At 39.6% G+C, this 144,179-nt stretch overlaps 2 protein-coding genes across 5 annotated transcripts; one reads left to right on the top strand and one right to left on the bottom strand.

Annotated features, from left to right (window-relative positions):
• Positions 1-39,701: 39,701 nt before the first annotated feature.
• On the top strand, positions 39,702-100,691 carry Tmem255a (transmembrane protein 255A). Of its 2 annotated transcripts, XM_047535859.1 has the most exons (10): positions 39,702-39,890; positions 46,441-46,583; positions 55,082-55,144; positions 57,313-57,402; positions 62,369-62,437; positions 63,881-63,952; positions 64,363-64,451; positions 81,527-81,689; positions 90,105-90,248; positions 98,326-100,691. In XM_047535859.1, the coding sequence occupies exons 1-10, from the start codon at positions 39,833-39,835 to the stop codon at positions 98,482-98,484; spliced, it is 1,050 nt and encodes a 349-aa protein (XP_047391815.1). In that variant the 5' UTR covers positions 39,702-39,832; the 3' UTR covers positions 98,485-100,691. The 2 variants fall into 2 exon arrangements, with proteins under 2 accessions (XP_047391815.1, XP_047391816.1); XM_047535860.1 differs by lacking the exon at positions 63,881-63,952.
• A 478-nt stretch (positions 100,692-101,169) lies between these two features.
• On the bottom strand, positions 101,170-109,452 carry Zbtb33 (zinc finger and BTB domain containing 33). Of its 3 annotated transcripts, none has more exons than XM_047537001.1 (2): positions 109,242-109,452; positions 101,170-106,045 (listed from the first exon to the last, which is right to left on the bottom strand). In XM_047537001.1, exon 2 carries the CDS (start codon positions 106,041-106,043, stop codon positions 104,025-104,027), a length of 2,019 nt encoding a protein of 672 aa, XP_047392957.1. In that variant the 5' UTR covers positions 106,044-106,045; positions 109,242-109,452; the 3' UTR covers positions 101,170-104,024. The 3 variants fall into 3 exon arrangements, with proteins under 3 accessions (XP_047392957.1, XP_047392958.1, XP_047392959.1); XM_047537002.1 differs by lacking the exon at positions 109,242-109,452 and adding an exon at positions 109,009-109,077; XM_047537003.1 differs by lacking the exon at positions 109,242-109,452 and adding an exon at positions 107,737-107,826.
• Between the last annotated feature and the right edge of the window lie 34,727 nt (positions 109,453-144,179).

Raw genomic sequence — 144,179 nt, 5'->3', positions numbered from 1 at the left:
TTTCATGCTTTTAATGATTGTCATTTGGTGAATTGACTTTAATTTTTTCTGGAGGGGCACTGGGGATTTAACACAGGGGTTCTTTACCACTAAGCTATATCCCCAGCCCTTTTTATTATTATTTTTTTTTAATTTGAGACAGCGTCTTACTAAGTGGCTGAGACTGACCTCAAACCTGTGATCCTCCTGCCTCAGCCTCTCAAGTTGCTGGGATTACAGGCATGTGCCACCACAACAAGCTCTTTTATTTTAATGTGGTCAAGGTTAACAGTTTTTTCTTTTATGGTTAATGGTTTTGTGTACTGTTTAATAGATTTTTCACTATCCAAAGGTTGTGAATATAATTGTTTATATTTTAAAAGCATAATTTTCTCTTTAAATTTAGATTTCTTATCTGCCTATAACTGATTTTAGGGCATTAATTGAAATAAGAGTCAAATATACTTCTGCCACCCAATTCTGCTTTCTTCTCCTTCTCCTCCTCCTCCTTCTCCTCCTCCCCCCTCCTTCCCCCCCCTTCTCCTTCTCTTCCTCCCTCTCCTCTTCCTCCTCCCCCTTCTTCTCCTAACTTAAGATCCTCCTGCCTTGGTCGGAAATTGCTGGAGTTACAGGTGTGTGCCATTGTACCCAGGTTCCTGCTTCCTTCTTTACCTTTTAGAGGTGATACTCCACTTCCATCACTCTTTTTGCATTTCTAACCCCATTTCAGCATCTGTTTACCAGAGGTCTTAAAATGACATACCATCGTCTCTCCATTTTTCTGCAGTGCCATGTCTGTCATAAATTATGTCTCCATATATATGAATTTTTTTCTCTTTTTTTTCTGTTACATTTGTCTGTTTATCTACCTGTACCAATGTTACATTGTCTTGTTTACTATAGCTTTATGATATGTCTAGTATTTGGTAAAGCATGTCCTCTCGCTTTGTTCTGCTTCTTCAAGCATCTATATTATCCTTTTTTCATATGCATTTTAAAATTAGTCTTTAATTTTCACACACACACACACACACACACACACACACACACAAGGAAGATTTGAATTGGGATTGCATTGAATCTATACTTGAGGGAAATGAATGGCTTTTGGGGAGGGTGAGGTAACGGGCTTTGAATCCAGGTTCTCATGAATGCTAGGCAAGTCTCTACCACTGAGCTACATCCCCAGTTCTTTTTATTTTGTTTTGGTAGGGTCTTGTTAAGTTGCCCAGGCTGGCCTCAAACTTTTGGTATTCCTGCCTCAGCATCCAGAGTAACTGCACCACCATACCCTGCTCAAACAGCTTTATAATGAATCTTTTAATTTTGGATAATGTTTCTCTCTTATATATACATCTTTACTGCCTCTCAGTAAAGCATTATTAGTTTTCCATGTAGTGGTTTTGCACACCTCTTATTAGATTTTTTTCCTAGGAAGTTTCCTTTAACCTTTAACTTTGAGGTGCTATTGAATTTAAAGAAAAGTTACAATGAGCATTTACTCTATACCCTTCAACACACAGAATGCCCAAATGTTAACATTTTACCACATTTGCCTTCTCTTTCTCTGTATATGCTTTCCTGAAACACTTGAAATTAAGTTGCAGATATGATATTCCTTTACTTCTAAATAGATTTTTCTATAAACAAAGACATTCTCTTATATAACTTCAGAGCAATTATCAGAATCAGAAATGAACATTAATTCAATACTATTATTGAATGTACAGATCCTATTTAAAATTAAGTTTCATCAATTATTGCACTAGTGGCCTCGATAACAAAAGAAAAACATCTGGTCTGGGATCCAATCCAGGATCACATACTGCATATAGTTGTTACATCTCTTTAGAATCTTTTTAGTCTTTCTGAGTTCCTCGGCCTTTATGTTGACTCTTTTAAGCAAGTACAGGACAGTTATTTTGCAGACTGTTTCTCAATTTGGTTTTTCTCTTTGGTGACTCCTCATTATTAGATTCAGGTTATGCAGTTTTGGCAGGAATACCACAAAAATGGTGATGTTTCTTTATAGTGCATCATATTGGAGGCACATGATACTGCTTTGTCCTATCGCACATAATGTTAACTTTGGTTACTTGGTTAGGGAGGCCCCTGACAGGTTTCTCCACTGGAAAGTTACATAATAACTTGCAATTAATGCACGTTTTGGATTATAATTAACATGGATCTACGAGAGATACTTTGAGACTATGTAGTTATTCTTTTGCTCCTAATTCCACTTGCAGGATTTAGCATCTGTTCATGACTTTTGGTGGTTGCCAAATGGTGATTTTCTAATTCCATCATTCCTCCTACATTTATTATTTATTTTTTTCAGGGGGCGGGTACTGGGGATTGAACTCAGGGGCACTCGACCACTGAGCCACATCCCCAGCCCTATTTTGTATTTTATTTAGAGACAGGGTCTCACTGAGTTGCTTAGGGCCTCGCTTTTGCTGAGGCTGGCTTTGAACTCATAATCCTCCTGCCTCAGCCTCCCGAGCTGCCACAGTGCCCAGCTATTAATTGGTATTTTGCCATAAAATTATTTTTTTACTTACCTCAGCATGTACTCATGAACATTTGTTTTAGTCTATGAATTATAATTTGTTAGTATAATCTATTTTATTCATCAGATTATCATATATGTGGGCAGTAGATATTATTTCAAACTGGCTTCTGTGTCCTTTTGACATGTACCCATCATGTTTTGAGTACCTTATTATTTTCTGATTCTATGTGTTATTTTTCCTGCCCCAGTCCTGGAAAGAGACATTTATCCAAGTTGTCTGGTCTTTTAACTGAGGAATAGTATTTAGCTACCAAGATCTGGACAGTGGGTTCATTCACTGCTATTAGGACATTATTACTACTAGACCTTATCAGTTGAAAGAGCCAGAAAATATGCAAGTTATATATATACAAGTTATACACACACACACACACACACATATTAACAACCGTGAGTTCACACTGACCATAGTGATTCAAATTCAATACCACAGGCTACATTCTAGCCTTCTTCCTTTCCATTGTGTAACTCCCTTCTATGACACCAAGAAACCTCACCTTCATTATCCATAATATATGTATTTCCTCAATTCTAGAATATACATAACAGAGGTCCAGAATTGTTAAATCATACCACTAAATTAAAAATATATCTACTAACTAGAGTATATTATTCACTTACACGGCATTTCTTTTTAACACAAGGGTATTTAGTCAAAATATTGTGCTTAAAATTTCTTGGGTTATTTCTTCTGCTCCTAATCCCCAAAGTGGTTATGTTATTTACGTGAAATACTGCTAGGTTCATTGGTTTCTGTTTGTATTCCATTTTTAGTTCCTCCCCTACCATCTTAATAGTGGAATTTATTTAGTGAAAGTAGAATAAAACAAATGATTGTGTACAGTTTTTGCAGTGCTTGGGATTGAACCCAGGGCATCATACAGGCTGGGCAAGCACTCTACCATTGAGCTCAACCTCTGGCCTTTGTACACTGCTTTTTAATCAAGCAACCTTGCTAACCCTTTACATATTTTCACAGAATTACTGCCTAGTATTTTTATTGTATTCTTTTTTTATACCACCAATTATACATTATTGATGTATTTTGTTTGGGTTTACATATTTTGTTTACATATTTCCAGTTCTTTCTATTTCTTTTTGTGATTTTGATCTTCTTTCAGCAGTCAGTTTCTTTTCTTGAAGGACATCCTATATAAGTTTCTTTACTCAACTTTGTGTTAATATAAAATTGGCTTTATTTCACCATTGTGAATGCAAGATGATTTTCTTGCGTATTAAGTCATAATTAATAGATTTTGGTTAGTCTTTGGAGGATATTATTGTACTGTCTTCTGATTTTCATTGCTACTATTGAGAGGTCTGCTTATAGTTTATTTCCTTTGTAGCAGATCTCTTTTCTCTCTTGCTACCTTTTCTTTTAAATTAAAATTGTATTGATAACTGGGAGTGGTGAAGCGTGCCTGTAACCCCAGTGATTCAGGAAGCTGAAGCAGGAGGATTGCAAGTTCCAGGGCAACCTCAGCAACTTAGTGACACCCTGCCTCCAAATAAAAAACAAAAAAGAGAGCTGGGGATGGAGTTCAATGGTAGAGTCCTTCTAGGTTCAATCTGCAGTACCAAAAAACAATTGTATTCATAATAACTGTAGACTTACATACAGTTATAAAGCTAGACCTTGTACACTATGTCTAGTTTCCCAATGGTAAAAATTTGGAAAAATAATAATATATTACAACCAGGAATTTGGTACGATTCATTGATCTTAATCAGATCTCCCCAACTTTACTTGAGCTCATTTTTGTGTATGGTCTCTGTGTGTGTGAATATTAAGTTCTATACAATTTTATCACCTGTGTTGGCTCATATATATAAACCACAGCCACATTAATAAACAGTTCAAACACCACAGGGTCTCTCACGTTGGCCTTTTAAATCACACCCATCTCCCGTCTACCTTCTTCCTCTGTTTCTAGTCTTTGAAAACCACCAATATGTTCTCCATTTCTATGATACTCTCATTTACAGAATGCTATGTAAATATAGTAATAAAATATATAACTGTTATGGTCTGGATGTGAATTGTTCCCCAAAGCTCACGTGTGAGACAGTGCAAGAAAGTTCAGAGGAGAAATGATTGGGTTATGGGAATCTTAACCAATCAGTGATTTAATCTCCTGATGGGATTAACTGAGTGGTAACTGAAGAGGTAGAGTGACTGGAGGAGGGGGGAATTGGGCCGTGGCTTGGGGGGGTATATCCATATCTGGCCAGTGGAGTCTCTCTGCTTCCTGATCACCAAGTGACCTGTTTCCTTCCGCCATGGTGTTCTGCCTCACCTTGAGCCCTGAGGAATGGAGCCAGTCGTCTATGGACTAAGACTTCTGAAACCATGAGCCCCTAAATAAACCTTTCCTCCTTTACAGTTGTTCTGGCCAAGTCCTTTTAATTATAGCAGTGAAAAAGCTGACTAAAACAATAACCTTTCAGGTTGGGTTTTTATTACTCAGTATAATTCTCTGAAATTGTATCCAGGTTGTTGTCAGTACCAAAGTTTATGGCTGTTTATTGCTGAGTAGTATTCCATAGTGTATATGCGCAAAACTTGTTTAACCATTCTCCTATTGAATGACATCTGGATGATATCAGTCTTTGCAAAAAAACAAAACTATAAGCAATCATGAACAGGTTTTTGTGTGAACATAAATTTTAATTTTAATTTCTCTGGAGTAAATGTCTTTAGTTACTTTTAAAATCTTTTAATTTTGGTACTCTGAATTTCACAATGTGTCTAGGTGTGGAGTTATTTTTTTAGTTATTTTTCTTGGTATAAAATGTTTCCTTCATCTGTGAAATCAGGTATTTCATCAGTTTGGAAAATTTGCAGCCATTATCTCTTCAAATATTCTCTCTTCTCAACTCTTTAAACCTCATATATATATGTATACATATATATATAAAACATTTTTTTACTATTTTCTAATCTCTTAACTTCTTTCATATTTATCATTTCTTTGTCTATCTATACTGTAGTCTAACTAGCATTACTCTAATATCACAATCATATAAAGACATCAGAAGGAAAACAAAATATAGTTAAATGTCCTTCAAAAATAAAAACAAAAATTTGAAAGAGAATTTTAGAAATCAGAGTTGAACAATATATAAAAATGATAATATATCATCACAAAATTAGTATTTATTCCAGAAGCAAAATTTGGCTTAACATTTGAAAACCAATCACTGTAAGTCACCATATTAACAGATTAAGCGCATGAAAGGATGTGATAAAATCTATCACACACTCCTGATAAGATCTCTCAGGAAATCGAGAGAACTTAACTTGAAGGAAATGACAAAGAAACTATAGCTAACATCATAATTCATGGTGAAAGAATGAGTTTTTATCCCATAAGATCAATGTTTTAGTTAATCTGTGCTATTATAACAGAACGTGTGAAACTAGGTAACTTAAAAAGAACAAAAAATGTATTTCTCACTGTTCTGAGACTGGAAAATCCAAGCATAAGGTCCTAGCATCTGGTTGGTACCCTCTTGCTACATTCTCACTTGGTGGAAGGTGGAAGGGCAAGAGGGGATGAATGCTGTGTCCTCACACAAAAGAAGAACAGAAAAGCAAGCTAGTTGATTACTGTGTGAAGCCTCTTTTATAAGAGCCTAATCCCATTAATGAGGGAGTGGCCTCCCTGTACTAATTACCTCTTTTTTTTTTTTTTTTTTTTGCAGTGCTGGGGATTGAACCCAGGGCCTTGTGGCACTCTACCAACTGAGCTATATCCCCAGCCCCCCTAATTACCTCTTAAAGGCCCCATGTGCTCCCTCTCTCTCCCCTCTCTCCTCTCTCTCTCTCTCTCTCTCTCTCTCTCTCTCTCTCTCTCTGTACCAGGGATTGAACCCAGGCGTGCTTAACCACTGAGCCACATCTCCAGCCCTTTTTATTTTTTGTTTAGAAGACAGGGTCTTGCTAAGTTGCTTAGGGTCTCGCTAAGTTGCTAGGGTTGGCCTTGAATTTATGATCTTCCTGCCTCAGCCTCTCGAGCCCCTGGGATTATTGGTGTGCACCACGGTACCTGGCCTCAGCACTTAATACTATCACATTGGCAATACTTGAATTTTGAAAGGGGTTTATCCAAACCATAGCATTCAGAAACAAAACAAGATACAGACGTGAATTTAGATATAGACATACTGATAATAAAGGAAAAATAAAAATAGCTTCAGGGAGCTAGCATCAAGGATACATATTGCTTCTGTTTTAATTCATGTCAAAAGGCTTCATACAGAAGACAGGATTTGAGCAACAGTTGAAAACAATTAGTTAAACAGGCAAACTAAAGGCTAGCAAACTGGATACATGATCTGAAGTCTTCATTCTGGAATGAGGAATAGTTGGCCTAAAGCATCCTTCTGCTCCTAGGTTAGGTTGACACATTGGGTATCCTATAACAGCAAGAAGAAAGATGGGAACTACACTGTATTTCAAACAATGGGCCATAGTCAAGGACAAACCCATTTTATTTTATTTTATTTTATTTATTATTTGTTTATTTATTTGGGGAGGTACTAGGAATTGAACTCATGGGCACTTAACCACTGAGCCACATTCCCAGCCCTATTTTGTATTTTATTTAGAGACAGGGACTCGCTGAGTTGCTTAGTGCCTCACTGTTGCTGAGGTTGGCTTTCAACTCAAGACTCTCCTGCTTCAGCCCCCTCAGACTTCCCAGCTGCTGGGATTATAGGTGCACACCACCACGTCCAGCAACAAATTCATTTTAAAATTCAAGTTTTTAGCTGGGCATGGAGGCACATGCCTGTAATCCCAGCTGCTCAGGAGGCTGAGGCAGGAGGATTGGGAGTTCAAAGCCAGACTCAGCAATGTAGCGAGGCCCAACTTGGCAAGACCATGTCTCAAAATATAAAATAAAAAGGGCTGTGAATGTGGCTCAGTGGTTAAATGCCCCTGGATTCAATGCCTGGTACCAAAAAAAAAAAAAAAAAAATCCAAGTTTTTCTTACCTTTCTGATATGCCTTCCTTCTCTACCTACTCTTTCTCTAAATGACTTTTAAATATTGCTGTTCCTAATAGTTGTGTTCCAAGACCTCTATTCTCCATATCCTAGAAAATCTCCCTGTGTAATCTAATCCACTCCACTGTTTTAAAGTATTGTGACATCTCACACATTTTTCTCTTTATACTAATTACCCCCCGCAAGCTTCAGATTAGAACACACAACTTCTCAAAGGACATCAGTACATAGATGTACTACTGATATCTCTAACTGAAAATATTCAAAATTGCATTACAGTTGATACCAGAAATAATGGTGTCAACAAAGAATTCTACATGAGCAATGAGAAAAGTGATAAAATTGCCCAGAATCAACTTTCTTTTTTACATCAAGAAATTAGCCAAAGGCTTACAGGAATCAGGGAGTGTTTATTGAAGAAAAATAGCTCATTTTGTGATAAGAACAACAAGCCCTATGCCCACCCCCTTGTCTGCAGCTCTGCAGTAGCCTTGAAAACTGACATATCACAGACTAGGAGCCTGGCAACTACTGGAGGAGGCAGACTAGGGTTAGAGCTCCTTCAAAGTCATATACCCATATAATTGTCATTATTTGACCTGTGTGTTGGTTTCCTGGAAGATTCCATTCACGAATCTTTCTTAATTTGATCTGACTCAGAATTTGCCTCTTCACTAAAGGTGTCTGTTGAAAACAGTAAGGGGCAGTTGTCTAAAATTGTAGCTCACTGGGGAATTGGATAAAAGTTAGGGCAAACAGTATAGGCTGACATAAAGAGTTAAAATGGAAAGTGGGGAAATGAAAGGTCCCTATGGGCCTTGACAAATTTGGAACCTAGAAGTATACACACATACAATGGACTGTATGGGGGTTTAGAAAAAAAATGAAGTCTCAAAGCTCTCTCTTTAAGCTAACTCTGAGGCTTTACATAAGCAGGAGATGAAGGTTAAGACAGAGTTTCGAATTGTCTAGATGAGTGTTGAGTGCCTCCAAATGAACACAGAGCTCCTCAATAAAGCTTGAGATACTTATTAGCTTCAGGCACTTAAAGACATTTCTTTCTAATTCTTCTCTGACGACCAAGATAGCCAAGCAGAGATATCAATGGTCAGAAATGACAAAGAATACAAATTTTACAGAATTGCTTCAGTAAGGTCACTAAATAAGCAAATAGCAGCAATAACAAGAAAATAGCAATAAAAACCCTATGTCAGGCATGGTGGCACACACCTGTAACAGGAGGAGACTGAGACAGGAGGACTACAAGTTTGAGGCCAGCCTTGGCAATTGAGTGAGACCCTGTCTCAAAATAAAATTTCAAAAGGAGCTAAGCATGTAGCTCAGTGTAGAGCACCCCTGGGTTCAATCACTCATATCTCACACACACACACACACACACACACACACACACACACTACTGTGGGCTTAAGAGAAAATTTAATTCCAAAAATTTCCACAAGTTAAAAATCTGAGTTATACAGAGAAACAACAAACAATGCATCATATATGGGGCATGGGAGAGATAGTTAATATGGACTGTCCTTGAGAAAGCCCTGACACTGGATTCACTACACAACAACTTTAAATGTTTTATCTTAAATATGCTAGAATAAAGGAACTTATTTCTACAGAACTAAAGGAAAATATGATAATGATGTCTCACCAAATAAGTTATCACTAAAAAGATGGAAATTATAAAGATAATAAAATAAAAGTGTGGAGTTGAAAAGTACAATAAATGAAACAGAAATTCACCAAAGGAATTTGACAGCACAATTGTCAGAAGAAAGAATCAGTGACCTTGAAGATAGGTTAGTTGAGATTATCAAATAAATATAAGGGGCAGAAAAAAATGAAGGAAAATGAACAGAGACTCAGAACTTATTGGACATGACCAAGCATAGGCATACCAACATAGGCATAATGATAGATCTAGAAGGAAAGTAAAGAAAGAATGGAGAGGAGAATATATCTGAAGAAATGTCAAACAATCATGAATTCATTGAAACAACATGGATCTACTGTTATGGTTTAGATGTGGTGTCCCCTAAAAACTCACATGTGAGACAATGCAAGAAGGTTCAGAGGAGAAATGATTGGGTTGTGAGAGTCTTAACCCAATCAGTGAATTAATCCCCTGATAGGGATTAACTGAGTGGTAACTGAAGTGGTAGGGTGTGGCTGGAGGGGGTGGGAATCAGGGCTTGGCTTTGGGGTATATATTTTGTATCTGGAGAGTGAAGTTTCCCCCTCCCCCTCTTCCTGCCCCTCCCTCTGCTTCCTGATGATGTGAGCTGCTTCCCTCTGCCATGCTCTTCTGCCATGATGTTCTGCCTCACCTCGAGCCCTGAGGAATGGAACTGGCCTTCTATGGACCTCTGAAATTGTGAGCCCTCAAAGAAATCTTTCCTCCTCTATAATTGTGCCGGTCAGATCATTTAGTTGCAGAAGCAAAATAGCTGACTAAAACATTTACACATCCAAGAAATGAAATGAATTCTAAGTAGTAAAAATTCAAAGAGTTCCATACCTAGACACACCATAATACAACTATCAAAAGACAAAGAAAGACTTTTGAAAGCAGCAAGAGAAAAGTGACTCATTGGATAAGGATTGTTCAACAAAATTAACAGCTGATTTCTATCAGAAATCATGGAGGACAGAAGGTAGTAAGATGATATATCAAAAGTGCTAAAATAAAGATTGCCAACTAAGAACTCAAGATCCAGCAAAACTATTGTTTGAAAATAAAAGAGCTAGGCACGGTGGCACACACCTGTAATCCCAGTGGCTCAGGGGGCCTGAGGCAGGAAGATTACAAGTTCAAAGCCAGTCTCAGCAACTCAGCAAGAGCCTGTCTCAAAATTAAAAAATAAAAAGGGCTGGGGATGTAGGTCAGTGGTTAAGTGCCCCTGGGTTCTATCCCTGGTACCTCACCCCCCAAAAAAACCTGCAAACAAACTGAGAACATTCATTGGGGTCAGACCTTCCTACAAGAAATATTATAATGAGAATTTTCAGACTGAAATGAAAGGTCACTAGACAGTAACTCAAATCAACATAAATGAATGAACCAGTAAATTTAATTATTTAGGTAAATATAAAAAGTGATATAAGTGTATTTTTTTTCTGTTACTCCTTGATCATTGCCTCTTCACCCCATTGGTGAGGGATCAATCCCTAACTTACGGTTATGGAGATGATTGAACACATGACACCTGACACTGAACAGATGAGATTGATGGCAGTTTATTGGTCACATATACTTGTAGCCCAGGGGAGGAGGACACCATGTGTCATGCAGGACCACAAGGGAGTTGTACTTGAGAAATGAATGAAAAAACAGTATCTGTGGGAGGCAGATGTTGTAGCTCAAGAGGTTTCCCATAGAAGGATGTGATGGGCTTGTTTGAATAATTCCATGGACTGACAGGGACTGACACCCATTACTTAGGGATAACTGTGGTTCCCATGATAAGGAAGTTTTTTGTTTTTGTTTAGGGGACATTATCTACAAGAGCAGAGTGGGGAAGGGAATTGTGGTTAGGCTATTTGAGGCCCTCCTGAATTTTCTGCATGTCAAGGAAGCACTTAATATTAATTTTAGGACTTACGTCACAATTAACCACTTAATATTTTGACATCAATTTGAATCCTGGTGGTGACTGAGACTCTTGGAGAGCAGAAGAAGTGCCTTTCTAGGAAGTGAAGTAGGCATCTGACCAAGAGGAAGAGGGCCACAGGGAGAGATGGTCATCAAAAAACATGAGCATTAGAGATGCCCCTCTTTATTGCCAATAAAGGCATTTGAGGGACAGGTTTGGCATTGTTGGAGGAGTACATGTCTCCAAGGGGTAGAAACTTAGACTAATCAATACCTGTGGACTCAATGGGAGTTCATTTGCTAGTTTGCAACCTAAATAAGCATTCTCTGAGAAGCCCATTGTGCTTTCAATTAAACCTGGGGGTCTGGGGCAGGGATAGAAGTTTCACTGAATGTCTTCTTCAATAGTTTGGCATTATGTGCTCAGAAGTGAAATGAGTGCCTTTTCCACTATCGGTAATGTCTGGAACTACGAAAGGGATAAGAAGTGTTCTGCTGAAGCCATGTACCGTGGCCTTAGAATTTGTAGAGACACATGTGGCCTTGATTTATATTTTGAGTATCTATTAGTTGAGAGATTACCAGAGCTCTTTATCCCAAAGGAGGCAACTTCAAGGCAATGGTCCAAGAGAGCATAAAAATGTGCAAGGAGGACTGGTTTGTTGGTCAGGGCATTCAATGTTAAGATGACTGCCTGAAGTGCAGCCAATTGTGCTGACTCTTGGTTACATTCTTTTCAAGAACATTTCTGGTTAAGGGATGAAAAGTAGCAACATTCCACTGAACTTCATCACATATGGTGGAGGATGTCATTCATAAAATATATGAATTCCCATTACTGATAATTTAATTGATCCTAAAGGGGTCCCCAGGTAACCATGGGTCTAGGAGAGGATCGACTCCCTCCAGCATCATGGCAACTGGTAAGGGACTGAGGGTAAAGAGGCCAATCCATCCTACAGGTGGGGGTTCTACTAGAGGTCCCAGGTTTGGCTCTATTCTGTAGCAAGGAGGTATCAATAACTGTGCTGTGCTTGTGGTATGCTGCTTCCAGTGCATAATGGGCAACTGGATACAGAGGATTGTAGGTGCAGGGGCTGCAAAAAGCCTTGATTTGTAGGAGAGGTCAATATTTAGCTAGTAATTACTGCCCTAATGGTGTATGGTACAGGCTGAAAAGGAAAGCTTCTTGCATCAGAAGTCTATGGAACTCAGCTGTGGTGGCACAGGCCTGTAATCCCAGATACTTGGGAGGCTGAGGCAGGAGGATTGCAAATTAGAGGCCTATCTGGACAATTTAGTGAGAACTTGTCTCAAAATTAAATAGAAAAAGTAGGGGGGAGCCTGGGTCTGCAGCTCAGTGGTAGAACACTTGCCTAGAATATGTGAGACCCTGGGTTCAATCTCTAGCAACACACACACACACACACACACACACTCACATACAAACTATGGACAACTTATGGTCTATAAGCTCTAAGAGGAGGTTGCTAAAGCTTCTGTGATAAACAAGTCTCTGAGGGCACAAATAGGAGTGCCTATTGATTTCAATTTAGACAGACTTTAGAACTTTTGTTAGAGAAGGTGCCATTCAAGGTGGGTGATTTGCAAGTAACAGCATCAGTGAAGTTAAGTAACATTTATAAATGAGGAATATGTTGCTTCCAGGATCTAAAATGTACCAAAGGACATGATTGCTCTAATGCTGTGGATGATTAAAGGATCAATAGCTGTTTCTTTTTTAAAATTCTTTTTAGGTATACATGATAATAGGATGTATTTAGACATATTATACATACATGAAGTATAACTTCCCATTCTTGTGGTTGTACATGATGTGGAGTTTCACTAGTTGTGTTCATATACTAACACAGGAAAGTTATGTCCAGTTCATTCAACTCTCTAATCCAACGAATCTCTATTCTCCCCTCCACCCACTGTGTGCTAGTATCCACTTATCAGAGAGAACATTCGGTCTTTGGTTTTCTGGGATTGACTGACTTCACTTAGCATAATAACCTCCAGTTCCATCCATTTACTGGCAAATGCCATAATTTCATTCTTCTTTTTGGCTGAGTAATATTCCATTGTGTATATGTACATTTTCTTTATCCATTCATCTGTTGAAGGGCACCTAGGTTGGTTCCATAACTCGGCTTCAATAGCTGTTTAACAGTACCCGGAATGAAGTAGCCCTTGATTTACCAAATAATTTTCAGGAATTTAACACGGGTGGTGAAGACTTGCACTGTGTGTGGAGCAACAGGCTATCCCTTACTTGTGAGCTCCTTTATATTTTTATAACCTTAATAAATGTGTCAAATGAATCTCTCTGGAAAAGGACATCATCAATGTAATGTCAACCTGTGTCCTTAGAGAAAGATGAATGCAGTTAGGATCTTGCCTGCAAAGAACCTGTGCAATGGCGAGGTCTAGTAAAGGCATATTGTATCTTCTAGGAGGTGAAGACAAACTGCAGTTGGGAGACTGTTGAAATATACATTGAACAGAACATGCTACCCAAATGTATAATAGCAAAGCATTGACCAGTTGCTGATTGGATGGAGTGAGTAATTCCACTGAGCATTGGGATGAGGAACTTAATGGATAAGACCACCACTGAGGTTGCAGTTAGCTACTATGAGGCACCATTCATTCTGTTAAGATCAGGCCAAACTGGGATGGTAAAAATAAGAGCAGAAAGAGTAATCACCCCTACACTAATTAGGTCTTACATAATATGGTTTAATCCTTGAAGGACCTGTTTTAAGTTTTAGGCCATATTAACTATTTTAACTGAGGGATATATGATATCTCATTTAGTGGAGCCAAGTTTTAAGTGTCAAAAATTTCATTTAACTTTAATTTATTACTCATTGGGTCTGAATGTTCATGCCCATTATAGGATATTTTAGGGTAATGAGTGCTATGACCATGAGAAATTTAGGCAAATTCTGATGGTAAAAGGGAAGCATACCTATTCGTCCTCTATTTTATAGCCAGTAATTCCCTTAAGATTATATGGGGTAACTTGTTTAAATTTAATGGGTCCCCAGATAGAACTGTAACTTGAACCCCAGTACTGATTAAGTCTGTGGAAGTTTTGCTAATTGGTGCATTTCAGAAATGTTCATGTTAATTCAGAATCTATGGCACAGAGGCACAAAAGCTAATCAGTGCCCTTTTGTCTTTTTTCTGTATAAATTACTTTAGTAAAATTTGGATTTCCAATTGTGTCAAATTGTAGACCTCTGTTTCAATTTGACGTTTTCCCTGTAACCCTGAAGACAGAACTCTTTTGTTGCAATGGAAGTATAATTAATAGAGTGATACAGCAGAAAAGCTTTAGGCCCACAATTCTACCATGGCCCTACTCTTTTTCCTACATGACCTTCCCTTTCCCCCTCTTTTCTCTCTAAAATTCCCTCATACTAATTTAGATTTCTGTTTGTGTGAAGTCTTTGTTTTTAGTGGTTATGGGACCCTGCAGACTGCCTCACAGGTAGCTGCTTCCTCTAGGGCATGCCTGTCTTCCCAGGGTCACAGTCCATATCTGGTAAAATAATTTTGTCTATGGCCTTGAGGAAACCATCAATCCCTGTTGTCACAAGATCAACCCTTTGGTGTGTTGGTAAACAGTGGTGCTAGGCAAGTCCCAGCACATTGGCTAGGAGTTAAGCAGTGGGAGAGCAATTGAATATAAATTTCTCATTTCCATTTTTAAAAATGGTTGGTGTGTGGGCCATGGGCCACCATAAATATGTACCTCAATATCTTTGGAAGTCAATACCTTTGGGAGTCAGGAGAGCACACACAAAAGCAGCAAGGGAAGCAGCGTTCTGGGAGAGAAGTAAGGTTGCTTCTTGCCAGCTCACCCATGACTACTGGACAACTGTTAGGGTGCCATGCTTAATTATCCCCAGGGTGGTGATCTCCTTTCCCACAAGTCACACAAAGGGCTGTTCCCAGGCCATCCTGGCCCAAACAGTCACTGATAATAATGAGGCTAGACATAGTGACCAGAGAACTCTAGTGCCATTATTGGTGGGATTCAGGTGCCAAGTGGTAGACGGTAAGTCAGAATTTACTCAGGATCATCATGGTAGTTGTATGGACTACTGCAATGGAGTCTTGCAGTGTAGAAAAGAGATTGGGATTAACTATGAATGCAGCATAGACAATGAGAATTTAGAGCAAGGAGCAGGGTGAGGGTCAGTGGATAGAAAATTACTAAATGGAAACGGCAGGGGTAAGGGGAAATTCTGGCTAAACTGCCCTAGCAAAATTCTTGCTGAAGACAGGATAGGGTGATAAAACATCACCTGGGGGAAGGTGGAGAATGAGGAATCCTGTTAGACATGGAGAGTGATCAGACATGAGGGATATGAGGTTGGGAGGTTCTGGATAAATGGACTTAGCAGTATTCTTGTTAAAATTGAAGATGAATATGGAAATAAAAAAGTCAGCCTAGTTGAAAGTGAGTTCTGAAAACCCTAAGTAGAGTTTCCTCAGTGAGAGAATCTTTGTTACTACTCAGGGAGAAGCAGGAGCTGTGCCTGATAATTGTTTGGTTAAAAGACCTTATCTATTTAGGAAAGTAGAGAGGAAAGGGGAATTTGCAGTTAGGCCAATTTTACCATGTCAAGGTAGCATATAATATTAATTTTAGGCCTCATACCACATTCCTTTGTTGTTGTTGTTGCTGATGCTTTGAATTTAAAAGACAGATGCACTTTTTTATAATATCTTTTAAAAAGTATGTTTTAGTTGTCAATGACCTTTATTTTATTTATTTACATGCAGGGCTGCGAATTGAACGCAGTGCCTCACACATGCTAGGCAAGCACTCTACCTATGAGCCACACCCCAGTTCAACAAATATACTTTCTGAGAGCAACTTGCACAGTCCTTCTGAAAATGTTAACCAAATTACTTCCATCAGCACTGAGCCAGGAGTAGGGATTGAAGACATCATCACAGATGCCTAAATCAACTATTTTAATAAATTGATTATCTGTTGTTAAAAAAACAAAAAGACAACCTCATAAAGCAATCACAACAAATCTGTGTTGACATACATATAATGTGTAAAGATGTCATTTGTATGACCAAAATAGAACAAAGGAGGGGAGAAGGAATGGCACTGTACTTGGAACAAAGTTCTTGTATAATATTGAAATGAAATTGGCAGGTATTAATTTCAAAGAGATTTTTTTGTAATTTGATATGTTAATTGTAATTCCCAGGGAAGTCACTAAGAAAATAACTCAAAATATAGCAAAATAAACAACAAGGGAATTAAAATGGTAGACCAGAATCTATCCATTTAACAAAATATAAAGCAGTAATTAAGAAGTTGGTGAACAAGAAAGATCTCAGTGACTCAGGAAGCTAAGGCAGGAGGACTGCAAGTTAGTGGCCAACCTCAGCAAATCAGCAAAGCCTAACCAACTTAGTGAGACCCTGCCTCAAAATAAAAAATGAAATAGGGCTGGGAATGTAATTCAGTGATCAAGTGGCCCTGAGTTCAATCCCAGTACAAAAAGGAAAGAAAAGAACACCCCACACAAAACAAACAAAACCCCCAGCAGATATTAATTCTACCTTTTGCCTATTAAATTTAAATAAATAGATTAAGTACTATTATCAAAAGATAGAGATAAAAGAATAAATTTTAAAATGATCCAATTATATGCTGTTTACAAGAGACATGATTTAGATTCAAAGACACAATTATGTTGAAAGTAAAAAGATGGAAGAAGATATAGCATGCGAACAATAGCCAAAAGGGAGTTGGAGTGGACATACTATCAGATAAAATAGATTTTAATACAAAAATTGTTACTAGATACAAAGAACATTTTATAATTATAAAATTTTCAATACTTCAGGAATATATAATAAGTATAAACATATATACACCTGAAAACAGACCCCCTACTATGTAAAAGCAAAAACTGTCAGAACTGCAAGGAGAAAGACAATTCAGCAATAATAGTTGAAGACCTCAATACTCCACTTTAAATAATGGATAAAACAATTAGACAGTAGATCATCAAGGAAGGAGAAGACTTGAGCAAAACATAAACCACCTAGAAATAACAGACATCTGGGGCTGGGGTTGTGGCTCAGTGGTAGAGTGCTTGCCTAGCATGTGTGAAGCACTGGGTTCGATTCTCAGCACCATATTAAAATAAAAAGTCCATCAACAACTAAAAAGTATTTAAAAAAAAAAGAAATAACAGACATCTATAGAACATTCCAACTCCACTATAGCAAAATACATATCCTTCTCAAATACAGATGAAGCATGGTCATAAATCAAGTTTAAATATATTAAAGAAGGCTAAAATCATACAATGTACATTCTAGAATGAAATTAGAAATCAGTAATAGAAGGATCTTTGACATATTCACAAATATGTGCAAATCAAACAACAAATTCCTAAATAATTAATGAATCAAAAAAGAAATCACAAGGAAAATTGGACAATACTTTGAAGTGAATAAAAAAAATCACAACATACCAAACTTATGAGATGCAGCCAAAGCATTGATTATAGGGAACTTTACGGTTACAAATGCCTATATTAAAATGAAGAACAATCTCAAATCAATTACCCAAACTTACACCTTAAGCAACTGGAGCTGGGTATGGTGGCATAAGCATGTAATGCCAGCAGGAAGATAAGGCAGAAGGATTGAAGATTTGAGGCTAGTCAGAAATTTGTTGAGACCCTACCTCAAAATAAAAAGGTCTGGAGTTTTAGCTCAGTGGTAAATGGCCCTGATTCGATCCCAAGTACTGCAAGAAAATAAAGAAAAAGAAATTGGAAAAAAGGCAAACTAAACCCAAAGAAAACAGTGATATCATTCCCCAGTACTTCCCCTTTCCCTCCCCTCCTCCCTCCCCCAGTTCCTTTCCTCTACTCTACTGATCTCCCTTCAAGTTTCATGATATCCACCCCCGCCTTTCCTTTTCTTTTTCCTCTCCAGCTTCAACATATGAGAGAAAACATATGACCTTGACTTTCTGAGTTTGGCTTATTTTCCTTAACATAATGTTCTCAAATTCCATCCATTTTCCTGCAAATGACATAATTTCAATTTTTTGTAGCTGAAAAGAACTCCATTGTATATATAGTCTACATTTTCTTTATCCATTTATCCACTGACAAATACCTGGACTGGTTCCATAGTGCAGCTATTATGTATTGTGCTGCTATAAATATGGATATGTACATATCACTGTAGTATACAGACATTAATTCTTTAGGATAAATACCCAGGAGTGGTATAGCTGGGTCATATAGTGGAACCTCCATATTGATTTCTATGGTAGTTATAATAATTTACAATCCCACCAACAGTGTAAAATGTTGCTTTTTCTCCACATCCTCTCTAGCATTTATTATTGTTTGTCTTCTTGATGGTTGCCATTGTAACTGGAGTGAAATGAAATCTCAGTGTAGTTTTGATTTGCATTTCCCTAATTGTTAATGCTATTGAACATTTTTTCATAATTTTGGCCATTCATATTTTTTCTTTTGAGAAGTGTCTGTTTGGTTCATTTGCCCATTTATTAATTGGATTATTTGTGGGGGTTTTTTGGCGGTTAAGTTTTCTGAGTTCTTTATATATTCTGGATATTAACTCTCTTTCAGAAGAGTAGCTAGCAAATATTTTCTCCCATTCTGTAGGTTCTTTCTTCACATTCTTAATTGTTGTCATTGTTGTGCAGAAGCTTTGTAATTTGATGCCATCTCATCTATTAAGTCTTGGAATTATTTCCTGAGCTTTACAAGTCCTATTAAGAAAGTTGTTGCCTATGCCTATATGTTGGAGTTATGTTTTCTGTTAGGAGTTGCATCATTTCTGGTCTAATTCCTAGGTCTTTGATCCACTTTGAATTTACTTTTGTGCAGGGTGAGAGATGAAGACCTAGCCTCACTTTTCTACATATGGATGACCAGTTTCCCCAGCACCATTTGTTTAAAAGACTGTCTTTCCTCCAATGTATTTTTGGCACCTTCGTCAAGGACCAGATGATTGTATCTGTATAGGTTTGTCTCTGTGTCTTCTATTTTGTACCATTGGTCGATGTATCTGTTTTTATGCCATTACGAAGCAGTTTTTGTTACTATAGTTCTGCTGTATAATTAGAAGTCAGGTATTGAGATGTCTTCTGTATTGTTTTTTTTTGGGGGGGGGCTTAGAATTGTTTTTGCTATTCTGGTTCTTTTATTCTTCCAAATGAATTTTAGAATTGCTTTTTTCTAGTTCTGTGGAGAATGTCATTGGTATTTTGATGGAGATTGCATTGAATCTGTATATTGATTTTGTAGTATGGCCATTTTAACAATATTAATTCTACCTATCCATGAATATGGGAGGTCTTTTCACTTTCTTGTGTCTTCTTCAATTACTTTCTTCAATGTACTATAATTTGCACTGTAGAGATCTTTCACTTCCGTGAAAGGTTTAATCCTAGGTTTAATCCTAGGATTTTTTTAAAGGCTATAGTGAGTGGGATTGTTTTCTTGATTTCTTTCTTAGAAGATTCATTATTGTATATAGGAAAGCTATTGACTTTTGTGTGTTGATTTTATAACCTGCTACTTTGCTGATTTGTTTATTAGCTCTAGGTATCTACTGGTGGAGTTTTCATATCATCTACAAACAGTGATAATTTAACTTCTTCCTTTCCTATTTTTATCCCTTTTATTTCATTCTCTTGCTTAATTGCTCTGACTAGAATGTCTACTACTATACTGAATGGGAGTGGTAAGTGTGGACATCCTTGTCTTGTCCCAGAATTTAAAGGAAATGTGTTCAGTTTTCCCCAGTTTACTATGAGGGTGACTTTTGGTGGTTCATATGTAGCCTTTATGATGTTGAAGTAGTTCCTTCTATCTCTGATTTCTCCAGCATTTTTATTGCGAATTAGTGCTGAATTTTGTCAAAGACTTTCTCTACATCTATTGACTGTGCGATTTTTACCCTTAATTTCTTTATCTTTTTTTTCAGAAACATTAACTTTTTATATATTTTTTTGCAATACACATACTTGTTTATAAAATATACAAAGAATGGAAAACTCAACAATCAGCAAATAATACAATTGAAAGTTAACAAAACACATAAACAGGTATTTCATTGAAGAGGATTATCAAGTGGCAAATAAGCATATGAAAAAATACCCAGCATTATTGGTTGTTAGAGAATTTCACATTAAAACCATAATGGGATACCTAAGAGATTGCCTATGTTAATATATATATATATATATAGATAGATAGATAGATAGATAGATATATGTATATGCACACACATATATATTTCTTATTTGCAAAATAAAAAGTGTTAACAAACAGTAAAATACATCTGCTGCTGTGTACCATATGATAAGTGAGAGAATGAACAATTGCAACAAAAGCCTTCCACAAATCTTCTCTCTGAGCCTGACAGCAGGACTATCCAACCCGTTTTCCTAAATATTACATCATCAAATCTATTGTTTACCCAATTTTCCAGTGACCTTCATGTTAGGTGTTCTTTTTTTCAACAATATCAAAAATTAATTTAAATATAAATGATCTAGATATTGTAATTAAAAGGTATACATGTTCAACATGTGTAAAAAGCAAACAATAACTATATGCTCTATACATATGTCATGCTTTAAATATCAATACACCAATAGGTTAAAAGAAAAAGAAGGGGAAGATAAGCATGAGAAATCTGAAGTAGAGCTATTAATATAAAATAAATTTCAAGAAAAAGTATTTTCAAAGATAAAGGGGAACATTTCATAACCATAATAGGGTAACTTCTTTCAAGAAAGTATAACAATTCTAAATGTGTATGTACCTAATAACAAAATTTTAAATACATGAAGTAAAAATTAATAAAACTAGAAAGACAAATCCACAATAATATTTGGAGATTTTTAAGCCCTCACTTTGCTGGAAGGAGTAATGATATAGAAGGCTTAACAACATTATCATCCACATTGACCTATTTGTTATTTATAGAGAACTATACACAAAAATGACAAGTAGAAAATTAATAAGGATAGACTATAGTGTCATAAAATGAACTTTGAGAAATTTTAAAAATTTGAAATCATGCAGACTGTTTCCTGCATGATTTATTACATTTGAAATCAATCACCTTAAGATATATAGAACCCCATCCCCACATCTCAACTACTTCAAAATTAAATAGCATACTTATAAATATCTTACAGATCAAAGAAGAAAGCACAAGAAAAGTAAATAAAAGTGCTTTGAACTAGGTGATAATAAAAGCTTAAATCATCAGAATCTTTGGGATGAAATAGTACTCAGATGCACACTTATAACTTAAAGTATTTGTATCAGAAAGAAGCTAGATTAACAATCAAATTAGGTAGTAGGAAGGAAAAAAATAACAGTAGGAACAAAATATGTGAAATAGAAAAGAAATAATACAGCTAAAAGTTGATAAAAATCTTAACAAGTCTAATCAAGAAAAAAGCAAGAAAAAATATCAATGGAAAGGGAGCTATCAAAACAACCCTACAGATGCTAAAAATGTATTAAGGTAATATTACAATTGTATAATTATAATTATATAGCTCACATAACCTGGTCTATTTTAGAGGCTAGAAACCCCTATTTGTTTACACAATCCATGTGAATGATATGTTTTTTCCCTCCTTTCACCTTCAGTCTGTGGATGTCTTTGCCTACTATGTGAGTCTCTTGGAGACAGCATATTGTTGGGTCTTGTTTTTTAATCCAATCTGCCAGTCCTGTGTCTTTGATTGATAAGTTTAGGCCATTAATGTTCAAGGTTATTATTGAGATGCGAAATGTGTTCCTGGTCATTTGGGTTTATTTCTAGTTTTTAATTTGACTTAGTTTCTCCTTTGATTGACTATTCCTTTAGTGTAATTCCTTCCTTTGCTGGTTTTCACTTTTTTTTCATTTCATCTTCATGGAATATTTTGTTGAGAATATTCTGAAGTGCAGGCTTTCTGGTTGTGAATTCTTTTAAATTTTGTTAATCACGGGAGGTTTTTATTTCATCTTACCCTAGTTTCATCTATGTGATGAATTATATTTATTGATTTGCATATGTTAACTCATCTTTGCATCCCTGGAATAAAATTTAAATGGTCATGATGTACAATCTTCTTAATAAGTTGTTGAATATGATTTGCTTATATTTTATTAAGGATTTTTGCATCTAAGTTCATCAGAGATATGGGTTTGTAGTTTTCTTTCCTTGATATATCCTTATCTGGTTTTGGTATGAGAGTTATACTAGCTTCATAGAATGAGTTTGGAAGTGTTATATCCCTTTCTATTTCATGGAATAATTTAAGAAGCATTAGCATTAGTTCTTCCTTAAAGGCCAGTTTAGAATCCATCTGGTCCTGGATTTTTCTTTGTTAGAAATCTTTTTGTTTCTTTTTTCCCCACATTTTTGATTGGTGCCTTATAGTTCTGTATAGTGATGTGATTTGTTGTTGCATATTTATACATGCACACAATATAACAATGTAATTTGGTCAACTGGAAGATTTTTATTATTGCTTCTATCTCATTGATAGTTATTGGTCTGTTTTAGGTTTGCTATGCCCTCTTGATTCAATTTTGGCAGGTCATAATGATTTCTTCTAGGTTTTCCAATGTGAGTGAAAATTTTCAAAATAGATCCTAATGATCCTATGGATTTCTGTGATGTCTGTTGATTTCTCCTTTTTCATCTCTAATTTTGTTAATTTGTGTCTTATCTCTCTTTTTGATTAGTTTGCCTAAGGACTTATCAATCCTGTTTCTCTTTTCAAAGAAACTACTCTTTATTTAATTGATCCTTTGTATTGTTTTTTATTATCAATTTCATTGACTTGGGCTCTGATCTTAATTATTTCCTTCCTTCTCCTAGTTTTGCAATTGGCTTGTTCTTGTTTTTCAAGGACCATGAGATGCATCATTAGGTTGCTTATTTGCTTTTCTTATGTAGGCACTCAGAGCTACAAACCTTCCTCACAGAAATGCCTTCATAGTGTCCCAGAGATTCTGGTATGTTGTATCACTATTCTTGTTTAATTGTAAGAATTTTTAAATTACTCCTTGATTTCTTCTACCACCTATTCATCATTCAAAAGTATATTGTTCAAAGGCACCATAAAACATACACTGGAGAAAAGATTGCCTCTTTAACAAATGATGCTGGGAAAACTTGAAATCCATATGTAGGAGAATGAAATTAGACCCCTATCTCTTACCATGCACAAATCTTAACTCAAAGTGGATCAAGAATGTAGGTATTAGACCAGAGAACCTGCAATTACTAGAAGAAAAAGTAGGCCCAAATCTCCATCATGTCAGTTTAGGAACCAAATTCTGCAACAAGATTGCTAAAGCACAAAAAGTAAAATAAAAAGCAATAAATGGGTTGGTGTCAAACTAAAAAGCTTCTTCACAGCAAAGGAAACAATCAAGAACATGAAGAAAGAGCCTACAGAATGGGAGAAAATCTTTATCACACACATCAGATAGAGCACTAATCTCCAGGATATATAAAGAACTCAAAAACGTAACACTGAAAAAACCAAATAACCCAGTCAATAAATGGACAAAGGAAATGAACAGGCACTTCACAGAAGTAGAAATACAATTGGTCAACAAATATATGAAAAAATGTTCAACATCTCTAACAATCAGGGAAATTCAAATTAAAAGTACACTGAGATTTCACCTCACTCCAGTCAGAATGGCAATTATCAAGAATACAAGTAACAATAAATGTTAAAGAGGAAATGGGAGAAAAGGTACACTCATACATTGCTGGTGGGACTGTAAATTATTGCAACAGTATGGAGATTCCTCAGAAAACTTGGAATGGAACCACCATTTGACCCAGCTATGCCACTCCTCAGCATATACCCAAAGGACTGAAAATCAACATACTACAGTGATGCAGCCACATCAATGTTCACAGCAGCTCAATTCACAATAGCTAAGCTATGGAACCAACCTAGGTGCCCTTCAACAGATGGATGGATAAAGAAAATGTTGTGTATATATACAATGGAATTTTACTCAGCCTTAAAGAAGAATGAAATTATGGCATTTGCAGGTAACTGGATGAAACTGGAGAATATCATGCTAAATGAAACAAGCCAATCCCAAAAACCAGAGGCCAAATGTTCACCCTGATATGCAGATGCTAACTCATAACGGGGTGGGATGGGGGAGGGAAGAATAGAAGTTCAATGGATTAGACAAATGGGAATGAAAGGAAGGGAGGGGGAATGGGAAAGACAGTAGAATGAATCAGACATAACTTTCCTATGTTCATATATGAATACACGACCAGTGTAACTCCACATCATGTTATAGCCACAAAAATGGGAAGTTATACTCTGTGTATGTATGATATGTCAAAATATGTTCTGTCAGTGTAACTAAAAAGAACAAATAAAAAATTTTAAAAATGTGTATTGTTCAATCTCTGCTTATATAGTTTATGTAGGGATTTTTGGTGTTGAGCTCTAATTTCATTCCATTATGATCAGCTAAGATGAAAAGAATTGTATCTTTTTTTGTATTTTTTTGGTTTTGCTAAGAGTGGCCTAAAATATGTTCTACTTTGGAGAACATTCCATAAGCTGTTGAGAAGAAATTGCATTTGGCTGAATACCAATCTTTTACAAATGCTTTCAAAATTATAAGATGAAGGAACACTTCCTAATTTGTTCTGTGAGGCCAGTATAACCCTGATACTAAAACCAGAGAAATCATGAAAATAAAACTAGAGACCAATATCCATTTTTAATCTGTTCATCAAAATACACAACAAAATACTAGCAAACAAATCCAATAATACATAAAAATGGTTATAACCCATCATTAAATGGTATTTATGCCAGGAAATCCAAAGTTGGTTCAGATACAAAACCTGGTCAGTATAATACAAATACAAACAGAATAAAAGAAAAATAACATGACCATCTGAATAGATGAAAAACAAGCATTTGACAAAAGTCAACATTCTTTCAGAATAAAAACACTCAATAAACCCTTAACTTGATAAAGGGCATCTAAAAAAAACCCACACTGCACATCATATTTAATGGTGAAAGACTGGAAATTTTCTTCCTAATATCAGGAACAAGACAAGGATGTCCACTCTCACCACTTGTATTCAGAATGTCCTAGTCAGGATAATTAGGCAAGAAAAATAAATAAAAGGCATCCATATTGGAATGAAAGAAATAAAAATATCTCTTTTATGGGTGGCATCATCTTTTTATTGTCTTGAAACTTATTTCTTTCTTCCTGTTATTACAAGTATTAACACATATTAATCGGACCAATTAATGGATATCACCATTTAGATACATGGATATATCATGCCTTAATTATGTCCACTTTGCCTTCTTCCCTCTCTTTCTCTCCTCTCTCTCTCTCATTCCCCTTCCCATGAGTGGCATGGTCTTTGATGTAGACAATACTATAGAAGCCACAAGAAAACTATTATATCTAATAAGTGAGTTCAGCATAGTCACAGAATAAAAGATAAACAGGCAAAAGTCAACTGTATTCCTACACACTTGCAATGAACCCTCTGAAAACAAAATTGAGAAAATAATTACATTAATAATATTATGGAAATATTAAGTATTTAGGAATAAATTTAACAAAAGGATTGCAATACTTGTACACTGATGACCATATAACATTATTGAAAGAAAATAAACACCAAAATAAAAGTAATTCCATTTTCATGTACTGGAAGCCAAATTGCTAAGATGGCAATACTCCCCAAGCAGATCTATAGATTCAGTGCAAACCCTGTCAAAATCACAGCTACCATTGTCTCAGAAATTGACATGCTAATCCTAAAATTCATATGGAAATGCAAGGGACCTAGAATTGCCAAATTAGTCTTGAGAAAGAACAAAGGTGGAGTCCTCACACTTAACTAATTTTGAAACTTACTAGAAAGAAACAATAATCAAGACTACATTCCTATATGCTTGATTACTATAAGAACAGATATAAGATCAGATATATAGATCAATGGAATATAATTGGAAATCCAGAAATAAAATTCATATTTATAATCAACTGATTTTGACAAGTGTGCCAAGACCATTCAGTGTATGTGGGGGGAAGAATTGTGTTTTCAACAAGTGGTTACCTACACCAAAAGAATGAAGTTGGATTCCTACCCAAATTAACTCAAAATGGAACAAAGATCTAAGCGTAAGAATTGAAAAACTATAAAAATCTTAGAAGAAAACATAGTCATAAATCTTTGGACCCTTGAATTAGGCAATGGCTTTTTAGATATGACACCAAAAATATAAGTGACAAAAGAAAAAACATAATTTGTACTTCCTCGCATTTAAAAAATATATAGTTTAAAGGATACCATCAATTAAGAAAACACTGAAGATCCACAGAATGGGAGACAATTTTTGAAAATAATATATTTGATAAAGGACTTCATCTGCCTATCTACTGAAAGAATGATTATAGGAAAAATTGGCTCACATGACTGCAGGCTGAGAAGTCCCACAATTTGCCATCTGAAAACTGGAGTCTAAAGGTCTAAGAACCAGGAATGCCAATGCCCACGGGCAGGAGAACATTGATATCCCTTTGCACAGAGAGACAGCAAGTTAGCCCTGTCTTCAAATTTTTGTTTGATTTGGACCCTCAATGAATGATGTTCCAGACACTGGTAAGGATGGATCTTCTGGCTACTGATTCAAATCCTAATCTTCCAGAAACACTCTGACAGATATGTACTCAGACATGATGTTTTACCTGCTATCTGGGCATTCTTAGCCCAATTAAGTTGACACATAAAAATTAAACATCACACTAGAGAAATGCAAATTAACACCACAATATATTATTGTAGTATATTACTACTTCACACTCAGATGAATATAAGAAAGATAGATAATAATAAACTCTAGAGAGGATGTGGAGAAATTAGAATCCTCATATATATCTGATTGGAATGTATAATGGTGGAGCCACTTTGCAAAACAGTTTGGTTTTATGTTTATGAAGTTATCATATTCCATAGCTATTCCACTCCTAGTTATATAGCCAAGAGAATTGAAAATGTATATCTACACAAAAACATAAATGAATGTTTGTGGCAGCATTATTCATAATAATCAAAAAGTGGAAGCAACCTAAACGTTCACCAACTGATGAACTGATAAGCAAAAGGTGGTATATCCATACATCAAACAATTATTCAGCTATAAAAATGAAATAAATACTGACACATGCAACATGGATGAACTGAGAAAACAAGCCAAACATAAAAGGCCACGTATTGTAGAATTCCATTTAGCTGAAATATTCGTAGTAGGCAAATTCATAGAAACAAAGTAAATTAGTAGTTGCCAGGAGCTGTGTGTGGGGTGGGGGTGGGAATGGGGAATGATTGCTAATGGGTATGGTGTTTCTTTGGGGTGGGTAATGAAAATGTTCTAAAATTAGATAGTGGTGATATTTGCACAACTTCATTACTATACTAAAATCCACTGAATTGTATAGTTTTTAAATGAATTAAATGGTACAGTATATAAATTATATCTCAATAAAATTATATATGAAAAGATTACAATCAAATGCCCTAAAATTAATTAACTCATTATTGTTCTATGCCATTGCAAATCATTCCTCTTCTTATATTCCCTATATCAGTAAGCAGTACTGCTATTCAAAGAATTATTCATACTAGAATTCTGAGAGAGGCATTCTTCTTCCCTTATATCCAACACCAAGTCCCGAGGATTTTACCCCCTATATATGTTCTTCTTTATATTCCTACTGCCATTCAACTAGTCCAGATTACCTTCATTTCTTATGTAGATAATTGCAACAGTCTCCAAACTGATAATCTTGCCCCCTTGCTCCCTGCTTGAATTCATTCTTCACATGGTTCCCAGACTAATTTTTCTAAAAGATGCCATTCCTTTTCTTAAAACTCTAATACCTTGCCATTGTTTTCAGGATATGGTCCAAGTGCCTTACCATGGCATACCTGGCCCTGAATAATCCTTATTCTTCAGTTTCATTTTTCAACATTGAACTCTGTGCTCTATCAATACTGAGATTTTTCTTTCTTTCTTTAATTTTTTTTTTTGCAGTGCTGGGATCAAACTCAGGGCCTTATGCATGCTAGATAAGTGGTTTACTGCTGAGCTATATCCCCAGTCCAATACTGAGGCTTTCATAGTTTCTTAAACTCTCCATATAATTTCTGGCCTGTGTGTCTTTGATCGTGTCTTTTCTGCTTGAGATGGCATCTCTGTGTTCTTTATTCCCTGAATAATTCCTACCATTCCATATCACTGCTTTCCTTCATGGTCAGCCTTGTTGAAAAGTTTTCTACATGTATTTCCATCTCCCCGTTTACATTTACTCTTTTTCCTACGAAAATTAGGCTTTTCATTTCCCACTGAAACTGCTCATGTCAATGTCACAAATTAGCTCCACTATCAAATTGGGTGACCATGTTGTAGTCCTTATGTAACTTGGCCTCTCAGTACCATTCAAACTAGTTGACAATTCATTCTTTTTTGAGGCACTCTCTTCTCTTGTCTTCTACAATACCAGGCTCTCCTGGTTCTCCTTATATATACATCATTACCTTCTCAGTCTTCTTTGCAAACTTTTCTACCCAACCTCTAAATGATGTTGTTCCTCAGGATTTGGCCATGGCTCCCCTTTCCTGTAGTTTCTCCACTTTCCTTGGGTAATCTCATCCAATCCTATAGATTTAAAGATTTTCTTTATGTTGTTGACTCCCAAATCTATGTATGTAGGCCAGATGTTTTCTCCAAACTCCAGACCCAGAAATTCAACTGCCTGCTTGACCTTTATATAACTATGACCTACAAATATCTCAAACTTAATATGCTCCAAATAGAACTCTTTGATGATTTCCACCCTCAAATTTCTACCCATCCCCATCTTTAGGCATCTGTATATCTCAGTTATTGGTACCATGGCCCACTCAGTTGCTCAAGAAAGAAACCTAAAAATCCTCCTTGATTCTTCCATTTCTATCACCTATCCCCATGTACCCCAAATACTTAGCACAGTGCTTGGAATATATTAAGCATATATTCATTTATTCAATGAGTATTTGTTTAGCTCCTATAATATTCCTGGTACTCTTCTAGATTTTAGACATGCAACAACAAATAAAGGAAGTACCAGACCTCCTGGGAATTACATCCTAGAGAATAAATGAATAATTAAATATTTTAGCCTATTTTGTTCCATCATCCCAGATGTGGACCACCTGTGAAAATTTAAATATAGCATATAATTATACAATAATAAAAATACTACATATAATATAGAAATACTTATAAATGAATATAGACAATGTATGTTATACTACACATATAATACATATGATTATGTACACATAGTCATATAATATATAATAATATATATAAGCTCTAGATTATGATTTCCAATCTATTTTAATGCACCTGTGTCAATTTCAATGAAATAGTCACAGAATTATAAACTTGGTACTTAATGGGTTAATACTTGAAGTAGGTACCACTTCCCCTATTCCTCCTTCCCAGGAACCTCTTCTCAGTCCTCTCTCAGTAGCCAGCACACACCTTGGCCATTGAATTTATTTTTTGTGTGCTATTTTTGTGTGCTTTTGATAAATCTTTCTCCCCCACTTCCTTGACAGCAGCATCTGGGCTTCATTTCTAGACCCTGGAACAAAGCAAGTGCTCAATGATGGCCTGTTCTATACTAGTCATTGTGTTTTTTAGCTTTGAATACCACCTCTACCCCCTTAGATCCAATTCCACGTCTAGATCCCTCCACCCATCACAAACACAATTTAATATGGTGAGGAACACTTGTCAGGTTTACGATTTTACTGAATTCCAGGTTTGTTTCATACATAGGTCCTGAGATTGTACCTCAGGCAAAACTTAGGAATCTTGAAGTATTTTTCAGAAGTATCTTCAGAGCAAAAGACCGCTCAGTCCTTTGAGTTTAGAGAAGGTTGTTGCAACTCTATTGATTTTGATCGTGAAAGACTACCCTTTCCAAGGTAAACTTGACTTCATAGTTCCCAGTACAGACCTTATTTTAATTAATTCATTTGTTGTGGTGCTGGGGTTCGAACCCATGGCCTCAGGCAATGCTGGGCAGGTGCTCTACCACTGAGCCACACCCCCAGCCCTCCCTTCTAGCATTCACCTGATCCTGAGTCAGATCCCTGTGGGTGATTTTGGAATACTCTCTGGAGGGATTCAGTGGAAATTTTTTAAACTAGGGAAACAAAGGCCAGCAAGAAATTGTGACCAGTTCATCCATCCTATCTCTACTATAGGTAGAACATCTTATACCACAGACCCTGGTGAAGGAGGTCAGCATAGTCAGCTTTCATTAAAAGTAACCGATGTCACTTGAGTGGAAAGACCATATCAGGCACATAGTCCTATACTGCGTTTCCTATGTGTTAGGGAGTATAATACAGTCTACAGAATTTCTGCAAGTCAGTATGATAACCTCTGTGCTTTGGATGGAAAATAGGGCAAGGAGGGTTAATTAGACCAGGAGACTCCCGTCATTTTGTGAGGAGAGGCCATTTTTCATTTCATTTAAGCCTTGAGAACACCTAAGCAGGGAAGGGAGGGAGATAAGCATGTGTGTATGTGTGAGTGTGTTGGGAGGAAGCTGTCAGTGAAGGCCTTGACGTCAGGCTGGGGGGTTAGCACTATGAGTGATTGATCAGTGGGGAATGAGGGAATGGATAATGATAGGAGAGGGTTAAAAGAGCTGACAGGGAGGACCCTGGGGCTGGGAAGGAGGCTGACAGTAAAGGTCCTCGGAGTGGGGAGGAACTGACAATCTGACAATGATGACCCTATGCAGAGCCATGGAGGGGCTGCTGCTGTTTGCAGCATTTCCTTACGAGTTGATCCAGTGTCCTAGTTGGGGCCCCTTGGGCTGGACTAATAATGTACGTGCCCTACTACAATGCCAACACATCAAACGAGCCACCATTAGAACAGGATCATTTTCCTCCAGGCAGCTGCTTGCTGCAATCATTCTGCTGATTAAATTTCATTCTGGAAAGTACTGCACAGACATTAATCAGGTGTCACAGCCACTCCATCCTATAGAGCCAAAGCCTCTCTGACCTTTAAAAATACACCAAACAGTTGCTAGAACACATCTCCCCAGGGAGGACAGATCTTCAGGCCAGCCCACAGAAACAGTGCTATCCTGCCCCCTTCCACCTGATCTTCCTTTTCCCTGGAGACAGCAAAGAGTAACAGACCTTTCTGACATTTTTGCCTGTGGGACTCTGGTCAACCTTCTATCTTAGTTACACTATCAACCCCCTACATATGTGGGTTTGAAAGCCTGGAAAGTTTTCCCTTCTTAAAAGAGCTTCCCACTGTCCTGTTCCACTGTCTGACATTTGCACCATAATAAGCACTTCTATCGCAACATAGTCTTCCGAAATCTGATTTAAATGAAATAGAATAAAACTGGTTTATCGGGAAGAAATAATTAAAAAATAATCAGAGCACTTTTACAATCAGAGCACTTTTCCTTGCACTCAATGTACTTTCCCCACTATTATTTCATTTCATCTTTACCTCAACCTTGTGACAAAGATATTATAATAATCCCCATTTTATAGATGTCAAAATGGAGGCTCAGAGAGATTCATTGATTCGGTCAAAGGCCTAAGGTTAGAAAATGGTCTTCTAATGCCAAGCCTTAAGCACTTTCTGTCAAGCTAACATAAAAAAATACTGGCAGCTGAGAGTTCTAAAAAGCAATGTGTTTTGATGGGGAGGGGGTAGGCATTGGCTAAGGAGGTCATCTCCAATCATGATATCAAAGAAAGGGCATATTAGGACTGAAAGCAGCCTGGTCTCCTTCACCAATTTAGGTGTTAATCCTTTCTCCCAAACCATTTGGTGACAAATAAAACACCTTTTCTGTAGTTGGACCTTCCAGAAGTGGTGGTACAGAGATGCTGAATGTAAATGGAGAAGGGATGATCACGTTTGTGCTACCCTAGGTTGGGCCGCCCTTGGTGACATGAACCAGCAGCCCCTGGCTGTCACTCTCTTCAGGTGGTGCTCATTCAAGTCCAGGATATTAATACTGAGATAGAACATTATAACACTGTATCAATAATATAAGACAGAGCCCTGTCCTTAAAGCATAATGTAATTTAAAATTCAATGTGTAGTAGACTGCAACTTAATTGAAAAGGATGCCTTGGACCATTCGGGATGCTACAGAACATTTGGCATAGCCATTAAAAACTGTTCTCCAGAGCCTGGGAAACTAATTGCAAATGGTTAGGTAATGCACAGCTGATGGAAAGATGATTTTTCCTTAAATTGATTCTATGGTATATGTGCAGGGATGTTTATTGCAACATTGTTTATAACTATGAAAAACTGGAACTAAATTAAATGTCCAATCATGGGGAGGTTGGTTAAATAAATCTGGCACATTCACATGATGGAATGTATACAAGGTGAGGTAAATTTATATTTAATGGTAACTTTTAAAATAGGTCCATGGAACAGTATTAGGTTTTTTTAAAGTAAGTTACAGAATAATATTTGTAGTTTGGTTAAATCTTTGTTCACTATGTTTATAACTGTGTGTTTATGTGCATATACTTGTTGTAAATGTAGAGGGAAAGTAGAAAAGTTTGGGAGGAATACATCAGACTTTTAATAGAAGTTACCCCTGAAGAGTAAGATTGGGGAGGGAAAGAATTTATGCAGTTCTGTATTATTTGAAATTTATGTGTGTATTTTACTTTTGTCATTGCTGGCTGTTAAAGGATGGCAGCCTTTATTGAACAACTCTCTCCTTGGGAACCTGGATTCCTGAGCAAAGCTAGGAGGCAGGCATGGGTGTAGGTGCATTTCACCTTCAACAGTACTTCCTACGGGTCTAGTTGTATTTCTTTTAAACAAAAACATACTAAACTACAACCTCAACAAAGGAATCCTCTCTAATAAACACAGTTGTCCATTTTAAACCTCTCTCTCTTCTGTCTTGCCCCAAATGTCCTCCTACCCACCCCCCTGGCAGAGTTCCTTTTATCTTCTCAGGCCAGTCAGTTTCCCAGAAAGCTGCTCCTTCCAGGCAATCCACAGAGTAGACAGCCCTCTACCGGTGTAATTTCAAGGGCATGGATGGAGCCAGACCAAAAACAAAGTTCTTGCCCACCTGCTAACACCAAAAAGTCTTAATCACACAAATGAGAAGTACAAATTCCTTTGAGAGAGGTGACACATTATCTGAAACTTGCACTCAGGCAAGGACGACTGATAATGGAGGGGTGTGTGTGTATGTGTGTGTGTGTGCACGTGCTCATGCATGTGTCTGAGAGAGAGAGAGAGAGAGAGAGAGAGAGAGAGCCCAAACCAAAGTAGGTGCATTCTGAGCAACCCTAGGCACACTGCAGGAGGGATATAATGCAATTATGAAACATTCACCTGCTTATTTAATTTGTTTATTAAACTGATTTGGGGGGTGATGGTGCTAATTTTAATAATACATTCTCTTTAATATATTTGATAAATGTATAAAAGTATAAAAAAGAAAGCAATCCCCTGTAATTTCACTATTCAAAGACAACCATGGTAAATATGTTTGCGTCATTTTTCTCTGTATGCATATGCAATTTTAAACAAAATTGGGATCAATTTTACCTACTTTGTTTACTCATTATTATGCATATGTCCCTGTTCTTCAATATTCAGAAACATGATTTTAATAGCTATTTAACATATGCATAATGTGGTTGTGGTAACATCTATTAATCATTCCCCGAGTTTGGGGGCATTTCAGGGTTTTTATCCAATTTTTTTACTTATAAAAAACATTGCCATGGACATCCTTGCACATAAATCTTAGTCTAGATTTCTCTTTCCTTAGTACAGATTCCCAGAAGTAGAATTACTGGGTCACAGAGTATAAACATTTTTAAAGGCTCTGTGGAGCAGTTTGAACTGGTAGCAAATCTATTGATTCCCAGAAACTAGTGAACACAGAAATCCTCCCCAGTCCAAACCTGAACTAAGCAGTTGGATACACACACACTCTGCCTGCGACAATGCCACATCTAATTAGGTGTTTAATGAATGTTTTTGAAGGGGATAAGGGAAAAGGATGTACTGAGCTCTGTAATTAATTAGAGGAAGGAAACAGGGCTGTTACAGCTTAACTGAATCCTATTCTACTAACCCCACCAACTGCCATCTCTGGCAGGTAAACCAGGGCGTCTAAATTGTGAGATCCCCAAAATGATCCCCCATCCTAGTTCCTGTGGCCATACAGCCACACACCCACATCCCCCGCCCTTTTCCTTGATGAAAAAGTAATAAGTATGGTGATTTTTTTCTCTGTATGTTTTCCCTTAATAAACTGTTTATTGTATTTCACTCTAACCTTAACATTTTGTGATTATTAACCTGTTACATTTATTCTAAAATCCAAAAAAGTATTATCTGGCTTTTCAATATCACACTGCCCCTTGTGTATTTATTGTTTCATGCATTATTATTCTCTGTTGCTGTTTTATGCCTTCAAATTAGGGAAATATAAAATTCTCTGGAAAAAAAGACTTCAACTTTAAAAAGAAACTACCTGTTTTCTATAATAGGAAACAGATTGCTTGCACTTCAGAGTTTCCTATCAAGAATTTAGTAAAAGATGTACACCAGTTTCATTTTGATGTTATGTTAACGTTTACAAGCAATGTATTTTGAAATAAAAATAATTTCCTTCAGGGCTAAGGATGTGGCTTAGTGATAGAGCACTTGCCTAGTATGAATGAGGCCTTGAGTTCCATCCCCAGTACCGTATAATAATAATAATAATAATAATAATGATAATAATAATAATAATTTCTTAATATTTATTTTCATATTTTCACATTAGTGATCAGAAAGGAGATGGAATTTATATTCCCTGCTTGTGATAGCTAAATGGGCATCAAAATATAAGTTGGGAAAAAATATATAAGTTGGAGGGAGTTTCATTATGTAAGAGTGAACTACTATTTGGTTTGATTGATTGAAGATGCACTTTAATGTGCTGTTTGTGAAGCTTTAAATATAACTTACAGTGCTTAAAATATTTGCTATTTTGTTATTTTGAAAGAAGTATTTAATTCTCAAAATGAAAGTAAAAATGTATATGAAGAAAAATTCTGGAAAAATGTAATCCAATCTGTGTACTTGTTATCTCTAGGGAGGAGAGTTTTGGGGAAGGGTAATATGCTGCATCACACACCTCTGTAGTTTTATTTCAGTAAGCAGAAAAAAAAGCAGTAAATAAAATGTGTCACACGTTCAACAAGTATTTAAATGCCAACTCTGTACGAGGCATAACCAAGAGATCATGACAGAAATTTGAAATTTAAATATAAGGAAGACTTTGGATATGTACAACAGAGAAAAATAATGAATATGACAATGAAAACATATGAGCAGTTGGAGGATTCTAAGGTATTTGTGGACTGTGACACTGTTTTCTGCCTGCTGGGACTATCCTCAGCCTCTGGCTCTTAGATCTGTGGCTCCCACTGGATGCCTTGTGTCCAGCTGAACTCCAATCTGGCTTCGTGACTTATTGCTGACTGTAACTAGGTGTGTCTTCAGTCCTGAAACATCTCCTTCTCAAAGGAAAACCAAGAGGCTGTGGGACCCAGATGCTTTCACCTGCTGGCAATGGAAATGTGCTTTGCTACAAATATTTTGGAGGACAATTTGGCAACACATATTCAAAGCCTTAAAAATACTTTGGCTTGATGATAAACATCAAAATAGTGGTAACCTCTGGGAGGGAAACTGGGAAAGGGACTCAAAGGAGCCATATGGGATGTTGGAAAATTTCAATATCTTGATCTGGGTGGTAGTGGTTACAAGAAGATATCTATCTGTCGATTTATCTATGTATATGTATATATACAAAAATTCATCAGAATGTATACTTCACTATATACATGTTGATAAAAATTTAATTAGTAGTATGTATTAGGAACTTTTGAAATCAATAATTCCACTGTAGTATTGTATCCGATGGTAAAAAAAAGATGCAAAGATTTTGTTCATTGTGTTATTTACAGGTTGGAAAATTGGAAACCTTTAAAATATCCAGTATCAGTGGAATGGCAAGTAAATGATGTTCCATTCGCTTAAAATCATAATATCAAAGATTTTTTATTGGTATTGGAAAACTGGTAACTAAATCTGCTGGTAACTAAAGCAGATCACAAAATAGAAAACAATCACAAAGCAAAGACAAGTACCAGTGTTGTCTTCTGGTGTTGTGGTTATTTTCCAGGTACCCAAAGTAAATGATGAGCTGACAATGGGAACCAGTCAAACTTGATGGTTAAAAAAAAAAAAAAAACTTTATGGTGCAATAACACCTTAACCCATGGTTCTCCTCAATAAAGATTCAGCTGTGTGTGGTTCAGGCACTGGATACTAGGCATTGACCTAAGGTAGTCTGGAGGGCACAACTCTGACCTCAGTTAGGGATGTTTGGACTCTATGAGAGGCTCCATTATTCTGAAGCTCTTCTGTGTCTTTGGTCAACCTAAGTCTGGGAACTAAAAGGCAGGTATGGGATATATACGTATATGCATTTGTGAATACTTGTATGGCTATAACTTAAATATGCATGTGGGTATGTACATGTGTGTATACTTGCAAACATGATCCCCTCTAACTCACATTCCCAGATTTGGAATCTGGAAAGTACAATGGTAGTTGAACTAGTCAGACTGATCATCAAAATAAGGAGGCAATGGAGTGTTATGGCTATTCCCAGGGTGGATGTGTTAGAGACAGAGCACCATCTGGCATTTTTATAGTGGTCTGAAGGCTTCTGGCGAGGGCCCTCATCATTGGCTTGAAGAAGACAGAGAGATGTAGGCTGCAGCCCCACTGGCAAACGTTTCCTTATGCTATGAAATAGTTTGCGACCTAGGACAACACTGTATGCTTGATTAAGCTTGCAATGAAAAGGATTTATTTTAAGCCATTTTAATAATTTCTTTTTTATCAGAAGCTAACCAAGCAGTTTTATAGTAGTCCTCACTTGCATGAAAGACTTATTCCTTCTTCTAGGTGACATGCCTATTGGTAATTTTTATCATGAGCCTATTTATGTATAAAATCCACATGTGTTTTGACATGAAGAAAATCAGAAGGAGCCCAGGAAAGATTGTCTTTTGTGTTTTAACTGTCCAGCTCACTCTGAATTAAAATAACTTTCTTTTGAAGGGAAAGAGGTTTAGGTACTGAGCTTGGTTGAAATATGGGGTTTTTCCCCCTACTTCTCATTCTAGTCCCTCCCCTTTTCCCAGATCCAAACAAGCACACCATCTCTGGGGAGACGGCTGCTACTACTCTCTGAGCTGCTGCAGCTGCTGCTATTATCACTGCTACTGGTCTCAAAGTCATTTTTAACTTGACTGAGTGCCTGCTGTGTTCCAAGTCCCATAAGGCACCCCAAGAGACAGTACAAAAGAAATATACAGTATGCAGTTCTATTAAACAGCTAGCTCCTCTAGTACTTTTTAAAATAATGTTCAGTGTTCACACAGGATAGAGGAATATAGATGTTGCAAAAGCAAGGCTCACCCCCATTAAGGGTACCTCACTAGTTTGTGGCTTCTATTAAAGGTCAAGCTACATATGCCCTCTGCATCATTTATTTTCTAAAGTGAAACAGCCTCATTCTGTCCATTGAAACCTGCATGATACAGTAACAAGATTCCATTTGGTTTCTTTGGGGACCTCTAGCTGTATGGCTGCTATAGGGGAGCCAAGCATCTCTAAATAAGGTGTTAAATAATCTTTTCTAGCTTGTATAAAACCCTCTTTTCCTCAATGCTACTTTCACAGAAGCAAAATAATAATGAAGTACTCCTGAGAAACGAGTGCTGGTTGCTGGAGTTCTCTATGTTAAATATGAGATATTTAGAGTGGGAGGGGGAAGAGATAAGTAAACGGGACTGAAAGACAATCACTGCAAGAGTATAAATATGGGATTTCTCTCTGCCTTTGTGGAGACTATGGGGACACTGATCCAAACACCTAGCATTCTTAAGACACACACCCTACAAGAGTGGGCATCTTGTCTCTGTCTAGGACATATATCACAGATTTCTTAGCCACATCTATAGTGTAGGGCTGCTAATAATACCTGACACAGCATTCAACCTGGCCCCTGGGGGGCCTGAGTGCTTCACAAAGGGCTCCCTTTTTAACCTTCAGGAACCATCTTTTCTTCCTTTGAAAGGTAGGAATGGGTAAGGGCCTTTGGTTCCATTTCCTGGATAAGGAAACAAAACCTCGCATTAGATTAGCAAAGGCAGATCTGGAAAGAACCAAGTACCATCTCCCATCCCATTTGTTTTCAGGAGAGTTTTATACTTAATTTGGTTTGGATTTCTAGGGGGAGAAATGGGGGTATGGAGGCAATTGTCATAGGAAGAAGAGCACTGACCCAGGAGTCCAACAGATCTGGGTTGGAATTCCACTTCTCCCATTAAGAGCTGAGTAACCACAGGAAAATTTCACTTGAGACTCAGTTTCCTCATTTATAAGAAGGGATTATTGATAATTCCTCTTTCTCCTTTACATGTCTGCTATGATGAGAAAATGAGATCCTTGATATAAAAACACCTTGAATAAAAATTCAAACTCAGGTGCTGATGCAGAGTCATATTTGCTTCAGCTTAATCTCCCTGTAGCTTTTAGGGGGCTGTTGGTTCTAGAATTCTCAGATCTGGTGAATAAGGCTGTGTTGTCTCTCTCTCTCTCTCTCTCTCTCTCTCTCTCTCTCTCTCTCTCTCTCTCTGCATAATTTTATACACTCTGGTCACATCCCTTCCCAGCCTTCATCGTTCTAGACTAAAGAGTCTGCATTTGTTTAATCTATCTTCATATGGCAGCCTCCCCTCACCATCCTCTTGATTATAGAGTGGCCCTTCTCTGGATCATCTCCAGCTCCATTATGTCATTCTGGAAGCACTAAGACCAGACCTGCACAAATGTGTGTGTGTGTGTGTGTGTGTGTGTGTGTGTGTTTTCTCACCACTAAACCTCTGACTCTGTCCCCCTCCCCAATTATAAGTCCTAGAACAGGATGATTACCCAAAACCCTCTCTCCAAACTACAGAGAAGGTGGGTTGGCACCAGGCTGAAGCCTTCCTCCCTTTCTCTGCGCAGCCCTGGCCCCAAGGGGCTAAAACAGCTCCCTGTCTGGCTTGGGAGGCTGGGAGGTGGATAACTAGGATGGGGAGGCCGAGGGGGAGGGAGGGGGGGTCTTGCGCAAGCGCACGCCGCTGCACGGACCGCCAATGCTGCTGCCTCCCAGAGCAGAGGGAGGCAGAAGAGGAGGGAGGGAGAAGAGGGGAAGGGAGGGGGGAGGCGGCACTTGGGCTGCAGCTCTCAACCAGAGGCAGTCTCTCTCAGCTCTCCGAGGGACCAGCAGAGGCATCCGCGGAGTAGGATGCTCTGCGGGGCGCCCTGAGCTGGGGGCGCTTGAAGCAGCTTCGGGCACTGGGGCAACCGGGCAGCTTTCACCATGCATCAGTCCCTGACTCAGCAGCGGTCCAGCGACATGTCCCTGCCCGATTCCATGGGTAAGTCTTGCCTCCCTTTCTCCGGGCGGCGGCAGTAAGGGGTGAGTGCGCTGCCCTCTGGACTGCGAGCGCCCTGGTCGCCCTGAGAGCGAGAGAGCGGGAAGCGGGACTTGGGGGGGGGTCCACAAACCCCAGAGTCAGGGTGACGGACCAGAACCCCAGGGAAGCGGCCCGGTTGCGGCGGGGGCGACGCGCGGAGATTGGAGCGCCAAGCTTGCGTCGGAGTATCCCTGCCCCAGAGTGCGGGTGTGTGCGTGTTTGTGTGCGTGTGTCTACAGACTTGCAGCCAGTGGTAAATCCCAGCTGTCTGGGGATCAAAACACTTCGGTTCAACCTGCGCCTTCGCTTTCCATTCGACGCTCCCTCTTTGCAAAGTCCTCGTCACTTCTAAGAGCTCACGACTAGCGATAATTAGAAGAAGCAGGATCCTCGCCCCCTCCCAACTCTCTTGAAGCCGCCTTGAAATTCAGAGCTGCAATGATGATGGGGGGCTGATTTGCACCTCTCTAATGGGGGGGTTTGCGCAACCTTGGGGGATGGGCGGGGGGAGGAGGGGGGACTGGCGGGAGGGGAATTCCTAAGGAATCACTCAAGACAGCCCAGCCCTGCCGTCTGCAGCGCAGGATCAACATTCCTTGAATTTGATTCCTATTCTGTTCCAAATGCACGGAATGTGCGTGAGTGTGAAAAACACGGGGGTGGGGGTGGACAAGTGAGAGTGCGAGAAAGAAGATCAAGCGCGAGCCCGCGCATCTTCTGAAGTCGCGCTTTTCCTCTCAGGGTGGTTGGAGGGGGAGGGGCCCCTTTCGACACCTTTCCTTCTGTAAACTGGGGAACAGCTACCTTTGGGCACCAACTTGGCTGTCCTCGAAGCTGCTATTTGGTAGTTACAAACAAAAAACAAACCCAGTCCCCCTCAGCTGTTAGGCACCTTCCCAAGCCCTATGATTTCACTGGGCGGAGAAATTAATCTGGAGCCCAGGAGAGCAGGAGGGGATTGTCAAAGCATGATCCCACCTAATCTTAAAATTCGCCTCGGATACACTTCAACCAAATCGAATTCGCTCTTCCCAACTTACTTTATATCCTGCAAAATCCCTCCGACCCGGATTCCTGCCATCCACTCTGCTCAGGTTTTCTACGATGAATTTGCTGGAACATCTCAAGGGGAGGGGGCGGGGAGAAGACTGAATTTCCTATGCGAGCTCCCTACTGCCTGCAAAAGACACCATCTCAACAAAATTCGTTCACAGAAGGGTCCCCAGAAACTGTTATCTTCAGGATTGTAGAAAGATCCCTATTTTCAATGGTTCTGCATATTCAGCCTAAGAATTTGCTCTTTCATTTTTTTTAGGACATAGTTGTTTTGCAACGGGGTACAAACGAGAGCAGAGTCGAATCCAGAGCCCAGCAGTATCAGACTCCCCCCGCCCCCGCCTTAACCCCAGGGTTCTCTTGCTCCTTCTCTAACATGTACGCACACCACACACACACACACACGCACACGCACGCACACAGAATGTACTCCTTACCTTGGCCAGCTGTGGCGCCAGCACAGTCCTGGTTCCCCGACGCCAAGCTGTTGCGCCAGGGAGGGTTGAGTGGAGGAGTGCAAGCATTCCGCAGCGCCCATTCCCGCTGCGGGCAACCACCTGCAAACCAAGCCTCATCGCCCTGGCGCATCTGACCGCGTGTGCAGATTGGAAGATCAGGGCATATAGGGTTGCTACTTAACACACTACACTGTGGGTTGGGGGAACAAGACGAAGAGAATTATTTCTTGGGCTCCCATGGACCCTCAGTCCATCTTGTGTTTCTCAGAAGGTCTGCACAAGAAGAAGCTTAAGTGGGCTTTGCCCAGTCTCAACACTGTGGCAAAGTGGGCTTTGCCCAGTCTCAACACATACGGACGCGGAACTGGTGTCACGCAATCCGATTTTTTAAGTCCGCTGACCGACGGCACTAGCAAATTCCTGAGTTGAATGGTAACCCTGGGTTTCCAACAGTTTTGAACATGGGAGTCTCCCCGGAGTTCCCTGGCACTGGTCCCGAACAGTCCAGGCCTGAATCAGCGTCTAGGCTACTTGGGAGCTACTCCCACTTAGATCTGGCAACACCATCCTTCTCTTGCGTGAGGGGAGCGGGAGTGAGTGGGTGGGTTAGTGTTTCAGCCTCTATGGGCGGCATTTCTGAGGGGATTCCCTGTTCAGTCAAGACACAATCGCAGCCAAAACAATAAAAATTTGAACACACAGACACACTGCACCAAGGTGCCTGCACTCTACGTTTGCTGGGGATGAGCGGTTAGTCCAAGATGAGCGGAGCATGCGCTTGAAAATTACGAAGCCGGTAATTTGACTCCTGCGCCCCTCCACCCCCTTCCAGAAACCCCCTTCTCCATTTTGGCAACACTGCCCCCAGGCGCTAAGGCACCTCTATTACAGCAGGGCATTCCTTCCCTCCCAAATAACACATTTATAATTCACCGGGAGGCCTTGGCTATTTCCTTTCAAAGAATTGATTAAGGGGGTGGAGGTGGTGGATTTCAGCACCTTTAAAGAAATGTTTGGGAGGCTGGCAGGGCTTTGAAGGTCTTGCGTGGGCAGCCACCTGTTTGCACGGACTCCCAAGTGGGGGACTTCCTGGGATCCATCCATGACCTGTGTGGCAAAGCAGATTCAGGTAAGCAAATCCTAATTGGTTCGTTTCAAAAGATCAACCCTGAGAATTAGCCAGTCGTCAATAGCACAGCATATAGGACAGGATACTGGGCCTCCATCTTTGTTGCACTCCAATAAACATTACACACCTTACCTACTTTCTTGGGAGAGGATAAATGAGAATGTGTACAAGGTAAACTACAGTGGGCAGAGACAACATCCTGTCCTCAAAGCAGCCCACACCTTGGTTCACGTCAGATACATACATAGTCCTGGAACTGGTGGGTTGTGAACCAGACCCGCAGTTACAATTGTAATTGTAGCAGTTCCAGTTAAAATACTTAACTGAGTGTGGTGTCTAGGAATTTAGGGACAGGAAACAATGAGTGATTGGAGCAGAATGAGCTTGATCAAGAGAAACTTCTAGGAGGAGGTGAATTTTGAGCAGGTTTTAAATGAAGGGAGGGACTTGGATTCAAAGACCGCAATGCAGGTGGGGGCTCTGATCAGGAGGAAAACCCAGAGGAGGGAGAAGCTGGCTGTATTTGGAAGAGTGGAGATAGCAAATAATTGGGTGCCTCTAGAGCTGAGCATCCTGGTCCTCGGGATTCTGGAATGGAGGTGGGGCACTGCAGAGAGGGAGGGCTGCAGTAGTTCTGCAGGGAGGCTGCTGGGTCGGGGGAGGCAATGCCAATGAAGAGATTTCAGACTCTCACTGCTGTTGGTTTTGGGAGTTGTTGTTCAAGCATAAATATACTGGTTACCAAAGGAATGGGTCAATGAGAGATAGTGGTGTTATGACGTGGATGTCCAGAAGGCTTTCAGTTCTGGGGAGTCCTCAGGTGTACCTTATTTTTAAACAATCAGTTCTATGATCATAACCAATATTTATTCACACAATTCTTCTCAAGCCTTTTTAATTAGAAGGGAGATAATTCTGAAATGTTGCCCCTTGTTTATTCAACAAGTACCGACTGCTTACTAGACATTGAACGCTGTGACAGGCACTGTTTTCCAGTACCTGCTACTGTTTTTAAGTAGCTCATGGTGTCTTAGTTTATGATGTTCAGTTTACTAAACAAAGCTGGAACAAGACAGTGCTATGTTCACAGAAAAATTCAAAGGTAAACCCCAAGTTGTACCTTAATTAGAATAGGATTCTTCTTCTAAAATAAAATTATCTCCAGGAAAATGTTTAAAGCAAACACAATAAGTCACCTTTTAGGATCCCTGGCCACATTTTCATAGAACCTATAGGCATGTCTTTCTCTAGATGTAGATTGTATTAAGTCAAATTAACAATGAAGCTTAATTGAGGGGTGATTCTTCAGTTTGAAAGGATTCACCCAGGAGCTCCTCCAAGCAGTCATCTCCCCCAGTGCAACTAGAAAAATTTTAATTTTACACAACTGTGGTCCTTATAGTGTCAAATAAGCGTTCACTGGGGGAGTGAGGGGTCTAAGGACAGATACTCAACATAATGAGGGGAGAGTTTTCTTAGCAATTTTATCCAAAACAAATCCTATCTGGAGGCAAGGCCCCTGTGGGGCTGTAGGATCTTTGGGTTTCTCAACCGACTGAATTTTCAATTCAGGTTCTGAAACAGAGGGGGGAAAAAAATAGATTTTCGAATGACACCATGTGGTTTGCTGAGTCACTTTTCTGACCTGGCTCCTGTGCTTTTAAGAGTTAGAGTGATATTTGCAAAGAAGACCCAGGAGCTGTGAAGAAAATTAAAGGTCAGTTGGTAGAGAAGGAACAGGCTGGTGAAACAAACAAATTAGCAAGACCATGCATACACACACACTCCTGCAGTTTAATCTGTAAGGTTACATGTTTTCTGTGTAAGATACCTTTGGTGTATCCAGATGTTCCCTTACTCTCTTTTGCCAATTTGAGGCAGGAGAGGGCTAGAGATCCTATGAGGGTGACAAAGGAGAAAGGAAGGCTTGCAAGAATGGAAGGTGGTCTTGCTAAGTTTACATTACAGCCCTTCCCTGGAAACGACTTAAAAACTCACTAAGTAGCATCAAATAGTCTTAGGGGCCTTGCTTTAGAGACTCATTTAAGGTGCCTCAAAATCAAGAGGAAAGATAACTAATCTTCAGATAAACAGAAGAAATAAATCTTATCCGTCCCACTCACCCTGCCCCTCTTCTATCCTCTCCCAGCACCAGGCTGTCTGTATGGCTTACTGCTCATCAGCTTGCCATTTGCAGCCCTAATATCCATCTCACACAAAGGCCCCTGATGTCACAGGTGTCTCTGGGCCTTTTTGTTTTTCCTGGATTCAGGTTTTACTGGAGAGGAACCATATTTCCCAACTCTCACCTCTCTTCCCAGGGTGAAATTGGCACATTACTGTATGGGTGCTTATAAAGCCTCAAACCATTTCTACATTTCAATGTAAAATGGTCATAGCACAATACCATATCAAAAATGACCCTGATGAGTCATGTCCCTCACTCTTGAGGCTGACGTCAGGGGAGACCGCCAGCCCCTCCCACCTCCGGTGGCTTGCACAGGGAAGACAAGATGGATGTTGGGGCTAACCCAGGGTGGCACCACTGAGGTTTTTCTTCCATACTGGGGGCAGGAGTGGGAGGATTTGTGCAGAAGACTGCAAGGCCAGCCACAGCACCCTCCCCCTTTCACCACCAGGCTCTCCTGGGCCTGATTTTTCTCTCCTCCTTCCCCCTCTTCTCCCTCCTCCCTCCCTATGGTGCCGTCTGAGCAGCATCTCTCCATCAGTGCTTCTTGAGGCTGCAGTGAGGCTTTCCAGAACGACCTGGGTCTTATGAGCTGTCTCAAGGGATCTCTTTAGGGCTGTAAGTGACAGTTAAGCCACCTGGGGCAGGCAACCCCATCATAAGGCTCATCACTGCTTCAGTCTCCCTACCTTCCATACTTCCATTAGATAACCAGACTCCCATAGCATTCAGCATTCCCATTTGATTACTTATTATAGCCCCCCAAACTCATATGTAGTAACTCCCCCCTGGTAATTCCTATTAAGGACCTCCTCCCCATGGCAGAGAAATGCCTGCAGAGTGTAAAGCAATGTTTGGTTCCTTTAAAAAATTAAATTGAAAATTGAGCCCAGATACCATTTTTCTATCTGACTTAATAAGCCAGTTTTTGAAAAAAATATATTGGTTTGTGTTATCATGTCTGATAAGCCCTGAGTAGGAGGATGGGTTTCTCATCATTTATATTTATGTCATCCTCACATAAGCCTAAATGTGTATAAGTTATAATCCTTCCCCTCTACCTCCCCCGATAGATATCTTTGTGGACTAATAGCCTCCAAACACTTACTTTATTACACACATTTGTTATGTGACAAATCTTGCCAACACACCATTTTAAAGTTTATACATGAGGTGGCAAATGTCAGAAATAAATGAAAAAAAATCCCAGTACCTGGCTTGCTTCTGATATTTACACTGAAAATGAAATTTCATATCTCTAGCTTATGAAAAAAAACCTCCTTAGTTTCATATTGGCTTTAAAATATTTTCATTTAATATCTCCACACAAACACTTCTCATTCATCATATGCCTTATAATTTGGCCTAAAAAACCACTCTACTAAGTGGGTATGACACATCTTTTATAGAATGCCAACAGCATAAAATTTGTTTTGTTTTTATGTAACTGGTGAATTTTCTTCTGTTGTTTATTTTCAAACTGGAAATACATTTTTTATTATAAAAGTGGCACCTGATGATGGCAAAAATGAAAGTCCATCCCTTCCCTATAATCCCATTCCCCAGATAACCCCAGTTACCAGTAGGAACAGGAAAAAAGTCTTCCTAGTAAATTTTTTCTTGAAGTCACTCCTTTTCCTGGCTGAAATGAGCAATTTCAGTTTCTCTCTATGCTTTCAGGAGCCTTCAATCGGAGGAAACGAAACTCCATCTATGTCACCGTGACTTTGCTTATTGTGTCCGTGTTAATTCTCACGGTGGGCCTTGCTGCAACCACCAGGACCCAGAATGTGACTGTTGGAGGTTATTACCCAGGAGTTATTGTAAGTATAGAAGACATAGGTAGGTCTCCAGAGCTTGCTGGCTATAGAGATTCCTACTCTTCTCTGATGATTTTCAATTCTGTTGAATTTTCTAGTGTTTGTTCACATTTCTTTATATGTCTCTGTATACAGAGAGGCAACTCTGGCCCTGTTAAGAAACGCTGTAGACTAAAACTCAGAAGAATCCCAGGGCCATCCCTAATTATGAGTGTGATCATGAGCAGGTCACCTTGTTCTTTAAGACCTCTGTTTTCTGGTTTAGGAGATGTTCCTAACTAGCAGTGTTAACCTTAGGCTAAAATCCTTTCTCTGTGTATCTGACCTTACCTGAAATCTGAAGACCTTGGCAACTTGACATTCTTTGACCAACAACACTATTCTTCAAAATGATCCTGAACTCCTATCAGGAAAAAGATGCAGGAGTTGTATTCATGTTTATTCATTTATAAGGTATGTACATGTTCATAAAAGTTATACAAACATGGAACTTCAAAAATTAGATGAAAATGAAATAAATGATTTTTAATATCTTTATACAAACATTAAAATGTCACAGGATAATATTCGCTTAGCGTGAAGTTTTTCATTAAAGATAGTGGCTATAAATTGTTATTTCAAATAACCCTGCTAGATAGTTGTAGATGCTTTTGACTGACTTCTTATCAGATATGATTAGGTTATCTTATTAGATCACTGCTTTTGGTTGACCTCACAACGTGACTGACAAAGAACTCTCCCTGGGAGTTAGAAGTATCAACTCTGCAATTTTCTTGTTGCTAACTTGTGCTTATATTATTAGGATCATCTTCAACTTGTGATTTCTCAACAATCTTTCCAAACTTCTTGTTCCTCTTACTGAATCTAGTTTGGTTGAAACTAGATAGTACAATCTGGGCATACACAAAATACCCCACCATCAACCCTTTGCTGCTTGGAACTTGCCATCTCCAGGAAAGATGGTTCACCTGACCACCTGACATTCACACTGAGGGAGGGTGCCAGTGACAGTCCATTTATTGACTATTAGTGACACTTAATTTCTTTCTTCTTATTTTAGACAAACAATAAATAGGAAATAGGAGTTCTAATGGTTACATTCCATATTCCAGTGGATTGTTTTACTTGCCCTCAAAGTACATCCAATCCACTTTGGAGACAATTGAATTCGTTGCATTAAAAAGATTTCATTTGCCAACTTGGGCAATGTAAGACCCTGTCTCAGAAACAAAAACAAAAAGATCTTCTTTCAGGTCTGTGGACACTGCTGTTGAACCCAAAACCTAACTCTGGAGGTTGTATCATATTTTAAATATCAAAGAGCTCCCCAATTGTAATTGCTAGAGAACAGGAAAGAAGTTTAGGACGGTTCCTTTTTTTATTAGGAAAACAAAAAAGGTCAGATGTATTTTTGTTGTTGTTAGTTGTCCTCACACACATGTGCGGGTATACACACACATATCTCTTTGCACCCCCTCCACCCACCGTGGAGAGAGACGCAGAGGGTGGAGAAAGGATTAAAGATGATGCCTTTGACAAGCCAGCACTGTGAGTGACCAAGCCTGGAGCCTGTTGCCTAGGTCACCGATTCCATTCTACTGTCAGTCTCCTCAATAGTCCTTGTGAGGCTGGGGCCTGATGTGAGCTGCACCTCCCTCTAGCTGAAGGCTGCCAGGGGAAGTTCCTTCGAAGCTTTGGGGCAGGCAGGTCTACCCCCAGCCCCAGCTGAGGGCAGGTGTCTCACAGACACCAGTTGGTGTTCTGTACCCTCTGTTAAACACGTGATGTGAGAACTCACCCAGTCCACTTCCTGTGGCGAGGCTAGAAAAGCAGTCGTCAGCAGAATTGGGTTTTATTTTTAAACACAAGCAAAGGGAGGGGGAGGAAAAGAGGGGGTAAGAGAGCATTTTGGTGGCTTGGAAAAGCAATTTATAGGGTCTGTGTGACTTTGTGTGTTTCAGGTAGCTGCATTAGTAAAATATTTCTGACTGATGAGCAAATGCTCAAGCCAAGATTCACAGTCACTGTGGGTGAGGGGAAGGTATTTTCCCTGTCATTTAAGAGTACAAACTACTATTCACGAACAGTGGCTATAAACCTTCTCTGTAGAATATCTGACTGTGGGTGGCTAGGTTGGAATATATTAACAAAGGAAGGAGGTAGTGTGATTGTTGTTATTCAAGTACCTGATGTTCAGCTAGCATTGCAAGTTGAAGCAGTGGGGGCGAGTGTCTGTAGGCGTGGGTTTCACTAAAAGTTAACATGGAAGTGTTAATAGGAGAGCCATCCCAACTGGACTGTGTGTCCCCACGGTTTAAAATTTTGCTCTCATAGTTCCTATAGATTGTTCCTTTAAAAATGGGTTTTAATTACAGAAAATGAAGGGGAGATGATAGCACTTTGAAAAGTCAAAAAATCCATTTGAGTTTATAAGTCATATGATGTTATAAGGAATACAGTCAGGACTCCTACCTCTAAAACAGTAAATACCTGAGAATCCAGATTTGTCTGGGAATGGGGTGCTTTCACTAATTGAATAGTTTGGTCATTAGGGAGTTACTATGTAAACTCTAGACCAATGGTTTTCCCCACCCAGGGATGAATAAGAGTGACCTAGTGAACCTATGAAAAATACAGATCTCTCCTCCCTCCCCTCAGAGGTTCCGATTCTGGGTGGGGCCTACAAACATGCATTTCACAGGTTTTTCATGAGCTAACCTTTGACTGAAAAAGTAATGCATGTTAAATCTACATTTTAATAAGCACCCCAGGGGAGTCTAATTTTGGTGGACCAGCAACCACATAGAGAAATAAAACACAATAAAATGTGCTTAGCAGTAAAACCAGCAGTATAATATGGCATTTTAAGATTCTGCACTGTCAAATTGGTTACTTTCAATATAAATTACCATTGTATAGAATTGTAAAAAAAAAATTCAGTTTACTCAGAACCAGGCTATTTTGGAGTCTGGTTAAATGTGTTAACAATACATGGGAATTTTAAATTTCAAAACATAAAAATTAGGGAAAAGTTATTAGATTAAAAGAAACTTACCATAAAGTTCATTTAAATATTAATATTAAATCTTGCATTTAAATATAATTTAATTTACATATTTTCTTAAGTCACGTTAGACTGTTCAGGGGCATTTTCATTTTGTCAACCAGATGCCCCTGTACAGTGAGGTACATTATAATAGCATGTTAGCTTCCCTGCCTGAGCTAGAAGGTAGTAGCAGCATTCTAAGACACATAAATACATTTTTAAAAACACAACCTTACAGGATGTACAATAAGGTCTTAAAAAACTAAAACTGACAAAGATAAACTAGCTCACTGTTTTCGAATGTTCAAGACATATTTCATTCCAGAAGAGTTCTGGTGAGCTTTCCACTTTGAAGGCCTAAAAAGCTAAGATTGGGTCTTAGCAGAAAAAGGCAGGTAAAAGAGGTCTCTCCTTCCCTCTAACCTTTTACCTCAGATCCTGGAGAATGAAGCTTCTAAATGTGTTTCCCAAGTAACCCACAAGATGGAGTTGGCCCACTGAGCAGTGGGGAAAGGCTTTCCTTTCAATAACTTCTCAGTTGTACTATTAGGGTGCATAGTAGCCTGAGTTTTCTTTCAGGAAAGAAACCAGGAGTTTCTGCTCCTGGAGCAAAGACAGGGCGGTGGGGGTGGGGGAGGTCAGTTGATTAACAATAACATCAGAGTTACAGTGAAGTATTAGGAAACAGGGACAGCAGGTATCATTCAAAACAGTAGTCTGGAAACCTATAGGCCAATGTGACTTCAGCTTCACTTGTGAAGACTCTTTTGATGATGCCATTTTTTTTATTAACTTGAATACTGAGAAATATAAGAAGCTTTGGATAGTTAGTTTTTGTAGTTTATTGTGAATTAGGCAGAAACTTTTTCCGCCTCTTATTGAAAATGTTTCTAAAATCTAAGTTTATTCTAAAATATAAATCCCTAATTAGAAGTATATTTTAAAATGAGACTTAAATTCTAATTTTTCTGGATAAGACTTTTATAATGCCACAAGTTTCTAACCTTCATTGACTCCCTTTTGCCTCCTTCACATTCCATTTGAAGCTCTCCACAGATGCCCTCAGTCTGATCTCCGATTACTTCTCTTTTGCCAAGATTGTCATAGTCCCCTGAACATGATTTGGACCTTTCTGCCTTGGTGCAGTTGCTCACATTTTCCCCAAATGTCCTCCCTGCTATCTATCTAAATGCTCTGTCCCATCCCAACTTACAGACATAGCTGGAACATTTCTCAGCTATTGGAGTCCACATCTTTGAACTCCCTATTGTGGATTCCCCCTTCTTGTGATTCCTGGAAAATACCCTTCAGTTACTCTGTGGCATCTGTTGGGCGATATTTTCATTAGGTTTGTTTATATAGGTCTATTATTCCTTATCTGAACACTTGGGCCAGATGTGATTCAGAATTTAGACTATTTTTTATTTTAGAAAATTTGTATGGTGCAAGTGCCATATATTACCTAGCACGCCAGTGGGGCTTTGAGAAGTATCAAGTACCATAATCAAGTGCCTTCATATTTCTATAACAACATGTGAATTTTTACATTAAGTGGGATCAAGGTCATAAAATAATCTCATATCAGTTCAAGGTCAGGCTTTGCCACCAAGTTAGTTACCAGAAAACCCTTTTGCTTTTAAGAGCTTTTTGGATTTCAAGATTATGGAAAGGGATTGTGTACTGGCTTACCTAATTATAGTTTGAGCTCCTTGAGCCTGAATTTCGTTGGTCTCAGTATTGTGCCCCATCCCAACTCTTAACTTCTAAATCACAGATCAAACACAGTGCTTGCTACAGAGTAGATTTCCAATAATATTTACCAAATGTCTAATCCTTCTGAGCCTCAGCTCTGAGTGTCTGGGGCAGTGGATGGGAGTAGGTGATGAGGTGCAGTCCAAACAGAGCCCTGGAATCTGACTTTGATTTCTAATGATCTGTCTTTTTTCTTCCACTTGTGGAGGGCAGCCAAAAACAAAGCAAACTAATTATTTGTTCAGGTAGTGGGGAATCAAGATGGAGGGCCAAAGGTCTAAACATGACATGATTCCATGAAGCTCTTGATGGGAGTACACCACACAGCTTACCTTTCTGAGGTCTCAAGAGAGCAGTTTATTAGAACAGCTGCTCATTTTTAGGAAACTCTGTTGATTCCGTTCTTTATTTTCTTTTTTCTTTTTTGTTCTTTTTTTCCAGCACTGGGGATGCTAGGCAAGCACTCTACCACTGAGCTACATCCCCATTCCTTATTAAAAAATATTTTGAGACAGAGTCTCATCTCATTAAGTTGCTGAGACTGGCCTTGAGCTTGCAATCCTCCTGCCTCAGCCTTGTGGGTAGCCAGGATTACAGGTGTGAACCTCTACATCTGGTCAGTTCTTTATTTTCAACTCCCTAGCTCTTCCTCAAATAGGACTTCTCCTTTTCTTCAGAGAACTTCTTCCCTAGTGGGCAACAATGGAGTTCATTGTTACTTGGAGGTTGCTATTCTACTAACACTGGCTGCAAATCCAGCAACATGTGGCAGAAAGAACATCAGCTGTTAGTCAGGGATGATTAGCTGTTAGTCAGAGGGCTAATCCTAGGTAGGATGTTAACTTGCTCTAAGAGTAGACAAGTTCTCACACTTTTGTAGTCCTCCATTTTCTCATCTGTCAAATGGGAATGATACCAGCTCTACCAAACTCCATAGCATTCCTGTGACCAAAATGGAGGGTAAGTCCTTTTTTAATTTAAAATGCTTTAAATGTAATTTTTTAAAGTGACATTGATGAATTTCTCAACATTGATGAATTCCAGGTAAGTGAATTCTTCCAGACATGACTCAATAGAGTATTAGTTCTGCCTACTGAACTTTGAGCTCATATAAAATGTTTCCTTCTGTGTGAAATCTTAGAGCTACCATTTATTCAGCAGCCTATCTTATACAAATCATGCTACATACATTATCTTAGTTAATCCTCACAGAAGCCCTGTGTGGTAGATACTATTATGATTCCCATTTTATAGACGAAGAAACAAAGCATAGGGTAGTAAAGGGACTGGCACAAGGTCACAGAGTTTACAAATAGCAGAGCCAGGGATAAAACGCAGAATGAATTCTTCTCTATTCCTATAGCTCTTTGTTTTTACCTCCCCTGTGGTCCTTAACCCATCTATGTGCTCTTACGGGACAGGGACCATGTCTTCTTACACATTTGACACAAAGGTATTCAGTAAATGTTAGAAGATTGAATGTTTGGAGTAGAATAGAATGGAATGGAAGGGAGGTGGGGGAACTAGATAAAATGACTGACTGACTGAGGATTTCCAATTCTGGTGTGTCCTGTCTTTCTAGTCAGTTCCTCAAGGACTTGACCCACTTCTTCTGGCCACTGCCATTGAAGAGTTATTTGAGTTTCAGGAATAGTCAGTGTTTTTGCTTCCTGTCTTAGGGAAAAGATTGTTTTTGAGATTCAGGAGACATTCTGTGAATATCTGTAGAAGCTGATGAACTGTTTGGGAAAAGGACTTATTTTTCCCCTAAGAAACGGTATCCAGATTTCTTTGCATCTTCACAAGTGCCCCAAAGTGCCATAAGCATAGACTATCCATGGAATTCCTTCTAAAATATAAAAGCTGTGGAACATATTGGAGGGGAAGATAGAACAGTGAAACTGTTCTATCCTGAAAAAGAGCAAATAATGATAGGATTTTCCAGCTCAAATCAGGGTAGAGTGACTCAAAAGTTAAATGACTTTAAAATAGTAATAATAACTTCTAGAGAAAAATAATATTTACTGAGTACTTAGTGTTGTGCCAGGCATTGTGCAAAGTTCTTTGAATGTATCATTTTGGTTAAGCCTCACAAAGTCCCTATGAAGTAGCTATTATGGTTCCTATTAAGGAAACGGGTTTAGAGAGGTTAATCAGTTTGCTCAGGGTTGCACAGACTTAAGTAGAAGAGCTTGAGTTACAAGCCAGGCTAAGTCATATCCAGGTTTTAATTAATATATTTTATGGCAACACATTTTAATTGTATTTGAAATAAGACTAGGTGGGAGACAGGCATAGTTTGAGTACTGAATGAGAATCTTCTCAGTAGAGTCTTGGGTGGCATGGAAAATGCCTTTATACACTTCAGTTTCTGTTTTCTAAGAGTGATTGCTTGCTTGGGAGGCAGAGACTGGAGGATCATAAATTCAAGGCCAGCCTCAGCAATTTAGCAAGGCCCTATCTCAAAATAAAATAAATAAATAAATAAATAAATAAAGAGACTTGGGGGTGTGACTCAGTGGTTGAGTACTCTTGGGTTTAATCCCACAGTACCAAAAAAAAATTGATTGCTCACTGAGTGGCTCTGCAGGAGTCCTTGGAAATTTGCATTCATTCTTGCCTTTAATTTTCTTTCATTCTTGGGGTCCTGAGACAACCACTCAGTTCCCCTGCACCACCCCACCAAGCCCAGCCCTTGGGTTCATTAAATTTCCAAGCATCAGTGTAAGGCTTCAGAGCCTCAGACTGAAATAGATGCTCCTGTGAGCCAAGGTAAAGCTGCAGATGGAAACCCAGACCATTAGTGAGGCTAAAGAGAAATGTAACTACACCGCTGAACTTGTGTTAAGATTTATTGGTCCATTCTCACCACTTTTTACTTCTTCCATTTTCATCTCCATCAATAGCTATCGGTTAGTGATCATTTTCAGCTGAGACCGGCGGACTCAGTCCACTAATGGCAAAGCTGAGATGGCAGTGGGATCTGCTACACTGACCCATAATCCAAGCCACTTAGACAGGCAAATTGTTTTTCAGGGTTTTACACTGCCATTTCTATTCACCCTTTAATGAATGCTTTCTATCCATAAATGAAGCAGAGATGGAAGAAGAGGTGAATAAGTGCTAACATAAATTGCAGTGGGTCAACCACAAATATAGGCTTTCAAAAAAAAGTTCTTTTTTATTTTTATTTTTTTAGTGTGGGTTAAGGTGCTTGCTGATTTTTAAAGTACTTCCTGAGTTTGATTAGTATGCCAGATGCATCAAAAATTGCTATCGCAAACCTTTATACTATAACCCATGCATCAAAGTGGAAGGTCCTTTTCAAAAACAGATAAAGATCAGACTATAATGTGTGCTTTTCATCATTATATGTCTCTTACTGACTCACCAGTCACATGCTAGGTAATGGATATTGAAATTGAAATAGGCAGGCTCTGAAAAGCTATAGTTGACCTTTACTTTTAGTTTTGGGGCACATAAGTTCTTTTTAGGTGTGATTCATTGTGACAAGGGAAAATTGACAAATGGTGGGAAAGAAAATACTTTTATTGCACATGTTTTATTTGGGTAAGTAACTGCATGTGGCTTTAGCAGTTGTACTCCAGTTTTTTCCCATCATCCTGAATCATATCCAGGAGCCAGAATGACTGTGTGGTGAAGCTGTCTTCCCACAGACTATGTATACCATGTTGCTTTTCAGCTCGGCTTTGGGTCATTCCTTGGAATCATCGGATCAAACCTTGTTGAGAACAAGCGGCAGATGGTAAGTTTTCATCCCTATAGAATTCTTCTGAAAAAACTCAATATTTATGTGGATAAGTAACACATCTCTTAAGTTTGCACAAGTTTGGCCACCAAAGAAACTACTACTTTGTCTTTTCTCCTAAGCCTCCAGGGAATTATTTTACAGTGAGCCTGTGGTATGGGACTTGTTCTCATTTTGCCTAATGCTTCCTCAATGGCCTAGCTAGTAGTGTCCTTAAGCCATGGGGATAGAATATTCTGGATCTTATCCTTTGCTTTCCAGAGCCTGTCCAGTCAGGCTGTTGTCCTTGCCTGAAATGCCTTTGCTTCTGTGATTTCTGCCACTGCAGTCCTATATTATTAGTGACCCTCGCATCTTCCTTTCTGACACATAATCTTTTGAGAAAGTTTTCACAGAGGGTTCCTGACTTCTAGGAGATTACTTTGATTAAGAAAACAAATGTACTTTGGGCACAAAAAAGACAAACTAAAATTATGAGGCCAACCTAAACATCTTCATTACCCATAGTTCAAAACATGTTATAAGGTGGAAAGGAAGGATGAGTATATAACAGAAGGTGAAGCTTGGGAAGTTTGATGTCCTAATACTATCCCCCAAGGGCAAGCTGTTGTATTTTCCTGGTTCACTCTGAGAAGACTTCCTCCAGGGCAAGAGAAGAAGGTACAGAGTGAATTGAAAGCATATTGCAGTTTTATAGACTTGTAAATCAAAGAGCTTGGTTAGTGAGTGGTCAGACATTGGACTGATTAGGCTCCCCCTAAACAAGTCTCTGTGGCATTGAAATTTTGATAATGAGGTCTATTTAACAATAAGTTTAATCAGATAACGTAATGGCTCCAGGGACTCAGAACTCTAACCATATGTTTTCCCTTAGCAATATGAAGAATCACCCTCAGGGGAGTTCTAATAGTTTTCTTTTTTCCATTTTACCTGGACTTTTCCCCACCCACTTGTGTTTGCACTTTGGTTTTAAATTATTCAAAATAATGGGCAAGTTTTAATTGTACAGCTGATCATAGCATAGCTAATAATGCCAATCTCATGACATTGTTCATCCATTATTTACCAATTCTCTGTAGTGCTGTGAAGTGAGATTTATGGAGAGAGGTTTCTGAACAACTCCCAAAGGAGATAAGTATTTCCTCCTAGCCTGTTGAAGTAGGGAGAACCCTAAGGTGGCCTTGACTTTGATTTCTTCCTTCTCCCTGGAGGGTAGCTTGATGCCATGCTGTTTCCTCCTCTTTCCCCTCAAAAATCTCAAGAAAGAAAAATGAGGATCCCATATAGTTCTGAGGATCAACAAAGGCAGATGGTAGACTTAGGTAGCTTGTATCCCTGCCCCTGGAAACACCTTCAAACACCTCTGCACCGACATATTGGGTTGTAGTATTACCTTTGGTATAGGAGACAAGTTATTAGGAAAATTTATGTTACCTAACATGATTAGAGAATAGGGCAGTCTGGTTTGCACAAATGTTTTTCTTATTTGAAAGTTTCCATATATAACACACAGAAGTGTTCAGTTTCAGAGACTTCGGCCTTTGTAAAATGTCCCTGATACTTAATTCTTAGTAAGTTGAATGTTGTTTTTTCCAATGAAGCAGAAGGGCATATAGGGCTGTGCAGTACCTCAGAATCAATCTTGTCTTCATCAGGATTCACTATGCTGCCCAGTAGCAGTGGGCGGGGGGAGTTACAGGTAGCACTAGAGTAGGAATTGGTAGGCACCAAGGTCATCCATAGACTAGATGGGGACCATGGGCACACTGCTTGCCTCACTGTGCCTTCATTTCCACATTAATAAAATAGAGGGTTAGACTACGTGATGTCTGTGGTCCAACATTTTTCTGAGTCTGAGCATGGAAGGACTGCACATGTCAAATCCCTCCAAGGACAGCATGCTTGATACCAGCAAACCTCTCCATTTGGTGCTCAGAGAGTGAATTTCTTAGCTTTCCTGAAAATGTAAAAAAGTGCTTCAGTTGCACCTTCTCTCCCTCCCCACTTAGCCCCAGTCCCATTCACCCTGCATGACAAAAAAGAGCATCTCCATGGGGTGGCAGGCTAGAGTTGTGCTTTGGCTGGCAGTCTCTTGGGGATCTCCTAGTCTCCAGAAGCAGTAACTGTAGAAGACTAAGACACTTTTGTTTTGTTCCCCCTTGCAGCTGGTGGCTTCTATCGTGTTTATCAGCTTTGGTGTGATTGCGGCTTTTTGTTGTGCCATAGTTGATGGGGTCTTTGCTGCCAGACACATCGTGAGTATTATTAGCCCTGTGTTGAAGTACATGTGCACTACGGCAAGGTTCCATTGAATGTATGCTGGATGTTCAGTGCTACACCAAGTGCTTTGATGGGTACACATCTGATGGAAGGCAGGGTCCCTTTCCTCAAAAGCTGTCCTCAAGATGAGAACACTGGTGGACACCTAAGCCATTAGAGAACCAGGTCTAAGCCAGGGGTATAAACTCCAAGGGCCACAGTGGCTCATCTTGGACTCTGTCAGGGAAGGCTGCCCAGTAGTAGTAGGGCTAGATCTAGACCTCAGGACATGTATGATTTGGAAAGGTAAAAATGTGGGACTTGAGTCAGGAGAATGGCTTAGAACTAGTATTGTGGGTAGGGAGAGAAAGCAGGAAGCCACAAAACTTCCTGAGAGCATTGAAGGTTTTTATGGCTGGCCTTCCCTTCAACAGCAACAGCAGATGATGAAGACAAAGTCATTTTTTCTCAGGCATTTGTAGGAACCCTGATGTTCCTACAATGGTGGTCAGAAAGTGGTGATTTAATTGGGAGTCTGGAGAAAGATCAGAACCAAAAGTCTCCATCCAGAGCCCAGTACCACAGTTCAGATGCCAAATGCTTGCTGCTCTGGAGAAGCTTTGCCTTGAGTAAGGACTGTTTTACTCCTGAGTCCCAAACCTGTGCTCCTTCTCTGGAGAAGCCTGGATCTCAGGGTATTCCCATTTAGTTTTCTGTAGGAGCCCTTGCCCCATTTCACCACTTTCTGCTACAGTAGTGCAGACTTCTGGCACAAAGCAATTTTCTCCATTAAGCAGAGTGAACACAGTGCTTAGGAGCCATAGTATTTTCAGGGTCTCACAAAAATATTATCATTTCATTTCATATAAGAAGAAAAATGATGAACTTTTAGGTTGAAAAATTTTACATATATTTGGTTTTGTACCAATGCAATCATAAAATATAACACATTTATAAAAAGTAAAATAAATTTGTAAATATTTTAATGGAGGAAGGGACTCACAAAGGCAAAAGAACCTAAGCCCTGGGGAATCAAAGTATCTCACAGACCAAAATCAAGAGTGAGCCACAGTAATTTACTGAGCCCCCACAACAAACTCAAAGTCCTTTTTTTCCCAACTGAATTGACGTCGAAAATGAAAATATCACATGAACTATTGGAAATTATCTTTCCTAAAACAATTGAATCAGAGCAAAATTATATTATCAGAATTTTTTAAATTCCATTTTCAGCTACTGGCTAATTGTTGAGGTCATCAGAAGGAGTGTCATGGATATGTTGGGTCTGGGTTAAGACAATTTGAAACATCACTATTTCAATTCCAACTCCTTCTTGGATCCTTCTCTCAGACAGAAGAGTCAGTCCCTCATTTGTCAAGATTAAAGGAACTTCTGTGGTCAATTCTGTCACCCAAGCAGTTTCTGAAATGACATCTCAGGACACAATTTCTGGGCAGGGGGGAAATATGGGATGGGAGAGAGTACCCTTAGCCTGATTTTCTTTCAGGGCCAGGAATATAATATAAGCCCCTCTATCAAACCCATCCCTTTAGATGTTAGCTGGGAACAGTCATATTTTTCTTCATTTTTCCTCTTAAAAAGACAAATGACACATCAGCAACTCTTAACATCTACAATTTTACCACCCCAACATAGTAATTCTTATTATTTTTGCATTTTACCCTCTGAATATATAAAACTATTTTGTAGCATGATTTCAGTCAATCATAGTATGCTTGCTATTTTGTATTCAATGGAAGCCATCTTAATAACACTAATTCCTTGTTTTTGTGTAGTGCATTTAGCTTTTCAATGTGCCTTCACATCTATTATCTCATTTGAGACCCACAGTGATCCTGTGAGATATGTAGGGCAGGCATTATTATCCCCATTTGACAAGCAGTATTCACTCTGAGGCAGTCTCCATGGCAACATAGGCCTAGAGGCTAAGAAGCCTGCAGTAGATTTTGATGGCATCATGAGCTAAAATGGCTTCCTTCTTTTCCCTCCTTCTTTCATTCCTAATGTTTTTTAACAGCTCTGTTGAGCTGTAGTTCATATTCTGTGCAACTCACCCATTTAAAGAGTATAATTCAATGTTTTTAGTATAATCATGGTTATGTGCAATCATCACTACAATCAATTTAAAAAGATTTTCATTATCTGAAAAAGAAACCACATGCCTTTTATCTGTCACCTTATTCCCCCATTCCTCCCTGCCCCTAAACAACCACAAATCTTTCTTTTTCTATATATATTCCCATTCTAGACATTTCATATTGATAGAATCCTATAATATGTGGTCTTTTGTGATTGACTTCTTTCCCTTAGTATCATGTTTTCAGGGTCCATCCAAGTTATAGCAAGTATCAGTGCTTCATGCCTTTTTATGACCTAATAATGTTCCATTGTGTGGATATACTACATTCTATCTGTCCAGTCACCAGCTGATGGACATTTGGGTTGTTTTCATCTTTTTGCTATTATGGATGATGCTGATATAAACATTTGTGTTAATGTTGATATAAACATTTGCATACAAGTTTCTGCATGGGCATATATTTTTGTTTTGATTTCCTTTTCAACTAGGAATGGAATTGCTAGGTAATATGATAACTATGCTTAATAGTTTGAGGAAATACCAGACTGATTTCCAAACTGGCTGCAATATTTGACATTCTCATTAGCAGTATATGAGGATTCTGAAATTCTCCAAATCCTCACCTACTCTCATTATTATCTGACTTTTAGATTCTAACTGTCCTAGTGGGTATGAAACAGTATCTCATTATCATTTTGATTTGCATTTCCCTGGTACTCCTAATGCTTTTGATCATTGACTTCAGTGAAAGGCAATGGGTAAAAATCCAAATTCTATTTACTGTAAGTTTCCTGTAATGATCAAATACTTGCTTCTGAGTCTAGGCCCTCTGCACATCCTGCAGTTAGTGACTTGTACTGTTGCATTTGATTCAGAGATTTTGGATAAGGCTAGATAAAACTTTAAGAAAATGTTTCTATTTACACTGCACCTGCCCTAAGACATCTGGCATTTCTTATTGACACCCAAGAGTTTTGAGGTAGAAGGCTTTATTAATCTATGGCAATATGTCAGCCAACTTAAATAAAAGGCATTGGACCCTAGTGCAGCTTAGGTGGGCTGGAGTCAGTGTGCCCTGTTATTGAGACCATTTAGCAACATCTTGCCCTGTTCCTTTGGTTTGGGTGACTCTGAACTTCCTCTCAAGACCTACCTTCTCACAATCTCCCTGTGATTTGTTCCTTCTCTCTGATCTCATATTTCCTTCCTTTTCCATCTCCCTACTATGGCCATTAACTAGCTGGGAAAGTCACTTTGCTTTCCTGTACCACAGTTTCTTTCTCTTCCAAATTTGTATAATGATAACCTGCCTCTCAGGTGAGCACAAGGATGAAATTAAGCAATGAGTACGAACATTCCCGAAAAGATTCTGACACAGAGTAGACATTCAACATAAAGCAATTGCCCTTTCCATGCCTTCCTGCCTAAGTTGGTAGACCTTCAAGTTAAAGAGTGTGCAAGCTCTGGCTGAGGGACCTTTTTCACCTCCCGATTTCCTGTTCTTGCTTTTCTCTTGAGGTCTCAATGAAGACTAGCAGCCAGAATCAGCAAAGGCGCAATCGTCATGCATATTTGTCTTCATTTAAGGCCCTTGATGGCTAAATGCACAAAACCAGAAGGTTATGGGAGTTATGACCAGTATATTAAAAGCCTCTTTTTCAGCAGAATCATGATTTTGCCATGACTCAAACATTGAAAATAAACTCTGCCAGCTGTGAGCATGAGAACCCTTATTCCTTTCCAGCCTCACTCCAGACTGAGCTAGGGCAATGTACTTTCAGAGCATTGAACAGCCAGGATGTTCATGCAGAATTACCTGATGGAAAGCCCTTGCTCTTTCATGTGCATGCTGGCTAGGAGACAGGGTGCTCTTGGGTACCTAGTATAGGAAATTCTAAATCACGTGTGTGGGAAAAAGCAGCCACCAGAACTGGGAATGGCAAAAGAAGTTGGAGCAGAAGGGAGAAAGGCAAAAATTCCCTCTGCCCGGGCACTAGGATCAAACCCCGAAGGTCAGTTTGCATAAATTATTGTCCTATCCTAAACTGCCTTTGGAAGAAACCCTCTACTGCTCAGGGATATTAGTGAACAGCATTCCATGGCTACAGGTTTCCAGACAGCCCTGGATGTGTCTGTTCTTCCCTACCCCCTACACTGAGAGCTCCCTCACCAGGAAGCTGACCAGACCAGCAGTTAAATCAACTGTCCTTGGGCCCATTGTTAGTTTTCTGGGCTTTAGCAGTATTTTTGAAGTTAACTGGTTTTATCTAATCTGTAGGTGAGTGAAAAACGGCTCATAGTTCAGTTGAGTTAAAATCTACAGCAGTCTCAGTAGCTGCCCATCCTCCAGGGACTTGCTTTCCTGAGCTCTTCCTTCTAAAAAAGCTGTGGAAATGACAGCAGGTAGTACAAGTCAGCCAGCCCTAGTCCCATCTGCAGGTGATAATACGACCTCATTGTTGGAGCTGTGCTCCCTCAGTTTGGGAGTGTAATGTCTCAGTAACCTGGAGTTTTGGTGAATCTTGGGGACTGCTTGCAAGAAGACAAAGACTAATAGTAACAGAAAACCAGAGAGGAAATTTCAAGAAACCCATTTCTCAATTGATTTCCTAATTTCTCATTAACTGAGTAGCCCAATAGCAAGCAGTTATTAGACCATCTTTGTCTGACCTTTACATTCCCAGGATCCCTAGATGGGGGACTTTGAGTAATTAACCCCACCAACTGCTTCCTGTGGTGTGTGTGTGTGTGTGTGTGTGTGTGTGTGTGTGTGTGTTCAAATATTTTATTACCAAGCAGAGCTCCTGATTTTTTTATTTTCCAAAGCCAAAACCCCTTTGGTTTGGTGTTTCCCTTTCCAGGATCTGAAACCACTCTACGCTAACCGGTGCCACTATGTCCCCAAGACATCCCAGAAGGAAGCTGAGGAGGTGAGCCAGAATGAGGCTGCATGTCTTTACCTCCTGGGAAAGTCTTCTGTTTTGCCTGAAACCCCCTTTCTTTTACTCATTTTCACAGGCCTAGGGTTTAGTGCTAGGTTTCTTTAGCTGATTTGTTCAGCAAGTCAGAGCACCTTGCTAATGAGACCATGTTTGGGGCCTTATGAGGCCTAATCAGATTTACTTTGTTCTGTTGTCACAGGCTGCCCCTATGACCCCAGTCAACAGCCTCTCAGTATGTGGCTTTGATCCCAAGAGAAGAGATGAGTACAGAGGCCACAGGGCATGCCCCACCCCTGTGTCTGTGGATGATGATTCAGTTACTTGGACTTGGTACCCAGATGGAAGAAAGGTGGGAGTCCCACCAAAGCATGAGACCTGGACTAAGGAGGCAGAGCCTGAGCCTCACATATAGGAAAGGTCTAGAGGCCAAATGATGGTAACCTGAGCAACCTGGTTTATTTCTAGGCTCTGGAGAGGTCCAGACTATCAGCCTGATCCCTCTCATAACACCCCCAAGAGACTCCCATAATGCTTGAGTAGGCACATGAGAGTATCTCTCTTCTGCATCATGAATCTCTCCTTGAGTTCCACAATGCCTCAGATAGAACTAGAGGTAACGGCAGTGGCCACAGGTCATTTTTGGAGAGCTTTCATTTCAGTACACCATAATCCCTCTCTAACCCAGGGATTGCTTTATATGAAATTCTACCTATGTTTCCAGGACTGTTGACAGTTTGGTACTCTATTATATTCAAATTGAAAGCCAGTCTCTTGAAGAATACTTAGAAAAATGATAAATTAGTGATTGGGTGGGAAGAAAAGAGGAAGGCAAGTGACGGCAAAATGGCTACTGTATTGTACAACTTCAGGGAAAGCCATTTTACATAAAATACAGTGTGAATGGTGTCCTTGAAGTTAGGCAGAGGTGATAGTCCTGTCCGCAAGACATCATGGCAAATACTTTTATTATAGTTCTGCCATCCACTTGCCTCCTTTTTCTTTTACCAACCACAAATTTATCATTATTTTCTAACTATTCTTCAGTTAGAAGGGAGAAATAGAAATGTGTATGTGCTAATAGTTTCTCAGAAAGACAGTGAGCAGTTGGATGAGAGACCCAGTATAGAAAAGAGGGCCTATTTGCTGTGAATATTTCCTATAACAAAGCAAAACAAATTTACAGGTACTTCATTGCATCCGCAAAAATAGAATGGAAGTTTTCTTGCAAAGAAGAGGTGGTAAAGGAAAATCTATTTTTCAGTTTTAAAAAATGTCGTGCAAACTCAAAATGTGTACAATGTCATTGCTATTTTCTTGATTTCATTGTGATGGCTCTCTTGTGTTACTTTGGTGACTGTAAAAATATTAATAATGACTTCCATAGGTTCACTTGTAACCCTGGTCCCCCTAACCCTATTTTTCCTGTGTAAGGTCATAAGTTCCTCAACCAAAAATTCTCCTTCCGCGAGGGTTATGAGGAACCTTACCCAGGCAGCTAGAGAGGTACTATTGTACTTCAGAGTGCATGTGATGGCCCCTCTGTCTTCTTTCCCATGTGGTCCTCTTTCCCCCAGTACCCTGATTTGCCCTTCCCTCGTATCCTCATTTCCTACTGTCCATTTGTTCCTCTGTCTGTCCTTCCATCCATCCTTTCTCCTCTCCATGTCCACCTTTCAGGGATGGGGCACTGAGGGCTATGGATGAGGCTGAACGCAAGCCGAGCTCTACAGTGACTTGCCTCATGCACAAGTCTGGCCACCTCCCCACCCAGCCCCATCCCTCTCATGCGTGGGTGTGTTCATTTCACAGCCATCCTTACCATCTCCATCAGTCACTAACTTGCATTTCTAGTCTCAGAGGGTCCTTCTTCTTATCTAATGCTAGCTCATGTCCTCATTGTTATGTACCCTCAGGTGAACTGCCCTCACCTAAGCCGTGGATTCTGCACACCTCGCATCCGGGGTAACACTTGCTTCTGCTGTGACCTCTACAACTGTGGCAAGTAAGTGTCGAGCCTCCAGCACAGATATAACAGTTTGACCAAAATGGACACTAGAAAAGCCAAGAGTGGCAATGGGTGTGTGGTAGGGATCAGAGAAGTAGAAGACATTGGACTGTCAACAGATTTCAGCTAACAGTCCTCTCTGTGCCAGGCACTGTGCTAGGTACTTTCATGTACTTGACCTCGTTTAATTCTTACCCATGAGGTATGTGGAACTGTCTCCATTTTACGGTTGAGGGAGGATCATGCCCTGCAAAGCTCAGAGGAAAGCCATCACTAACTCAAGTTCACACTGAATTTGAAAACTGTAGAAGTAGGAGTTGAATCCAACTCTGTGTCTAAGTTCAACATCATTCAACGAATAGTTAAGTACCTTCACTGTGTCTGGACTTATTCTGGACACTGAAGATTCAGCAGCAAACGAAGTAAAATTTCTTGCCCCATGGAGCTTCTATTCTAGTGGGGAGACTGTCAATAAACATGCAAATACATAATTTAGTACAAGTTTGGTGATCAGCTCTGAAGAAAAATAAAGCAGGAGAGGTAGAAAGATCTTGATGAGATGGAGGTGTGTGTGTGTGTGTGTGTGTGTGCATGCATGCACACATACTGTGTTAGAATAACCAGGGAAGACCTCTTTGAAAAAGTGACTGTTTTAGTCAGCTTTTGTGTCACTGTGAACAAAATACCTGATAAGAACAACTTACAGGAGGGAAAGTTTATTGGGGGCTCATGGTTTCAGGGGTCCCAGCCCATGGATGGCCAACTTCATGGTCCTGGACCTGAGGTAAGGCAGCACATATGGGGGAAAGCCCAGTGGAGGAAAACTGTTCAGGTCTTTGGGGATCAGGAACCAGAGAGAGGGAGGGAGTAAGGAGCCACAGGGAAGTTGCATCCTTTGAGGGCACAACCCCGGACGCAGTGACCCACCTCCTCCAGCCACACCCCATCTGCCTACAGTTACCACCCTGTCAGTCCATTTAAACTAGGATGGACTGATTAGGTTACAGCTCTCACAGTCAAATTATTTCATATTCTTCATATGCATATTCTTGCATTAGTTGGAGCTTTTGGGGGACACCTCATATCCCAACCATAACAGTGACATTTGTGCAGAGACTTGAATGAAATGAGAGGGCACTTCAAGTAGACATCTGAAGAAAGAGTATTTCGGAGGTTACAGCCGGTGCAAAGGCCCTGATGTAGAAGCGGGTTTGGTGATAGTTCTGTTATAACTGCTCTGGCTGTCTGCTTTCTAATTGCCAAAATATCATTTATTCTTTCTTTCAAAACATATATAGGTGCTAGGAATATATATTGCCATTGGGGAGCTCACAGACTAGTAGAGAAGACAGGCACAAGGACAATTAATTGCAATGTAGTATAAGCACTGTTGGGGTCCATAGATATAGTAGAGACTCTGGTGACTGAAATGAATGAAATTCAGAGTTTTCAGGGGGAAGTTAGTGTCACAGAGAAGGTGATGTGGGACCTGAGACTTAAAGGGTAAGTAGGAAGTTAGAACACAAAGCAAAAGGGGAATAGAATTGGGGAGGGTATTCCTCTTAGTCTTTAGGAGGCAAGGAGTGAAGGTAGTTATAGAAGGCGTGGTAGGAGGGGAGGGCAGAACTGTAGCCAGAGGTCAGATGATGGAGCGTTCATTGGCCTTAAGAATGACATTGGTGGTGGTGGATCTGGCAACTTTATGGGTCGTGGAGGAAACTTTGGAGGTGGTGGAGGTAACTTTGGCCGTGGTGGAAACTTTGGTGGAAGAGGAGGCTATGGTGGTGGAGGTGGTGGCAGCAGAGGTAGTTATGGAGGAGGTGATGGTGGATATAATGGATTTGGAGGTGATGGTGGCAACTATGGCGGTGGTCCTGGTTATAGTAGTAGAGGAGGCTATGGTGGTGGTGGACCAGGATATGGAAACCAAGGTGGTGGATATGGTGGTGGAGGAGGAGGATATGATGGTTACAATGAAGGAGGAAATTTTGGTGGTGGTAACATGGTGGTGGTGGGAACTATAATGATTTTGGAAATTACAGTGGACAACAGCAATCAAATTATGGACCCATGAAGGGGGGCAGTTTTGGTGGAAGAAGCTCTGGCAGTCCCTATGGTGGTGGTTATGGATCTGGTGGTGGAAGTGGTGGATATGGTAGCAGAAGGTTTTAAAAATAGCAGAAAAAGGCTACGGTTCTTAGCAGGAGAGAGAGCGAGGAGTTGTCAGGAAAGCTGCAGGTTACTTTGAGACAGTCGTCCCAAATGCATTAGAGGAACTGTAAAAATCTGCCACAGAAGGAACGATGATCCATAGTCAGAAAAGTTACTGCAGCTTAAACAGGAAACCCTTCTTGTTCAGGACTGTCATAGCCACAGTTTGCAAAAAGTGCAGCTATTGATTAATGCAATGTAGTGTCAATTAGATGTACATTCCTGAGGTCTTTTATCTGTTGTAGCTTTGTCTTTTTCTTTTTCTTTTCATTACATCAGGTATATTGCCCTGTAAATTGTGGTAGTGGTACCAGGAATAAAAAATTAAGGAATTTTTAACTTTAAAAAAAAAAAAAGAATGACATTGGACTTGACAATATAGGCAACTGGGAGCTATTGAAGGGTACAGCATGGAAGATACTCTTGAAAGGTTAGAGACTGGAAGCAGCTAGGAGACCACTGTAATAGTGCAGGCTACAGAGAATGCAGCCCAGATTAAGTTGGCTTGGGGAATAATAGAAAGCAGAATATAATTTTAAGAGCAATCTAGAAGGTGTAATAGATAGGAAAGCAGAGTAGATGATACAGAGCCGAGGGAACACCTCTCCATGCCGGCCAATGCCTGCCCATGCGCATATTTTTTTTTTCACACTTAGTGCAGGAGAGGGGAGGGCGAAGGGAGGGAATAAATGGGCAGAGGGGAACTGGAAAGAAGTAAATCCAGAGGTTTCAGAGGGATGCAGCCTCTTCCTCACACACATTCTTCACTTTTGGCATTTGGGTGTTCATTTCTCTGGTTTGAGGATTAAAACCTGACAGAAATAGGGAGGAAAAGGAGAACTCATGCCAGCCCTTTACCTACTTTGCTAACATCAGTCTCATTTTGCTGAAAGGTTTGGCAGTAGAGGAAGAGACTCAAATGAGGCTAAGGGTTTGTCTGGGGGGGTTCAATTATTCATGTAGTAATAATAGCTAACACTTGTAAGGGACTTCCCTCCTTAGCAGCGATGATTGAGAACTGACTATAATTACACTTCCCAAGCCCATGCTTCCCAAAATGATCAAAAGAATATAAAAGAGGTCCTAGGGGAATTGAGGTTGTTTTGTTATCTTTTCTCTTGGCTCTCCTTACCCCTCCCTCCTGTGCTCCATCTTTCCCTATTTTTAATCTCCTCCCTCCTCTGTCCCTCCTCTTGCCACTTCCCTTCTCCTCCTCACTCTTCTCTGGCCTGCCTCCCTCTCCTTTTCCATTTCATGGCCTCCTGAGGTGGGGGCTGGGAGCTGGCTGGAACTGGGCCTGGGATCTGGAGAAGGAGAGAAGGGGCCCACAGAGAGGGCCGAGGAGTGATTTCTTGCAGACACACCTTTCCTTCTGAAATGGGTGTTTCTGAAAAAGGATTGAATACATCAAATCTGTCTTTAAATTCCATTTAGCTGAGCCCTCAGGTGAATATTTTCTATTCTTTTGTTGAAACTGGAAGCTCAAACACAATTTACCTTCCTGTCAATCTGAACTTAATAATAACTGACTTGTTTTCTTAAAGCAAGTTGTACCAGTGTTGTCGTTAATCAAGGAACTTTATGAGGAGCTATGTTAAACTGTGGGTTCCCAAAGGGCAGGGGACTTGACTTAATCTTATTATCCCCTGACTTTAGCACAGGGAGAGGCATAAGTAAAGAGCTGATGAAAAGCAAGTGACATTTGCTGAAAAGTAACAAAAGAATTTCCTTTTCACCAGGAAAATAAAATATTAGATTAGGCAACTGACAGGGGTCATGGGAACATTGCTCCCAAAGATCTTCAAGCCTGGAAATGGCTTTCATCTACCTGGTGCCCAGAGGTGAGTCCCAGGCATCTCTCAGTGTTCTTTTCCAAGGCCATCATGCCAAGATTTCAGGGGCAAAGCCAGTAGAAAAGGACTTGCTTAACTTTTCATCAGGTCATAAACCTAGGCCATGAAACTAAAGAGGGAATGGTTCCAAAGTTGAGGGAAAATTTTTTTTTCTTGACCCGGGGCTTTTTCCAGTCAGAACCAATGAGACCTAAACTCAAAGCCTAAATATAGCTAGCAACAAGCATTCTGAGGCTTGGAGACTTTAATTTTGCCGAACGCGTATTTGTTTTCCTCACACGAAGCCTATTTTTAATCAATTGCCAGCTCCTCCAGTCCATTTCCTGGAAAGGAGGCCAAGAAAAAAAAAGTGGGAACAAAAACATCAGGCAGTCATTTGTACAGTGCTACAGAAACAGAGATTCTACTGTCCCCTCGAACCCACAGACCTTCTTTGACGTCAGGGGTGGTGAGGTTTTAATACCAAACATAGATTATTCCATTTAGCCTTGTGCAGGAGGTGGCTTTCTCTAGGACACAGCTCCTCAGCGGCTGCCTTTCAGAGAACCTCTGGCTTTCATCTACTCACTCATCGTTGAAGAGGTCAAGTCAATATCACTGGTTTTCAGTGTGTAACCTAAAGGAAATGGAAGGAAATGGAGTGGTTCATGAATTGCTTCAGCTGGTAATAAAATGAAAGAAGCTAGCTTACTTCTATTCATTACTTCCTTTGACAAACTTTTATGGAGCTCCTACTATGTGCCAGAGACTGTTCTGAAAGAATAGGTATTGCCAGGTGCAGTGGTGCAGGCCTGTAATCCCAGCAGCTAGGGAGGCTGAGGCAGGAGCATCACGTTCAAAGCCAGCCTCAGCAACTTAGCAAGACCCTAAGCAACTCAGTGAGACCCTGTTTCTAAATAAAATGTAAGAAAGGGCTGAGGGTGTGGCTCAGTGGTTAAATGTCCCTGGGTTCAATCCTCTGTACCAAAAAAAAAAATAGGTATCAAGACTTGGTTTTGTCCTTAAGGCATGGACTTCACCAGGAGGATTGTAGGGAAGGAGACTAAAAGAATGTATATAATACATGCAGTGACAGAGAAATGCAGATTGCCACTGCCTACCCACCCACAATTGCTGAGTGGTTCCAGATCCCTGTTGAAGAATAGAAGGATGCCCTCCTGCCTTATCCAAGATCTGCTCCCTTCTCCTTTGTTAAGTGAAGAATGAAATAACAGATCTCCTTTGTTAAGTGAAGAATGAAATAACAGAGAGGTAATCTGTTTCTCCAGTCCCACCCAGCAATTTGAGAGCAAGTGGGGGCAAGCCCATATTGGACAATCAATCTCATGATCAATGTAGTGATCAGCTGCACACTCAGTTATGCCTTCACCAAGTATTTAACCATAATCTTTAACATTTCTACCACTGTGCTAGGTACTGAGGGAGACACAAAGAAGTGTAAGGAATGACCCTTGCCCTCAAGATGTTACAATTTCAACAAACACTGCATGGTGACCTCAGCCATTGTTGTAGCACAGTATTCAGTACTGAGTAGGCTCTCAATACATTTTGGATTAGATGAATAACTGAATAATTCATCTAAACTAAAAGGAATAGACAGTCTGAGGATGTGAGAGTCCAGGGAAAAAGCTAAGAAACAGGCACTGGAGTCCTTGAAGAAGGGTACTATTGAAGTTTTGAGTGGTGGGAGGGATTACGACAGGCAGAGAACAGTAGGCAGTACCTTCCATGGAAGGGGAGAGATCTGACAAGGGTTTGGAATAAGTATCCAGCACAGCCAGTTTGGAGCTTTGGAGAACTTCATCCTAACTGGAGTGTGGTCACCATTTTGGGGCCAGATTGTGGCAGACTGAGGAATTTGGACACTTTTTCCTGAAGGTAATGGGGAGCCATGGAAAGGTTTTGATTAAATGAATGACATATTTTAAAAAGTGTTTTAGGATGAGCAATCAGGCAACACAGGGTCCTGTAGGAGGGGCTTTTAGTCTTGGAGGCATGAGGGTAGGGGCAATGGCAATGGAAAACATACAATTCCAGAGGAAACTCTGCCCAGAGACTGGACCAGATGGAATCATGAATCTCAAAACAGAAGCAAAACACATTAATTTGCCAAAACCTGGACCATATCTAGGTATTTTTATTATTTTGATTCATGGTACAGTTAAAACATTTAAATAGCTGTTGAACTCACTCAATTGAAACCAAACATATCTTCTATAAAAAAATTATTGAATATTTTTTTCTTTGATGCTGGAGATCAAATCCAGGGCCTTATGCATGTTAGGAAAGTGCTGTTTTACTGAGCCACATCCCCAGCCCCAAATTATTAAATACTTTAAAATGAACTATTCACCTATCTCCATGTTCCTATCTGTGCCTTTAAAGCATTAATGACTTTAGGCACAGGATCCAAAGGTTTGAACTGTGTTGCCAGAGAGTGACTCTTAGAAGGGACAAAATGTGTTTTGTGGGGTCTTTTATTATGTGCTGAAGTTCTGCTTTCATGCATGAAATTTCATGCAATTTCATTAAATCTCCCAGGCTCAGAGAGGTTAAGAAAGTTGCTCAAGGTCAAACAGTAAATAGGGATTCAAATATGGCCTGGTTCCAGAGTTTGCTGTGGCAAACTGCCTATGTATACTACCAGCCCAACTTTGTGTTTTAGGAGACAGGCAAAGATAATTTGAAGGATGTCAAAAGCTGATTCCCTAACCACTACTGGCCCCTACAATTCAACACTCACCTTTATACACAGGCCTGCTCATTTCAGGGCACAGTCCTTGTTTATCTGTGCCTTTTAGGGGCCATAAGTAATCTGTATATCCACCCTGCCCCATTCCCAAGTCTGAGTACAGTGCTAACTGAAGGGAGATACTTGAGGTATGTTTATGAATGGGCTTTTGAAACCTGTTCCTGAAAATACTGAAATCCAATTCAAATTTTGATGAATTGCAATACCCTTAAATTCTGTGGAAGCTCATAAATTGAAAACAGTGGGTCTCTAACATTGATGGGCTTGCTAACACAGAGCCCTACTCAGATTCTGCCAGATTCAGTAGGATAGGGGCTAGTCCTAGGAATCGGCATGGTTAATCATGTCTTTCTACAAGACATATGTGCACATGCACATTTACACACACAGACCCTCATTGGCATATTCAAATAACACACTGATACAAGTAGATACTCATGGGCACAAACACTGATGATTCTGATATAGTCGGTCCTGTAACCACACTGATTTCACTTCCTCAGAGAAATCAATTTTAAATATAAGTATAATATAAATTCATCTGTAAAATTTAAAATATTTTCTTATATGAATAATTTCTCCCTGGTTCATTTTGGACATTACATTTTGAGTTTTATTTGTTTTCATTTTTGGTATTCCTATAAAGGACAGTCACATGCAATAGCCATCTTGATGGTGGGGCATTTGGTTGTGAGTTTAATTTTTAAAACTACAGGGTTTCAGATTCATGATCAGTTCCAGTGACCAAGTTGTAAACTACTTTGCAGCATCCAGGAAGATGAAGGAACTTTCATTTAATTAATTCAATGGGTATTTATTTATGTAACACCAAATATGTGTAAGGCATAGCAGTGAACAAAATGAACCAAGTTCCTACCCTCTTGGAGCTCATATTCAAGTGGGAGGGTGGACAGAACAAAGTAGACACATCAGTAAGCTAATTTCACCTAGGAATGAATGGCTATAGAGAAATTTGGTGAGGGCAATGTGTTAGTTTGCTCAGGCTTTCATAACAAAATACCATAGACTGGGTGGCTTAAACAACAGAAATTGATTTGATCACAATTTTAGAGTCTGGGAAGTCCAAGATCGGGGTATCAGCAAGGTGGGGCCCTGGTGAGAGTTTCTAGCTCTCTCTCTTCTTACAAGGCTATCAGATGAGGACCACATCCTGAAGACTGCATTTAACCTTAATTATCTCCTAAAAGCCCTATCTACAAATAGTCATGTCATTGTCCCTTGGTATAGGGTGGATGATTTGTTCTATCCCCCATGCCTATGCTGTTGCCAAAAAATCAGTAGACGCTGAAGTACCTTATATAAAATGGCATAATATTTGTATATAACCTACACAAGCCCTCTGTATACTTTAAATCATCTCTACATTACTTATAATAACCTAAGGTGTCAGTATGGAATGAAGAGATGTGCACTTCCATTTTTATTGCAGCACTCAACTTGTTTTAGATTCCTCATATGAGTGACATCACGAGGTACTTGTCTTTGTCTTTATGTTCTCTAGTTCTATCCATTTTGCTGCAAATGACAGAATTTTATTCTTTTTGAGGCTGAATATGATTACATTACATACATGAACTGCCTTTTCTTTATCCATTCATCACTTGATGGACACTTAGGTTGTTTCCATTTCTTGGCTATTGTGAATAGTGCAGCAATGGACATGGGAGTGCAGATGTGTCTTTGACATACTGACTTTATTTCCTTTCAATATATACCCAGCAGTGGAATTGCTAGATCATATGGTAGTTCTATTTTTAACTTTTTAAGGAACCTCCATATGTTTTCCATAATTTACATACCTATCAGCAGTGTGCAAGGGTTCCTTTTTCTCCACATTCTCACTAGCACTTACTATCTTGAGTTTTTGATACTCGCCATTCTAAATATGGTAAGGTGGTATCTGATTGTGGATTTGATTCACGTTTCCCTGATGACTAATGATGTTGAGCACTTTTCCATGTCTCCGTTGGCCATGTGTATGCCTTCTTTTGAGAAATGTCTATTCAGATCTATTACTCATTTTAAATGGGGGTATTTTGTGATTTGAGTTTTTGGAGTTCCTTATATATTCTGGATATCAACCCTTTCCAGATCTATGCATTGCAAATATTTTCTCCTACTCATGCATTGTATTTTCGCTCATTGATTGTTTCCTTAGTTGTGCAGAAGCCTTTTAGTTTGATGTTATCACATTTGTCTATTTTGCTTTCAATTCCTGTGATTTTGAGGTCTTGTCCAAAAAAAAAAAATCCTTGCATGTTCCAAGTCCTGAAGTAGTTCTCCTATTTCTCCTATGTTTTCTTCTAGTACTTTCATAGTTTTAGGTGTTACATGTAAGCCTTTAATACTTTTGGAGTTTATTTTTATCACTATTGAGAGATAGGGGTCTACCTTCATTCTTCTGCATTTGCATATCCAATTTACTTAGCACCATTTATCGAAAAGATTGTCTTTTTTTTTCAGTATGTGTTCTAAGCGCCTTAGTTGAAAATTAGTTGACTGTAGATGTGTGGGTTTGCTTCTAGGCTCTCTATTCTGTTCCTTTATTTTATTTTATTATTTTATTTTATTTTATTCAGGGGGAGTACTGGGGAATGAACTCAGGGGCATTCAACCACTGAGCCACATCCCCAGCCCTATTTTGTATTTTATTTAGAGTCAGGGTCTCGCTGAGTTGCTTGGTCCCTCACTAAGTTGCTGAGCCTGGCTTTAAACTCATGATCCTCCTGCCTCAGCTTCCTGAGCTGCTGGAATTACAGGCGTGCACCACCATGCCCAGCTGTGCACCCAGCTGTTCCATTAGTTTATGTGTCTGTTTTTATATCAATACATCTTATTTTGATTATTACAGCTTTGTAGCATATTTTGAAGTCATGTTTCATAATACCTCTTGCTTTGTTCTTTTTGGCCAATGTGGCTTTGGCTTTTTTAAAACAATATTTTTTGTGGTTTCATATAAATTTTAGAATTTCTTCTAGTTATGTGAAGAATGTCATTGGTATTTTGGTAAGGATTTCATTGAATTTGTAAATTGCTTTGGGTAGTATGGACATTTTAGTGATATTGATTATTTCAATCCAGGAACACAGGGTGTCTTTCCACTTTTTGTGTTCTCTTCAATTTCTTTCATCAATGTTTTTATACTTTTCATCATAGAGATCTTTCACATCTTTGGTTAAATTTATTCCTAGGTATTTTATTTTTTGTAGCTATTATAAATGAGATTGTTTTCTTGATTTCTATTTCAGATAAATTGTTATTGATATAGAGCAGTGTTGCTCATTTTTGTATCTAATTTTGTATCCTGTAACTTTGCTGAAATCATTATCAACTCTGATAATTTTTTCGGTGGAGGTTTTAGGGTTTTCTATGTATAAGATTGTGTCATCTGCAAACTGTGAGAATTTAACTTCTTTTCCAGTTTGGATGTCCTTTATTTCTTTCTGTTGCCTAATTGCTCTCTCTAGGATTTCTGGCACCATGTTGAATCAAAGTGGTAAAAATGGGCATCCTTGTCTTGTTCCAGATTTAAAGAGATCACTTTCAGCTTCTCCCCATTTAAGATAATCTTAGCCATTGGCTTATTATAAATGACCTTTATTAATTTGAGGTATGTTCTTCATATGCCTACATTTGTTCAGTGTTTTTATTATGAAGGATGTTGGATTTTATCAAATGCATTTCTGCATCAGCTGAGAAGACCATATGGTATTCGTCCTTTATTCTATTGAGTTGGTGTAGCATGTTTATTGATTCATGTATATTGAAACATCTTGCATCCCTGGGATGTATCCCACTTGATCATGGTGAATAATCTTTTTTTCATGTATGGTGCTAGGGATTGAGCCCAGGGCCTCACACATACTAGGCAAGTGCTTTACCACAGAGTTACATCCCTAGCCCATGAATAATCTTTTTAATGTTCTATTGGATTTGGCTTGCTAGTATTTTGTTGAAGATATGTCTATGTTCATCAAAGATATTGGTCTTTAGTTTTCTTTATATTTCATTGTGTCCTTGTTTGGTTTTGGTATGAGGATAATACTGACCTCATAGAGTGTTTCTGGAAAAATCCCTTCCTTGTCTATTTTTTTGGAATAATTTAAGGAGAATTGGTATTAGTTCTTTAAACTTTTGGTAGAATTCAGCAGTGAAATCATCTGGTCTTGGGCTTTTCTTTGATGGAAGGCTTTTTATTACTGATTCAAACTTGTTGTTTGTTATTGGTCTTTTTGGGTTTACTATTTCTTCCTAATTCTGTCTTGGTAAGATGTATGTGTCTAGGAATTTGTCCATTTTCCTAGATTATCAAATTTGTTGGTATATAATAGTTCATAATAATCTCTAATGATCTTTTGTATTTCTGTAGTGTCAGTTGTAATCCTCCCATTTCATCTATGATTTTTTTGAGTATTCTCTCCTTTTCTTAGCTTAGCGAAGGGTCTATCTTTTTTTACAAAATATTTTTTTAGTTGGCAATGGACCTTTCTTTTATTATTTATATGCAGTGCTGACAATCGAACCCAGTGGCTCACACATGCTAGGCAAGCGCTCTACCACTGAGCTACCCCAGTCCAAGGGTTTGTCTATCTTGTGGGAGAACCAGCTTTTTGTTTCATTGATCTTTTGTACTACTTTTCTAGACATTTCATTTATTTCTTCTCTGACCTTTATTATTTCTTTCCTTTTACTAATTGTGGGTTTAGTATGTTTGTTCTTGTTTTTAAGTTCCTTGAGATACAGTAGAAGATTGTTCATCTGAGAATTTTCTACTTTTTTGATGTGGGCATTGATTGCTATGAACTTCCCTTTTAGTACTGCTTTTGCTGTATTCAATAGGTTCCAGTATGTTGTGTTTCCATGTTCATTTATTTCAAGAAATTTTAAAATTTCATTCTTGATTTCTTCCTCGATCCATTGGTTGTTCAAAAGTAAATTTTTTAATTTCCATGTATTTTTATATTTTCCAAAACTCTTCTTATTATTGGTTTCTGGCTTTATTGCATTATGGTCAGAAAAAATAATAAATTTTTAAAAATTTCTTAAGACTTGTTTTGTGACCTATCATATAATCTATGCTGGAGAATGTACCACATGCTGATGAAAAAATGTGTATTTGGCAGCTGTTATGTAGCATGTTCACAGATGTCTATTAGGTCCATTTGGTTTAAGGTGCAATTTAACTCTGCTGTTTCTTTGTTGATCTTCTATTTGGATGATCTATCCATTGCTGAAAATAGGGTGTTAAAGTCCCCATCCATCAGTCTCTCTCTTCCTTTAGGTCTATTGATACTTGTTTTGTATATTTGGGTGCTCCAGTATTAGGTGCACACACGCACGTGTGTGTGTGTGTGTGTGTGTGTGTGTGTGTGTGTGTGATATTTCCTCTTGCCAAGTGGATCCCTTTGTCATTATATAATGATGCTTCTTGTCTGTCTTTACAACTTTTTATTTAAGGCCCACTTTATCTGATGTTAGTATGGCTTTTTTTGGCTTCCATTTGCATGGAATATCTTATTCCATCCCTTCACTTTTCAATCTATGTGTGTCCTTACAGGTGAAGAGAGTTTCTTATAAGCAACATGAAGTTATATCTTGTTTTTTTCCTTTCAGTCACTCTGTGTCTTTTAATTGGAGATTTAATCCATTTGTATTCAGGGTAATTATTGATATGCAAGGTCTTACCATAGCCATTATGTACCTTATCTTATAGTTTTGTTTTAGTTCCTTTTATTCTCTCTCTCTTATAGTATTTCTTAGTGGATAAGTAAATTACTATAGTAGTGTGTTTTGATTTCTTGCTTATTATTTTTAATTTGTCTACATAGAATTTTGCTTTGTGGTTATCATGAGACTTACAAAAACATCTTTGATTATAAGAAGCTATTTTGAAATGATAGCAACTTAACATGAGCATAAGGATAAGAACAGAATCAAATAAATGAACAATAAAACAAGATGGCTCATAAGAAAATTCTCCAGTTTTGTTTCATTCCTCCCCACATTTCGAATTTTTGATATCCCATTTTATGTCTGTCTATATTGTCTATTACTTAACATATTAATGTAATCATCATTTTTAATTGTTTTGATTTTTAGTTTACATGCTAAATATATGAATATCTTACGTACCATGCTCACAATATTAGAGCATTCTGAATTTGTATACTCTTACCAGTAAGTTTTATACATTCAGATGTTTTCTTCTTAATCATTTATGTCTCTTTCAGTTTGAAGAACTTCCTTTAGCATTTCTTGTAAGACAGGTCTAGTGGAGGTATATTCTCTCAGCTTTTGTTTGTCTGGGAAAGTTTTTATAAAACCCTACTTCCTTTCTGAAGGATAGCTTTACTGAGTACATTGTTCTTGGTTGACAGTTTTTTCCTTCAGCACTGTGAAAAAAATCTCCACTCTCTTCTGGTCTGTAAGGTTTTGACTAAGAAGTCTCCTGTCAGGAGAGTTGTGGCACCCCTGGGTTTGTTTTTTGTTTTTGTTTTTTTTTTTTCTCTTACATTCTTGAGAATCTTCTCTTTACCTTTCTTTCACCTGTGAGAGGAGCTTAATTGTAAGGCATCTTAGAATAGATTTGATTGAGTTAAATTTGACTGGCGACCTTTGATCTTCTTGAACCTGGATAGCTGGATATTTGTCTTCTTTTGTAGGTTAGGAAAGTTTGCCATTATTATTTCTTTTTTTCTTTGCAGTGCTATCCAGAGTCACATGCATGCTAGGAAAGCACTCTACCACTAAGCTACATCCCAGCCCCTGTATTATTTCTTTGAATAAACTCTCTACCCCTTTGGCCTTCTCAAGTGTTTCTTGAACCCCAGTAACTTGAATATTTTCTCTTTTTTATTGCTTCAGACTTTTCATAAGCTTTCTTCATTCCTCTTCATTCTTTTTTCTCCTTCAACTATGTATTTTCAAATAGCTTGCCTTTGAGCTCACTAATTCTTTCTTCTGTTTGATCTATCCTGCTATTGTTGACTTCCATTGCATTTTTAATTTTGCTGAATATATTTTTCAGATCAAGAATTTCTGCTTGAGGGCTGGGGTTGTGGCTCAGTGGCAGTGTGATTGCCTAGTGCATGTGAGACACTGGGTTCAATCCTCAGCACCACATAAATAAAATAAAGGTAAATAAATAAATTTAAAATAAATAAATAAATAAAATAAAGATATTTTGTCCATCTACAACTAAAAATATTTTTTAGAAAAAAAATTTCTGCTTGACATTTTTTTTTTTTTTGTGGAGCTGGGGATCGAACCCAGGACCTTATGCTTACAAGGCAAGCACTCTACCAACTGAGCTATATCCCCAGCCCTCTGCTTGACATTTTTAATTGAGTGCATTCTTTGCTCAGTTTCTCTGTTAGAGTATTGTAATGTTTCTTTGTGCTTTCTTCAAGCTCATTGAGATTCCTTAAAACAGCCGTTTAAAATTCTCTTGAGACTTTCCCCATACTGATTACTGCCTGGAAAGTTTCTGGCACCTTATTTTTGAGTATTAAGTGAGGTCCTGATTTCCTGAAAGCTCTTGATGCTCATTGGCATGTTACATCATCATCAGGTATTTATTTCAGTCTTCAAAATCCAGTTTCTTTGTGCCTCTCTTTTGAGAAATTCTAGGGCAGACTGCTTTTTTTTGAGCCTGTAGTCACTTCCACCATTTCAACACTAGATTATACCCAAGTCCAGATTTTTCAGGTCCACTATTGGTGCATTGTCACTGTTTCAGTACTAAAGGGAAGTCTAAGCCCAGGTTTGTCCCATATACTCTGTGGGTTTATTGTTCAGAAAGAAACAGAAGAGTACCTAGAGAGAGTAATCTGTCCTCACAAACCTCTCCCTGGAGCCAGAGTAGGTCCAGATGCCTCATCCAGAGTAATCGACTGATGGTCAGACACTGCAGGATTCTGCTCAGATCTAGGCAGTCACCATGGATGAAGCAGCCTCAGGCTCTTATGTCACACCTGTGGCCACCAAAGCCACCAAGCCGTGTCACACCTTGAACCCATGGGCCACCAAGACCAACAACACTGGTGTGGGACCAAGGTCCACACTTCCATGGGCTGTCTGTGGCAACCAGCCACAGGTGATATTGGGTGGAATAGAATTTCAGTTGTCTAGGGCCATGTGTCTTCCCCCAGCATTGGAGCTGTTCCAAAGGCTCCATCCACAAGCAGAGATGGGAATGGGGCCATTAGGATCTTCCCAGTGTTAGATTTTACCAGCTTAGCAGGAAGTTCTAGGGCAAAGTTGAAAGCAGGACTTTGACCACCTGAGGTGATGCTAAGTTGGGGTGTACTGAGTCTTATAGCTGCAAGGATCTTCCTAGTCTCAGGGATATAAGTATGCCCCACTGGGGCACAGGTCTCCGCCTGGTGCCAGGGCAATTCTAGAGCCCCATCTATGAGCACTGGCCTGGCAATAGCTGTGTTGTCTGAGGTTGGGGGATGAGTGTTGGAAACAGACTTTTGGCCCCCAAGGCTTATGTTAAGCTGGGTCACACCTGAGTCTCAGTCACAGAGGGCTGCACAGTCGTGTGAGGAGGGAGGTGTTCCTCAAGCCCACTCTAAGGCTGGAACTGATGCAACAGAAACTTGGGTCTGTCCAGCTAGTACACAGGTCTCTGCCTGATGCCAGAGCTGATCTACAGCTCTTTCTCTGGGCTCTGGCCTGTGAGCTGTGGCCTGCATAAGGGGACCTCAGTTTCTATTGGGTGCTTAGCCTTATCCCAGTGGGTCTGGCATCGGGCTCTAAGACAAAGTCTTTAACTAGCTTTTGTGCCCCATTCCCCAGAAGGTGAAATTCTGCTCTCTGATGTGCCTCCAGTGATTAGGGGAGGGATAGTGGAAGTAGTCTCTGTCACCTGGCCTAACACAGTTCCAAAGTCTCAATTCATGAGTATTTCCTTGGCAGTAAGTGGGTCGTGGGGCTCTGCCCATCACTGAGTTTCACCATGGTGTACCTAATACTGGGTTTCAAGTCCACAGCCCAGACTTAATTCTCTCTTCCTTCCCCAAGTGGAAGGTGTCTCTCTCCATGCTGGGCTGCTTGGAGGTAGGGAGGGATGATACAGGAAATCTTCCCTTCCTGCATTCTTGCATGCATCTTCTAATTGTGTTATACTAAAAGCAGGCACTATGGTCTCTCACATGATTTCTTTAGCTCTTATGCTGGTAGTTTAGTTCATGAATAACTGCTTCACTTGTCTGTGAAGAGAGATCACAGGAGGATCTTATTCAGCAGCCATCTTCTTCCATCTCCCCATTTTAAAATATTTCAATCTGCGGTTGGTTGAATCTGCACATGCAGGACCTGCATTAACTGTACATTCCCACTTAATGTAAGGGTTTCAACATATGAATTTGGTTCATAGCAGGCAATGTGAGTGAGAGTGGGCTGGATGATGGGGTGTCTTTGGAAAGAGTAGGCGGGGGAAACCTTTCCAAGGACGTGATACTCAGGGTTTAGAGCAGCAACTGGTTTTGGGACATTGTTTTGTTTGTTTGGTGGGACTTTTGTTGTTGTTGTTTCATTTTGAGAGGGGAAGAATTGAAGTCTTTGAAGTTTCAGTTGGATCCCAGCTTTACCACTTATGACTTGGGCAAATTCCTTAACCTCTGTGTGCTTCACGTTCTTTGTCCACAAAATGGGAATAGTAACAGTACCTGCCTCACAGAATACCATAAGGATTTGCAGCACTGTCCAGTAGACCTTTCTGTGATGATAGGAATGTTCTGAAATCTGTGCTCTCCAATACAGCAACCACTAGCCACATGTGGCTATGGAGCATTTGAAATGTGACTAATGAGACTGAGCAACTGAACTCTAAATTTGACTTAATTTACATTTAAATAGACACATGTGGCTAGTGGCTGAAATATTGGAAAGCACAGATTTAATGAATTCACACATCTAAAATGCTTAGCCCTGTACCTTGTATATAACAAGAATCAATAAATGCTCTCCAGGATAGGGTTAGTGATGGTTACAAGTATTTATCTGGCAGATAAGAGGGTTTTTTCTGTTTGATTGTTTAGATAAACAGCAATTACACCTTGCTTTATTACAGTGTCTTGCTCCCCAAGTGCATGGCTATGATGTCCTTTGCAATAGCTCCCCACCTGCCCACTTGTATTTTGCTGAGCTACATGGTAGCCAAATCCCTGGGGGGATAGATAGTCTGTCCCCAGGGGTACTGACTATGTAATGTGTTCCTCCCTTTGCAGCAGGGTGGAGATCACTGGTGGGTACTATGAATACATCGATGTCAGCAGCTGCCAGGATATCATCCACCTCTACCACCTGCTCTGGTCTGCTACCATCCTCAATATTGTCGGCCTGTTCCTGGGCATCATCACTGCCGCGGTCCTTGGAGGCTTTAAGGACATGGTAAGGAAGGAAGTGACTTTCCATTTCCCAGGGGTTTCTGTTGGGTGTAGGGAGCACAAGGCTAGGCAATGGAGACCCATATTTTTTTAAATGTATATTTTTTAGTTGTAGATGGACACAATATCTTTATTTTTGTGTTTATTTTTTATGTGGTGCTGAGGATCAAACCCAGTGCCTCACACTTGCAAGGCAAGCACTTCACCACTGAGCTACAACCCCAGCTCAAGACCCATATTTTGAAGGGAGCAATCAGAAGCAATTGTTTCAAGGGTGTAGCTGCCTTCAAACATCTCAAGTTGAAGCAGTGTCATGAGTCTGCAAATATTTCTTGTTAACATGAATTACCTGTGTTCTTGATGCATATCTTGGGAATGGGATGGGAGTAGGGTGGCATGTTTTCAGTTCTTCCATTCATACAGGTTATGTAAACACTCAGTCATACCACTCCCTGACATTTTCAGGAGAAAGCTTGGTTACTTTTCCCCTTAACAACTTTTGGTAGAGAAGGAAGGGAAGAAGGTTTTTAGCTGTAGGTAAGATTAATACCAATCTCCCCCTCTCCGGGAATTTCACCCTGGAGTTTCTCCAGAAAAAGCATCTAGGCTCCTTTTGCATTTGAAGAGCCAACCCCCAGCTAAGATGCTTGCCCAGTCTTGCCTTTAACCTCAACCTCAGTCTACCCACATTCCCATTCCTCTCTTCCAAATCTTTTCCATATATTTATGTGTATCTGCAAAGGCACACCAGAATTCAGCACACAGTATGCACTCTGTGACGGTAGGTTTCCTCCCTTCTTTGCTTTTAAAGCATTTCTAAGCATTTATTTGCTAATTTGATAAGCCTTCATCTCTCATTATGGACATGATCATTTTGAGCTCTCAACCTGGCTTCATATTACAATCATCCAATGTGCTTAAAAAGAAAAACCCCAAACAGAAAAACCCAGATGCCTGGGCCTCTTCTCCAGAGATTATTAATGATTTAACTGGTCTAAACTGAAGCCTAGGCATCAGTGATTTTTTTTAAAAAAACTCCACAGGTGATTCTGATCTGTGGCCAGGGTTGAGCACCACTTTTTTAAAGGAATGTTCCACGTGTGCTTAGAGAATTATTTTGTGCCTAAAAGGGGTTTGCTTTGTCCCCAGAAAGGAGATAGGCAGCCTTTAGGCCCATGCCTGCTTCTGCCCCTTTTCAGGTTCCCCCAGGCAGTGGAACCTGAAAGGCAGTTTGTAACTTGATCCCACACTGTCAAAAGGATGGGTGATGGAAAATGAAAGGAGGGGTAGGATAAGGGGGAAAAAAAAACCTCTAGGTTTGAATAGCAAGTCCCCAGCAGGACTGGACTGACTGGAAATACTGAGCATCCCTGCTGGTGACCCTGTGTCAAAAGAAATCCTTTCCTGCCCACCTTCAGTCTGTCTTTCTCTTTTTTTCTTTCCCTCTCTCGTGCACACATTTCTCAATCACACTCCCCTCCCCTCCCTACAGAAAGCTGAAGCACTAACATAGGTGGTGCCCTAGGAAGGAGAAGGATTTCCTGTAAGTTTGGGCCTGAGGGAGCTTTTAGGTGAGAGAGCTGCAGGAAATCTTTCTGGGTTGAGGCTTCTTTTAGAGAAAATAATTCCCTTTGAGACTTTCCACAATGGGCAAGTGGAAGGACTGGAAGAGAAACTTCGTAGTTGGTAGTTGAGGAGATTAGGACCTCAGGACAGGTAGGAGTTCCCTGATTTGTTCCTAATGCTTTCAGGCCTGGGTGGCAGGGCCATCATGATGCACAAATGGAGTAGGTGGTGGCTACTTGGTAGGCTCTGTGGTGTTCCTGCAAGATGTCCCCTCTGCAGTTTTATGCTTTAAAAGTAATAGTGCAGAAAATTCCACCACTTTTGGAAAACGGGCATTGTCCTCTTTTTCTTTGTCCACTTTTAAAATGCATGTATTCAAAAAAGGAAAAAGGCTAATATGCTACAGATATGTTAATAGCTTGTTCTGCTAACGTCTCTGTGTGAAGGTTTGGATAAGATCTTTTTCCATGGTGACAGAGGGGTTGGAATTTGAAGGCAAAGGGTGCCTGGGGAAGACAACTTTTCTTCAAGAAATTTCTGGAAGTTGGAAAGAAGGAAGGCTTGAGAAGGTGGTGCTATAAGACATACAGTTTTGCCTAGCTTTTGGCCTTAACTTCAGACCCATTATTCCTTATTGTGCCCTTTAAAAGATGGAGGAGGAAATCACAAACATAAAATCAATCACTTTGAAGTGTACAGTTTAGTGGCAATATATTCACAGTGTCATGTCATGCAATCATCACATCTGTTTAGTTCCAGAACTTTTCATTACCTGAAACCTGTATTCATTAAACTGTTACTCCCTGTTCCAGAAGCTACTAATCTGCTTTCTGTCCCTATGGCCTCACCTATTCTGGATCTTTCTTTTCTTTTCTTTTTTGTGTGTGGTACTAGGGATTGAACTGAGGGCCTTACACATACTAGGCAAGCACTCTACCACTGAGCTACATCTCCCACCCTTTTTTTTATTTTGTTGAGACAGGGTCTCACTAAGTTGCCCAGGACAGCTGTAACTTGCAGCCCTCTTGTTTCAGCCTCCCAAGTCGCTGGGGTTACAGGCACGTGCCACCACAACCAGCCCTATTCTGTGTATTTCATAAAAATTGAATCATACACTATGTGAATTTCTGTGTCTGGCTCCGTTCACTTATAACTTTTAGGATTCCTCTACCTTGCAGCATATATCAGTGTTTCATTTCTTTTTATGACTGAGTGATGATTCCATTGTATGCGTATACCACATTTTGTTTCTTTTTATCTGTTGTGGGACATTTGAATTGTTTCCACCTTTTGGCTATTGGGAATGTGCTGTTATGAACATTCATATAAAAGGATTTGTTGGAATACATGTTTCCAGTTCTTTTTTGGCATAAACCTAGAGCTGGAATTGCTTGGTTGTATAGTAATTTTATATTTAACTTTTAGGGGAACAGCCAAACTGTTTCCCTCAACAGCTATATCATTTTACATTCCTACCAACAGTGTATAAGGGTTTCAATTTCTCCACATCCTCACTGATAATTTCCTCTTAATTGTAGCCATTCTGGTGAGTGCAAAGTGGTACCACATTGTAGATTTGATTTGCTTTTCCCCAATGACCAATGGGTATCTTATGTGCTTGTGGGCGATTTGTAATCTTCTTTGGAGAAATAACTATTTAAGTTATTTGCCCATTTTTTTTAATTGAGCATTTGTCTTTTTTGTTGTTGAGTTGTAAAAATTCTTTAATGTATTGTGGATATTAGAACTTTATTGGATATGTGATTTGAAAATATGTTCTTCCATTCTATGGGCTGTCTTTTCACTTTATCAGTAATATCCTTTTATGCACAAAAGTTTTAAAATTTTATCTATTTTTGTTGTTGCTTGTGCTTTTGTTGTCATATTTAAGAATCCATTGCAAAACCCAAGGGCATGAAGAATTTTCTCTACGTTTTCTTCTAAAAATTTTACAGTTTCAGCACTTAAATGTAGATTTTTAAAATTTTTTTTGTTTGTTTTTTTTAGATATATATGACAGTGGTGTATCCTGACATGTCATACATACATGGAGTATAACTTATCCTAATTAGGATCCCATTCTTGTGGTTGTACATGATGTGGAGTTTCATGGGTCATGTATTCATATAGAAACATAGGAAAGTTATGTCCAGTACATTCTATTGTCTTTCTTAATCCCATCTCCCTCCCATCCCTTTATTCCCCTTTGTCTGATTGAGTGAACTTCTATTCTTCCCTCTCTCCTGCCCCCTTATTGTGTGTTAACATTCATATATCAGAGATAACATTTGGCTTTTGGTTTTTTGGGATTGACTTATTTCACTTAGCATGATAGTCTCCAGTTCCATCCATTTGCCAGCAAATGCCATCATTTCATTCCTCTATGGCTGAGTAATATTCCATTGTGTATATGTACCATATTTTCTTTATGCATTCATCTATTGAAGGGCACCTAGGTTGGTTCCACAGCTTAGCTATTGTGAGTTGAGCTGCTATAAACATTGATGTGTTATCTCTGTAGTATGCTGATTTGAAGTCCTTTGGGTATAGACCAAGGAGTGGAATAACTGAGTCAAATGGTGGTTCCATTCCAGGTTTTCTGAGGAATCTCCATACTGCTTTCCAGAGGGGTTGCACCCATTTGCAGTCCCACCAGCAATGTATGAGTTACATGTAGATTTTTGATTTAATGTTTATTGTTGCCGTCCGCAGCAACAATCCCACGGATATTTGTTACCGCCTGCAGCAACAATTGTGCAGGTATTTATTGGAGGTGGAATGGAAATAAACTACTTCTATTTCTGTATTGCTTCCTTGCTTGCTTGCTTTTTTAGAGGAAGAGAGGCTTCTTTGAGAGGAAGAGAGACTTTGCTTAGAGGAAGAGAGACTTTGCTTTTAGAGGAAGTTTTTAGCGAAAGACAGGCTTGCTACGCTTATCAGAGATCTATTTCTTCTTAGAATTCTGCTTCTTCTTAGAGGTGTGTCCCGCATCCTGTGAACTAGGTGCTATCTATCTGAGGTGCTTCTTAGTGGTGCGTCCTGCATACTGCAATCTGTGATCTATGACCTAGAGGTGTGTTCTCAGTTCTCCACTCTACGATCTGCCATCTGCCTTCTGCCTGCTGCCTTCTGCTTGCTGCTTACTGCTGCTGCTTTCTGCTTGCTGCTGCTTCCTCTTACTGCTAGCTGCTTCTTCTTGCCTTCTGCCTACTGCCCGCTTATATTCCCTCCAGGAGGCAGAGGGCGGGGCCACACCAGTTGAGATCAGGCGAGGAGCCAGCTGCCCTATCACGGCAAAGGTTAAAACGAGCAGGCCCGAGCAGGAGCACTCGGGAACACCTGTGCACCCGTTGTGTGCGTGGACTCACTTGAATACGGCCAATAATAAAGCACCTGAGTGTGTCTATGTTAACCAACTTCCTCACCGCCAATGTGATCAAAACAACTTCTGGCTGGCTGCCAGGCGCCATCTTGGCGTAGTCCGCATGGCATAGCCCCCAACAGTTTATATCTGGTGTGAGGTAGGGGCTTAATTTCACTCTATTGCATGTAGATATTCAGTTGTCCCAGTACATTTTTTCAAGAAACCGTTCTTTCCCAATTTTGGTTCTTTAGCCCCCTTGTCAAAAATCACTTAATTGCAGATATAGAGGTTTATCTCCAAACTGTTAATTTCAGTGTTATCTTTGACCTAGAGAAGAAAAATAAATTTGTTGATAGTCTGTCCTGATAAATGCAGTAGTGGCCCTAAACTTTCTAAAAGTATATTTGCACATTTACTTTTTTTGATCTTCATTATTACTCTCATGAGGTAAGTATTACTGTCCCCATTTAACAGTCGAGGAAACGTTCCAAGAAGGGTCAAATCACTTTCCCAGAGCTAAATAGCAGAACTGGGACTGGAGCCCAGATCTGTCAGATGCCAGAGACTTTGCTCTTTCTACTCCATCCCTGCTGCCCCTAACATTTGGTTAGCCCTTTCTGGTTCTACAAGTGTTGTAACAGACATTACCTCTTTTGTTTAGTTGCTTTAATTTAAAAAAATAAAAGTGACTTGTTTCCAACTGTTGGGAGCTTCTTTAACAGTAAGGGTTGAGAGGGAGGGAAATACCAAGTACTATCAAATGACAAGCCTGAAAACACTGTCAAGGACCAGTAGAGAAAAATGGAAGATGAAAGTAAAGATCAGGGGAGACAATACTTGATCTACAGCATGAGTAAACACTAGTGGGGGTATAAGATGGGGCCACCAAAGAGGGACTATTACTTCGATCACTTTACTAAAACAAGAACATAAGGTACAAAGCCCTAGAACACTAATCAGGTGAGCCTAAATAAAATCCTTGGCCTAGGTCCAAAGGTCATTAGTGACTGTGTGTCTTCTCCCTGAGTAGAGTGTCCTGTGGTCACACAGGGAGGTCCAGGGGTGCTGGATGATGGAAGTCATTTCCAGGGAGTAAAAACAAAACCAAAGGCTGTGAGCTGGCAGCCTTCAATAGAAGCTGCTAGGAGCCACCATTTCCAGAACTGTGGAATCCTGAAAAGAAAAAGGATGTCTTCATTCCCTGACCAGAGGTGAAAAGGATCATTAAAAAATGTTTGATGAAGTATATGTTGACTAAAGATATGCAGACTTAAGATGAATCATTAAAAAGTGAATATATCTTGTCATTTTTTCTACTAACATATGTCTCTGGTTTGGAGTAAACTAATGACGAATAAAAGTAGCAGTCTTTCCAAAGTCCACAATCATTGTCTCAGAATTGACTCGGTTTTGTGTAGGCAAGATTGCTTTCACCATTCCCTGTGCTACCTAGTAACCTTTTGTTTTACTGGAACTCAGAATGCTGCTGATCAATAATGAGGGTCTCACAACTTGAGCCCAAGAATTTTAACAAATACACACACACAGAGACTCTTATATGTGCACACAAATAGAGACAGAGCCCAAATCTGTTGTAAAATCAGAATTACTGATTTAAAATAGAGCCAAACCATTCTTTGGGGCCATCTCTTTTGCCTCATACCTGCCCTGTTCTTTATGTTCCCCTTCGCCTCACTCCCTCTTCTTCTTTCTCTCTTGTTGTCCTGTCCATTTTCTCTACATCTCATTCCATTTTCCTCTTGTGTTTCTTTCTCTATAAAAGTTTCTTTTCAAATATGATCTTGGACCCTTAGCCTCACTGAACACACACTTTTATAGATATAGTTGATGTTGTGGGATTTCTTTCCATAGTTGGGCTTAGTTTATTTGGATAAAAGAGCTAGTTTCATTCTGTAAGAGTTGTGAGGGAGTTTATGATGGACTGAAGATCAAGGGAACATGATTTCTGGTACTTCCCCCAGGGGTAGAATTTTCTTCTTAGAATTCTGGTGGAGAGATAAGGGCATTTCTAAGTGCTGTTCGTCTATAAAGCAAGCCAACCCTTGGATTGGTCAAGATCTCACACACTAGAGAGTCTGACAATCATTTCTCTGTTTGTCTGTGAGCTGCATTGTAATGACTGAGGTCTGCAGCTCTTCAAACTTCCTAGAGATGTAAACAATAACTCACTGCAAGGAAGAGAGCAGTAGAGCTGTGTTGAAACTTGCTGTAAGGAAGTTTCCCCTGCCAACACCCTCACAGTTGCCTGTGCCACTGCCAAAGCCGACCCACATATTTTCACTACTTGAGTGGAAGCTTCTGCTTTCTGCTAAAGTGCTGTAGACTTGTTCCAGAAAGAAGACACGTTGATCTTTTCAGATAGCTCTCGATTATCCGCATGAATGAAGAAGGAGTCAATGACATGGAAGATGGAAAAATCATTTACCCCACATCTTGACCCATGTGGTCCAAAGTACAATCCTACTTGGGAACTAATGAGCAGTAGTAACTTCCTTTAGATATTCTGTGGCCCTATGGAGAGCAGGGACTCCATCCTGAACATGATCGCTTTAAACCCTTGAAAACTTGAAGGGCTACATATAGCATCAGCTTGTAAAAATGATAAATTTTCTTTCTGTGCTGTTTTGTTTTCAAAAAAAAAAAAAAAAGGATCAATATACTCTGCCTGGTCTTTCTTGGCTTCTGTATACTGCTAGCCATGCAGGGCTGAAGAGAAATTAATATCCTTCATGTCTGCAGGAGAGCTCCTTAGTAAGGTTGGAATTTACAAGAATCCTTGCAACTTATACAAGCTCTTGTGATTGAATGCATTCTGTCACACCAAGAGCAGTAGCCTGTTCAGCCTTGTCTATTTAACATTTGACATTTTGAGTCTTTTTCTTTTTAAATCCTTGTTTTTAAACATCACATAAATAATTTCAATATTTCATAGGTTTGAAATTTTCAAATTAAAAAGTTGCAGGAAGGGCTGGGGATGTAGCTCAGCAGTAGAGTGCTTGCCTAGCATGTGTGAAGCCCTGAGTTTAATACCCAGCACTGCCAAAAAAAAAGTGGGGGAAAATGACCCGATGCATACTAGTTGTAAAAACTTTGTCATTTGTGGTGGAAAGTTAAGAACCCCAATTCTCCTCCCAATATTACTCCCCTCCTCAGAGATAACCATAGTCAATGGTTTGTTGTGAAGCTTTCCAGATTGATTTCTTTGCATTAATAAATATGCATACATTTACAACTGTGAATCTTTTTAAACATAAACTGGAATCATTCTGTATTAATGTATCACAGTGACTTTTTTTTAAAAAATCAACAATATGCCTTGGAAATTTTTCTCTGTCACTAAATATAGGTCTATCTCATTGCCTATCAACAGCTACATGGTATTCCATGGTATAGATGTACCCCAGTTTATTTAACCATTTTCCTAGTGAAGAACACTTATGTTGTTTCTAATTTTGTGTTTTTCTACAGAATCCTACTCTCCCGGCACTGAACTGTTCTGTTGAAAATGCCCATCCGACTGTTTCTTACTATGCTCGTCCCCAGGTGGCATCGTACAATACCTACTACCATAGCCCTCCCCACCTGCCACCTTATTCTGCTTATGACTTTCAGGTATGTTTGCAGAGAAAAAGAACTCTCTATTTCCCTTGTTCTTGCTCAGGCTATCTTGTTCTTTCCCCAAATTCATTTGTAGAACCCTCCCATTGTCTTCATAATATATGTGAGGTAGCCAGACTCTATCCGTGATTGCCTTTAGCAACCTGTGGGTACCAGTGACTAGAATAAGGGCTACATGGGCAGGCCATGATGGAGAGATGGGCGGGTGGAAGTAGCACAAGAGGGGAAGAAACAGAGATGGAAGAAAATGGATAGGACCCAGGTGTCCCAAATCATCTTGAACTATACCCTTTTTCAGACTTCCTAAGACTACATAGAGAAAATATTTTTACAATACCCATCTCCTTTTGTGCTGTATTATCACATAGGTCAGAAATACTGTTACCAAATTTGCACTTTCCCTTTTCCTTTTGAGCTCAGACCTAAGTGCAGAAAAACAACCAACAAAGACAATTAAAAGGGACTCATTGTGTGCAGACCACTGAACTGGGCACTTTATGGAAACAAACAAAGTGGTCCTTTAGGCATGTATAGTGGTTGTGTTCATCAGCTTTACTCCACTATGACAAAACACCTGAGATAAACAACTTAAGAGGAGAAAAGGTTTATTTTGACTCACAGTTTCAAAGTTACAGTTCATGGCCATTTGGCCCTGTTGCTTTGAGCCTGTGGCAGCACCACACATCAAGGCAGAAGTGTGTGATGAAAGAGGTCTGTTCATCTCATGGTGACCAGGAAGCAAAGAGAGAGATAGGAAGGGGCCAGGGTCCAAATATCCCCATTCACTATCCCAGTTACCTAACTTCCTTTACTAGGTCCCATCTCCTAAGGCTTTAACTATATCCCAATAACACCACAGGCTTGGAACCAAGTCTTCAATACATGGGCTTTGGGGGGCCCTTCACATCAGAGCAGTAATTCTAAGCCTTCTACCATAGAAGAGTGGGGCTACACTACAACCTGGTTAATTCAAAATTCAGGGACCATAGAAAAACCTTTTAAGAGATAGAAATAATGAATTTGCCTCTGTTGAGTAAGAGCCTATGAATGCCCCAAGGGGCCATAAAACATGATTGTTTGCAGGATGCTTCCAGTTAAGAGCCAGTTTGGCAATACAAAGCCCTCAGGCAACCTAGTTTCAGCTTCAGTTTAACAAAACAATTAAAACTTAAATACCCTATTTAGTTGAGTAAAGTATGATTGCATTTGGTTTAGATCCTGTTTGGAGAGGTCTAAGGTTTTATAATACAACGATAATACATATAGTATGAACATGGATTTGTTCACTCCTATAAAAGACAGTACTAGTACAAGAAGGTATCCATTAAAGCTTAGAAAAACGAACGTTAGAATTTGTTTTAAAGTCTACTGTGTACTGAGATAGAAAACTCGGGTAGCTTGTTATAGACTGGAAAATGCAAATATGCTCAAGAAGGGACAGATAAGTGCAGTACTGACAGAGGTAGGAAGTTACCCTTTAAGAGAATTCGGGTATGTTGACTTACACAAGGAGGATCATCATTCTCTTGGGGTCCCTATAATAAAACCATTTTGGGATGGGGGCCACAAATGGGTCTATTCCACCTTCATTTTTATATCAAAGTAAATTACATTGATTTTTAGGAATTTACACTTTATAATGAACCCCTTAAGTAGGGACAATAATATCTCTGGTGATGGTTCTCAGAAACTCTAAGATAGGAAAACCCTCTTTGGGGTATAGAGCCATGTCTCCATCAATCATTTGTCACTCAAACATTACCCCAGGAATGAAAATGAGATTGACAGTGTCAGTGAGGACTTGGGCTTTGGGTTGCGGTTCATTCAGTGCTTACTCTGTGTTCCCATGTGCTAGGAACTGTGCTAGGAGCTGTGGATATAGTGGTTGAATAACAGTCCCTGAGTTAGGAGATCTGCCTAGGGACTTAGGAATGGGAGGGTCAGGGGATAGCAGTGGTGGCTAAAAAGTAAACTATTACTCAGAGTGCTAGAGAAACAGGGTACCTAATCCAGAGAAGGGATCCAGATTTAGCCACCTAGTACAAATTTACACTCTGGGTTTATAACAGAAACCAAAAGGACTCTAGAAGCCTCTACTTCTTAATAACAGTTACTATTCATTGAGCATTTACCATGTACCAAACCTTGTACTTAATAATTTAACATATGTCATCATGCAGTCATTTAGTTCTTTGAGGAAAGTACCTTTGTCATTGCCATTTTTTAAGATATGATTGAATCATGGAGAGGTTAAGTGACTTCCCCAAAGTGATAGAGGTGGATAAGTGGAGGGCAAGGATTTATATCTAGGGCTGTTCAGTTCTGGAGATGCACTTGAGAGATTCTTTGAAGAAGCTGTGAATCCGAGTGCCTATCCACCTTTTCCCCAGTTAATTTAAAGATATTTATACTTTTTACTGGTTTAAACTGTGGATTTCCTAAATCATGACCTCAGAAAGGGTCTCTTTACTCATTCTTATTAAATCATTAAATTGGTCTTCCCTGAAAAGGGGTTCCCTCCCTTCATGCATTCCCCAGTTCAGGGGCTCCTTGAAAACTTCTTATACAACTTCCCAATCTTGGCTTAAACTCAAGCTGTCTTTTGTATACTTTATAGTTGTATGATGTTGGTCTTCAGGGGGATTTTTTTGTTGTTGTTGATGGACCTTTATTTTATTTATTGATATGCTGTGCTGAGAATCTAACCCAGTATCTCAAAACATGCTAGGCAAGTGCTCTACCACTGAGCTACAACCCCAGCCCTGTTTGTTCTTTTTAGATGTATGTGACAGTAGAGTGTATTTTGACATATTATACGTACATGGAGTATAATTTATCCTAATTAGGATCCCATTCTTGTGGTTGTACATGATGTGGAGTTTCGCTCATCGTGTATTCATGTATGAACATAGGAAAGTGATGTCCAATTCATTCTACTGCCTTTCCTACTCCCATCCCACAAGGGATTTTTATTAGAGCACTAGAGTTATAGTAGTTGTGTTCTTCTTGACAAAGTCGTGTATGCACGGAATTCAGTTTCAGTTCATGTCCCTCCCCTTCTCTCCTCCCCTCCTTCCTGGTATTCTCCTTCCTCTACTCTACTGATCTTCTTTTTGCTCATTTACTTACTTATTTTTGATTGGCTCTTTCTATGTATACATAAAAACGAAATCCCCTGTGGTATATTTATAAATGCATATAGTCTTTTTAAAATTCATTCTGCATTTCCTCCAAGGGAAATGTTTTTAAGTGATTTGTCTCCCTCTAGAACTTAGTATTTGCATAGAGTTTTTCTTTTGTTCACCAAGGTCCATATTATAAGGTCATATTATAAGTTCATGGGAGGAAATACTACCCTTTACCCAAGAAAGCCAACGGGTCAGGGAACATCTGCTTATATTCTCAGATGAATGAAAAGCAGTCAGCAAATGCACACCAGCTCTGACGACAAAACCACCAGAAACACAAACTTGCCCCCAAAAGTCCAGAACTCCCCCATGCTCTTCTCTGATTGAAAAATGACCCAAGAGCTTGCCAGAAAATTGACCTTCTTGATTTTATTCTGAATGACTTCCCCATTTTTGTAATTTCCAAATAGAACTGTTTCTGTGACTGTGGGTTTGGTGATTTCTATTTCCTTTTTACTCTGAGGCCAATAGGAGGATGAGGAAAAAGATGCCTCCGAGTCATGCCCTTATTGCATAGCTGTCCTGTTAGGGAGCTTGGGAAATGTTTCTTGTGGTTAGACCTGAGCAAAGACTTGGTTCCGATCACCTGCCCTGAGGAAGTTTCGAGTATTGAGCATGGAGAAACAGAACTTTTCCAAACATGGCACTCCACAGTGTCCTTGCTTATAATGAACTTCCCGTACTCCATAGCAAGAAGGACAGAAGCTGAGGCTACTTTTACCTCCCTGCTCATTTCCCTGCCACTCATTTCCCCACTACCCTTCAGCTTTAGTCAAGTAGTCCAATATATGTATAGTGTATTAAGCATCAGTTTCTATTTCCTCTGGGAAATTAAACCCAGTGTGACTCTATATAAACCCCTGAAAGTGCCCAGTCATACTTCCAAGTTCGGCATACTGGACCAGTTCCTTGACATTAACCATGGACTGGTCCCTTCCACTTGGTGAATTGGCAAGTGTGAGTTTAAAAGCCAGCCTATGCAGAATGCAAACACCTCTACTCATGCTCTTTATTAAGCACATGCAGGTACATTATGTTTCACCTCAGTCACTAAAATGACTCATTATAAATTGGGCCCATTTAATAAAAGAATTGCTTTAATTCTGGGGGACGCAGTTTATGGCACAGGTTGCTGAGTGCCTCAGAAAGCTGTTGATGCTGTCACTCAACTTTCTCATTTTTCTTCGCCCTGCCAAGTTTTTCCTTTCTTTTCTTGCTTTCCCCCTGTTCCTCTCCTCCATTTGCTTCATCTTCCTTTCAGCCACTCTTCTCTCCATCTCCCCAGCCTTTGCTCTCCAGGGCAGAACAGAGAGGGAATGTAAAAAATCAAGAAATCCTGGATTTTATCCTTAGGGCACAGTTTCTCTAGCTAGTGATTGTCACCAGCCAGCTCCAGGGCTCTTTTTGGAGTCACTGCTCCACAGTGCTCCTGAAGAGAGATGCATACCTTCACAGAAATGTATATTGATCTTGAAGAACGTGGGCCATCCATCAGGCAGAGAGGAGGCAGGCTATGGTGGGAGAGGTGGGAGAGGAGAACCATGCATGTTCCTGAAGGGTGGTGTCCCTCTTAGCACCATCACAATAAGTCATCCATGCCTCCAAGAAGGGACTCAAAAAGCTAGAGGTGACTTAAGCCCAGCAGTAGGCTGCTTAGATGCTCCTCATGCTTCATGGTGTGTGAAGATTCAAAGCTCTAATGTCAGACTCTCAGGCAGGAACCAAAACGCCAGGCCAGCTCCCTAGCTGCAACAAAGCCAGCTCTTTCCCAAGGTGCTTGCCTGTTGCTAGGAAACCACTCACTGGCACTGTGGTCCTCCACCCCCCCACCAAGCCCCAAGGGTGTGTGGACTACAGCCAGTTAGCTACCTAGCTTTGCCAGGAACCCTTCAATTTTATCCTTAAGACTCCCAATTTTATCTTCAAAGGGAAGTGAGAATCACCTCCCCTCCTTTCCCCCATAATACTACCCAACTATGAAACTGAGAAGTGAAAACCCAAGGGCTGTTGTACCACCCCCTTTTATTATCAAAGTGTTCAACTGCCACCCATGGCAGCTGCTGCCCACAGAAGCCTTTTAATGCCTCTCAGGACAGAACTGCCTTTAGCTCTACTGCAGGAAACTTGCTCCTCCCTTCTGTGGTTGGGAACACCTTAAACTGGCCTGTTGCCTCTCCCCATCCCTGTAGAGGGATTTAGAAGGGCAGAGTGCCACATGCCTGGACACAGTTTCTTTGCCCCTGGGGTGGGGGTTGCTTTCTTTTCTGGTTAAGAGGAGAGAGTTCTTAATTGAGGAAAGAAAGAGAAAGAGAGACTTTGGGGAAATGCAGAGTGGAAAATTAGGAAATCGCTATATAGTCATGTAACTCCATAATGTTTCAGCAATGACAGAATGCAATATAGCAGTGGTCCCATAAGATTATATCACCTAGTGTCATTGTAGCCATCTTAGTTTGTACAGATAGACTCTGATGCTTACACGTGATGAAATTGCCTAATGATGCATTTCTGTGAACATATCCCTGATGCTGAGTGACACATCCCTGTACTGATGTTTTAACAAAGGGTATTTTTTTGGAGGGAGGAAAAAGACTGAGTTTTTAAAAATTATTCATTTATTTTTTACAGACTGCATTTAGATTCATTGTATACAAATGGGGTACGTCATTTCGTTTCTATGGTTGTGCACAATGTAGAGTCACACCATTCATGTAATCATACGTGTACATAGGGTAATGATGTCTGCCTCAGTCCACCGTCTTTCATACCCCGCCCCTCCCCCTCTCAGGTTTTAGGAAGGCTTCTGGCTTATCATGAGTCCAATGCCTTAAATTGCTTTGCCTTTAAAGGCTCTCCAGGTTCTGACTCTGTCATTCCTTCCCTCAGTGAAATAATGAATGGAGTAGAGGAGGACAAGGAGGATTGCAGCTGCAGTCTCTTCTCAGTCCTAACATTATGTGTTAAGGGACAGATATTTCAGTGACTTAAGTAAGACCCAGAAACCTGAATACCTCATTCCCAGGAATGCAGAGGTCAGGACTGGGCATACAAAGAATAAGGCAGCAGGTCACAGGCTCCAGAAACCTCATGTCAAGGTGGACTTTAGATTGCTATAGGCCTGGAAAAATGACATGATCTACTCAAATTCTGGTTAGCAGCATAAAGTCACAGTGACCTCTTCACATCTTCTCCCAATAGCATTTAAACTCTTTAGAAAATTTGGTATAAGTGGCTTTTAAAAATATGTATCAGCCAGGCATAATAGTGCACACCCATAATCCCAGTGGCTCTGGAGGTTGAGGCAGGAGGATCACAGGTTTGAAGCCAGCCTCAGCAACTTAGTGAGGTTGTAAGCAACCTAGAAAGACCCTGTCTGAAAATATTATAGAACTCAAAATAAAAATAAAAAGAAAAGGGCTGGGGATGTGGCTCAGTGTTTAAGTGCCCCTAGGTTCAACCCCGGTACCTAGAAAAAAATACACACACACACACACACACACACACACACACATATATATATAAATACCAAATATATATACACATATATATGTATGTACATATACATATATAGTTATATACATATATATATGTATACCAGCTCCTCCTAGAGCTAAGGCACAACATAATATTTGCAGTTCTTCCATCCTATTTGTCAATTTATGTTTGCTTTTCCTGAGAGCCTAAAACTTCCCTCCAGTTTTCAGACCTCACTCCAGTCTTGTTCCACCACTGGAACAAGAAAACAGTACCCACAGGCTGTGGCAGTATTCTTTCAAAATAGATTTTATTTTTAAAAAGGCACACCAAGCTCTTATATACACATGAAGATATATTCATTCACTCATTCAGGACTTATTGAGCACCTACTACTTGCCAAGCACTGTTCTGAACTCTGGGAGATACGGCACTGAGCAAAACAAGTCAACTCCCCTTGAGCACAAAGAGCATTAGGATTAAGGGTGGACGTGGGCCAGGGAAAGAGAGGGGGAAATGACTCTTAACCTGTCAGTGCACTGGATAGTTTTGGAATTTGGATCTGCTCCTTTCCCAAAGATAGACAGCACAAAGTAAAATTGAATCCTCAGTCTCTGCAACCTGCTTCTCCTTACCATTGGTATTCTCAGCACCATGCCTTTGTTACTCTTTGCTTTCCAACCTACCCTGAACTTGGGGGTGATGCAGTGGTAGTTCAGATGGAATAGAAAACGATGGACTCCAGTGTCAGAAGATTCCAGAGCCAAGAAAGTCATTTAATTTCTCTGGCCTTGTTTTTGTTTGTTTTTACGTGAGATGGGCTCCTGACCACTGTACTGCTTCTCTGTGATACATTCTTGGAGTGAAAACTTTCTCAGGAACCAATAACTTAAATGTTCTTAAGGCCCCAAATACCATTTTTAAGACTAGTTGAGATGTAGTTGCCACAGTTCAAGTGAGACTTATTGATGGCCTGGGTTATAGAGGCAGTAAAGGGAGAGGCGTATTCCAGAGAAAACACATGAGAAGCAACAGGATCCAGTGACCGACTAGATGCACAGTTCAAGGGTAAGGAGAAGAGGATCATGTGAGGCTCACAGCCTGAATGACTAAGCGAACATGGGACCACCTGTTTCACATTCCTTGGTAACTTTGTAAGGTTTAGATGCTCTCTGAAACAAATCTGGCCCATATTCATTTTTTAAAAATATTTTTTAGTTATCGATGGACCTTTACTTTACTTATTTATACATGGTGCCGAGAATCAAACCCAGTGCCTCGCACGTGCCAGGCAAGCACTCCACAACTGAGCCGCAACCCCAGCCCCCATATTCATTTTTAAGTAGTAATGACAATTTGGGGAATTGCAAACTCACCGCCTAAGCTGATGTTTTCTTTTTATTACACAGCATTCCAGTGTCTTTCCATCCTCCCCTCCCTCTGGACTCTCTGATGAGCCCCAGTCTGCTTCTCCCTCGCCCAGCTACATGTGGTCCTCGAGTGCACCACCCCGTTACTCTCCACCCTACTATCCACCTTTTGAAAAGCCACCACCCTACAGTCCCTAAAGATGAATGCCTGCTGGCTATTGAGATTTTTGTGGCTTTTGTATTTCTGCTTTAGTGGAAGTGTGTAGGGTACAAAATTTAAAGTGTGACTCTTACGCATAAAGTTTTGCAATGGCCTGCCAAGCTAGGGAGAGATAGGGATGAAGCATATTTGTTATCAGTGCAGAGCAGGGGTGGCTGAGCTGAACCCAGCACTCCCAAGAAGAGCAGCTCACACTTTTAAGCAAGGCTGGGGAGCCAACCCAGCAAGAAGCTTGTCGTGTTTGGACCTGCATTACCCTATGCTCCACCTCTGTATTCAGCAAAAGCATGGTTGCCATCTGTTTCACTTTATGTAAAGGAGTGTTGTCCTCAGGCTCTTGGCAGATTGCCACCCTAGCACCTTGGTTGAAGCGCCCAGCTTATAGGCCCTATCTTTCCCTATTACTAATGTCACAGTCCTTAAGGAAAATTTCCCAGCTGTTGGGGCCACACGGTAGTTCCAATACAGAGAGTTCTGGCTCAGATTTTGTTTGCTCATCTGGATGTTGAAAAAAGCTGCCCATATCTTACTCCTTTCTTCTCTGTATTGTAAAAATGGCTGTTGTGATCATTCAGCTCAGCTTGTTATTGGTACCTCCTAAAGGGAAAAGTGCAATATTCCCTCGTCTCAAGTAATGGGAAACAGGATTGATCTGGAAGCACTGAAATACAGAGCAACATGTAAGCTGTTTTAAGTAGATCTCAGTAATACATCTGATAATTTAGGAGACTGTGGTTCTACTACATGTTGCATCACTGCAAAATGCATTTGCTACAGGAGATACAAATCTTACAGTTGAAATTAAGAGTTTAAAAATGCTAGATTAGGTTGGGTCGCGATATGAATCGTTAACTAATCTTTGTGACTATTTAATCTTCAAATATTGTGCTTCAACCCCAGCAAACCGCACGTATCCTGCACCCCACCCTAAAAGAATCATCTGTATTTTAATGCCACTGCTCTTATTGGTCCTTTTTCCATTGAGACCAGTCATGACAGCATTCAAGATTATGAAAGTGTTACAATGCCGCTTTAAGTCTGCAAAACCTCAAATGTAGCCAACTTGACAAATTCTTAAGTGTTACGGTAGATTTAAAATCCATCTGGCACATTGTGGTATTTGTACAGTTATTTTAATTATACATAGCTTTAAACCGTCAACCTGATGAGTTTAAGACACTTTGGCACCCATGCCTTCACTTCAGAATGAACACTTTCATTAGGATCTTATGTTAACCCGAGAATTGATTGGTTTAAAGAAAGATTGCTAATCCTACACTTGTATAATGTAAAAATACAGGGGCTACAGGAGGGTACCTAATTAGACAGTTCTGCAAACACGAAACACATACTGGAAAATTTTCCAGCCAATTTTGCTACCTCCCAACTTGATGGATTAGAGGTAGCAGACAAATGCTGGTGCTCCCATCTACCTTGTAGACACCCAACCATCAAGAATCATCAAGGCACAACTAGTGCACTCATTGTTCACAGTAAATGTTTGCAAAATATCATTTAACTTTCAGCATCATGAATGTCTTATCCAGATTTCAATTCTGAAAATCTATAATCTGTATGCGTTATACAAAATCACTATTACTTTTTACAGCTCTGAGCATATTAAAGTTCTATTGGATTTCAAAAAGGGACTAGTAACCAATTGACTTACTACACAAACATCAACTTGTAATACTCAAATGAATTTTTTGCCATTTACACTTTACCTTTTGCTTTAGTGAATGTGTATATTTTTAAAGGCACCATTACACAGTATATCCTACATTTCTTAAAGTGTTAAGATTCTATGACTCATTTCTATGTATTTTTCTTACTTTACAAAATAACTTGAAACAGTATAGATTTTGTAACACTTAATTTCAGCAGCTTCTTTTTTATTACATTGAATTATATAAAGTGCATGTTACCTTAGAAAAATATTTGCTGCTTTACTCTTTTGCAAAACATTTGCTGTAATGAAGGAATTTGTATTTCCAATATGTACCCTGACTGCATTTTGTAATATTTACTGCTTTATTCCTAATTCTGCTTTAAAGTATTGAACGGGGCATGAAACATTAAATATTAATCCAGAACCTGTATAAACTGGATGTTGCTTAAAATCTGTATCACTGCCATGTTGGAAACCCAGACTGCTTTTGTGATGATTCAAATTAATAAAACTATCCTTCTCCTTATCCACTTACAGGTGTCCTTACAGTATCTACAAAAGTTTAGCAGATGCTCTCAAGTGACTCATTTTGACTATTATGGGTCAAGAAACAATGACACATGATTAACCAATACATAAAATCTAATGGGGCTGGGAGTGGTGGCACACAGTTGTAATCCCAGCAACTTGGGAGCCTGAGGCAGGATCATGAGTTCAAAGCCAGCCTCATCAACTTAGGGAGGCCCTAAGCAACTCAGTGAGACACTGTCTCAAAATTTAAAAAAAAATTATAAGAGGGCTGATTCAGTGTTTAAGCCCCTCTGGGTTCAATCCCTGGTAACAAAAAAAAAATCTAATGGGATATTTTGCCATGCTGTCATCAGAAACACAGCTCCACTCCCCTGCTACAAAAACTGAAAACAATCAAATATAAACTCCTATATAATTTCTGAAATATAATTTATAAGAAATGCACTCAAAAGTTAGAATTAAAACATTTTATTTTGCCATAAGAAGCTCTATGAACTAATATCAGGTAATGGTTAATGAAAAGTAGAACTTAAAGTCATGATAGGGAAGATTGTACAAGTAGGAACATTACAGTATTAGGGGAAATGAACAAGGTTTCATTATGATTGACAGAGGTGAGGAAGCCAGTGCTGTTGAATTAGCACTTAATTCTTTAGAATATGCATGCCTTGACAATACAAAATACCTTGATCAATGTTTACCATTTGTTTTATCTTCTTAGTACAGTTGAAAAATGTGGCATTATTCCCTCATAGTGGTTGTAGATGGGGGATCATTACCACCCAAATGATAATAATCAATTAAAATATTGTTTAATCCCGCAAGACTATTATAGCATTTTAAAACCTCTGTTTAGTCTGAACATTTTGAGTAACAAATTTACTACTTCAAATAGTTACTGTCCAGAATATTTACAGGTAATTTCACTTTAGAGCAAATTTGAAGCCCACCTGAAAGAATAAAGGAAGTTCAATGGCCATAAAGCTAAGTATAAAATAGAAAAACCCCATGGTAAGTTTTAAACAGCAGCTTGCTACAAATTTCCAATACAGTAAAGACTGGGAGTGAAGAGTTTTTGTCCAAAAGGTGTATTCCACATGAACTCTTGAACTTTGAATATGGAAACTTCTAGAAAAACTGAAGACCCTGAGACACATGCAAGTAAGAGTCTTCTGGCAAAATTGCAATTTAATTTTCCAGTTTTCCTCCTCCCAACAAACTCCAGAAGATACCTTTAGTAGGCACAGATTTTTAAATTTTCATATTCAGAATTAGCACAGCAGCAGCAAATAATTATGCCAATATTATGCAGAATTGATAAGTTTTCAATTATAGAATTAATTCCTGGTTTGTCGCAATAGGCTTGCAGAAATTACCAAGTTTTATTATGACAAACTAATTTATCTACAGTTGAGTCTGAAAGATCTGGAAGCTCTGCTGGCATCAGTATCATTTACAATGGCAGAAGTCATTATTAACTGCTGAAATAACATTAATGAAATTCAAACAAATTTCCACTGAGAACATTTTATAGTCAGAAAGTAATGTTATCAGTATCTACACAGAAAGGAAACAGATATTGTGATTTCAGAGATCAGAGTCTTAAGTTATGATTTCAAATTTTCTAAGGTTTAGTTGATAAAATGGTTTGAAGGTCTAGACTCAGAAAACAGACAAATGCACATCACTCCACCCCTTGGTAAACAAAGGATTATTTTTCCTTTTCCTTGTATTATTGCAAATCTTGATGCCCAGTACCCTCAGCTACCAACTTAAGATACACTGAATGATGTATATGTGAGAAGTTGTGATTAAAGCTTTAAGTTCAAAGTCAAGAAATAGACTATTTTTAAAAATACGTGGTAAGGAGAAAGAAAATATCTATGTTGAACTAAGAAATACTTAAGCAAGGTTATGAATGACTAATAACTATGCACAACAATCTTTTTCAGTTATCTATTATTTTTTTCTTTGCAAAAAACCATTTACAGTTCAACAAGTTAATTCTGTTATAAATGCTAGACTATATATTTGTGCCAACCCACTTCCTTTTAGTACTAGCGCTTAAGTTTTAACTTTATTTTCTAACTATTTAAATATGTCATTTTAAAAGGAAGAAAGCTGGTATTTATTGTTGTCAAGATAAATGGGAATTGACTAGCCTATATACCATTCCATTTGTAGTTTCCAATTGCCATGTTGTGGTAATTTGCAGATGGAATGGAACTTACTTTAGAAGGGGTAAAAAAGTAAAAGATCTTGCCGAAAGAAAAATACTAGATCACAGCTTCAGCTATTCCAAATGAAAACTTCCTATAGAGATCTAAGAAATATGAATATTTAAAAATATATGCCAATAGCCTCCGCCCAAAATATGAGTCTCATCTATGAAATCTATCATTTACAAAGATTTATACATAATTAGATTATGTATAAAGATTCATTTGGTGGCTTTCAGATTCAAAATTTCTAACATTTCATGGGAATATTTTTAACCATATCAAACAAAAAGGAAATCTCCACTTGATTCCATTCTCTTTCTTATCATGTAAGAGCAGAGGATTAAAAATAAGTGCGACAGAACTTTTCATCTCCTGTCTGCATTATGAAGATTTGTCTTTCCACTAGTTTTTTGCCTACACAGATCACATTGCAAAGGTAGAGAGTGGCCTAGCCACCAAAATCTTTTACAGACTATGGCAATAAAGGCAAGGATTAATTCTAATTAACTAAAACTAACTCAATCTTCATACAAGACTTCTCTGCATGGCTATTTTCATGAGGGGAGGCAGGAGGTTGCTATCCATTTGGACTAGCAGAATACACAATCAAGTGGAGACTTATTCTGAAATATTCTAGACCACAATTTCAGAAGTTTTTTTATGTCATATACAAGACAACACACATTTATAGTCTCAATGTTAAGAAAACTGAGAATTCAGCAGTAAAGTGCTAACATGGAAAGGGAAAGTTGTATGATGTACTAGGGTAGCTAGTAACTCCAGTTATTTTCAAAAAACATTCAGACTGCTTCAAATTCTAGTCAGAAAACTATCTCTCCGAGCTTTTTTATTTTTGCCTCTTTTAAATGAGCTGAAAGCTAACTATATAAACATACTGGGAGGGGGGACTTCTCAACCTCTACTCAAACTTTAAGAAAAAATTGCTTCTAAAAACCATCAACAATAATCCAACTAGACTACTTTCAGATGATATGGCAGATCAGATTAACTTGTTTTCACCTTAATTGGTTTTACAGGTCTTCTGAAATCCCTGCCCCTTAATCCAAACCAAAACTTCCTGATATTTCAAAGGAGTTCAGTAAGATTCTGGTATTATAAATTCAAACTCGGTACTACCATCTGTTACATTCTGTTTAAAAATTGAATCATTTTCCTGCTGAATAAAGATATCTTCCCAGGTCATTGGCTTGTTCTGAGTAGATGTGGTCCCTACTGGAGGTTCCTTTCCAGCATCAACCTTATACCCAATACCATCATCCTTCATTACAGGCACAGTGCTTGACCTATCAGAAAGGTATGCATATTGTCTGATCTGTAAAGATTTGCATGGATGTAAACGGTAAAGCTTCGAGTCCCCAGAAGGATCTTGACTATGAACTGACTTTATATGTGAAGACATAAACTGATAGTTGATGAAAGATTTGCCACATGCCAAACATTGATACCTTCGCTCCCCTGTGTGATGAATTTCATGCTTTGTGCGATATTCTGCGAGAGGAAATACCTTCTCGCAGTAACGGCATGGATACTTCTTCTCCCAAGAATGAATGTTAAAATGTCTTCGCAAGCTTGTCAGACAGACATATGACCTTTTGCATACAATGCAGATATAATAGACCCTTCCATCTACTATTAACTCATAGTGATCATCATGTTTTACTTTCATACGTTTGCTTGCTGACTCATTGCCAGACGTTTTTGGTATCTCATTCTCAAGTCTGGCCTCCCCTTCGTCAGGGTCATCTTTGACAGGGATCACTATGTCATAAGTATCTTCACCAATATTTGCATAAACCTTGCAACCAGTCGACAAGCCTTCAATTTCAGTAGCTGTGTCTAAAGTAATGATCTTCTGACCCTCCATTAGGTGTTTTGATCCTAAACCTGGATCATTAGTGTTTCTAGTAATTATATCTGAAATTTTTAAAGAATTGGAAAGTGGTTCTTGCAGAAGTGTAGGAATCTGCATCTTCTGTATCAATGATCCATCAAAAGTGGTATTTTGGGAGGTATCAGCCTGTGGGACCAAAGATGTATTACTGACTGCCGAGTCTGGACTGGAGCTAATAGTGTCATCATCATCATCTATAATTTCCTCCTCCTCCTCTTCACTGGCTTTGTTTCCTGTTAAAACAGCACTATTTGGTGTCTGCTGATTCTGCATAAGTAAATTGATTGAAGAAGACATATGATTTGGAAGTGAAGAACTGACATTTGGTGGTGTAGTAAGTGGTGCCTGATTTAACAAAATAATGTTGGGAGTCAGATGTGTTGGAGCCGAAGATACCAGCAACTTTTCACTTCCTTGTGTCTGGCTCAGAGTTGCCTGATTCACAGGAATAGGAAGTTTCTGAGTAGGTGTGATATTTGTTAAAGGGGGAGAGTTATTGCTAGCACAAGGTGCAACATCTGAAATAGCAACAGGGCCTGGGTTAGGCTGGACCTGTGTCACTGCATTGTTACTTGGCAAAGTCTCCTTTGCAGGCAAAATCTCAGAGCAGAAAATGACATCATCATCATCATCATCATCTGAATCAGTAACAATGATCTTTTTCGTTTCATAATCTTCAGCAGATAACGAAAATGACTCTGTTATAATAGGCATTATAGTCGCCCCATTATCTTGGGTTTCATCTTTTGATTTTTGTATTACAAGGTTTTTGTCACTAGAATCAGGAGGCAAGGTTTCAGCATTACCATCCTGAGGTGTACCTGAGATGCTTTTAACCTGTGATAGTGGGACACCAAGCTCTGCTATAAATTTCACTCCTAATAACTGCCCTGATTTAATTAACTCATCAAGTAAATCTGCTCTAACTCGGACAATTTTAGAACTATAGATATAATTGAGGATTTCTGCAAAGATCTCTGCTCTTATAAAGCTCAGTTCAACAACTTGCCCAGCAACTGAGAAGAGCTGATGGAAGTATGTACTAGAAGCTGAAAGAATATTCCTGTGGGCCCGGAATTTTCGGTCTTCCACAATAACAGTAACATCACAAAAGAGTCCATGGCCTCGTTGCTCATTCAAGGAGTTCAGCAGACTGCCAGAGTACTGAATGTCTGTAGCAGAAATCAGTTTTCTACTCTCCATGCCTATAAGAGAAAGGGAGGGAGGGGACGGGAAGATTAAGGAGAAAAAACAAAAGTACTTTTATCAGTCAGTATTTAAGCCACAGAATCATTAATAGTTTATTCAAGTTTTAACTGAAGTTTGGCATAACTTTTTGGCTTTTTCATAAATTGTTCATACAGACTGGCTTTTGGACCATGTATCAAATCTCATCACTTCCTTCTGAAAAGAGTCAAGCAAGTTTTAAGTTGCCAGACAGACTGGAACAGTAATCTCCATAGTCACCTTTCTTTGAATCTGATTCAGGCATCTCCACTAAATGTTTTTTAAAGATTAGAATTCATTTACTTAGTCCCAATTTGGTGTTTCCTCCTCAAGAAGAGCTAAGAGGGGTTTTTGTTTTCTTTTCTGTTTGTTAAGAGCACTGGGGATTGAAGCCAGAGGCTCTCTACCACCGGGCAACATACATCCCCAGCTCCCAGCTCCCATTTTAATTAAATTTTGAGACAGTTTCACTAAGTCATGGAGGCTCACCTAGAACATATGATCCTGCCTCAGCCTTGCAAGTGCTGGGATTACAGGTGTGTGCCACCATACCTGGCAAGAGTTAATTTGGCTCTCTTAAAATTGTTTTAAGGAAAATCTTCACCATAAATGCATAATTATTTCATCTGTAAATGAATGATTTAAATGTCAATGTTCAATACTGAGTCTGAAATAAATACTATTCCTAAATTTTAACTATTTTTGAGATTATATTAAAAAGTTCCTCTCTGCAGCTAAGGACACATGCGAATGCTGACAATTATTATCTCACAACTTTCAATTACTTTTTTGTTCTTAAATTGGGGTGCCTCATCTTGATGAACTATTAAATACTTTTTTGTCCCTTCCTCTTTTTACATCTCCTTGTCAATCCCCCTCACCTCTCTACCTTTACAGTCTCCAGAAGTGGAATGTTAAAAACAGTGCTAAGTTAAGACCATTAACAAATGCTATGGTGAAAAAAACAGAAAATGTAAAAGGAAAGCATATCAATTTTTAATGCTTATTTGTATGAAAAGCTGAAACATTTCACTTTGTTGGTTAATTGTGTGCACTGGTCAGGCACAATGGCAAACACCTGTAATCCCAGCTACTCAAGAGGCTGAGATAGGAGGATTGCAGGTTCAAGGCCAGTCTGGGCAACTTAGCAAGACCCTGTCTCAAAATAAAATAAAAGGAAACAGGGCTGGGGAGATAGCTCAGTCAGTAGAGTGCTTGCCTTGCAAGCGCAAGACCCTGGGTTTGATCCCCAGCACCACAAAAAAAAAAAAAAAGGAAACAGGCTAGGGGTGTGGCTCAGTGGTAGAGTGTTTGCCTAGCAGGCACAAGGCCCTGTACTGTGGAAAAAAAAAAAGAATTTATGTTCACTGGCCAGGCACAGTGGTGCACACATATAATCCCAGTGACTCAGGATGCTGAGGCAGGAGGATGGCAAGTTGAAGGCCAGCCTTAGTAATTTAACAAGACCCTCAGCAACTCAGCAAGACCTCTCAAAATAATAAATAAATAAATAAATAAATAAATAAATAAATAAATAAATAAATAAATAAAGGGTTGGTGATGTGGCTCAGTGGTAGATTGTTCCCGGGTCCAATTCCCAGTACTCCAAAAAAATTGTGTACTGGTATGAAAACTTTTTTCTTGTCAAATGAGTTAGCAAAAAACTTACTGGATCAGAGGAGACTCTAGAGTGTGGGGCATGCCATTAAATCACACTGCTGTGTACCACCTCCAAAGCACCTTTTCTTGTACTTCACAGAGATATCTCCAGTAACAACAATGCCAAAGCTGTAAAAAAAAATCCCAATGCCTATCTATCTATCTACCCACACCCACACGTGTATGGGGATATTATATATTAGCCATCACTTGATAAATACCTTTAGTAAAGACATTTTTATTGTTAATATTCTTTCCCTTTGAAGTTACCCAAGAGTATCACTATCACAGTTAACACACATTAAAGGCAGAACATCTCAAATAAATTTTTTAAAATTATAGCTTAAGAACAAAAAAAAATAGACAAAAAGCTTAAAAATCAAGGATATAAAACATCATCTGCTAGGTGTTGCATGGTTAACTGTAACAAGGAATTCTAGGTTACCAAAGGCATTCATCGGAAAGGGTGACCTTTGGACAACGTGCCAACAACCAGAGATTCCAAAATATGGGGATTTCAACAGAAGTCACTTTTAAGCGGAGAGACAGGTTGTCTGAATATAGTCCCACGATTTGTGTCGTTTGCAAACAGATTTTCCCAGGGTGGGAATGCGTCAAATGTACGTGTCTAGGTGACACTGGGACTGGGTTTCATTTGATTTGTGGCCCCCTCCTGCCCATCAGGGTGGGCCCAGGTCAACACAAGTTGGTCTGCACCCTTCCTCCCCCAAGATTTGCAACCTGACTGTAGAAAAGCCATTCCACATCATTGTGTGACAAATCCTTGACCGAGGGCAGGTTCAGCGGGGTTGGTGAAGGTGGAAAAGAGAAAAGCCATCCGCGAGGGAGTGAAACAAACCGACACGCGGCTCCCTGCAGCAGCTGAACCCCCATCTCCGTTCCTCCGCCTCCCTCTTCTCCATTTGCACCCTTCCAGCTGCAACCGAGGTTTTTTAACCCCATTTCACGTGGGAACCCAGCTTCTTGCAAATACAGAGAGATGGAGGTACAGACGGCGAAGCGAGGGAGAGAGGAATAGGGGTGCCGGGGAAAGTAGAAGGTGGCGAACAGTAGGGTGCGGTGTTGGGGTGGGGGGGCGAGGCGAAGCGGGCGGCATTGTTATGCCCCGGGAAGGGGACGGAAGGGGAGGATGGGCCAGGCAGGAAAGCTCCAAATCAAAGTAGGGGGTAGGCGGAGAAAAGGAGGCCCCAAAAGGAAGGCAGCGGGGCGAGGTAAAGCCAAGTGGGTTTCTGTGGTGGGGTCCCCACGCCCCGGGGCCTACCCAGGGCACCGGCAGCCCTTCAGCCCCTGACGGCGAAACGGACCGCGCCGCGGCCCTCCGGGTTCTTCCCCTCCTTCGCTCCCCGGCCCACACAAAGAAAGCCGGAGAAGCGGAGCCTCAGACTCCGCCGCTTCCTGGTTCAAGTGAGGCGAACGCAAACGCAGGCGCGGCCCAGGGACCAAGGAGGCAGGCGCGCTCCTTCGCCCCCTCCCAGATTGGGGCCGGGTCCTCACCTGCTTCCTGGCGCCGCCGCTTCTCCTCCTCGGGCCGCGGACGGGTGGGAGTCCTCCAACAACAAGAAGCCGGACTCCCGGGCGATTCTGCTGCTTCTTTAAACGTCGCTCCAGTCTTGGTCGACGTCGACGCGGCTACCGCCTCCTGCCGCCACGGCTGCTACCGCTGCCCCACGCCACCGACAGAGGGCACAGCGCGGGGGCGAAGCGCTGAAGTCAGAGGCGCCCTCCTCTTCCGAGCGCAGTCCGAGTGTGTCCGGAAGGCCCCGAGCTCGACGCGACTCCGCTTCGGCGCCCTACTCAGCCTTCGGCTCTTTCCGCAAAGGGGCGGAGGAAGACTGCGAAGTTCTTGAAGCTCTTTCCGGAGGGCGAAAGGGTGGGAAAAGGGAAGGGAAAGATCAGGTAACGCTGTCACAAGCAGTGGGAGTGGAAGGGGTGCTAGTCGCGTTCATCTAAATTCAGTATAAGTTCATAGGACATAAAAAAAAAAAAACTTTTAGAGACTATATGGGTTTCCTTTCTTTTCCAAGTTTGAATTCTGCTCTATATTAGCCTGATAGACCATCTTGATAAACCACCTTGAAATATAATTTGAATAAATAAAATTCATCAACTCTTGATAATACAAGTTTTAGAATAAGAAAATAAGTTACAGTTACTATTTTTAAGGAAGAAATCTAGTGTTTGGACAGGTACTATCTTCTTAATCGAATGCTAAATGGTGCAGCACTATGTTAAATCCTTCATTTCGACTAACATTTATTGACCACCTGTTTGATCTGTAGCATGTGCAAGGCTTTGTGGAATACAAAAAAAAAAAAAAAGGAAAGCCAACGGGTCTCTGCCTTTTCAGAGAACTCAGTAGACAGGCACACAAGCATTGACAAATTTGTACAAGGTATAGAAGCACAGAGAAAGGAATAACCAACTGAATATTGATTGCAATAATAATGATATTTGCATTGTCAATTTATTATTTCCATAGCATTTCATCCTCAGAGGACTTTACAGTCTGACACATATTAGGCTGTCAGTAATTGTTTAACGAATGAATTAAGTTATGAAATATGTAATTTTTAAAAATCCTCTGGTAATGCCCTCCTAAATACCATTATGAATGAAACAACAAGATGAGTGTTTGGAAAGCAAAATATTTCCCTTCAGGCTGATTATTGATCATATTCAACTCAGGAAACAAATAGTAACTTTCCTGCCACAAGGCCATGCACTACCTTCATTTTATTTTTTTTAAAGACCTGTATAGAATAGTGCTGGGGATGTACCTCAGTGGTAAAATTCTTGCCTAACATGTGTGAAGCCCTGAGTTCAATCCCCAGTGCTGCAAAAGAAAAAAAATGCATAGGACAATAATGATCAGTTTAGTTTCCAGAAGCTTGAATGGGTATCTAGTTACCTCTCAGTTGGAATTCCTATGCTTCTTTCTACAAAAATCTTGCTGAAAATGTCCATTGGGATATTCTAGTGTGAAAACAGAAGTAACTATATCTAATTTTCTTCAGTAGGAAAATTTATTCCTAATCTATTGTATACTCTCCTCGATAAAGCCACTAATAATAAAACATCAAAGTGGTGCAACACAGCTTTATTTTCACTTAAAAAATGTGAAATTCCTTAAACTCTTCTCCAAGACTGTATTGTGGAATTATTGCATTATTGATTTTTTAATTAGTTTGACTGGTATGATTGTGTTTGAAGATTCAGTCAAGCAATACCAGCCTAGTTTTACTCACCAATCAGGAAAAATAAAAATAATGCTACCCCAGATGTTTTTTTTTTTTAATTTGCCTTTTTTTAATTGGTTCTTTTTAGTTATACATGACAGTAGAGTCCATTTTGATAAAATTATACATGCATGGAATATATCTTATCCTAATTAGGGCTCCAGTCTTGTGGATGTATACAAGGGCGGGATTCACTATATTCATATCTGTACTTAGGAAAGTTATGTCAGATTCTTTCCACTGTCTATTCTATTTGAATTATTGATTTTTGTATTAGGACTTAAAATTAAAATTTTACTGTTTACACATTTCACAGGAATTAGGAGTGTGCTGTTGTAAAATAAACTAAGACAGATTGGTATTTTCCTAGCACTTGAGAAAACTAGTTAGCAGATTAATGACCATTTTTCTGAGTTACACACTCCCCAAAAACTTAGTAGCAAAAAAAAAAAAAAAAAAAAAACTTAGGAAATAGGACAAAGTATATATTGAAAATTTAGAATCTGTTTACCTTTCAATAGCTTAATGGAAACTAAAATGAGATATATCTTTGAATACAGATTACAATGGCAGTAGATGCTACTCTTGATATCATGTTTGTTGATTTCCTTTCGGTAATCGAAAGGCACAATATAGTTTCTTTTGCACCAGCATTAACATCACCAGGGCTACCAACAGAATGAACTTGTCCCATTCTTGGAAGGGCTTCCAAAGTGTTGAGACCCAACTGAGGCATGGTGAAAGCTGTTCATCTTATGGTAAATGGATGGAGCTACAGAATATCATGCTAAATGAAATAAGTCAATCCCAAAGAACCAAAGACCAAATGTTTTCTCTGATATGTGGATGCAAATTCACAATGAGGGGCAGGGGCTAGGAAAAAATAGAGGTACTCTGGATTAGGCAGAGGGGAGTGAAGGGAGGGGAGGGGGTATGGAAATAGGAAGGATAGTAGAGTGAAACAGACATTATTACCCTATGTGCATATGTGACTGCATGACCGATGTGATCCTACATTATAGAATGAGAAGTTATAGTTCATTTATGTATGACATGTCAAAATGCATCCTACTGTCATGTATAACTAATTAAAACCAATTTAAAAATAAAGGTGAGATACTGTGAGACTCTTTAAAAATACTAAAGCACAAGAAACCTCTTCTGCCCATGCCCCTCACACTGAACCCCCCAAAAAATTGAACTGAAGTTTAAAAGCTCTCTATAATGAAAGAAGATCAGGAAAGGAATTTTGTTTGTAGTCCAAGAAACTTGACTGGCCTTAATAATTGTCTTCGGGGCAGGATCATTGGGAAATTTCATGAGTTTTCTGTTTCTCAATGTATTATTTCATCTTTTACCCTCCTTTTATCTGAGAGCTTAATGCCACTTCAAACAACCCAGTAAATTTTAAAGAGAAGAAACTGTGTCAAATGGATATGCAGGTATCAATTATTTTACACTCTAGAAAGGTTTTCAATTGGTTGATTATGGTCAATTAGATTTTATAACCACATTGTTGGTGTTTACTTGTCTTGTCCTTGATTGTGAATTCCATGAGTACAATAACTGTCCTATCCTGTGTTGAAATGCCAAGAATCTTGTGGGTGCTTAATATATATTCATTGATGGCAATAAAAGATTAAAAAGTGATGTTCATTCCAGCCCAGAGTCCTTCCTCTGAGTTATATTTAGGGTCACAAATTTGGTAAGGTCATTACACAAAAAGATCTTCACCTGATTCTCCATCTGTAAAATACAAATAATACCTCCCCACAGAATTGTTTTGAGGGTTTGGTTTTTTTCTGTTTTGTTTCGTTTTGTTCTGTTTACAGTGCTGGGGATCAAATCCAGGATCTCACCCATGCTAGGCAAGTGCTCTGCCACTGAGCTGCATCCCCAGCCCTGTTTTGAGGTTTAAATGAACTAACCATGTATAGTGTCAAACTGCTTACAGTTTCCAGAATATGCCATGCTGCTTACTGCTTCCAAGTGTGTGCCTGGAACCCTGAACCTGGATTAGTCATTCCCCTGTTTCTGCACAGCTACACCTCACCCCTCCTGTTGTATAGTAATTACCTGTTTCTTGTTTGTTTGTTTTGGGGGTTTTGGCTTTTTTTTTTTTTTTTGGTACCGGGGATTGAACAACATTCCCAGCCCTTTTTATGTTTGTTTGTTTTTGAGACAGGGTCTTGCTAAGTTGCTCAGGGCCTCACTAAATTGCTGAGGCTAGTTTTGTATTTGTGATCCTCCTGCCTCAGCCTCCCAAGTCACTGGGATTACAGGCATGCACCACTGCACCCAGCTGCCCGTTCTTCCATAAGAACCAAATTCAGGCATTAATTTGTGAAGCCTCACTTAGCCCAATAAATAGTAGATATGGTACTTAATGTTGAACAAGTGAGCATCTACACTGAAGTAAATGCTAAATATATGTTTGCTTTCTCATCACTACCCCTTGTTCTGTTTAATCCTACAAATCTCTCTGTAAGTCACCTGCTTAATGCTGCTAATTGCTCTTTTCTTCTTCAAAACCTTCTAAAGTCAACCGGATAGGGATATATAACCCTCCTTCTGGGGAAAAGGGAGAAGATAGTTGCTAACAATAATGCACTTTCCAAAACTATAGACATCTTATTACGAACATACAAAAAATGAGGGAAAGTACTACCCAGGAATCATTTGTGAAAAATTACTTGGCAGTTTGCAGTCAAACCAAATAAGAAATGAGTCAAATAATTAAGAATGGAGATTTTACAGTGATCCTATCTATTTAAAAGAAGGATGTGTTAGTAAGCTTTTTGTTGCTGTGACCAAAATACCTGACAAGAACAAGTTAGAGAAGTAAAATTTATTATGGGCTCATGGTTTCAGTTCATGGTTGGCTGACTCCATTGTTCTGGGTCTGAGGTGAGGCAGAATATCATAGCAGAAGGGCAAGGCAACCAGGAATCAAGAAGAGAGAGGAGAGGGAGAGGGACAAGATATATAATCCTCAAGGGCATGCCCCCAGTTACCTACCTCATCCAGCCATGCCCCACCTGCCTACAGTTACCACCCACTAATCAATTCAACTTATTAATCCAACAAATGGATTAATCCACTGATTAGATTATGGTGATCATAATTTAATAATTTCACTCTGAACATTACTGCATTGTCATATGAGCTTTTGAGAGGGCTCCTCATATCCAAACCATAACAGAGGACAACAAAGATCAAACAACAGGATTATGACTACATGGCAGAACGCAATGTCTAAGACCTGACACAATAAAAATTCATCCACTCATTTGTTCAATACATATAAACATATCATTTAGTACCTACTCTGTGCTAGGCACTGGATGTACAGAGTCATTCTTAAGTCGAAGTTCCAGTCTTCATGAAAATTGCATTTTAATAGGAGAGACATACAATAAACATATGTGTTTATATAATTTAATTATATCAGACAGTAATAAGTTCCATGATGAAAAATAAACAGGGGAAAATAAAAGAATAGAGAATGATAAGAGTGCTAGTGTAGATATTATGTTCAGGGATTGGCCTTTCTGAAAAGATGATGTGTGAGCAAAGAATGAAATGAACTAAGCGAAAGAGCATTCTAGGAAGTGGAACATGTCAATGCCCTTCAACTAAAGACCATATCCATAGTGGACAGGTTGAGTTTATAACTCTTTGTAGGGAGGGCAAACACACGCCACAGGAAACTGTGGAGTGTCTCAGTAAGAGGATTTAGGAAGAACCTATTAGAGGATTTGGGCAATTTGAAGACTGGTCTCAGGAAGAAGGAGTTTGACTCTGGGGTTGGGGTTGCAGCTCAGTGGTAGAGCACTTGCCTAGCATGTGTGAGGCACTGGGTTTGATCCTTAGCACCACATAAAAATAAATAAACAAAATAAAGGTATGGTGTTCATCTACAATTAAAAATTTTTTTTGAAAAAGGAGTTTAACTCAGATGCAGAGACAATTGTGTGCTTGAGCATTTCAATAAATCATATCTATAGCAAAGGCAGACTAGAGTGAGATTAAAGCTGTCTTGGTGGGGCTGGGGTTGTGGCTCAGTGGAAGAACACTTGCCTAGCATGTGTGAGGCACTGGGTCAAAAAATAAATAAACAAAACAAAGGTATTGTGTCCGTCTACAACTAAAAGAAAATTAAAAAAAATAAAAAAGCTAAAAAGCTGTAATTGGTGAACTAGCAGACACCTATCTTGACCAAGAGAGGTTTGTTGGTTTTGGGTGGCACAGTGACCTTATTTTTGTCAGCACTTAGACAAAATTATGTTGTGTTTTGCTCACTTGGTGTGCTTGACCTTGTTTTAGGTTGGTGTTCTGTGCCTTTATGTGCAACAGAAGAATAACATGCCTAAGTGTAAAAGCTACACTAGCTTCTGCATTCAGGGACTGCCAATCCCCTTTTCTCAAAGAGCAAGTGAAAAGCCTTAGAATATAAGGAATGGATTTTAGAAGTGGTGAGAGAGGAGGGATACAACAGTGCCAAGACCTTATCTTTAACAGAAAGTAGTGCTGAAACCAGCCCTGCTGCTTCTGCTTGCAGTCTCTTCGCTTCAGTCTCCTCCGCCTCTGGTGGCAGCTACTTGCGCTGCTGAGGTGGAAGGTAAACTGAGGCTTAGCCTGCAGGCAAGTTCTGCCTGTGGCAGAGGCGGGACAGACGGCTGCACCCCTCTCGGAAGAGACCACTTGCTTTTGAACTCTGGCCTCTGTTCGTTCGCATTTCGCTCTTTCTACCTTCCTTGCGCCCATTTTCAGCCTTTTCTTCAATATATCCATGGTAGTCCCTTCCTCATTCGCCCTTTTTCTCCCTTAGGTTCTCATTCATCCTTGGGCCCCTTTGTAGAGTTCCCACGTCTTTCTCCATCCTCTTCCATCTCTGATATTGGACATGACCAAGGGGTGAAGACCTAAGTTATAACATTTATTTGTTTCATATTGTTGGGCTGGGGAGATAGCTCAGCCGGTAGAGTGCTTGCCTTGCAATCACAAGGCCCTGGGTTCCATTCCCAACACCGAGGGAAAAAAAAAAAAGCTATTTTGTATTACCATTGTGAGCATACTTTTATTCTTCACTAGAGGAAATTCTTGGAAAGGAGAGCCCTATTTTATTTCATTAAAGAATTTGCAATGCCTGGCACTTAGTAGGTGCTCAACTATTGTGTGTTTGAATGAATGAACAGATTGGTTTGAGAAAACAGGTTATGTAATTGGAAGTTCTTGGTAGGGAGTTGGCAAGGGTTGCGATTAAGGGTTTAAATTGCAACAAAACAAAACTTTCCTCTGAGACAAGATCATTGGATAAATGCAGGAAAAGAAATGTGCTAAACTGCAGATGAGGCTACCTTGAGAAAGGTCTTGTTAAGTGGTCTCAATCCTTTTTTTTTTTTTTTTTTGCGGGGGAGGGGGGGTGGGCGGGGAGTGGTACTGATACCGCCATTTGCGGTGACGAGTCCTGCTTCCTCAGGTGTTGAAGTATAACGCCAGAGAAGCACACCCAGCAAGAGGCAAGCGCAGAGTAGAAAGTAAGCTTTATTAAAGAAAAGTAAAAGCAGACTTCTCCCGGTTGGAAGAAGGGGACCCAAAGGAGGAATCCACTGGATTTAGCAAATCTTGCCCTTTTTATAGGTTTTATTCTCCCGTTCTTTCCCCCTTATCTCTTTCCTTCCTGCCTATGTGACTCGGCCTGGTTTTGCAGGTGAGATGTAAAAAGTGAGAAGCTGATGGGGCAGGGGGAGGGCCAAAGTGATTCAGCCAGGCAAGGGCCCAGGGGGCATTGATTAGCAGCTCCTTGCTTGCAGTCCCCGACAAGGGCAGGTAAATTTGGTTATCAATAGGCTCTGCAGGTCCTTGACTTTCCATTCTCCCAGGGCAGTCTCCAGCTTCCAGAGGCAGATGGCTTTCATGGCCCCCATTTCCTCTTCTACACTAATTGCCTGTCCCCAATTCTGGCTTCAGTACCAGAGATTGAACCCAGGGGTGCTTAACCTCTGAGCCACAACCCCAGCCCTTTTTTCTATTTTATTTAGACACGGGGTCTTGCTGAGTCGCTTGGAGCCTCGCTAAATTGCTGAGGCTGACTGAATTCGTGATTCTCCTGCCTCAGCCTCCTGAGCCGCTGGGATTACAGGCATGCACCACTGAGTTTGTTGCAAAGTCTCAATCTTGACCTTGGAGAAGGAGGGGTGGGTGAAATCAGTTTTCCTTTAAGGAGAGCAAATATTGGAGTGGGGAAAAAAAAAGAGATGATTTGAGGAGAAGGGTAAAACAATTATAATTATTGCTGTGTAAGTATTCATATCTAATATTATTGAGTGTGTCAGGTAGCAAAGTAAGTACCTTACACACTCTATGTGTTAAAAGTGAAAAGATTAAAATATTACCGGCTTTGAGAGGTACGTTGAAGCTTAATGTGTCTTTTCTTATTTCCATGCTCCATTCACAGGCTGTTCTCTTACGCCTGGTTTCCTTAGTTCCTGTTAAGGTGCTTGGATAGTTGTTCAAATGGATATTTCTTTAAGTGAATGAACTATTGGGGTTCAATATTGACCGATCCCCAGAGAGTCAAAGTGCACACACGATAATGCAAGACACACAAGGAGCTCGAGCTTGGACTGCAACCAGCCTCTCAGGCCACTACAATGGCTGAGTGGGGAGCGGCCCCGAGGGGTGAGAAAGCACTCTATTAAAGAGATTTTCAAGCATTCACACACAAAGACCTGTACATTATTGGTTAACATTCGAACAGCTAAACATTTGTCCTCTTTGATTGGGTCCCGACAATCTATGTGATTCTCATTGGGTCCCGCCAGAACTGAATGGTCCTGGAGGAAGGAGGGAGGAGGGAAGGGGTGAACTATGCAGGAGATGAGTGGGGCTAGGTCCCCCTGTCCTTGATAGATAAGTAAGGTTCCTGGGTAGCTGCCCATTTCTCGGACAGATATCTCTTAACAGCCTTGATAAACCCCGGGGGCCCAGGACGTCCTGTTTGTCCTGTATTGGCTCTTGAGGGTAGCACCTGTGCGCCCTTTCCTGGTGGGGGGGTGTTTACGGGCCAGTTCCCAAAATGGCTTGTTCATACAACATGGCTGCACAGATGTCACCTTGTTCTCAACAGAACATTGCAAATTCCTATTCTGCTATCTTACTGACATCACTCCTCTTGTTTTTCCAGGCTGCAATTCTCAAATGGCTGCTCAGGTTTTGATAGTTTAATCAGATTATTAAGTTTAAGTTTTGAGTTTTATTTATACCAAATTTTATTAAAGTTTAAAATGTAAAGGGAGACCAAGACTTACTGAATCTGTTGAATTTTATTTTATAAAATAATATGTAGTTAAAATTTGTAATTACATATGATAAAATTGTTATAAAATTATATTGCAAATATGTATTTTAAAAAACAAAATTCTGACATTGAGTCACAAATTACTTGCCTATATCTTTGAGGAGATTAAGTGAGAAAGACAGAGGATTAGAGAACTGGGAGCTTATAAAGAAAGGGGACTTTGCCCAAAGAATCTTTGTTAAGGAATGATTATGCCCCCCCCCACCAAATTCATATGTTGAATATCTAACTCCCAATGTGACTGTATTTGGAGATAGGGCCACTAAGGAGGTAATTAAAGTTAAATTAGTTCAGAAAGGTGAGCCCTGATCCAATAAGAATGTTGTCCTTAGAAGAATAGGAAGAGACACTAGAGATCTCTGTCTTCATGCACATAGAGGAAAGGCCATGTGACCATACAGTGTAAAGCCGCTGTCTACAAGCCAGGAACCAACCCTGATGGTGTTATGAGGCGCAACTTAAGAACAGACCGATCACCACTGAGAAGTCCAAATTTGAGAGTCTTTATTAAGCCAGCCGGCTGACTGCCTCACACAATGCCCCAAAAAATGGCTATTGGGAGAACAGCCCCGACCACAGGGTTGTAGGGGTTCTTATACCCAAAATCACATCAATCATAAGTGTCTGTTGCTGTGATTCGAAATTACACATTAACATCACGAGATCATCGACAGAGGGGGAAGTGGGTCAAAACGACCCTTACCTAGGTACAAACTAAAGAATGGTTACTAACATCCACACAATCACGGTTCACATGGTACATTGTTTAGGAGCAATAGGAATCAAAAGAGAGCAATTTTTCATTACATAAGAATCGTCATTTTGTATTGCTAAACATGTCATGCTAAGCAACTGGTGATGGACACAGAGGTGGTGTGCTCCCATGGGAGAAGCTAAGCAATTGTTTATGAGTACAGAGGTGGGACGTTCCCATGGGAGAAACTTATTTCCTACATAAGATGGAGTCTCAGAGCAAAATAGAGTCTGTCCAGTCATTTCCCTATAGTCTGGCCTATAACATTCTCCTGGAGCCAGATCTGTCAGCCCATCACAATGGTACCTTGATCTTGAACTTAATAGCCTCCAGAATGGTGAGAAAATAAATTTCTGTTGTATAGGCTATCCAGTCTGGTACAAAACCCTAGCTGACTAATAAAATCCTGAACCAGACTAAGTTTTTAAAAAATATTTTTAAAGTATGTTAGTACATTTATTAAATTTGGAATCTCTCATCAACATTTTTATTGTTTTGGTTTTTGGTGTTGGGAATTGAACACAGGGCCTTCCACATGATGAACGAGCACTCTACTACTGAGTTACACCCCCAGCCCTCAAAATTCTTATTAAGTGAAGAATTTTCAGTACATTTCACACTTTTTCATTTTCATTTTCTGTCTTTCTTTCTTTTTCTGCCCCTTGAGTTTTAAAAACAGAATACAGGCCAGGCATAGTGGTGTATGCCCATAATCACAGCAACTCCAGAGGCTAAGGCATTGCAAGGTCTAGGCCAACTTCAGCAACTTAGCAAGACCTGTCTCAGAATAAAATTAAAAAGGATTGAAGATTAGGTCAGGGGTAGAGCACCCCTGAGCTAAATACCCAGTACTATGAAGAGAGGGAGGAGAGAGAGAAAGAGGGAGGGGGAAATAAAACATGTTGCTGGTCAATTTTTTTTTTTTTTTTTTTTTTTTTTTTGGTACTGGGGATTGAACCCAGGGGCACCTTACCACTGGGCTACATCCACAGTTCTTTTTTTTATCTTTTATTTTGAGACAGGATCTCACTAAATTGTTTAGGGTCTTGCTAAATTGCTGAGGCTGATATTCCTCCTGCTTTAGCCTCCCGAGTAGTGAGGATTACAGGCATGCCCCACCAGGCCCAGCTGTTTTCTTTACATTTTTTAATGTGTGTGGTGCTAACTGCCTGTTAATTGAAGGGTTTGGTGATAAAACAAAAAATACACTTATATTATTTTGAAATTTTCTTAACTAACCCAATAGCAGATTTCATACTTGATAATAGTATTACAAAGGGATTTTTTGAAATGAATATTCCAGTATGTTTTTTAAGTTGATTTCCCTACATCAAATACTATCAAAAGATTAATATTTTGATTTTTTACTTATTTCTTTTCAGAGTTATTTTAAAAGTTTATTCTTCCTCTACTCTAGTTCTGGGGTCCACATTAGGTTGAATTGAGACAATGTGCTTGACAGGTAATCTGTAACTTGTGGTAAGGTGATTAAGCATTATCAGAAATTCGTTCTTATAAATACCTTTGGGAAATGCTCAAAAGACTTGAAATCATAGAATTAGTGTTGGAAGGGATTCTCAAAATATTTTTGGGGCAATACCCAAATTATCACAGATGGAATCTTCGAAGGAAAAATGATTTTATATGGAAAAATCCCTTTCTAAATTATTCTAGAATTTAAATAATACTCATTTCTTGAATTCTCTACAACAGAATGAAATCTTTTTTAGATTGCAGTTTGTCAGGTTCTTCTTGCTCTGGGGAAACGGGACAATTGTTGCTCTATAACATGTACTTGTCCATTTGGAATAAAGTCATAAAGTCTTCCCTCAGTTTTATCTCTAGTTTCTTTCAGCTTTCATTATGGTTCCTGTTTCCCTGCTTTTGCATTGTGATTTCTTCTGAAAATATAAATCTTCCATGCTGCTTTGTTTGAATAGCACTTCATAAATGCTAAAAGACTGTGCAAATGTAAAGTATTTTATTATTATGAAGGTGGAAGACCCTTGAACTATATTTTTACAAAAGTGTTCCAGTGCTTGCTTTTAATGGTTCGTGGACAATCAGTGCTGTTACTGGAAATTTTAAATTCCATATTTTAATACTCTTGTGGTTCATTTTGTCACTTTTCTAATCATTATAACCATTTCTTTAAAGTCACCCCTGATGAACATACATCAGTAGAGGATGAAAAGCAAAAGAAAAGTATGATTTCAATATCTAGTTCAAAGGTAGTTTTTAGATAGAGAGCATTTTTTTTACTGAGGAGTTAAAAACAAATTTATAAATGCTTAAATATTAGACTTGGCTTTTTCTCAAATTGCAAATAAATACCCTAAAATTGATGTTCAGAAATACTTCTTTATAAATTAGGGTTTTTTTAACTTGTATTTTCTCCAGTTGAAAAGAAGAAATCTAGTCATTGAGAAGGTCCAAGAAAAGGAGAAAGAAGATATCATGTAAAACACAAATATTTTGAAGATAGTGACAGTGATTTTGATTCTGAATCAGAATCTAGTGGTAAGAAAGTCACTTTTTGTGCCCTATCCTGGCTGATGATTGACCAGAGGTGCTTCCTTTGGGGTTGACACATTACACAAAGGTGCCTCTTCCTCTAATAGTACCTGGGATTCTTAATCCCCTTGCCACTCTTTTTCCTCATTGCTGGAAGATCAGATTGTCTTTTTTTTTTTTTTTTTTTTTTTTGGTACTGGAAATTGAACCCAGGGGTGTTTTACCACTGAGTTACATCCCAGTCCTTTTTATTTTATTTTATTTTATTTTATTTTATTTTATTTTATTTTAAGACAGAGCTTAACTAAATTCTTTAGGCTGGTCTCAAATTTATAATCCTCCTGATTCAGCCTCCAGTGTCCCTGGGATTAGAGGCATCTGCCACCATGCCCGGCATGAACTGTCTAAAAGCACAAATCGGAGCATGTCAATCCCCTACTGAAAATCCTTTGGTACTTCTCCCTAACCTTCAGGGTAAAGTTCAGACCCTGATTGATCCCTGTCTAGTCACGTATGCCCTGTCATCCCCTCTTGCACCATCATCTGTAGCTTGAGAACTACTCTCTATGTCCTCAGTATCCCACGTTCTTTCTCTTGACTCTGTAACTTAGTACAGAGAGGCCCTTTGCCTACAGTGCTGGTCTGTTTCTGCATCTAGCTTCACTCATTCATTTCAACCATGTAGTATTTTTGTAATAAACTGATTTTTAAAAGAACTATCTTAAGAATCACCTTTCCCTAATCAGCCATTTCTCAACCACTCTCCCCAAATCAGTCTAACTTTGAGATTTCTCTGTATGTCCATAGCACCCAAGCTTCCGTTTGTTACTCTGAATTGTATTTATTTCTTTACCTATCTGTCTCTTTCAGTACACTCAGTTCCTAGAAAACTATTGCCCTCCTCTGCCACATACACATATTTTTTCTTTTTTATTATGAAATTTTCAATTTTTCAGAAAAGTAAACAAAATAGTGCAATTAATACCATAAACCTGTCATGCATGGTGGTGTATGCCTGTAATCTCAATTTATTTGGAGGCTGAAGCAGGAGGATCAAGGACAGACTCATCAATTTAGTGAGACGCTGTCTCAAAATAAATAAAGAAAAAAATAAGTGGGGTTTGGCCCAGGGGTAAAGTGCCCTAGGTTCAATCCAAAGTACAAAAAAAAAAAAAAAAAAAAAAAACCTCATAAATTTATCACTTGAGTTGTTAGAATTGTGACATATTTGCTTCAAATATGTTTTGTTTTGTTTTGTTTTGTTGCTGGGGTATTCAAGGTAAATTATAAATGTCATCACACATCAATGATAAATATTTATGTATGCATCTTTTAAAAAAGGACATTTTCTTACTTGAAAATAATAAATGCCATAACTTACTGACCAAATTAATAATTCTCCATATCATCTAATATCTAGTGCAATTTTAATTTCTATGTTCCTTGCCTAGCACAGTTCTTGACAAGTAGCAATAAATATTTGAATGAATTCAATTCTCTATAACAATGAATGGGACAGCAAAAATCTATTTAACATTAGGTTTTAGGGGTAATAGTTCTTAATTATAACATGTCAAGTAAAGATTTAAAAAAAAAAAACAGAAGAAAGCCAGGAAAAAGCAAAGAAAAATGCAGATGGACAGTCTTTTTTCCCTTTAATTTTCATTATGAAAAAATCAAATGTATATAAAAGGAGAAACTGGTGTAATCATCCCCCATGTACAGAGCACCTAGTTATCAACTTTTGGCAGTTGCTACACCCCCCCCAATTACTTTCAAACTAATCCTAGGTATTATTTCATTTCTAAACAATTCAGCATATCTCTCTACAAGATAGACTTTCTTTTTTGAAAACATAACCACCATGCCATTATCATATCTAAAAATTCCTTAGTATTCATCACACTTCATTTTCTATTTTTGTTTTTTTCTACCCTGGAAGTTTCCCATGAGGAAGACAGTATAAGGAAAGCCAAGGTCTGACAGCTTCTTTATAACAATTGATTAATCATTGCAATATTAATTGAGGGATTATCTCCTTTTTGTTTTCAGCATCACTAAACCAAAATGCTCCTTTTAGTGTTTAATCATCAGGGTCCTCTCAAAGAGATTGAATAAGACAAAATACATCTGAATGTATAATTACCAGTTCCCTAGATAGGCTGTAGGTGTAATAACATGTTTCACTGGGCTGGGCTGGTGTTGGGGGAAAAGGGAAGAAAAAACTTACTATGGTTTTGATGGAGTTTCTTCTGTTTCCTTTAAAGCAACAGGACCTCTGGGTCAGAATTGCTCCTATTCCCCTATGTCCTCCACAAAATGGAAGGGTAGTGAACAGAAGTGAGAACATACCAGATGGATATTTAGCCACCACCTCCCCATATATCCCTATGAGTAGCTTCTTATCAGATTCCTTTAGAATCTGTAGAACTGTGTTTGAGCTCCTCAGCATAAATGGAGATGGGCCATATCTTGAAGCACACTATTCCCTTGTTAGTTATTTCTCTTTCCCATTTTGCGCAGGTATGTACCTGAGATGGGCAGAGACTGTTGATGGTGATACAGGAACATCATCTCATGAAATGAGGCTTCCTTGCAATTCTATTTGAATGGTTTTTCCTTAGCAATTTTTATGCATACCCCATTTGGCACAAAAAAACACAAATGTATAGAAAATTTACATCTTTATTGAAAATACAAAATGTGCCTTACAAAATAAATGAACTGACTTTTTTGTTTATTCATCTAACAGACATTGGGTAAATTGCTCTTGATGATGAGGTATGTAGCATTTGAATCTGGCAGAAAAACACTTAGGAAAAATTATCATAAAAGCTGACCTTAGAAAATGGAATCTACAAAATGAATGACAATGAAAGGGGCCCATGCCAGGCCAAACAGAACCAAAGCAAAGGAAGGCACAGGCAGAGGAAGCAAGAAATGATAACACACTGTGCAGGTCATATTGTAATATTATGAAGACCTGGTTATAATACAGAAAATCTTAACTGGATTCTAATATATTCATCTTTACATGGTGGCAAACAACCAATTATATTGCTATTCTTAATTCTTATACTTGTAGTGTAGGTAGACTGCACACACCAAAAATTACCTCCAAGTTATTGCTAATATGATTTCCACGTGATTGACCTTCTCTTCCCACTGGCATGTTTTGTATATTTGAATCTAACTGAATGACATCTCTTCATTTACTCAACAGAATTTTGAATTAGGTAGCCTGATTTGGGAAAAGGTCCCAGTGAAAGAAGTTACTGGAGAAGTCACTGGAATGTTGTGTAAATAGGGTTATCCACATTTGATGAAAAACTATGTTAAAATGGGAAAGAGTTATTTTTAAATAAAAGAGAGAAATAGTTTTGAGTGGAAAAAAAAAGAAATGATAACACAAGGACAACATGGGCATTCTGGATGTCTGGGATATGGTGTCAGAAGAACCCAACTCCAATCAAGTTCTGGAACTATTATAGCATTATAGGGCTCATCCAAGATTTTGACAACAAAGTGACCCATGACTGTGGGTGGCATATTTTGGAAAACTGAAGCTTTCTGACAACTCTTCCACTTGATCCTCTTATTCTTCAACTAAACCATCAGAAAGAACAAGATTGATTTAGTATATTGAATACTTTCTTAATAGAAAAATACAACATGCAATTTTATAGGCTACTGAAATTTTAAACCATAATGGAAGAAGCTATTTCTTTATTGCTGAACTATCTTAAGAAAGTTAACACTTCCTTCAGGTCACCTTTAATGAGCAAGAGCTATTTGCCCAGTTATGGACTAGGCTTATGGCTTTATTTATATCCTCCCACTTTTACTATTATTTCATGTTTTCCAGGTCTTTGAATGCAAATCTAGCTAATTAACTGCACTGTGCATGTCCTTGCTGTCAATACCATGCCTTGTAACAGAACAAATAAATGTTAGAGTCCTGAAAGCTGACTGTTACAGTTTGGATATGAGGAGTCCCCCAGAAGTTTCTGTATTGATGCAGAAATGTGAAATGATTGGACTGTGAGAACTGTAATCCAATCAGTCCATTCCTAGTTTGTTTATTTGTTTGTTTTTTTGGGGGGTGCTGGGGATCAAACCCAGGGCCTTGTGCTTGCAAGGCAAGCACTCTACCGACTGAGTTATCTCCCCAGTCCCCCTAGTTTGAATGGATGGGTGGTAACTGTGGATAGATAGGGCATGGCTGGAAGAGGTGGATCACTGGGGCCATGCCCTGGAAGGGTTGTTCTTCCTGTACCCCCTACCCTTACCTCTTTACACCACCATAAGTTGAGAAGTTTTCCTCCACTAGGACCTTCCCCCATGATATGCTGCCTCACCTTGGGCTCAGAGCAATTGAGTCAGCTATCTGTGGACTGAGACTTTTGAAACTGTGAGCCTAAAATAAACTTTCTTGTTAGGTATTTTGGTCACAGCAACACAAAAGTTGATTTAAACAAAAAAATTGGTACTGAGAGATGGGGTCATTGCTGTGTCTAACCTGACCATGTAGTTCAGAAGCTTTTGGAGCTGGGTTGCAAAAGGAACTTTGAAATGTTTAGTGATGCAAGCTGGAAAAGCTTTAGAATGTCACAAGTGGAACTTAGTGAGCAATTCTAAGGTGGGAGCTCAGAAGACCAGAATGCCAATAGAAATATGGACTGGCTTATGAGGTTTCAGAGGGAAATGAGGACTCTATTGAGATTTGGACTGGAGGCCACTCATGTTATATTCTTGGAAAGAACTTGACTATGTTTTGCCTATGTCCTAAGATTTTATGTGAGGCTAAATCTAAAGGAGATGGACAAATTAATCTGTGGAGAAAATCTCAAGGCAGCACAGTAGTCAGTCTGTGGCAGGTATATTGCTGAAAACTTTTAGCCAGGTGTACTGTTAGAATTGGGAACAGAAATTAGGGCTTAAGGATTTTAAAACTTACAGTTTGACCAGAAAAGTGCATGTAAAACTAGGGCCAAGGAAGATGTAATTGTTGAAGAGATTATAGATTCTAAAGAGATGCTGAGTACTTTGCACAAAGACAATAGGAAAGATGCCTCAAGGGCATCTCAGGAACTAATATGGCCACACCCACTGCAGGCTCCAATACATAGAAGGGAAAATTCCTTTGAGATGGGATCACATGGGGGTGCCCTGACTGCATGGCAGTGGGTGGAAAGGGCTAAGAAGTTGTTTCACCATACTCAGCTATGCAGACACTCAGAGGCCACTACTACTGTGATTTCAAGGGGTCCAGGTATTGAGGGAGCTGGCAGGAGACCTTGGCATCATCCATATGGTGCTCGTTCTGCAGGAACACATGATGCTGGAGATAAGGGGTCATGGAAGCTTCCATGGATATTTCAAAGGAAAGCCTGGGAGGACAGGCAAAGTGTAGCAGGGTCAGAAGTCCTGTAGGCTGCTCCCAAGAAGGGAAGCTGCAAAGGTGAAGCTGAAACTGGAATGGAGACCCCAGGAATTGAGAGATGCCAATAATGTGGACTGTCTGCCAAGAAAAACTGCAGGCCAAAAGAGAGCCCATGTGCACTGCAACTAGCAAGACCAAAGGGGAAGAGCTTCCCATGCCCTTTGGAAATACCATCTCACAGCCAAGTGTCCTAAATGCTGTATGTGGAGTTATGGGACCTGATTGCCTGGCTGGGTTTTGGTCTCATTTTGGCCTTATCCCTTCTTTCTGTTCCCTATTCCTCCCTTTTGGGATGGGAATGTTTACTCTGTGCAACTATATATGTAACTTAAAAAAAAATATATGTAACTTTCTTTTTTACTTTTACAGGGACTCACAGCCAGGAGTTTGCCTTTTGTTTCAGGTGAAACTTTGGACTTGGACTTGGGCAATGCTAGAAAAGTTAAAACTATGGAACTCTTGGAGATGGACTAAATGCATTTCACATTGTGAGATGGACATGAGACTTAGGGGCCAGGGGAGGAATGTTATGGTTTGGATATGAGGTATCCCCCCAAATTCCTGTATTAATTCAGGATATGAAATGATTGAACTCTGAAAGCTGTAACCTGATCAGTCCATCCTAGTTTGAATTAACTGGGCATATGGGGCGTAGCTGGAGGAGGTGGGTCACTGAAGGCATGCCTGGAAGGATGTGTGTTCCCTGAAGTCCCCCTCTGGTTTCTGATGCCTCCTGCATGAACTGAGCAGTTTTCCTCTGCTGGGCCCTTCTCCCATGATATGCTGCCTTACCTTGGGTCCAGAGCAATAGAGTTGGCCATCTATGGATTGAGACCTCTGAAACCATGAGCTCCAAAGAAACTTCCTCCTCTACATTGTTCTTGTCATGTATTTTAGTCACAGCAACACAAAAACTGACTATCAGCTGTCCAGCTCTTTACCCTCTCATTACTAGGGATAAGTGTTACCCTGGTCTTGGGGGAAACTGAGCATCATGAAAAGTCATATTGAAGGTAATAGCCTTGTGGTATAATAAGAAACATTTGGTTTTCATCCCTGATTCTCATCCCAGAACTCCTATAACCCTTGTAGTTTCCTGAGTGATTAGAATATCTTTTGTTACTCATAATGAACCCCTTTTGATCACCCCTGAGTTTATACTAACAGAGCAACTTAGTTTCAGGCCCTTAAATAGCCAAAGATGGGGCGGGTCACCTGAAAGAATAAGCAATATGGGATTGGAAGATTAGGACTTTTGGCCTCACGTACCAACCTCCAGGAAAGAGGGTGCTGAGGCTACAGGATAAGCTGTATGGAAATTCTTGAATAACAAGATTTGATGAGCTTCCAATTACTAAACACATGGAAGTGCATGGAAGGTGATATTCCTGAAGAAAGCAAGTAATCTCCATGCCCCCGCTGCCATACCTTGCCATTCACACCTCTTCCATTTGCTGTTCATCAGTATTCCTTGTAATTGTATCCTTTATAATTATAATACACTGGTAAATTGTTTTTCTTAAGTCCTATGAGCTGCTCTAGCAAATTAATGGAACTCAAGGAGGGGTTGTGGGAACTCCCAATTTATAACTTGTCAATCAGAAGTTTAGGTGACAAACTAGAACTTGTGACTGGCATCTGAAGTGTAGAGCAGTTTCATGGTACTGAGCTTTTTACTCATGAGACCTTTTGCTATTTCTATAGAGAGCATCAGAACTGAATTAAATAACAGGGCAACCAGTTGGTGTCTGCTGAAGAATCTGGTATCAAAAGTGTTCTGTGTTGAGTATTGTATTAACTGTGAGAATAGAGGGAAAATGGTTTTTTCCTTTAAAATTTCCCTATTTGAATAGTACATCTTTAATCTGAATTAACTAATCAATGTGAGCATGTTGAGTTTTTAGACATCAGTTTTCCTTCAACCGTGATTAAAGGACACTTTATTCTCTAAATCCTTTTGAGAGTTAAAATTGTATGGTAAGGGATGCTTGGTCATGGGGCCAGAGTGGGGGTTATGACTTGTCTTACTGAGATACAATAGTTGCTAACATTCTGGATGCTGCCATATTACCCATTAATGCTATGGAAAGTACAGCTCAACTGGATTCAAATTCATTATAACTCAAAAATTCTGTACAATGATTTGAAGAGACAGAGGCATACAACTGTCAGTTCTGCATGCTTTAATCTTCCACCACTCTCCAAATCTTCCTGGGTTCAGAACACTGTCAGCTAGCCCTGTTCTAGCTGTAGATTCAGGATTCTTGAGAGAGGCTGATATTTGCCCAATGTGGCAGGGAACCCTAGATTCTGCCAGCCTACTCCTGATCAGCTAGGAGATCCCACTCTCATCACATCACCAATTCCTAGATAAGAAAGTGGAACTGGGCATTTACTATGCATTTTAGTTCAAGATCAACAACAGACAGGGCTTTTCCCTCAATACCTGGAAACTGTTTAAAAACAGAACAAAAGAACCGCATAATTAAACTTTACTGTCCACTTAGAAACCTAGTTATGAGATTTACATTATATTTAATATTTTAGGAAGTTCCCAAACTGCAAATTGTGACATTCTGGACCTCTTCTACCTGCCTGACTCCTTGCTTTCACTCTCCTATTTTAGGATTTAAGATCCATTTCTATGGATATATAATTTTAAGAAGGCTAGTGAATAGAGCTCATGTTGGGGGGATTCAAATGTACCAGCAGTCAAATATTTCTAGGTCGAGGGCTGTATGGGTCTCCAAGAAGTGTTTTTTGTTTTGTTTTGTTTTTTGCAGTGTTGGGGATTGAACCCAGGGCCTTGTGCTTGCAAAGCAAGCACTCTACCAACTGAGCTATATCCCCAGCCCCCAAGAAGTGTTTTACAACTTGACATGACAACATCCATCTTGATCATAACCACCATTTTGCCTGCCAGGTAACTCCAGCATGCATTCCTATAGGAAAAGCAAAGTTAAGTTCAACAGGCAAGATTTTGTACCAGCCATGGACACACCCAGACTTCTTCTTAGTTGACCTTTGAAATCAATAGTCTTTTGTTGTTGTTTTGAGAAAGCTCAGATATGTTCCACTTGGCTGCAGGCCATCTTTCTCTAGTTTATAAACCCCTTCCCTCTGCCTCGAGGTTCTAGGATCCTCCTGTCTTACTGTTATTCAACACTTGGGTCTGTCTGTAGGTTCCTAATAAATTGAATTCTTCACTAACCTGGATTTGTCTACCTTTTCCTTCAGTCTCCTAGCATGTTCCACCCTTGGCAGTCAGTTTTCATACACTGGGTTTCCTCAAATACCCAGAATGTGTTAATCTTCTGAATATTGAAATTAATTTCTAACCATGGGACCTATGCTTGACACTGTACATTATTTATCCTATTTTTATCAGCACAACCACCCTTGTCATAATCCCCATGATAAATAAATTAAACCAGGGTTTAATGGCTCTACCTCACTCATAGGAAAGCCATTTCTTGCTTTGATGGATGAAGTGGTTCCACTCACTGGATTTAAAACGCTATGGCCCCTTTTCCGCCAGCAAGTTGGAATAGAAAAGTAAGGGTGCATAAACAGAGACCAGGCTCATTGTGTCATAAAACCTGCTTTTGGAGAACAAGGAAATTTGATCAAACCATCTCTTAGCTTCTTTTATTCTGGAAGACATTAATCATCTTTTTCATTAATTAACAGTGCCTGGAACAGTAAGCACTTGATCCATGTGAGCTATTATATGCATTGTTAGTCTCATGTTATTGATGGAAATTATCTCTAACTCAGAGACTCTTACCTATAACTTTCAGTTATGAATGAGAACTGAGCCTGGATATGGGGGCTGATTAGGGATTCAATGTAGTACATAGCTCAAGCAGAAAGGACTGAGTCAAGGCCCTAGGCCAGGAGCATGCAGGGACATCCAAGAAATGGAGAAACAACCAGGGATTTATAGACTGTGCATGTGAGGAAAAGGAGATTAAAGTATAGTTGAAAGTAAGGTTGAAAAAGAAATCAAAATATGACCATGTTGCACAAAACTGTGTATCAGGGGAACCAGGAGACATTTTGAGCAAAGAAGTTATTTAAGCCCATTTATATTTTGGGAAGGTTAATGCAGGCTGCAGCTGGTAGGGAAGAAGAGAGGTGGAAGCTAAAATTTGGAGTCAAGTAGGAATTTGTTGCAATGGTAAAATAGGAATACAACTGAGTGGTGATCTGGCAATGGGAATTTCATAAAAGGGAAAATCAGAGAATTCAAGGATTTAGAGACTGATTACAGGGAAAAGTGTTGAATAACTCTGAAGTTTTGAGTGTGAATGTCTGAGTGGTAATGCCATTATCCAAGTTAGGGAACATGGGACATTGTGAAAAACAAATCATTCCCTTTTTATAGGTTGAATTTGAGAATCATGTGTGAGTCATTGAACTGTTAGTAACATGACCCTGGGATTCAGGAGAGAGAGCAGAGATAAATACATAGATCTTGGAAGTCGCAAGTGTGAAAGGATAGTGGTTGAATCAATGAGAGTAGAAAGGATCTTAAAGGCAGGGAGGACAGAGTGAGGATTCAAGGGTGCCAAGAACTGGATTTGGGACAACAAAGTTTGGGCAACATACTTGTACACTTTGTGGAGAGTAGAAAAGAGAAATTGGCAAATCAGACAGAGAGGGAACAGCTAGAGAGATAGGAGATAATCTCAAAGAATACAGGTCATGGAAACCAAGAGAAGAGAGAAATTCAAAAAAGAGGAAGGATGCAACAATGTTAAGAGTATGAAGAAATAGCCAGGCCTGGTGGGGCACACCCATAATCCCAGTGACTCAGGAGGCTCAGGCAGGAGGATCACAAGTTCAAAGCCAGCCTCAGCAACTAAGCAAGGCTCTAAGTAACTTAGTAAGACCCTACCTAAAAATAAAAAATAAAAAGGATTAGGGATATAGTTCAGAGGTAAAGCACTACTGGGTTCAATCCCTAGTAACCCCACCACCACAAAGAAGAAATAAAGTAATAAAGTGTACTGAGACTTGATTGAGTGGTTTTTTTTAAGTCCCTGGAGAATTGAAAGAGTGTTTTGTAAGACAGAAGTCATAGCCAATAGATTGCAGAGAAAATGAGAAGAGAAATAAGTTGACAAAAAGTTTCAAATACTATTTAAAGAAGTTTGACATCAAAAAGAAAAGAAAGCAAGGGTAACAAATGGTTACTTGAGTGTCATGTACAAGACATTTTTTGCAACATAAAAAAATTCTTTCATAGTATATATAATCCTGTATCTGAATTACAAATTTGGGTGTAAAATAAGAATCACCTAAGCTCAGTTGTAGAGTTGATCAAAGAAGGAAAGTGAAAAGCAATGTGATTACTATAGGGATTAGACCTTGTGCAATTGGGGGAGCTTGGAAAGAAGTCATTGGAAGGCTAGCGCCTTTGTATTTGATGGTGCCTTGAAGTCCCTGTAGTTATATTTAGGGCCCATGGTTGGGAAGAAGAGATGTATGTAACATGGGGGATGATCTGGAACCTGCGAGGATTCACTTGAATCCAAGGAGACAAGTTAAAATCTATGAAGACTTAATGGAACCTGCATCTGTCTCTTACTACCACCAACCTGGCAAAGGAGCTGGCAGTGTCCTTTGCCATGGAGTTGCACTTATACCCAACCCAGTACATAAAACTTTTGAGGAAAGAGATCTTGAAGTTGTAGTTACTGCAGGCCCCACTGCTGCCCCTCATCACCAGTGTGCCACTGTATACAAGTGGTAATAGCACCCGGTTCTACACCAAATATTAGAATATAAATGTCCATTTCTAGTCAAGTGTGATGGCGCAGGCCTGTATTCATGGAAGCTCAGAGGCTGAGGCAGGAGGATCACAAGTTCAAGGCCAGCCTGGGCAACTTAGAGACCCTGTCTCAAAAAATAAAAAAGATCTGAGAATGTAGCTCAGTGATAAAGCACCCTTGGATTCCATTTCCAGCACCCTCTCCCAAAGTGTCTGTTTCTCCATTTCTTCACTTTGACCTCCCAGACCTTGCACAAATTCTTCTAGCCAATCTTAACTCAGAACTATATAAAGAAGGCAGTCTTGAGAAACCTAGTTTAGCTAAGTTGGCAAAGACACCACAACAGATGTGAGACATGACAAAATGTCACTGGTCACTATTGATTGGAAGGATGGCATACCATGGCAAAAGACACATGGAGGTCATTCTGTGCATCAGTTATAGACAAGGACTTCCCATTGTTTGGTACTCAAAATCAACCAAAACTGTGTCCAGGAAGGACCCATTTAAGTAGTCATATCCACCCCAAAAGTCCTGTTGAGTGACTATGTCTGCAATGTTCAGTGGAGCAGCAGAAAAAAAGAACAGTTACTGGCAAGATTTGGGGAAGCTTCTGGTCACTATGAACTTTGGTCACTGACCTCTGACTTCTGAGATAGGTCATCTAACACTAAACCTTCCACCCACCTTTTCAAAGAGATGGTATTCCCTTATTGTTTTCACAACATTTGGAGAATAAGGGTGACACATAAGTTGGGTTAACTGTATATAGGCTTTGGTACGAATAGTGATTAGTTTCCAAAGCTTCAGATGGGAATATGAACCTGAAATCCATCTCAGTGTGACTCATGGATATCTTCCTAGATTAAAAGCAAAGTTTCAGAGGCTACAATTTCTGCCTCTGTGCTTTCAGCAGCTCCTATTAGGAATATGAAATAGTGGTAGGCCCCAGGGATACAAGAGAAACATGAGAGAATATCTTGAAGGTACTAGGAAGCTTGATGGGGAAATGCAAAGATATTTTGCTAATTTTATGGGATAAGCTGTGCATTGAGCATTGTTGTTGTTGTTGTTGTATCAGGGATTGAACCCAGGGGCTCTTAACCACTGAGCAATATCCTCAGCTTTCTTTAATATTTTATGTCGAGGCAGGGTCTCTGAGTTTCTTAGGGCCTCACTAAATTACTGAGACTGGCTTTGAATTCACAATCCTCCTGCCTCAGCCTCCCAAGTCACTGGGATTATAGTTGTGTGCCACTGCACCTGGCTCACTGAGCATTTTCTAAAGGGGAAAGAATAAGAAAAGGCTTCATCACAAAAAGTTGATTTTTACTTAAGAACCTTCAATGAAATACTACATTCTTCTTGTTTTGACTGTCATTAAATTATAACCAGAACATGGTGAATAATTAAACAGCTTACACCTACTTTAAATTTATTGTTTCCTCTGGATAAATTAAGCTAGAAAAAAGGAAATATTAATTTAGCTACTAAAAATTTGCACCTGAAAGCATCTTCATGAAATTCTGGTTATTCTCTTTTAAAGAATAATAGAGAAGTTGGGCACGGTGGACCATGCCCATATTCCCAGCAGCTTGGGAGGCTGAGGAAGGAGGATCAAGAGTTCAAAGCCCACTTCAGCAAAAGCAAGGTGCTAAGCAACTCGGTGAGACCCTGTCTCTAAATAAAATACAAAATAGGGCTGGGATGTGGCTCAGTGGTCGAGTGCCCCTGAGTTCAATCCCAGGTAACCACCCCCCCCCAAAAAAGAGTAATAGAATGTTGGGAGAAATCCTAGTTCTTGGCTGGCAGCAGTTAATGTCTCAAGTGTGTAAACTTGCAGGGAGTAGCGTTCCGCTTCTCCCACCTAGGAAAGTAAACAACTGCCCCAAGTTGACCTAGTGTTACCAAGGGAACCTGTACAGGAGCCTGGTGGTCTGATCCCCTGTGGCACATTGTGATTGGGTGAAAAACTTATAAAATGTATACCTGTTCCCGCAATAAATGAGTTTGTAGGCTGCTCACCACAAGCCTGCTTTCACCCAACTCCGGGAATCTGGGGGTCTTAACTCCACGACCCTTGCCCTGCATCTCAGCTAGTCTGGCACCCCTACAATAGAGAATGGTATTGGTCAAATTTTTACATACATATTGTTATGTTGTATGCATGTATGTGTATGTAACAATGAATCCCACCATTATGTACAACTATAATGCATCAACAAAAATATGGAAAATATTTAAAGAGTAATAGAGATTGGTGTTTGTTTGAAAAGCCAATATTCTTCATGGATTGTGGCAATAACAATAATACATAATATTGATTTAGGATTTGCTATGTGGTAGGCACTAACCAATTATTTACATATATTACCTCATTAGATCCTCTCAACATCCGTAGGCAATCGGTAGTATGACACTTTCACTTGAAGATGAGGAAATTGGAGTCCAGAAAAGTAAAGACACACAGTAATTTTCAGAACCAGAGTTCAAACCCAGCCTACACCATTGCATTACATTCCTACAAAAATTCGCACTGATCAGTAGGTAGACACTACTTCAACAAAAGATGTATGAGTAAGAATGGTTTATTGTGATGTTCTTTTTAACATTTGTAAAATTTATATGTCTATCAATAAGGGATTGATTAGTTGGTACATCCATTCATCGGAATTTTTATGCATCTGTTAGGAATCATATTACAAAGAACTATTGTAGTGTAACCCATTTTAGTAAATTAAATTTTACCAGTATTCATGTACATAAAACATCTGGAAAACTGTGCAGCAAAAATACTAACAAATATCATCTTGTGGTATTTGGACCCTAGGTAATGTAAAACACTAACTTCTTCGAATTTTTCTCACAATAATCATGGCATAAGGAATAGAACAAGATCTTTAAAATGCACACCATTGTGCTTTGGCTGAGAAACACTGCTTTCCCTCTTAAACTGCAGACTGGAAATCAGCCCTGACTGCACTCAAGTGCTCTTTGACCTTCAACAAGTCATTTATCCTCTCTGGGCCTCCAGTTCTACATGTATAAAAAGAAGTTGGTTTAACTTCAAAGGTTCCTTTCAGCTGTAATATTCTTTGACCTCATGAATCTCATTTGTAGTGAAATTTTAGAAGAAAAGAGCAAATGGCATATGGGGATTTAAATGTTGATAAATGGCCTGTTCGTGTCTTATCTGTGTTCTTTAGCACATGAACTTTTTGTTCCTATTATTCACTTCCCATCAATCTTTTGAGAAGAGTAAGTTAGTGTGTTTTGCCAGAAATGTATCAAATCACTCTGGAAAAGTAAGTGCCTTTCCCCTGAAAGACAATTTTTACCCAATATATTAACAAACGGACAAATGAAATATGTTGAAACATCACACCCCACAAAAAAAGAACAAAAGCAAACTATTCAATCTCCACTCACCCTTCTTCCTTCTTAAAATCACCTATTGCTGACATACCTGATTAATGATAACGATGATGATGATTTGCCTTTATTTTACTGGTATCCATAGGGCCATTTTTAATTTTTTCACAGGCAAGCATAGTAAACTCAATGCCAACCAGAACGGATTAAAAAGAAAGAGTAGTTTACTTTCTAGAAAGGCAGTGGCTGGCTGGCTTGGCTCACCATCTGTCAAAGAATTAACCCAGACAGGAAGGCGGCAGGCACCTGCAGGAACTCCTATCCCTATGTGCGCGGCCAGACGATGTCCTCGGGCGCCCTCTGCTGTTGATTTGGCGCTGTGTCACCTCTGCCCAAGGGTCTTCCTCGCAGCTCACCAACTCTTCCCACTGCTGCCTTCTGTATTTGCTTTTTTCCCCAGTTGTTGATAGACCTTTTTAATTAATTAATTAATTTACTTTATTTATTTATTTATTTATTTTTATGTGGTGCTGAGGATCAAACCCAGTGCCTCACATGTGCTAGGCAAGCGCTCTACCACTGAGCCACAACCCCAGCTCCCCATATTTGCTTTCCACGAATGGCCATTTCTTGACATTTTGGGGGTGACATGGGTCTGCCAGTTGTTATGAGGCCTAGGGATGGTGTGTGGTGAAGTGAAGCTTGTGAGGGCTGTCACAGGGTGCTTGTGGAGACTGAGAGGTAATGTAGTGATAGGTGTGTGTGTGAAGGGAAGTCTCTGGGGTGGTGGTGGGTCACGTGCAATTGGGGAAGGAGGACGTGCAGCCTGCAAGGTGGGAACACGCAGTCCATAGGTTGCCATGTCACTAAGTCATACTTTCCTCTGTGTGAGTATGGTCCTGGCACAATGCATGCCATCTGCATCTGCAGCCCTTTGCCCTGCTCAGGAGAATGATAGAAATTCCTAGTGCAGTTTCCCAGTCACCTTTTAAATTGTCTCCTTGTGATAAACCAAAAAAACCGAATCTGCCCTCAGAGAAGAAGTGCTACATTTTCTGTTATCTTTCCCAACCAGGGGAGTCATTGAGCAATCTGTATTATGAAAACGAAAGCTATTTTTCAACTAATGTAAATATTGAATATGTGCCTTACTCACTCTCACCCTCCCACCCCCAGACAAACATCTCCCTGAGAATCGAAGGTCTGGAATCTTCTCACATGCATGTTCCACACTTCATACCCCCTTCTCTTTTCCATCCTCCTAGCCAGAAGTCTCCTAAATGGTCTATTCACCTAGGAACTGTAGTTCTGGGTTCTTATCCATTTACGTCTGCTTGCTGTGTGGCAGCAAGTAAATAACTACACTACTCTGAGCTGATAACTTCATAGAATACATTCGTTTATTCACTTATTCAACACACGTCGACTGGGAACCTCCTCTAGGTGAACCTAGGCTAGGTGTTGGGAATACACAGGTGAACAAGACAGATGCTTTCCTTACTCTCATGAAAATGTCCACCCATTTGGAGTGTCAGACAATAACCCAATAAATACAAAATGGTGGTAAGTCTGGCAATATAAGGAACATGGTACAAATAGAATACAATGGATTTTTATTTTTATTTATTTCATTTTATTATTATTATTATTATTATTTTTGGTACTGGGGATTTAACCCAGAGGCACTCTACCACTGAGCTATGATCCCCAGCCCTTTTTTATTTCAACACAGGGTCTCACCAAATTGCTGAAGCTGGCCTCAAACTTTTCATCCTTCTGCCTCAGCCTCCTGAATCACTGGGATTATAGGATCATGCCACCACACCCAGCTAAGTGCAATGGACTATAATTTTGGTTGTAGACCATGGAAGTTCATTCCAAGGAAGGGATATGAAAGCTGAACCTGAAGGATAAACAAGAATAAGCCAGGTGATAGATGTTGGTTAAAGATCCTGAGTTGGGAAATGTTATGGTTTAGATTAGAATGTCCCCCAAAGGCTCATGTGTTGAAGGCTTGGTCCCCATTGCAGCAATGTTCAGATGTGGGAAGTGATTGGATCATGTATCATGAAGGAATGTTCTGAGGTGAAATGATTGGATTTTGAGAGCTGTAACCTAATCACTGTATCCTAGTTTGGGTGAATTGACTGGGTGGTAACTGTGGGTAGATGGGACATGGCTGGAGGAGGGGGATCACTGGGGACATGCCCTGGAAGGGTGTATCTTCCCTGTGGTCCCTTACCCCACCCCTCTGTCTCCCCCATCTGCTTCTTGATCCTGCTTGAGCTGAGCAGTTCTCCTCTGCTGGACCCTTCCCCGGTGGGGTGCTGCCTCACCTTGGGCCCGGAGCAATAGAGTTGGCTGTCTTGAACTGAGGCCTCTGAAACTATGAGCTCCAAATAAACTTTTCCTCCTCTAAGTTGTTCTTGTTGGGTATTTTGATCACAGCAGCACAAATGCTGATTAAAACAGTAGCTGAATGGACTACTGGGACATGGTGGAAACTGTAAGAGGTGGGATCCAGTCAAGGAAGGTCACTGTGAGCATGGCATGACTCTATCTTGTCCCTGGCATCTTCCTCTCTCTGTTTGCTGGCTGCCATGAAGTGAGAAACCTCCTCCACCACACACTCCCACTGCCATAATATTCTGCCTCACTTCAAGCCCAAACGATGGAGCCAGCCAACCATGGAATGAAACCTCTGAAACTGAGCCAAAATAAATTTTTCCTCCTCTGAACTGATTTTCTCAGGTATTTTGTCACAGTGACAGAAAAATAACTATCACAGGAAGGTTTCGTGTATTCTAGGAGAAGTTATATGGCCAAATTATGAGGAGCAAAGACAAAACATGGTCCAAAGGAGTTTGGAGAATTAAGCAAGGGACAGATTAAGTAAAGTCTTTAAGGATGTGCTAAAAATTTGAATCAAATCCTAAGGTATAGTGGAAATTCATTTTGTTTATTTTTAATCACTGACCTGATCTGATATAGGTATTCAAATGACCACTTGGTCAATATATTAGATGGGAGAGAGGAAAGAGTGAGAGTTGGAGACTAATAAGGAGCTACTACAAAGGTTCAGAGAAGAGCTAATGAAAACAACTTGATTATGGTAGTGTTTTAGTCAGCTTTCTCATTACTGTGATCAAAGGACCTGACAAGAACAATTTTAGAGGAGGAAAAGTTTATTTGGGGGCTCATGGTTTCAGAGGTCTCAGTCTATAGATAGCCAACTCCATTGCTCTGGGCCTGAAGTGAGGTGGAACATAATGGCAGAAGAGTGTGGTGGAGGAAAGCAGCTCAGGACATGGAAATCAGGAAACAGAGAGCTCTGCTCACTAGGGACAAAGTACAAACCCCAAAGGCATGCCCCCAGTTACCCATCTCCTCCAGCTACCTTCCTACAGCTACCACCCAGTTAATCCATTCAAGTGCATCAATGCAGTGATTAGGTTAAGGCTCTCATTATCCAATCTTTTCACCTCTAAATTTTCTTGTATTGTCTCACACATGAGTTTTTGGGGGATACCACATATCTGAACCACAACAGGGTGGTAACAGTGAAAGTGGTAAGAAGTAATCAGATTCACAGCATATTCTGAAGGAAGGGAAGACAGGATATGCTGACATGATAATATGTGGGGATTGAGGAAGAGGAGAGCATCACAAATGGTGTCTTAGTCTGTTCATACTGCTACAGCAAAAAACCATAGACTGAGTGGCTTAAACAAAACCTGAGTGGCTTGAAGTCTGAGATCAAGCTGTTGACATAGATTCTGTTGTGGTCTCTTTCTGGTTTACAAATGGCTGCCTTCTCCCTGTGTGCTTACCACATGGTCTTTCTTCAGTGTATATGAGAGTGTGTATGAGAGAGAGAGAGAGAGAGAGAGAGAGAGAGAGAGAAAGAGAGAGAGAGGCCCTTCATCTTCTCATAAGACCATCAATCCTATCCTTATGACCTCATTTAACCTTAATTAGTTCCTAGGGACCCTATCTCTAAATATGCTTACATTGAGAATTAAGGCTTCAACATATCAATTTTTGAGAATAGATATAATTCAGTCCATCACAGGTAACATCTAGGCTTTGGTTTTGAGAGTGAAAACTTGGGGAAGAATGGTTTCATGGAGTTGTTTTACAAAGATCATATACAGGAAAATAGCCCAGTAGCCTGGCCATATCTGCAGCTGTACCTAAAATATGTATTGATAAATATACCCAGAACATTGTTTATGGAGACACACTTGATGCCAAACATGTATTAATAGCACTTGATGAAGACATTTGTTGAGTAATACTTTGTTATGTACAGGACAAACATGAAAGCAACTCTAGACATGCATTTTAATTTAGTGAATTCAAATTTCATTTATTGGAAAGATAAGGACAGCATGTATTTAACAATGTCAAAAGAACTAAAGTGACAGTGAACATGGGATATGGGAATGGCATAGGGAACATGAGGAAGGGAACAGTTAAGCATCTAAATCAAGTTGGGTCAGACACTATGCAGTCTTTGGAAATTTTAATCAAATGACACAGTCTCATACTTTGGAATCAATGTAGTGCTTTTATTATTTTTACTTTAGTCAATGATAACCTTCAAACCAATTAGGCCCTGAAATAAGAATAAGCACCAGGTACATCTGAATTATGCCACTCTTATTGTAATCTCTAACTGGTAATTGATATAATCATAATAAACAGAAGAATCACCCATTATGACATCTTGTCAACTAAGAAACATGGGCTGAGCAGGCATAGAGGTCAGGATCAACCTGCAGCCCATCCATCAGCAGGATCAGGGAAGAATTGTGTGGCCAAGGTGAGGTGGGCTCTTTAGCTACACCCCTGTGTGGCAGAAACATTAGGAAGAACATTCTTGTGCATTTTTTCTAACTTCTAGGTCCTTTCTTTGGGCATATGGGGGAAGACGAAGGAAGGAAAGGCAGAGACAATGAATTCCAAATACGTTTCAGATTTCCGTGAAAGCCAGAGCATTTGCTAGGCAGACCCAGAACCATTCCATGATACCTGTGTGAGGTTCTCTTCAGGGTCTCTCTTGTTCCTACTGGATTGATGATCACTTTGAAAGGTCCCCCAACTGCTATGGTTTGAGTGTTTTCTCCTCTACAAAATTCACATTTAAACTTCACACTTAAACTGTTGCCCCAATGCAACAGTATTGGAAAGTGTGACCTTTGAGAGGCGATTGACTTATGTAAATGAGATTAGATGCTCTTATAAAGGGAGTTTGTCCCTTTTGCTCTTCTGTTCTCTACCACATGAGGACACAGAATTCCTCTGCTTTGGAGGACATACTATTTAAATGCCATCTTGGAAATAGAGAGCAGCTTTCACCAGACAACCAAACCTGTCACCATTTTCATCTTGGAGCTTCAGCCTCCAGAACTGTGAAAAATGAACTTCTCTCATACATTAATTACCCAATCTGTGGTTTTTCGTTATAGCAGCAAAATCAGACTAAGAAAACCAACTACTGTGGCCATGCACTATCAGGAGATGCTGCGACTTTACAGTTTTGAGTACTTACTTTACTATCCTAAGTCAGAAAGTTTTGCCTTCATAAGTTTCCTTAATTCTCAAAGAAGGTTCTGGGGTCCTTCAAATTCCATTCCTGAGATCTGAGTTAGTAAGACATGGACCTTCAAGTACTTGCATGGAATAGAATGTTTCAAATAAACTCTGATATACTCCCTCTGGTTTGAGGAAGGGAATTGGGAACTGGGTTTCTGCCTCCTCCAAACAAGAGAGACCCTGGAAAGAACCTCACACAGGATTATTCAACCCCAGAAATGCAAAGTCCCCAATGTTGTTTTCTGATCCCAAAGAATTTGGAGGACACAATGGAGAGGGTTTGGACATTTTATTATGTATGCATTCTTGGCAATGGCAGGCTGGGATACAAAGGAGGGACACACTAAGATTGCAAGCAGTGGAAATATACAGGACAGGCAGACCCACTGCCCGAGTGGCTTTCTTCAGATGCTTTATGAATAAGTTACTTTACAACCAAGGTCGCTCTGCTTTGATCTTCACCTAAAAACTGGAGACAAGGGAAGAGGCCAGTTTTTCCTCTCCTTTTCTTTCATTATCACGTTCTTTAGAGTCCTTCTTATCACAGCCTGCAACAACAAGCTTTCCTGAGCAGTGACTAGTGTTCACCCAACACTCTACCCCTTTGGTGCCTTGGAAACCCCTGATGTTCCTCACAATCTTATACTGCCATATATCTTCCACAAAACCCTACGGACAGGGCTCCAGGGCACATGGCATCCATTTCTTACAATGGCAGTACAAAAAGCAAGAATCTATCAGCAAGCATGCTAAGGTGGTTAAGATAGCATTAACTTGTTTAGACACTTGGGTTAAAGTATGAGAGATATTGTGTTTTTCATCCAATTCTGTTTTATCTAAGTCCATTTGGTCTCATTTGCAGGTTGGATTACCCAGAAACTTCTTGTGCTAAGATCCCAGGGAATTCTGAGGAAGTTAGTCAGTCTGATTGGCATTATGCACAACTTTCATTGTCCCATCCTGGAATAGGTTCCTTGGAGAATATGACAAATGTTTAATAGGCACCAATAATGGCAAATCGGCTGAGGCAGTATACAGGTTATTGTATGATCTTGTGTTAGTAAAGTAGCCTGCACAATAGGCTTTCCTGGGCAAATGTACATGTTTGCACTTTGTGGTATAAAATAAATATAAAACCTCTCTGAAATATATAACTGTCTTAAATTGATACAAAGTGTTCCTCAGGTGATGATGCCTGAGGTAGCATTATCTGTTCTTGCAAGGGCCAGGTTGCCAACATAGTACACTTGACTCGTACGGTTAGACATTCTCTCTCCCTGCAAGGAGGCAGTAGGGCAACCACCAGGGACTTACTTGTACATTCCATGGCTCCTTGTCTCTGATGTGATGTTTTGAGATGCTGACAACAGTGAATTGTTATTTGTTCCCCAGGCCAACTTGAGAAAATGTTCAGTGGAAGTTTCCCTTATCTGTAACCTTTATGCTGGTGGCCACTGGTGAGATAACATAGAAACAGCTGCAGGCTGCTGATGTCTGGGTTTCTTGTTTAGCGTCCTCAGTGCCTCAGGCAGATAAGCAAGCCATCTCTGCATAGAGTTACTCTCAGTTCTTAAGGCTTGTTCCAGCAGGCCACGCATTCTTTCAATTAATCCAGCTCCTGTTGGATTGTACAGCAGGTAGGAAATCCATAATATGTCCTGATCTTGAGCCCACTGTTGTATGTCATGGCCTCTGAAATAGATGCCTTGATCACTCTCAGTTACGTGTGATGTGCCATACATGGCACCCAGCCAGATCGATCCCTTAATACTGCCTTTTGATTGGCTCTCTTGTTTGGGAAGGCTTACATCAAGCCTGTAGCTGTGTCCACACAAGTCAAAGCATATTTATTTGGTCCCTTCTGATAGTGGTCCTACAGTCTATCTGCCCTCAATGAAGAGGGACATCACCTTGTTTTATATGCCCTCTCAGTGGCATCCCCTTGTTGTAGGTAGTACTGAGATCAAGCAAGACAGTTGTGGCATGCAACAACAACAACCTGGGACATCTGTATGGGCAGTCCCCAACATGTCACCACTGCCTACACAGTCTTTTGTCCTGCATGCTTTGATCTCTGATGTAGCCCACTGGCAATTTCCTCTTCCAGGGCTTCCTCCAGCCGTCTTATCTTTACCAGTTGCATGACCTTGACTGACGCTTCCTCTGGTGATGAGATCCATGGCAAGGGAGGCAGCATAAATGGCACACAGTTGTCTTTCCAACAAGTTATAACATTCTTCTGCCTCATTCTATAACTGACCAAAATCCAATGGGAGTCTTAGGTCTCTTAATCCACTGCCATAATACCTAATCATAGCTGTCTAAAGCGACATGGACAATAAGTTCAGCAGGTTTTGTTGTGTCTAGTGTTCCAA

Source organism: Sciurus carolinensis, chromosome X, assembly GCF_902686445.1.
Source record: "Sciurus carolinensis chromosome X, mSciCar1.2, whole genome shotgun sequence".
NCBI classification, from domain to species: Eukaryota; Metazoa; Chordata; class Mammalia; order Rodentia; family Sciuridae; genus Sciurus; species Sciurus carolinensis.
This window is presented reverse-complemented; position numbering and strand designations above follow the sequence as displayed.

What these genes read in the sequence shown, in the direction of transcription:
- Tmem255a (XM_047535859.1), top strand. Translation starts at nt 39,833, where the DNA reads ATGCATCAGTCCCTGACTCAGCAGCGGTCCAGCGACATGTCCCTGCCC. An exon ending in GTCCCTGCCCGATTCCATGG is followed by an intron (nt 39,891 to 46,440) that starts GTAAGTCTTGCC and finishes CTATGCTTTCAG; the next exon opens with GAGCCTTCAATCGGAGGAAA. An exon ending in GTTATTACCCAGGAGTTATT is followed by an intron (nt 46,584 to 55,081) that starts GTAAGTATAGAA and finishes GTTGCTTTTCAG; the next exon opens with CTCGGCTTTGGGTCATTCCT.
- Zbtb33 (XM_047537001.1), bottom strand. Translation starts at nt 106,043, where the DNA reads ATGGAGAGTAGAAAACTGATTTCTGCTACAGACATTCAGTACTCTGGC.